The 144179-nt window shown below is 41.3% G+C and overlaps 2 protein-coding genes across 2 annotated transcripts in view; one reads left to right on the top strand and one right to left on the bottom strand.

Moving 5' to 3' along the window:
- LOC112970541 overlaps positions 1–2695 on the top strand; it is a 27705-nt gene extending 25010 nt beyond the window's left edge. The window contains exons 8-10 of the mRNA XM_026075021.1: positions 909–1117; positions 1625–1697; positions 2592–2695. Coding sequence (XP_025930806.1) covers positions 909–1117; positions 1625–1697; positions 2592–2683 — 374 coding nt within the window. The 3' untranslated portion in view covers positions 2684–2695. The remainder of the gene's footprint in view (positions 1–908; positions 1118–1624; positions 1698–2591) is intronic.
- A 57975-nt stretch (positions 2696–60670) lies between these two features.
- MDFIC2 (MyoD family inhibitor domain containing 2) lies at positions 60671–109694 on the bottom strand. The gene is made up of 4 exons (XM_026075023.1): positions 109607–109694; positions 80493–80531; positions 66896–67117; positions 60671–60930 (listed from the first exon to the last, which is right to left on the bottom strand). The coding sequence occupies exons 1-4, from the start codon at positions 109692–109694 to the stop codon at positions 60671–60673; spliced, it is 609 nt and encodes a 202-aa protein (XP_025930808.1).
- Positions 109695–144179: the final 34485 nt, after the last annotated feature.

Here is a 144179-nt window from a genome sequence, read left to right as displayed (position 1 = left end):
ATGCCTTGGTAGGCTGCTTATTTTGTTTAATAATAAGGGTACTTAAAACTGATTTTGATAATAAACTAAATCAGGCAATTTACAAATCAACATTGGAATACTTTGGGATTCTGACTCCACATGAGCAAAGTCAAAGTCTGGATTTTTCTGGCAGGGGAAAAAATTAGCAGCTTTTGCATATTTTGGTTCCAGTAAGTTTTTTCGCTTCTGTRTGTTTGCATTATTCTGGCAGTGTGATTTCCAGGAACTAAGACTGTGAGCACCATCCTTGTGAACCTTCAGGTCTTCCTGGTTAGCCCCTAGATAAAACTGGCTTGGTTTTGTCCGAGACTCAAAGCCGTACAGATGCTGTAGTTCACCCAGAGAGCATTTTTTGGACAAATTGGTTTGATTTCTGTAGTATTGACAGGGGGGCTGGCATGAAAACATCTGCACTTGAGCAAATGCAAGAATCCTTTCCTTTATCTGGTTTATGAGCTGATAGCAGCCATCTGCAAGCGATAGTCCTATGGTCCTCAGTGCCCGCCCGACCGCTGGAATTACTCGCCGTAGCTGGGAAGCTGCAGTTGAATCTTTGGACAGAAGATGGTGCAGTGTTCAAAGCTTCGTCCTCGTGCATTGTCAAACTCCACTTTCAGGTGCTGGTTTTCTGCTGGCCTCCAACAGGCAAACCTCACACCAGTTAGTAACTTAAAAAAAAAAAAAAAAGTATTAGAATAAGAAACATGCAATTTGCTACTGTTTGTGGAGCTGTGAATTAAGGTGACATATAAATAAATAAATATATAAATATAAATGTATATATATATGTGAATCAATAAAGAATTATAAAATAGATCATGATTTCTTTTCTCTGTGAATTCTCTGTGAATTTCTCTGTGAACTTCATCAATCTTATTTTAACGCAGGGATTAAAAGCATTGCCCTTGCAGCAGATGTAAGCAAACTTGAGGATGTGCAAAGGATTGTAGATAAAATTGTAGCTCTCTGGGACACAATCCACATCGTGTGCAACAGTGCTGGAATCAATATGAACTCTGCGTGCGAAGGTACTTCACTAGAGGAACGGGACAAAACTTTTAATGTTAATTTACGAGGATTATTTTTGTGCTGTCAAGTAAGTGAAATCTGTTTTTGCAAATGGACAGCCATTTTCTAAGCATTTACCAAGACTTGATAATACTTTATTACTAATTATCACAATAAAATTGATCCTAGTTTTGGTGGAGTTCAGAAGAGATTAGTTCTTTGTCGGCTACAGATTTCGATCAATATTTTCAAAAGTAAGCGGTAATTATTGGCTGGCCAAACTCAGACATTTAGGAATGGCCTGATTTTTAAAGGATGGGTATTCAATGCTTCTGGAGAAGCAGAAATCTTTAGGGGGCCATTCCCAACATTAGCATTTTTTTGAAAAATGTTTCCAACCACAAAAAAGGACTGAAATGGCAATGGGATTTTTTCCTGCATCAGCCATTTTTATACCAAGTTTTTATATCAAGTACTTAAAAAAAAAGTGTTCGCACATAAACTCTTCTGAAAAGTGAAGACTAATTTATTATCATGTCATTATTAGCACAATCACAAAAAGGGTCACTGGTCTTTCCTTTAATTTCTGTCACAGGCTGCAGGCCGCATTATGCTGAATCAAGGATATGGGAAGATAATTAACACAGCATCTATGGCAAGTTTAATAGGTGAGTGATGAGAGCTAACAGTTGTGCTTCAGAATCCATATTTTAATTACTACCGATGCCATTTGAATCAATTAAACCTGTATTGGGAAGGAGTAAATCACTGACATTTTGTATTAGAGGAAATGTACTACAAAATTTTTATTGATATCATTTTTCAACATTTATCTGTCCTCTATGTTTCAGAGCACTTATTACTTTTTATAGAAGAGGTGGAGTCACCTCCGTGGCGTCTGCAGCACCGACTGCCCGGGCGAGGTGCTGGCACGCTCCCTCTTAATTTTGGGCAAACGCGCTCGATGGCAGGAAACGCTGCCCTTGCGATGTCTGCGAGCCGCCCGAAAGCTTCGGTGCCGGGCTTCGCCCCGGTGCCCGCGGTTATATTTCAGTATCGTGGCCAACAGGTGTCTCCACCAACGCTGCTGAATCAGCAGTGTCGTCAAAGGCGCCAATAAACCATCGTAACATATGGAATGAAATCCCTGCTGCTGAGCTAATCTGGAAGGCAGTTACATGCTGGTGAACTGAGGCCCATGTAACAAAAATTGATCAATTACACAAATTAAGCATAGCCCTTTAGGAATTTATTTTATTGGTCTGGACATCTGTTGCAGTATTGTCCAAATCCAAAAATCAAATGGTGCCTTGGGCTGCCAAGTTAGGCAAGAAAATCTAGTAGCTATAAAAGTACAACTGAAAACCCCTGTATTAATATCATGTCCATCTGCTGAATGTTACATAAATATGCAGTCTTTTATTTTCCTTGGGAATAACATTTATTTTTACTGTGCCCAGTTTGACATTCCATGACATTCTGTTCAGTTTATTACTCGGTAACTTTAAATGTTTCTTCAAAAAAAAATGCATTTATAATGTTGTTGTTAATCTTTTTTCAAGTGTCTTTACCAGCTGTTTTACTTATGGCCAAACCCGGGCGCCATCCCTCCGCCCGGATTTGCGGAGTTACAGAATCTCCCAAACAAAAATAATTTGAGAAAAGAACGTAAAGCTTTAAACTTCGCCTGCCTGGTGCCGCGCTCTGGGCCGTCGCAGCCCGCTCCGTAATAACAAAGCACAACGTATGAGGAGGTATTCCGTGTCGGAGAAAGCCACGGCGCGCTGGAAATTCGCCCCAGCTGGCTGGGCGTTAGGTAGAGCGGAGGCGCCGGGCGAGCGGGCACGGAGCCTGGGAAGCAGCCCCCGCGGTGGCACCCCACGAGGCGGCACCCCACGAGGCGCACCGAAACGTCGTCGCAAGTCGACGCGCGCGGGCACGGCCAGGCCGGGAGCTAAGTCGGGCGGGGATGCGTTTACCTTCTGAACCTGTTTCAAACTTGGCATGGGAAAACTCTCGTAGTTATAAAACTACAACTGCAAACCACGATGTTCATATCATGTCCATCTGCTGAATGTTAAATAAATATGTTGGTTGGTTGGTTATTTAAGTATGTTGGCCAACTGGCATAGTATGAAATGTTTCTAGAAATAGTTAGGGGATATAATTTTTTTTTTTTTTTTTTGGTAGGTTGAGTCCTTCCTGAGAGAGGCAGGAAAATGAGGAGACTCTTAGCAGGGTAGGGAGATTTGTTTGTGATTTCTCGGATACACTGCTCCGAATCAACTTTAATTAATTGAAGATAAGCTGCATACATTTTGCATATGTGCATTTTGATTCTGATATTTGGCTGGAATTATTCCAGACGTACGCTACAGCAGCGGAGACGAGACGGCTGCTGCTCCGCATGATTTATACAGGTGTAACTCGGATCTGTAATTTTCACAGTGAATATCTTTAGCCGTAAGTGGTCTGGTCTCCTGTATCTGTGTGCACCTCTCATTAACATTACACGGCTGCTTCAAGGTCAGGCTAGGAGCCTTATGCACCAAACAAGGTAGCAAAAACACAGTGTCAGGTGTTTAAAATGTAATGCAGCTGATGTTGGCAGCATTTTTATCTGCTCTCCTGCCATCTTCTCTCTGGAATAGAAGTGAGTGTCCTCCCTTTCCAGAACCCTTACAAATTCCTTTATTTTTTGTAGCACCTCTGGAGACAGGGCTTTATTCAGAAGCTCTGGTCTCTTTTCGTGTAAATTTGGAGGCTTTATGTTTTTCATCCGTGAGAGCGCAGCTGGAAGGACGGCAGCATCCAGGGAGGAGGCCGCGGCGCCGGGTGTTCGGCAGCGACGGACTCCCCAGCTCCAGAGCTTCCTAACACCCTCCGGCTTGTTCTTGAGCCTTTACGATTAAGAGGTGCCAAGTATCTCAGGAGGGAGAAAGTTCATCTTCTGAATTACCTTGCTTAACCGTTTCTGTGAAGACCAAAGCACTTGCATGGAGGGACTCTTGCAAATGCTGCCTGAGCACCCACCCCAAATCGGAAAGCTGCCTCTGATAGCGTGCAACGACTTGCTGCTTTCACCCACACGTGCTAGAAGGGCAAAGACGGTGCCAAAGCTCTTATCCTCTTAGCAAACGCCGAATGATTTATCACAAACAGACATGTTTAGAAAGTTTAGCAAAGACCTGCTTTGGGGAGGTTACGGGGTTAACTACCGAAGCTGTACGTAACCTGGAGCTGATGCACAGCAATTAATCAAGAAATTACGTTCCACTCGTTTTCGCGAGCCCACACGGAGTGCTGCATCTGTGGGGTGACAGACACGCACAAAGGGCAAAACCGTTTTGCCGGTAGAAATGAGGATCACTCGGTATTGAACGAAAAACCGGTGCGGAGGAAACGCTGGCGGAGGGGGCCGCGGTGTGGAACGCTCCCTTGGCAGCAAGCGAAAGGTCTTCCTGTTCTGGCGACACCTTCAGCACACGCCGAGAAAAAGAAACACTGGCTGCGGCCCCAAGCCTGCGCGCTCTATAGAGGGAACTCGCAAACGTCTATGTTCAAGGCAAAGGTCCTCATTCGCGCGCTCAGGCCCTTGCCGGAAGGCTCTTCGCTCTTCGGGGCTTTGGGCTAACTACCTCGACGACGTTGCCGTTTGTTACTCTCTGCTTTTCACCCTTTCAAATGGCACGCTTGAAAGCAATCGTGTTAGGCAATAAAAACACGYGGATGTGCTGGGGTACCATGGCGAGTGGTGGTCTAGACCAGCTCACCTGCAGAAATTCAGGTGAATTTATTGCCAATTGCCATTGCCGCTCATATGCTGTCTTTTTTACCAGCGTACTATGGGTTTTGCCTGCTATATCTTGCACAAATGATTCACGTGCTTTTAGGGTACAGTGTCACCTAACGGTTTGCACCCACTGGGGACAAGTCCTCAAGCAGCTTCCCAGGAAGGCTGCCGAGCCCCCCGAGCGCACGGCGCCGGCGTTAGCCGAGCCGATCGTTTTCCTCCGTGACTGACGTGTGACAGCCCTGAAACATTTGCGAAAGCTTCAGATTTTGAAAGTGGTGGGTGTTCTGCATCCTTGGGACACACATTTGCTCACATCCACACAAACACTGAGGAGATAATGTGATGTGTTTGCTTCAGACTGTGGCTAATTTAAAAATTAAGCAGAATAATTTGTTCCAGGGAGCTATATATAATATAATATGTTATATAAAGTCTGTTATGCATGCATATTATATTCTATTACATTATATTATATTAGCATTATAGTATACATAAGTATCATATATAAATGTGCATATATTATGTGTATAATATATGCATGTGGACAGGCATATATGTTTATTTATTTTGTAAAAAAATACTTGCCTGTGTATGTTTAATGCATTATTTTTGGCTTTTCCCAAATCTGGATCTTTTTAATTTCTTTTTTTCTTTTTTTCCTTCATTTTCTTTTCAGCTGCCCAGATGCTGGGGCAAAAATATTAGATGGGAAAATACAGATTTAGAGTTTTGTGATGTGGTGGGTGGCTATATTCTTGTTGCTCCCTGCCAAGTATCGGGGTAAATGGCAAATACCTCATCTTAATATAGGGAATTGTCCATGTAGTGCTTAAGCTTCCAGACACATATTCATTTGTGGAGACTAAATAATCCTCTATTTCTGAATCCCTCCTAGTTCCGCACCCACAGAAGCAGTTAGCATACGCCGCCTCGGAAGCTGGGGTCGTAAAATTAACACAGACGTTAGGAACCGAATGGATTGACAGAGGAGTAAAAGTCAACTGCATTTCCCCGTAAGTAAATGCAGTCTCGTTTTGAAAGTACAAAGAAAATGAAATGTTCTAAAAAGCTCAAATGAACAGTATCTTGGAAAATAAAGTTTCTAATTAGCAGGTGGATTGCATCCCTTTTTACGTTGTCTTCTCCTTAACAAAGGTTTAAATACTTAGAACCGAGTCTGCTCTGTTGCTGTGTATACTCAGGGATTTAAGAAGAGGTTTTAGCATTTGATAATAGGTTTTCCAATAACATGAAGGGTAGTTTTTAGCATTTCTCTTCCAGATGAAATATTTCCTTAGTCTGTCCAAGCCTTCTGCGGTTAAAGAAAAGGCTTTTGACACTTAATAGACAATACTTCTTTCCCCTTTTTACTTGAGACAAATACATAGGCACTTTAAAAGCCACATTGTACTGCTGTAATTGAGATACTGTTCAGCTCTGACAATCACAGGAGACCAGGTGTAATTTTGTAAATAAATATATATATTTGTTACAAATTGCATTTTCCTTCTTTTCGGAGACTTAAAGCTGCACATTTTATTTTGTGGTATTAATTCATGAAGCAAAGTTTTTTGCCACCTAGACTGTTTCTCTCCCCGTTTCTCACACACATGCACAACACAGTCACTTTATTAAACAATTAACAGTGCACAGTAGCGCTGAGCGGAAACCCAAGTGGATGGCGCTAATTGGAAGCGGTCAAATTCCGTAGACCATTGAAGTCAATCAGAGTCAGTAAGAAGAGCAGGATTTTAACCCAGGAGTTAAATTGTAATAATGAAGATATAATGTACAGCAAATCAGGAAAAACAAATTACATATTTTAATCCACAAAGTGGAATAAAAAAAAAAAATCACAAAGCTCCACAGCAAGTGCCTGTTTTTACTGTTGGTCTGCTCTCCACTTCCTTGTGCTGGCTGTCTTCCTTATGATTATTTATTGCTAATTATAACAGTGACTCCCGCCTCTGCTCTATGTGATCCACAGGTTCTTTAAACAGCATCTTCCTTCTTAACAGGATTTTCCCCATGCCAGTGCTAGCAGCTCCGCAATAGAGTTCTCCCAAGTAGGTCTAGWGAATTTACACTGGCTTTTAGGAGCCAGGGGAGTTGAAGGGAGTTAGTGAAGGTCAGCAGGACCGGGCAGGAGCTGTGCCTGAAAACACACCAGTAATCTTTACTAACAGAGGTGGGATAGTAGTGCTGCATTCACAGCAATTATGGTTAGAAGGCACTTTAGATGAGAAATTACTGATTTTTAGGGGTTAAAATAAATTTTAAAAATATCCAGTGAATGATCAAAACTCGTTGTTTTGTATAAGTTATAAACATATATTTCAAGAAGTTACATTTTTGGAGTCAGAGCATGGAGAAAAAATAGAGTCACGCTTCTCTTTCCTACTTTTTAAGTCAACATGAGTTGCATTTTAATCATCCTTACCTGTCTTAAACTCCAGCTCTGAGCTCAAAATCCAATCCTAGGAAGTGGGATTTTTGTGTGTGGAGGAATAGCCAGAAAGGGCGCACAGAGGACAAATGTTTTTGCTATTTTCAAGGGCGCCTGTTCTCGCTATGGTGGTTCTGACTAATGCAGCTGGGAAGCGGAGCGAAAGGCTGTGGAAACCAGGCAGCTTTTTCCTCCCGTCAGTTCAAAGCTTTGGCCGAGCCTCCCCTCGCCGAGGACTGCCCGGGGAGCTCTGGGTTGGGTTTCAAAGCAAGGAACCGTGCAGCGGTTTGTGTGGCTGCTTGTGAATTCTCCGACTGCTCCGCACCAAAAGCAAACGCCGCCTATTCCTTGCGCTGATTAAATATTTACCCCGCCGCCTACGTGGGATGTGAACGTGCATTTCAGTCTCACCCTGAATTAAGATAAAAAAAAAAAAAAAGTGCAGGTTTGGACCTGTCCTCGAGACCCCACCAGGCCTTGAAGTCTTGCGTCATGTCTCTAGACCAGGCTCRTCCAGGCACAGGGGCATCTGCAGCTCATTTGGGCTTAGCGCTCAGTGCCTAGCCAAAGCCTTAATGCATCGGTGCAGCTGTCGATGTCATCGGAGCCCTTCGCAGGGTTGAAAAATAAGAGTTTGTCCCAAATGCACCAGTCTTTCTGAGCATACACCTTCAAACTAGCACATAGCCATTTTATAACAGGAGGATATTTTGGGGGGTATGGGGAGCACAAAAGTTGATATAGGGCATAATGGTACCTAAGATTAGCCCTGGATAATTAAAATACATAAATTTGCCCTTAAGTCCTTTGCTTTTCCCACATGCTGCTGCTTCGGTGCTTTATGGCACTCTCAGCGTACTTCTCTCTCCAGCTCCAGATACTCCAGTTTGGCCTCAGACATTATTTCACCATGCAAACCTTCTGGCCTTTTTTCCCCCTTCCTATCTGGTCACTTTTTATCAACTTATTTTTTTAATGAGTGCATAAAACTTATGCAGAGCGATGCATAAAAGTTATGAATGCGTAAAATGTTATGGCAGAGTCCTTAGCATGATTTACTGCATTTATGAAATTGAACCTACAGGCTTCTCTCGCTGATCAGGTAAGCCTGGTGCTTTAGATAATTCTGCAATACAGCCCGGTTTTGGTTTTGGTTTAGTATTTTCTGAGGGCGAAGTACTGTCCTGGATCGGGGTTATTAATAACGTGACACTGGTTAATCAGATTTCTTTCAAATCGTGGCTGGCCTGCGGGCCACCGTTGCTGGCCACCTCTCCCATTGCCCTCGTAGCTGTGTCACAGCTTAGTGACACAAAATAAAATAAAAATAGGTGCTGGAGTCTTCCCCGAGGGACGTGGGCGCACCTGAAGGCGTCCCAATTAGGCAGCATTGCTATCCCCATTATGCAGCAGTCGCTGCTGGCGAGTGTCTTTGGACTTAAATCTAATTCCTTGGGAGATGTCCCAATTAAGTGGCTCTCTTGATTAAACACTTCCTGATTAAGTGGAGTGTACTTAACTCATTCAAATTAATAACTCATCTGAAAGAAATCAAGTTACACGCAGATGGAATCTTTTTTTGCTCTCATTTGGGGATTGAACGCACGTAACAATTCCAGTTAAGTATCTGGTAAGTGATATTTTTCCTAATGTGTCTCTCGAAGTGGAAATGTTTTAGGCAATTGTTTTTTTTTTCCTAATGCCTCAAATTGTCCTGTGTATCAATAATGAAATATTGATGCTCATATCTAATGTTAAGGAACCAGCAGTTTGATATTACATTGACATGCAACAGAAAGTACTGATAGGCTCAGCACTGCATACAAGATGAGGTAGGGAATTAATGCATTGGCAGTTGTCTTTGCTGGAACTGGTTAGAAGCCAACTAAAATCTGCCTAAAAGGGTTCGACAACATTAAATTGCCCAACTTGGCACCAAAGCTTTCCCAGAAGATGTGTAGTATCAATGACATGCCTAATATTTATAGTGCCATCAGTATGTGTGTTTGCAACTTTAAGTTTTGTGCTATATTTTTTCCCTCATTTATATAACAAAAATTTGTGAGGAAGTTTATTGTTATGCATCAAAATTTTTACTACTTGAAGCAAAATTAAAGAAAAGTCCACCAAGAGGTATAGTTCTGTGATTTACAGGTGGCAGCGATTAGACCAAGGATCAGTTTTCCAAATAGATGAAAAAGGATCCTCTTTTTAGCAAAATCTGTATTATCTATACTTGCTATGCTGGAAGAACATGTGTCATATTTTGTAATCCACGTTCCCCTTTGGATTAAAGCATATATGTAAATTAAAAAGAGCATAGTGTGGGTCTTATTCCGATCTCTGACAGTGTAAGCCAAAATGATTCTTCCAATGATTTTGTAAGCACAGAGAAAGACATTTAAGAGAAAGGAGTCCAACATATTTCACTTCTGCTGCTCAAAGTGTGTTTGTCTCAGAAAAAAAAAGAAAAAACAGTTCTCAAGGAGTTTGGTCAAGTGAGGAGGAGAGCGGGAGACTGTGCTTAGGGGAAATAAGTGAACCGTCTGCAGTCCTGTCCCGGAATGTGTTTGATTTTACTACATTGCCAGAGCTTAACCAAGCTGCATTGCTCAGTGTTCCTGAACTGCTTTGGTTTTTACTGATGATTACAATAAAAAATAAAGCTGACATTTAAATCCTGCCTGATTAGCGAAAACAGAAACATTTGGGGGAAAGTCTGCATTAGTTCCACTTTGTACCAGAGTAAATAGAAGATTTCAGACTTCATTTAAAACAAAAGGTAAATATCATACCCAGAATCCAGTGTGTCTCAAAAAATTATTTCCTTGGAAGTATAAATTGGGATGCCGATGAAGTTTCAGAACAAAACGGGCATTTTTATACTTTGTTCATTTCATATTTATCACTAGCTTGTTTGCTAATTTTCATTTGCAAGAGGCAATTCTTCCAGCTAACTGGCTGCCTCAATGGGCCACTGATTTCTTTGAAGTGACAGTCTGTAAATATGCATAAAAAAGAGATGCAATTAGCGTGTGTGTGGTTCAGTGCAGCCTGATTTCATTGGCAAGTTTACCCACAGTGTTGATAAGCTACATTATCTAGAAAATTGGCCGCTGAAAAACAGCACCTCTGATTGCCAGCAAAGGTTCCAGATAACAGGGTGCTGAAGAGAAATATAATTGAGGTTGAATATGTTAACCAAGGTGTCACATGCTCCTTAGAAGCGCTAATTTATCAGCATGTTGGAATTTTTATTAACATTTGGAATGCATTTCTACCACACTAATGAAGTGGAATTGGCAGTTCAGGTTTTAGTTATTGTCATTTCTGAGAAGTTAAATGTAATTTCTCGTTAGACACAGTTATGTAAATATATTTGTTCAGGGGCTGAAAAAATTATACATTTCACAAAATACAAATATGTTGTTAGGGAGGAGTATGACAAATCAGTTGCAGTTAAAGTCATAAAAGCCAGCCAAATGTTAGTCCTGTACTGTGCTTTCTATAGCATCACTCATTTTTAGGGCACCTGAGGAAAATGAACTTAGCGGAGTTTTAATAGATGGTGTAGTCACTCATTAATGTAAGCCCAGCAAGACAGGTAAGTGTGTTGTGATTTGTCGAGGTATTCGTTTACGGGGAAATTGCACTCAGCGTGCTGCGCTTGTCTTTGCCTCTTCTTTTTTTTGCAAAGAGGATCTAGGGCTGGGAAAGGTGCTGGCTTTTGTTTTCGCTGTTTTTTTGACATATGGAAAGTTGGGCTGTTTTCAGTGCTCGGCTGTGTGCAAACACGCTGTGTAACGTTATGCTGTGAAGCGCTGAAAAAAGAAATTGGGAAAAGGAAGAGGGTTCCTGAGCACAGCGACAGAAGCGGTTCTGGTCGCTCTCGATTCCCGTGACGTGCTTGTTTCTGCAGGAAAAGGGAAACTGGATATTACGTGAGCAACCTAAAAGTACGGGGGCAGCTCTGTTAGCCAAGGATACAATATGTGGGGATTCACTTTAGAAGAAAACTTCTAAGTGGTGTAAAACTTCTAGCAGTGGTGTAAGGCAACGAGAAAGAAAATCACGACCGAAGTTTGTCGTTCTGACTTTTAGTAGATATAGAGGAGGTCTAACTTGGGGCTCTCCCTCTGAGTTATTTTGTGGTTTTCTTTCCTAATTAGCACTCTTTTAAGCGCTAGCTTCCGTTTCGATGAAACCCGGTAATAAAATAACAGCGTGTGCGCTCTTTCTAGGGAGTCGTAGACATGCCGCTCATCTGGTCCATGGACCTGGGGCTGCTGGTGCAACACTGGCTGGTGGACATCCCTACCGGACGGCTGGCCCAGGTGATGGACCTGCAGGCTGCCGTTGTCTACCTGGCCACCAAAACCTCCGATTACATGACGGGCCACAATCTGGTCATTGAAGGTGGGCAGAGCCTGTGGTGAGAGCCATCTCCATGCTTTCCTCCTCCGGAGGGTCTCTAAAACCTTTTAGGCTTTAGTGGGTAGATAGGAAAAGCCCTCAGTCCCCAAGCTGAATTGCTTTAGCTTCTCCCCCAAATGCCCAGCATTTCACAGCGTGGCAACTTCTATCTGCTATACGTAAAAAGGTATCATTGCATAATTCACTTTGTAAAGTATATAATAGAGTTTCTATGAGTTTATATATACCAATTTGGGCCCATGTGGATAAACAACCAGCTAATACGAAATGGTTGTTTTCTTCTTTCAGATGTTGCTTTGGAGACTCATATAAGGCAAAAAAAAAAAAAAAGGCAATTCTTCATTTAAAACATTTTGGTGTTTTTCACTAGGTATTCAGATTTCTATTAAATTACTATTTAATGATATAAAGGCACATTTGCTGCAGCAAGATTTGGCTATTATTTAGTTTAATGGGGGGCATTTTTAAAGCAATGAATATTAGCTGGTCTGTGTAGTGTATTGTTCTTAGGCTATTTTTTTAATTCAAGTTTTTTCAGTGACATCTGTGAGTGGTGAAAAACAGTTGAATGTAGTGTTAAAAAAAATAAATTAGTTCATTGCATTTGAACCTGAATGTTGCCATTTTATATTTACTGCTGCTCTTAGTTTTTGACAGTGTTTTTATACAAACACCCACATAAATGCCCCTAAAAGAAAAGTACTGCATTTAGCAGAGAATCGTGTTTAGTAATTATAATGGCTCTAATTCAAAGCCCATTGAAGTGAATAGGGACTGCTCACATACTTTAAGCTAAATACACGTTTAAGTGTTGGTACAACTGGGTCTTTGTTTTCAGGCGGATGAATAGGCAGATGCAAGCAAAAATCTTCTTTTAATCTTTTTTTTCCCCTGTAAAATTCTGAAGACCATTTTCAGGTGCCTATCAGGACCAAATCCAATGATCTCAATGTGATTACACCAGCTAAAGAGCTCATTTCAGCCATAGGGTTCATTGCTTATAGGCAGTAAAACGTGGCACAATAACAACACTGTTGATAATTCTGAATTTATACAGTCTTCCATCCTGATGGCCCTTAAGCATAACCTAAGGAGAATTTACGGGAAGGAATCCACTTGCAAATCCTCATGTCATTTGTTTTGCATTTGGCAGCTCTTTGTTACCATAACATAAATAATTGTGGATAAATGTCGTTACTTTGATTAAGTGCTACAAGTCCACACATTGGCTAGCCGTTATTGTGGTGAATTGCTATAATGGCTTCAGAGTTGACATTCACYGCCACGTTGTAAGGTATGCATATCACTGACGTACTATCATCGTTATCGTGGATAAAGTGCAAGAAGATACTTGTCTTCATTAAATTTTCTATTAGACCATTGATAATTAATACATATCTCATGTTTCATCTTGAGCCATTTTTCTGGGGAGTGTTGCTGTTAAGCGACTCATGGCTAGAGCTTTTTGGCTTGAAATCACTGCCTTGTGTGCATGATCTAATTTATTGACAATGCTCTGCAAGCTCACAAGCTTATGGAGAGCTCAATTTTGGATAAATCTTCAAGAAAAACAATTAAGGATTTAAATGTTTTATTATTTTTCTGGGCTCACACAACCTCTCTCTCTTAGCTCCCACACTTGCATCATTTTGTGTCATGCTCTGGAGGGCTTGGTGCAGCTCTCATATCCCTCTGGCTGGCTTCGCCCCCCAAAGTTAATGTGCAAACATTGGTGAACTCATCAGGAGCTCTTCCAAGGCATCCTAGAGGGGCCTGTATATGGTCGCTGGTGAACAGTTCCTTGCAGCTTCTACCTAAAGTGTAAAATAACAAACTTGAGCTAATTTGAAACATGAACTGCAGTTGGCACTGGAGCTACAACCAATGTTCTCACTTTCTCAGGAGAAAGATGAAGGGCTGAACAGGCTGCTGAGGATGAACTCACTTCTTCTGTCTGGAGACTGTTGCTGCACATTAACACCAAAATGCGCTGGCAGGACATTGCAGGAGGCCAAGCTTTCATTGCCTCGGTGCTGCGTGTTTTTGGGAAGAAGATTTTTCAGTCGACACGGGTCGTACTGTGACTTTCACAAGCTCCAGATTAACTTTATAAACAAAAGCCAGACAGAAAAAAAAAAAAAACAGACTGTCTTAAAAACAAACAAAAAAAACCCTGCACTGTCTCTTAACCAAGCAGCCTGAGGTGTTTGGAACAGAGGGTTCTGCTGCTGAAGGGTGGAGGAGAGGTGCAAGTTCGCGTGATCAAGGGCTGGAGCTGGGGGCTGGAGCTTCATGGGACCCCGGGAGATGCTGGTGCACCCTGAGGCCGCGAGGACCCTGGCTCTGCCCCTTGTCTTCCCTGGTGGAGGCAGCAGCCAGAATCATCCTCATCTCCTCCCAGATGGGCCTGGATGACCACGGCCACCTCCGTTGGCTTTACGGAGAGAGGGTGACTTCGTGCCGCCTGGTCTTCTGGGACCTCCATACAAGTGTGTTTGGGATTTCTGTGCTTCGGGGCAGCCGCGAACAGCATCGCCACCCTGCAGGGACCGTTTCCTCAGGAAAGGGGTTGGTTTCTCTTTGAAGGCATTGGAGATCGTGCTGGGTGCTTTGGCCTTACAGGCACAAACTTTGAGTTTGGGCTGTGCTTTCGGTGCTCCCCTGGGTTTTGTATCTCACTCGCCGCTATGCGCGTGGGATCTCTTTGGTGGCAGAGCCATCGAGTGGATGGTGAATCGCTATTTCCCTTCATATAAAATCTGAAGCTGAAGAGGGATGGTTAAAAAAAAAAAAAAACTTTTTCCCCGTAAATTATTCCCTGTAAATTATTTTCACAGTTAAAAAAAAAAAAAAAAAGAAAATCTTTTGAAAGAAGACGCCTTTCTGGGGAATGACGGTGAAGTTGCAAAATGGAAACATCTGTATTTAGTTGGAATATTTAGAAAAGAAATCAATATTCAGCCTCCCCGGTGTTTGTGCGGGGACGGTAGTGCCGAAATTGTTGTTTTCGGGCAAAGCCAGAAGACGTCGTTCCCAGGATTACCTCTAGGAGGAAACCTAAACCTGTGTTGTGTCTGCGGGAGCTGGGTTTCCCATTTTATCTATTCAACTTTTATATTGTATCTAAGTTAGTACTTTTGATATTTCTAAGTTTTTTTTTTAACATTTATGTAGAACACCACATAATTGCAGAAAAGATAATAGTCACATACCCTAGGGCTTGGTGTACACTTATGTTAAAAGTACAGCTTTTATTGGCAACTAAAGTAATAACCTTTCCATGTCAAATTGCTTTAAATTAAACTTAAAAAAAAAATACTGGCTGATACCCACACTTAGTAATTGTCAAACATTAGCATAATGTGGAATACTAAAGCTGCCTAAATCTTGGGTTTAAAAATAATTATTTACTTAGGTAAATTCTCTATTCAAAAGCATAATATTAGATTTTTTTTTAACACAGTCTCCTCGAAGTATATGTTAAAATGCAGACTTAAGCTTGACATGGAAGTGGGACTAAATTTTGTCATAGGCTCCGAGGACAAAGGGGGACTTTATACCTTTAGCTCATCCATCCATCGCCGGTCACCCTGAACAAAACGTGTTGAGCTGACACCTCTGAAGGCGCAGGCACTGCAGGTGACATCTGGTGACCCACGGCTGGTGACCTAGCGTACCTATCTGATGGCAGCCTGCGCCCTGGCCCTGAAGTGCACATGCACGTTTCACTTGCTGGAGGACATCTGGGTGATGGGTGCCTTGAGTGTGTGTGTATGTGAAAAGCTGAAGGGTAGGAGGTCAGCAAAGCATTTCATACAGGTGTGTTTTGCTTATCTCTTTCAACATATAACTGGAGCAAATGCAGTGGGAATCATTCAAATTCCCAGCGCAGAGCAGGAGAGAAAACTGTGCATCGTGAGATGTGGCTCTTGGGGCTCTCTGCTGCACGTCAAGGAAACTGGACCTTCCAGGTCCCATGAGGGACGCATCCTCATGGATTTCCACTTTCTGGGAGGCCCAAACCCCCAAATGCCCAGCTAAGGATGTGTGCCCATCTGCCAGGGCTTCTCTGTGCAGACCCCTTTGCTCCCCTCTCCAGCACACTGACCATTTGGTGCTATGAGTCCGCCTGTTCTTCATAGGAAACATGCCAATATTTTGCTGGATGTTCACCAAAACCCCTTTCTGAACATTTTCTTAAAGAAATCAGCAATTCCCCTAGGGGAAAAGGTTTTGTGACAAATTGCTGCTCACCTTTGGCTAGCAAGGTAGAAAGGGATCTCCTTTCCCATCCCTTTAGTGAGTGAAAAGATCTGGAAGGGTCTTGCCGCCTTTCCAGCCAGCAAATGGAGAAACAGAAGGGAGAGGTAGCACCGGGGAACAAGAAGTTTTTGATCTTTGAGAGAGAACGCTAAACAGTTGTAGGGAGGGAAAATGCAAAGAGCTGAGGACTGAAAATGAGATACCTTTCTTAGCCTTGCCTAATACCATATGGGTTTTACACCGTGAGTATAAATCTGATTATGTATTAATTCCCACACTATTTTAACTCTTTAAAGCAGTTGTTCCTTAGAGGACCACAATGCAGAGCCTGAGAACATACACATTTTCACCAGAATGGGTTGAAATTGTGAACTCTCAAATCACAGTGAGTGTTTACCACTAGATCTTTACCCACCCTGTCTCTTTTCTCCATTCAGTATCTCTTTCCTCTACTTTAGAGCCCTTCCTTTCCCTCTCTGCCCCAGCTGACCTACTCCTTGCTGCTGCCTCCTGCTAGTACTCCTGCTGTGGCCCCATGGCACAAAGACAAACGGAGAGGAGTGAAGAAGGATCCAGCTGAGCTTAGTGACGGTGCACATGGACTAGCCAGAAATCTCTATCAATACAGAGGCCCAAATTTAGCTTTCATTTACTTGCCACCCCAGTGACATTCAGATGAGGACCACATGGGGCTCCCAGTCGCATGCTCAGTTGCAGCCCATGAAGTTTGTGGTGTCATGAATTTATTGGGGCGACGTGGTGGTAGCAAACGCAGGAAGACTCTGGTTCATGGGTGAGTATGAGTAACTTCTGCCTCAGTCTCTTTCTTGCCTGAAAATATGCTTCATCCTTAAATCTAGGGATGGCCTGGAAACATATCCAGGAAAAAGGGAAGGGTACAGCCCCCAGTCCCTCCCACTTCTGCTCCTGCCCTTCCCTGTACCCAGGCTCGGTGAGGACTGWTTCAGCCCACGCTGGCTTTAGCGTGCGGATGACACCCTCCGCCGGAGGATGCCCTTCAGGACAAGGTCCCACACTACAGCTGCAAATGCTTTTTGCCATGCTCTATTTGCTCCCCATTCACAAGCATAGTGTGCTGTGTGCAGACACAGTTTGTGTCTTTAGGAAGCCTCATTAATTCACAAGACGCATATTTTTTTACTTGACAGTTTGTAACAGCTTCTTAAACGTGTAAAGTAGTACTTTCAGATTTGTGTTAAAATACCAGCAAATAGATTTGTATTTCAATAGGCTGCTTCCTATGTCCGGACAGACTGTGGACACTTCCATGCATATACACTTGTCGCATAAATAATATGTTAATGCATGAGAGAAACCATTCATTTGAAACTGTTCAGAATGATTAAGGGCTTTAATTACAGCCCTGATTAAAACAAGGCTTTTGGTAAATAGCAAAATGGCAAATACAATGCTATTTCATTACAAACCTCTCCTGATGACAGCATGGTGTGTCTGTGTTGCTTCTCTTACTGTCATATCACTCATCCAATTCTGATGTTCAGATCCCACCTAAGAAATGGTTACCAGCTTTACTTCAATGCTTACCTGCAAAATAAGGTGTTTGAAGTGTTACTTTTGATATGCTACATAATGGCTATGTTGTAATAAATGGACTAGTTCTGGGACTAAGTTCACTACCAGAAGTTTTTTTTTCCAAATCTCATGTAAAATTGCTCACCATCTTGCAAGAAACTACATCAGTGCTCTTCAGCAGGATTTCCCAGGGGAATGCGCTGGTATGGGAGATCAATTTTTCTCTCCGTTTACAGTGGTTTCATCAATTTTACTTTTGTCTCTTGTGGCAAAAATGTTCTTTACACTTGGAGCCTCCAAGGAGCACCATGCCGAACACAAGCTTCAGTGAACTTCAACATCTTTCTGTCCAAGAATTTCACATGCTCCTTAGTCTTTTACATCAAGTTTTTCTTTGTTTCTAATTTTAACCAAATCTCTTCACTGCAGAAATGTTGGGAAGTTTCTTCTAACTGATACAAATRGCTTCAGTGGGTCACAAATGCCAGGAAGYTGTCCTTTCTCCTTCTCTCTTCTGGTACTTTCTGGAGTTAGTCTTGTGGTCCTGAATCAAGAGGCAAATCTTCTCTCTTCTGAAGCTCCTCATAAATGTGCTTGCAGTTAATATGAGTCCTTTTATATTCTCTCCTTTCAAATTCTTTGGATTAAAACAAATACCGTCTGGTTCTTTTAGCTCTTTTGATTATATATTCAGAACTATTGTGTATCCTGGAAAATGAGTTCTTTTCAGTTTTCACTTTTCTTGACAACAAGCTGAAAAATTTCCCCAAAATGAAAATTTTCTGCAAAAGTCTTGGTTTGTTCCAAGACCCATTTTTCAAATAAGTAACGTTTTGATGAAAAAATGCCAACCTGTTCTACTTAACAACTGTTCGTAGAACTGACGAGAGAAAAACAAGGAATTGGAGAAAAAAATTACTGAGTCTTTTATGTAGAGTTAATCTTTGAATATTTCTGTTGTTTCAGTAACAGACAAGATGTTGGTACAAGTAGATGAATATTTAAACGTTAGAGTTGACAATAACTTATCTTCTCAATAACATATTGATTGCATTCTTTCTATAGAGATTGTTAYGGACTTCCCATAGAGTCAGAGAGCATCTTAATGAAGCTACAGGCTGGATGTTTATATGGGTATTTCYTTAGAGGTTGGCTATACAGGCAGTCCATACTTTGAATAAACCCTCCAAATACATGTCCAATGTAAAACTTGTTGGTGTTTTTGTCTTTTTATGCCTCGCAACACCAACAAAAGTTGGTGTTGCAATGCAGGYTTATCTTAGTATCTGTTACTCATTGCACTTAAAATGACTAGCAGTTTTTCTCTTTATCAAAGCACCTGGAATCTGACMTAAGTTGACCTTCATAACGAAAGGGATGTTCTTCGGGCACAAAAATTATGCCTGGGAAGTGGGACCCTCCACAGCCCTTGCAGTGGACACCTGTAAATCCATGTCAGTGCTCGTGGGGAGGCTCTGATACATGTTGCACTCACAAGAGTCTCCCAGGGCACCGGGGAGCCAGCTGCTGCTGGGGGCCACCAGGTAAGATGACGACTACAGTCCGCCTTCACTGCTTTGAACGTTAACAGCATTTAGAAGTATGCTGCTTGGATTAATACAGGATCTGCCTTATGTTAGTGGCACCAAATGAATTTCGCAATAGATGGAGATCTATTGAAAGAGAGATTTCAAAATGAAAAACATATTTAGTACAATAGAGTAGATGTTAGTGTCTTTCAAGAAAACTTTTGAAAAAAAAGAACAGMGCTAGGAAGAAAAAACATAAGTACTTAATAAATTATGACTCAGAGCAAAACTCTCATCAACTCTAAGGGGAGGCAGGATTTAATTTTCACTGCAGTTAGTTATTAAGAAATACATATCACTGGCATGAGGATGAGAGGTGAAGAATGCTGATTTGTGGGACAGTGGACAGTTGTTAATTCCATTAAGTTTTAAACTGGGTAATATGTTTGGAGTTATTTTAATAAATAACTTTTTTTTTTTTTTTTTTTTTTTGCAAGACCTATGGAAGTGTTGCAAAGTTATACAAGCGGTCCAAACGCTTAAAAGTCTCCAAAGAATAATTTGTCAGGCTTGCAGTTCTCAGCCTCCGATTCTCTTTGCACACCTGGAGGAAGCAAAGTGTTGTACAGACAAGAGGACTTACCCCAGAGGATGTTCATGGCAGTAGTGGTCTGGGGTCRGTTAAACTCCATTTCCCTGGGGAAGGGACAGGCGTGCAGGTCAGGGGTGCTGTGTGTCCATGGGCTGGCCACCCCTTCTCACCATTGGTGCTTGGGGGAACAAGTAGGGGTGTTTTTTGAAGCTAGGTAGTTTGGACTTCCCTGGCATGCCAAAACTTCTCTTTGCTGATATCCCACGCTGAGCACCCTTACGAAGCGGAAATGAYCTATTCCCCAGGCATGTGCCTGTGTTTCTCTGAGCGTCAGATTGGGGCAATAGCAAATATTTTGTGTCATGGGATTGCTCTAAATATAGTTAGCCAAATTGTCTTGCGTGGCCAGGTTCTATACAGACCTTTTTTAGGTTTCAGTCCATGTACGTTTATCTCTAATTTGGGCTCCGGCTTTGAATGAACCCTAGATTTGAAGGCAAACTGGAGAAGCATGATACAACTTTTGACAATGCAAAGAACTGAAATTTCAACGGTGCCAAAATAAATGCATATATTGATCCAGGGTTGTTTTAAATTAAACTGGGTTCGCTTAAAATATTCATGAACTGGAAAGGGTCAGTTAAAAGCTGCAGGCTGTGAGATTTATAACAGGCTCATCAAAGCAGATGCGTTTTGCATCATTTCTTAACTTTTGACTGGTGAGAAGTTTAGAATTTTTTTTATAAATACATATACATTTTCTCTAGCAAATGTGTGTGTATATTTATATATATATAATTTTTTTCAAATACATCCCCATATGCACCCTCACTCTCAGAACATTTTGCTTTTACTCTCCCTGCATTTCAGTAACTTGCCTCAGCTGTGCACTGTGATGCCTTCCAAATGCAATGCATCATAAATTCATGATGGCTTGCCAAGCAAAGGAGGCCACTGAGCTTCTTTATGAAGAGGATATTTTTGCAAACTGGACCTCATCTATATCCCAGTGGAATTTTATGATGCTTCCATATTACTCCTGTACAAAACTTTTAGGGAGTTATAGATCAGACATCAAAAACAGTAATTAAAGTCCAACTTACTCTTCTTCAATATCTGTCTATCCTTTTCATTAGGGAGTAGAGACATACCTTTCCTTTCCTATAACAGTCAGATCAAAACAGTCAGTTTAACGACCAGCTATCAGTGCTTCTGCTTCTCAGATTTCCAAACCGCCTTGGTTGCAGGATGTTGATTATCCTGTTGTGTATTCCGTTATGTGTGCATCATGTAGGCACCGTATACAGATTTGKATACATACAGAAATGTACATATATACAAGTGCAAAGAGCTGTCACTAAACAATTTGGTTTGCTGCTCGCAGCCCAAATGCCAGCAGTGGACGCTGGCTTTGAGACCATGCTGATACTCCTTTACTGAATGTGCTCATGAGGGGGTTGGAAAATTCTGAAATGTCTGAAGTAAATCCAGTGTCTTTTAAGGAGGACATTTTTTATCAAGTATATTTTAGAAGCTCACAGAAGTGAAGTAACCAAAAGAAGCTTGTATGTAGTTCTGAAAATCAAGCCCAGTTTGATATTAGATTACTCTGAAGGAGTTTCTCTGTAACATAAGCTGCTTTGAGAGAGGAGAAACCTGTCCCAAGGCCAAGGTGGACCTTGTTCCAGGTAGTGCTTCCATGCCTAATAGAGGAAAAGCCATGCTGGGAATGCGAGGTAGGTTTGGTAGACCTGAGCTAGTTCATATTGTGGATTTGGCTGTGTAAAGATCTTACAAACGTGCAAAAACCCATTTTAATTCTGGGAGAGAGGCTAGGAAGACCCTGTGACATGCATCACTATAGCCTTATCTGCACTGGTTCTCAGGAGGAGCCATACGGTGCTTCCCGGGTAGCCTGGGTCTCCCTGCTTCCAGGAGCCACGTGGGCCTTCGTCACTAGCGGGTGAGGGAAAACAACTGAGGAGCTTTCATTAGTCTGCTGCTTCTGTTTTCATGTCCTCAAGAGCACAGAAGCTCCTGGGGCTCTGGCTGGGACAACGGGCCTTTGCAGAGGTCTGGTGTTTTGCTGCTATTCAAGCCTTAAAGGGGTAATTATGCTAGAACTGACTTACAAGCAAGAAAAAGCTTGTAGGCTTTCAGCTGTCTTTAATTTTACATTAGACAAAAAGTGATAAAGAACTTGTTTTCTGTAATCTATGGATTTAACTTTGAATAGCAGGTGGTAAATGTTCCAACAAATATGTATATATATATCAAATCTGTGAGTGCCCAAATATTTACATCTTCAGCCAAACAAAGGCTGGAGACTCACGTTGCCTGAGGGGAAGATTGTTTTAGAGAAACAGGTTGAAAGGAAATCAAGAACGAGAATCACAAATTTTCTTTCAGAGTTGAGCGGTTCTGGTAGTGAGAAATAGCGTTTCTGATAGATCGCTGGCTTGCAGAGAGAGAGACTGGCTTGCGAAAAGGGGTGTCCCGTTGTCTTTTGAGCTGTGGTGTCGTTCCTTCAAGTACTGTGCACACTTGCAGTCTGTACAGGGAGCACGTGGCCAGTAATCAAAGTGCATACCAGTTTTCCCAATATGCACCATGAATCTGGACATATGATATGGCAAGGGTAAATGGTCTGCAGCTGATCTYTGGAGCCAAGATTTTCGGCAACAGTAATGAGTGTATCAGTTCTCCATTGCTATGGTGGAAATCCATAGGAAAGTCTGCAGGTTGGTGGTGGCCCCTTAGCCCCAAAAGATTGGGCACACCAAAATTTATAACGTAAAATACAACAATAAGCAGATATAAGCTTTTTGCTTTCCACACTGGTCTCCTATCTCAAGGTCAAAGACTGGCTAAGATCATGATATACTGCGTTTAACAGATGGCTGTTGAGCAGAGTTACAACATCTSTGTATATTGACATTTATATAAATGACCAGCCGCTTTTGGAACCTTGCAAGGTTGTAGACTTCAAGGGCTTTCTGCTGCATTTAAACAAATAAGGAAAATATAAACAAGTATGAGTTCTTGATTTCCCATCTTTTAATGTTCCCCCTGTGTTTTGAGTCAAGAAGACCAGAAGGTCCGGTCAATTCTATTATCTGCTTCTTTCATACGCTCTTTYGTTTGAGGTAAACCATCCCTGTCATTTCCAGCTCTTCACATAAGGGTTTTTCCACAGCTTTGATTATTCTATCACTCTTCTATGAACTATCTCTGAGGGGCTGTGTTATATCAGATATTTTATTTAATTTTAATACTGGTTTGTTACCCTGGAACCCAGCATTTCTGATCCATACATTGGATTTATAATTCACTAAGTTTCGTGGCTTATTATTCTAAAGACTGAGCATCAATCGCAGATGTAGAACTTCAGTCAGGCTTATGGGACCCCGACAGTGTAATGCAGCTGTGTATTTTCCCACTGGAAACCTCTTGATGGCATTTGTTCAGATAGTGTCACRTATTTCTGTCGTTAAATTATTGCTAGCGGGGGACAAGAATTTATGTGTGTCTGCGCAATAGTGGGAAGTCTTACTCAGGCTGAGAGGAAAAATCTGCAAGAAGATTTTCTAGAGTGTCAGGAAAAAATGTCTTTAGTATATAAGATGCACAGGACAAAGGTTGCCTTTGACCTGTGATTTTGGGTTATTTACAATAAGCCACTGCACTGCCTAAGCTGTGCCAAAAACAAGAAGGAAAGTACTGGATAAATGCCAGCACAAACAGGTATACTTTGCTACATTTTTGAGATGTTCAGTGGTACATGCTGGAGCCTGGGGTTTTGCATGGGTATACATCATGTGCCACGAGTTGCAGATAGATTCAGTCCGCTTTTAAAGAATTAGGGAAATATGGGCATATACAGTATTTTTCTAAGGCTGAAGAAGGAAAACAATGAAGAATATTGTCTTTCCTCATATCATGGCTTAGACGTGGCCTTTCCTGTATGTCAGCACACGCTAAATCTCTCTCTCTCAGACTTTCGTAATCTTTTATCTCCATTGCTGCTACGTCCCTCTCTCTGACCTTGATGGATATGAACTTGCTGTGCCTTTATCCTATCAGGATGCTGCAACAGAAATCATTTTCCTAACCCATCCTTTCGACCTTCCCTCACTCCGCACTCTTCCCTGGCCTCCTTTTCTTGTTGCCTCAAACACAAGCTGCTGATTTTCCTATTCAAGGCTTTTCTTGCTCTATCTCAATCTGTATGTTCATTACTAGAAATTCATCATCCGGACTCCAACTGATAATGATGATTATTTTTGCTGACTTATTAGACTGGAATAGAGTTTTCTCCATGTTTGGGTGCATCTCCATAACAATCTTCAAGGTTCATTTTCTTCCTCCAGATCCCTCTTTTGCTTCCATGCTTACAAAAGTAGTTATGGTTAGAGTTGCATGTTACCTAATCTTATTCCAAGCAAGAATAATTGATGTAACACTTACAGCACTGCTAACTGGTGATTCTTGGCCAGTTTGGATGAAGTAATAAGGAATGTATCAAAGAGCCAGACACAAAAGTAGAAGCTGGCATGGTATAAAAATAGACCTAGGACATTGTTTAATGACCATGTCACACAGGCAGGATTCTGAGTAACTTAGTAGAAAACAAAGAGTAGATGGAAAAATAAAACAATGAATTATTGTATGCATCTGAAATACAGCAAATAGAACATAGCTGTGAAGTTAGAGGGATATTTAATTTAATTTCTTTTAAATTGGATTCCAATGTATCTGTAACTTTATGAAAAGAAAGATAAAAACATTCTGGAATTCAGCTTTTCAGTTTGCTATATTTTACCATATGATTGAGTTAAAATGTATTGGTATATTGGATATGTTTTTCCATTTAAAAAGCTCTTGTAAATGAACTATTTATTTACATGAAAGAAAAGGATTCCCAGTGCAGCCCACAGTACTTCTCCCTCCAAGCCTGCCTTGAAAGAAGGTTGCCATTTCATATTTGGCTCCAGCTTTCAATGTTCTGAAAATTAAAAAAAAATGTATTCTTAAAACTAAATAAAACATATATATCAGTATTTCTGGTTGAATGAATGAGCACTTCCTCTGAATAGACCTATTTGAATGGCCACTCAATGTTTTGTTAGAAAAGTATATTAAAAAGTAGAAACAGCATGCTGAATGAAGGTGAGGGACAGAAACAAAATATAAAATATGTCATTTGAAAAAAGTGCCCCTTATCCAAGAAGATCTTGGTAAAACTTTAAATGGAAAAGTGACACTCATCAAAAGATTTCTATATCATCTGCACTGAATAATTTACTTTTGGGTGAGATTCACTAACATCATTGCAGAGGAAGTGTAATTGAAAATTATGAAAGCTATATCTTTATTGTGTATTACAGCACATGCCTTTGATATGGCGTTATGTCTGCCACAGCGGGAAGTGTTTTTCAGAAAAAGTAAAAATCTCTGGGACAGATTCTCTGTGGCGTAAACTAGTGTTACTCCATTGAGAGCATCCTACACGAGCAAGCTGCTGCCTGTACATCCAGGGTCCCATATCTCAGTAATCATCCAGACAAATTACTGACTGACTTCAGGGAAAGTTTACATGGGTAAGAGCTAAATAAAAATGCTGATATTTCATTTAAAACGGACAGCTCCATTGTGATTTTAAATTTCCAGGGTCTTCTGCTCAAAGTTTATATAAATATGTATTCTCTCCAAGTGCAATTTAAGGAAGTCATGTTAAAAATTGCTGTACAGTGTCATAGGTACATTTGGCACCACATGCATCCTCCATCTAAGAAGCCTGTGGCTGGAGGTCTTGACCATGCACTGGTTTTGATAACACAGACCCTTCTGCTTCAAAAGGTGCTTCAGAAGTACGATGGCGAGTAGGAGCTGGTCTGAATGCAGAACTGGTGCCTCAATCAATGAAGTTATGCTGGCTAAGGACTTGATAAATGTCCTTTAACAGTATACACACCAAGTCCTAAATACTTTCCTGATTCCTCCAAGGCTATCTGAATAGCTAAGGCCCCAATCCCAGGCGATTTATAGAAATTCACCCCTTGTCAAGGGGTGGTACAAAGCAGTGCTGCCATACCGCATTTGCACCAGCTCTCAGCAACGGATTTTAGCTTGGCCCTGTGCGCCGGGGTGAGCCTTGGCTGGGCTGAGTCCCGGTTCCCCAGGAGAGCGGCCACGAACTTCCTCCAGAGTTCAGTTGTTTCTCAGATGGCTTTCGCTCGTGGAGAAAGCCTGCCCAAAGTAGAACACCATGACTGACATTAGTATTCAGAGAGCATCTGTTCAGCCATCCCCAGTTAGCATGTGACTGTCAAACTAAGACACATGTCTATTCCCGCTCCAACTCCTTAACCCCTGCTTTGCCTTGCTGACTGCCACGTCTTCCAGGGCTGTTTCTCATGGGAGTGGCAGGCCAGAGTTGCATTTGGTCGTAGGCGTATGAATTACTTATAAAGACCTTACTAACTTGTTAGCAACATCTTATTTACCAGTGCAAAGAGAGTGCGTGTGAACCCCCTATGGACAGTCCTTTGATGTACCRTGTAGATGCCTTTCTTGGCCATATGCCCTAGCCTGTTCAGGGACGTGGTTTCACTGTGCTGGAAAAAGAACTGCCTTTGACAGGATAGTATGGGTCTGCAGCGAAGGGCTTTCCATGTCGCCCAGTGGTGTCAGGCATGGCAAAGAGCTGGTTTAGTTTGGCTCCAGACAAGGTGAGCTCTGGAAGGGAGCTCTGCGGAGTAGGCTACTGCCAAATGTAAAGAGACACTCAGGTGGCTCTAGGCAAGGTTGTCTGGGTCCAGCAAAGGCTGGAAGTGGAAATATTGGCAGCCTTGGTAGAGAAGAGGTATTAACCATCACAAGTGAAAATGCAAGTAGGACTTGAAATGGTCCAGGTTACAGAACAGCACACCAGCATTTCTAGTATTTACTGGTACTTTTCCACAAAGGGAAATGGCACAAAGTGGTTTTATACATGGGCTTCCACATCTCCTTTCTGCAACTTCCGTTTCCTTCGCTAACAGGGAGTCTAATCTGTCCTCCCTTCCCAAAGTGAGTGTGGGTGTGGGGGGGATGCATGTGGGAGAATTTGAATGTTAATCAATATTTGCATAGTACTTCAGAGCACTTTGCACAGTAATTCCCTCTTTGGAAGAAAGGACAGTATTTTTGTTACTTTTAAAGAGACGTTGCTGGAAAAGACTTGTCTTGTTGGCTCTGTGTCAGATGTATCTCCAGGGTCTTCATCATTAAACTATCGGCGTTTGCCAAGAGATACCACACAGTAACCACAGGTTGTGCTGTGCTACTCATCAGGGAGCGTTAGTTCCCCCATGGAGCTGAATGCAGGACCACGATCTGTGATATTAATCTAGAGAAGCTTTCGGCCAATGATCTCCTTTTAATGGCAATCATTGCCAGTCCTTTGAGATATGCATCACCCTAGCTCCCATCATCATATCATGTGCTTCATCAATAAGGGGTCAGGACGTTCGATCGCTGGCTGGCCTTGCAGTAGTGGATTGAACCTCTCAAGGATGCAGATTTGACTGTTCAAAGGCCTCTTTGCGTGACCTTGGGCAAATGACTTAATGTCTCTGCTCACAGGGTCATCTGTATCACACCCAGATGTGTGGGGCTGTCCTGGCACACTGGTGCCTGGATCTCGAGTTGAGTTCTCGTGGTACATCTGTAATATGAATGTCAGTACTTACAAGGATGCATTGCATGCTTTGCTTTAAAAGGCAAGGGATTTTGAACTTACTATGAATTCATTTKTTTATTTGCACAGAACAATTTTTAATCAAGTTAGCTACTTAAAACTTTGCAAGCAATTCAGTGGGTTTGCTCAGCAATGACAAATTATTATTTTTCAAGACTTATGAGAAATGCCAGTGTGCTTATATTCCAGCCCCCGAACTGTTCAAAAAACATTCTTATAGGTGTTTTAAATGTAATGCATTTTCAGATACCATTAATAAGTGTCCAGTGGATAGAATTTTATTTTATTTTTTTAATTTCCTTCATCTGATCTAGGTCTTTGATAAATACTACAGACAAACTGAGTGCTGCAGGATCAGTCTTGACAGTTCTTCAATAAAAGGCTGTGTGGTTCTTCGTCAGTGTCTTCCTTTCAGTGACAGCTGCTTTGTTCTTTTTCAGTCAGATTTTCTAGTTAACACATCAAAAGTGTATCTGTGTACACGCAGTACTGAGAAAACAGTTCAAAGAGGCAGGAGATTCACTTTTAACTCTTCACTGCATCTCCCTGCACTTGTCACAGAAGATAGCTTATATAGAAAGCTTCAGAACAAGGTGAGGAGTTCACCAAGGAGCACTGTGAAGTACAGCACATGTGGATTAGTCTTAAAACACAAATTGGTCAGTCAATCCACTTACCATCCCAAATTAGCTTTCTTTCAAGCCAAGCCATTAAGCGATAAGAAGTTTTCAGTTTTAGGCAGCAAAAGCCTCACATCGGACACAGATAAAGCCATACGTTTGATCAAGCACTGAAGTTTTGTCTGATGGTTCTTACTGCGGTGTCAATACCTTAAAACTAATTAAACTGAGTTCAGTGTTCAGTTTAAACTCATTTCCTTGGAGGGCTGCCATCAGCTTCTAAACCAAGGTAAATAGTAAGGACAAGCAACTGCTTTGCATATCACTTCATTCATCTATTACAACTGAAAACTTACTTCTGACTGCATTTTTAATTGCCTGTGTTTTGCCCACCAGCTCAGCAATGTAACACACAGCTTGGAAGGCTTCCTGTTTCTTCACGGCTGTTGAGGATTGCTCAGGTAAGTAGCCAAATCAGCAAGATGCTGAGAGCATATTCCACATACCGTATCCGAGTTCAAGCCAGGATTTAAACCTGTGCTGAAATCAGTGAGGTTAAGTCTCACAGGCAGGCCTATGTTTGAGTGMCGCTCCTGGAGAGCCGGCTCCTAAATAAGGTCAAGGAAAATCGGTTGTGATTAGCAAAGATGGGAACATACTCTGGGATTCGCAAACTGTTGCCTGTGCCCGCAGGTAGCCTTAATCAGCCTAGAGAGCCTGTTTGGATGCAGGGCTGTGATCCATAGGCATCGGTGGAGGCCAGCTGGTGTTTCCAGCAAGCTCCCATGCTTGTTGGGTGGGTGAGCCATTCCCCATTGCGTTTCCTCCACTTSAAGCACTGCTTGAGAGGCTGCTGCATCACCGAGTCACCGCCTTGGAGGCAGAGCCCGGTTTGGCAGGCGGTGACAGCAGTGAAGCCACAGTAATACAGGCACGAGCAAGGGACATGCTTCTTGGCTTCATCGTAGCGGGGGAATAGGCACAGCCTCTGCCTGCCTTAGCGCAGGACACCAGCAGATTTTCCTTTCTCTTTTTATTGTTCCCTTCACTGCTCCTGTTTCTCTTTGTTTTAATTGCACAGCAGTTCAGAGCATCCACATGCCTCTGTAGCCAAAAGCTATGCTTCATGTCTGAAGCAAGAGGGCTTGTCGCAGACTGGTGGGAAGCAAGGGAAGACCTTGCTCTCCCCAGCAAGGCCAGGATGTAGGGAGGTGAAAAGTGACACCTTCCTTCCTTGCTTTCTTCACCCAGCGCCGTTCCCTTCCCATGTTTGATCTATGTCTGTAGGTAGTGTTGAAAGCATCTGGCGACAAAATTTCCTGTGCAATCCAGACCTTGTCTGTGGAGTTTAAGTTGTTAAAGACACACAGGAGTTGCATTTGTTCAGACACGAGTGTGTTCTCCTTAGCTCAGCACTACCCATCAGATCTCACTGACATGTCCTCTGTTTGACTCCTGCAGATAATGTAGACCAGAAATGCTCGCCTTCCTGGAATGATCCTTCACCAGACAACCTCTCCTCAGGCTGCCCTTGTAGGTCTTTGCRGTGTGTACAGCCTCAGACGCGAGGCGACAGGCAATGTGGGAAGGCAACATCAAAGCCTACGCTTTTGYGGACCCTTCCTAGGGTCCTGTCATCTCAGGAGCAGACTGGATACCCCAGTGGCGAAAATACCACAATCCATGGGATGGGATTTATACAGCCTGGACAATTTGTGTAGCCATCCTAGGAGCAACTGTCAAAGGAAGAGACAGCTGGTTACACAAACAGATAAGGATATATGTGGTGTTCAGGAGAATGAGGATGCGATGGTGATTTATGTGCAGTGGAAATTAGTCGTAATTAAAACAGGTTGGCTAGGGGGAAGGGGAAGGGGAGCTCAGTCCTAGGGCAGATCCTTTGAACCTGGAGTTTGAGCTCAGCAGGTGCATTTGCCAGGAGAAACGCTCTGCTGGGCTCCTCCTGGGCTAAAAGGAAACTAGACCCACATGCAGTTCAGGGCCTCTAATCTTAGCGCCTGAAAACGTCCAATTGCTCTACAAACACCAGTGAACTAAGCACCATCCCCTGGCAAGTGTTTTTAACCCAGTTTATGATGGCACATAGAGCTGTGAATGTGGAGGTGCCGTTGGAGGAATGGAGATGGCCAGGTCTGAAAGTTTGTGGAAACTTATTTTGGTTAGAGAGGAAGAGTAATGCAGTAAAGATGACTATAAATCAAGACAAGAGGTAAAGATAGCACAAATAAATGAGAGCTTCTGGGACAGAGGATACATTTTCCATTAGAGGGATAATTTCTAGCTCAGTGTTCCTGGAATATATTCTACTAGGTGATCAGTAATCATTATTTTTGGAAAAAGATAGGCCTCTTCCTCTGTTCTATACTGTATCATTGAGCATCATATGAAATTTGTCTAAACCAAAATGAAGTGTTCAGCAAGCATGATTTGGGATGCAAATCTCAGCATCAAAYGGATGTTATAAACAATTTTAACATTTAAAAATGTCTAACAGAGTAGGAGTAGGTGGATAGATGTTTATGTATATTTTATGCTTTGTGCATAGATCACTTTGCAGCTAGCTGGTGAAGAAGAGCGGGCACAGGGTTGACCCTGCAGCTCCCTTCCATGGGAGATGTGTGRGTGCAAGCAAGAGATGCTGGAGCAACCAGGTCTATCACTCAGTCCATGTATTCCTGCTCTGACAGTGTCTGTGTGCTCATGTTTCCAAAAAGTTTGCTTTCTGCACCCCCTGCCCCTGCCTCACTTCCTTCTAACTGCACTGGCTGTTATGTAAAATCTTCAGTGCTGGCTCCATTTTAGCCAGATTTTTGAATTCTTTTTCCACAGCGGAAAGCATCAGCTTGAATGCTCCCATTAAATTCAGTGGGCCTCTGTCCATCAGCTGGCATTAGCAATGGTGAGTGAGGGATCTGGAAAAAATGTTTTTTATATACTGTCAGTCAGGTAGAAAGGTGGCAAAAGGAGTACATTAAAAATTCTGCATTTATTTGTCAATATCAGAGTGTGCACTGTCAGTAACCTCTGGCTTACATTGTTTTATCATGTCAATATTTCATGGCATCATAATGCTATTATACGGCTGACTAATGGGAATGGCTATTAGCAGTGTTGATGTAGTTTGAAAATAGCAATCCATATTTTATGGACCAGAAAGAGACCAAGCCTTTACCTTAGACCTTAGCAAGCGTAAAAAGGGAGATAATGTAAATGAAATTTACCTTCTCATTTCCATCTTCCCCCAATTAGTTCATAATTCACATATTGTCCGTCTGCTTTCATGCTTTGAATGCACTCACACAAATTAAAATATCCTGAGGAGGTCTGTTGAAATCTCATCCTTTTCTAGCTTGAGGTAACACAGGCAGCTCTGTTCTGCCCAGCCTGAGAGCCTTATTAAATCACATCTTTCCTTTATATTATGGGCTAGGCAGTGTTTTGGGCAATTTACTAAACTTAGCAGCTAAGTATATGGACCATCACTGCTGGGTTTCTTAGCAGGGAAGCAGAGGGGATGGTGATTTCCCAAGGTCTCAGATGTTGACCATAATTTTTGTAACTGCTGTCAGACTTGGTATGAATGAAAGAGTTTAACTGTGAATGCAAGTGGCCTATACCTTAAGTAGAGGAAATACATGCTGATGGGTTGGTCCACAATGTACTTGGCTTGAACCCTGGCTCCAGCACCCACCCGATCTGAAATCCAGGGCTGGCCGTACAGACCCATCCCCTCTGTGTTCACTGCAGTGCTGGATCTGCTTGTGCTGCTCCATCCCCAGCTGGTCCGTGCACCGGGGACATGATGGTGCCAGTGACCTGTGCCTGTTCCCGTGCTCCAGCGGGAACTTGCATGCAGCTGGCTCCTAGGTCCACTGGTCCTGTTTACCTGCCTGAATATCCAAATATACTAAACATTTTGGTGCCTAGGGGAACCATGCAGCTCTGCCTGCAGTCCCAGTTCTTCTTACCCAAAACACTGGTCCCACTTACTTTGGAGGCCAGCAGGTGACACAGTGCTGAGCTTTGCTGCTCTGACTCCTCAGCTGCCTCCATGCAAGGTTAAGGAAAGAAACCTATTAGGCTGTAATCGTCAATCTTCTGCACTAACCTGCTCTAGACCTTCATGGAGTTAGGTCTATGACATTAAAGAGTGAAGAGAGATGAAAATTGCAAATGGTCTGTGAATAGCCTGACTCTGAAAAGGTGCCCTAATGCATAGTTTTACACAGGCTGACTAAATATACTTTAATAGTAACCTAATGGTGGAGTTAGAAATTAAATAGATTGTGTGTTAATTAGGTATTGTTTAATGCTATTATTTCACTTCATTATTTCATATTCCACTCTTGAAAATTGGAATCCACCCTTACGCTGAGAGGCTGAAGTTCTCCTAGGCAGAGCAGACCTGAAGAAGACCCAATATATGTATCACTTACACACTACTGAAGCATTTAGTGTGGGACCTCAGCTCATTTGCTCAGTGAGAACAACTGGAATAACACATCTGAACTTTGCTACTTCAACAATTAGCAGCATATTAGTAGTACATTATGAACTTGTTTCTAAGAAAAAAATAAATCCCTCCAAGCTAGAAGATCATTAGTAAAGTATTTAGAGAARGTGATGGGAAGCTTTCATCAAGACATCCTATTAAAATGTTTTACATTTTTTACCTTGGCCTTTATTGTCCTCATTACACAGTATGCATTATTTATTAAAAATGCTGTCCACACAGTGGTGGGCGGCAAATTGCCCTTTAAGCTAAATGTTAATGAACAAGTATAAAAACTCCCTGAGAAAGGGAGAATTTGGCAACCTCGTGGTTAGCCTGCTGAGTCCTGGAGAGGGAGATGTGTTGTCAGAGTTGGTTTTACAGCTGCAGACGTGATATCAACACTTTACCCGGACACAACACGGTGTGAGTGCTGAGGTAAGCTTGCTGGAAAGAGGAAGTGGGTGGTAAAGTAGCTTAGATGAGTGAAAACTGAATTTATCCCGAGGCCCCTTAAAACTTTGTTGTCATTTGTGTTTGCCGTTGGATCAAGGCACTTACTATATGTGCTATGTTCTTTTCATACAATCATTGATGGACTAGTAATGGGTAAGAGTTGTACTACATTGTCCCTGCAGTTGATTGTTTGTAAAATGAAAAGGAGAGGAGTGTAAAAGGTAACCAGTTTTTCTCAGGGAAAAAAAAAAAGTCTGATATTTTTGAAACAGCATTATGGATAGTCAAAAATGAGATAATCTTCTGTGGGGATTGGGAAAGAAAAATCCATCTTTTCCTTTTTCCCCTGAAATCTGATATTTTTATTTTGCTGGTTATGAACAAAATTTTTTTTTTTTTCTTAGTCATGTCATGCTTAAAAGCCTACACTTAAAAAACAAATGGCATKCCTTCACCTGTCCTTTAGGACATTTTATTAGCTCCTGATTCACAGTGAGCCCAAGCCTTTGCTCTCTGGCAATCAATCCTCTTGGGCAGCCTCCCAAGAAGAGCAATTGAAGCCTGCAATCATTTTCTGAAGTTCAGAGCAATGGGCAATTCATACCGACAGCTGTGCTGGGATGGAGTTTCACGTTCCTACTGCTGCTGAGGGGATCTTCCCAATCCAGCCTGGGTTCATCCAGTTGGGTTAAGTGCTCCAGCCACTGAGCAACTCTGTGGAGTGGTGGAGCCCCCTTCTCCTGCGGGGACAGGCGTCCTCCTCTCCCTGCATGAGGGGTCAGAGTTCCTCCATGATCTAAACAGCAAGAAGGGACATGACTCCACAAGTTTTTGATGCCATTTTCCGTCACCTCTTGTATCTTACCTGAAATGAACAATTGTGGATGTAAGTTTGCCTGATAGAATGACTAGACTATTTTCTTCCTTGACTGTTTTATTATTAACTCCACTTAAGCATTTTGATCCATTTTCTTCCCAAACTTAATCAAAACATCCATGGCATGCTTTATTTTGTTAGTACTGTGACACTGGCCAGGCTCATTTTCAATCTTTACTTTGTTACCTACTGTCCTGGCTTATCATTTCCAGGCTCTTGCTGGGACATAGCTATACATCGCCTGATGTATAGCCCACCAAAGGCAGTTCACTGGAGCAAAAAGTGAAGAGCCTGGTCTTCATTAATTAATGCAATATACAGGAATCATCAGCTCATATGAGACTCCAGGATATGGAGGCCTAATTTTGTAGGTAGATATGACTGGTAAGAGTCGCCTGGGAGCTAAATGCGGTAACATTTACTGTGGGCCAAAATGAAAGAGCAGGACAAATGAAATGCCTCCTCCTAGCTCACATTCATTGCAGGCTGGAGCATGTCTCAAAATATAATTTCCAGCCCTTTCTGCTCTAATTATGTGCAATGTTCTCTCTCTTTTTTTTCTTTTTTTTCTTTTTTTCTTCTTTTTTAGTTTTTTTTTTTTTAACTTCCCAAGATCCTTGTTTCAGTGAGATCTTGTAGCAGTGAGGTCTGATGACTGACTATAGTGTAGCATTTCTTTTTTTATCTATTCCAAACTAGTATTGCTCTATTACTGCAACTCTATTTCTTTTCATCCCTCTAGACTAGCTGGGTTGGAGTGCTGTAGGAAAACCATCTTGGTCCTTGAGTGAGGTTTAAAAGCATATGATTTAATCTACAGAATTTGAATGCAAATATTTTAGGGCAATGTTTTCGCTTTTCTGGTGGTTGAAAGAAAATGGAAAAAGGTTAGCTTGGAAAATAGAGTGCAAATTGAGCATTTGTACAACATAGACAAATTATTACCACCTCAGTTCAGTGAAACAGAAATCATAAGTTYTTCTTAAAAAGAAATTGTAAATATGAATTTGTAATCCAATATTTATTGTCCTTGGTTTCTTCAAAATATATAGTTTCCCAATCTGTATTTAAATATTTATGCAGTAGCACATATTCCTGTTATAGCTAATATAAGTAATATATTTATCTTTCAAGGCAGTAATATTTTTTCACTCAACTTTGACTTCAAGCTTAAATATGCGGATAAGAAGTAGTGTTATCTAGAAGTTGTTGTCACTTATTTCTATGTACAAATCAAGATAATTCAGACTGCTCTTTTAAGAAGTAGCATTTTTTATTTCTGTGCTCCAGCTGATCAAGCAGATTATGATGGTTTATTGTCAGTTTTCATTTTTCTTCCTTGGGTTAGACACATTTCTGTGCATACCTTCAAAAATGAGAGGGTGAATTTCCACAACCAGTGGAACTACTGGATAAAAGTTTAGTGATAAATTATGCGTTTCCCTGTAAAAATCCAGGATAAGATTTTCACGTACATGAAGTCTGTCTTACATCATCCTCTTACTTTAAAGGGCATATGATAAGTATAAATTTAGAAAAGCGTGAAAGGGATTTGGGGCAACCGAGACTCTTGTCCATTTCTCTGCGTAGGTGAATACATCTGTATTTGTAAGATATTTTTGACAGATTCCTGACATTTTCTTCTCTGATATTGAATCCAATGCAGTTATAGTCATTTACACCTGCTGAGGATGTGATCCTGAGACACTTCGAGTTGTTGTTCAGTGGGTTTTCAATCCTCAGTTTTAAATTGGCACTGAATTTTCTTTTTATTAGACAGACTCCCTAGATACATTAAGTTTTACTTTCTCTTCCTAGCGCTTTAGTGATAACTTTTCCTCTAGGCAGGCCTTTACTCTGTCTGTGTTTCTTCCTTTTCTTTGTCTTTCACCCAACTGTATAGCAAAAGTAGGTGGCAATGGAGTGTTTTTCCCCTCTGCAATACTGGTGGAATAGACTGCTTTTGCCTGCACCTGTATCTTAGTTGATGATCCTCTGCCAGCAGCTGGGGCCTGGTGACTTGCTGCCTGGAGAAGGGAAGGGTCTGAGCTATGGCGGGAAGGGAGCTCCGAGCAGTCCCAGCCAGGGATAAGGTGAGACCACTCATGRGTGTTTGGGGAGGAAACATGCCAAATGCCACCGTGTCCTGGAAAGCAGTTTTGTCCTCTTTTCGGGGTGGCATTGCTCCTTGTCTCCTGTCCTGCTGAGAAGGCCCTGGGAAATACCACAGTCAACTCTTCAGAAGATAACCGTGGCTTCAGAATAGATCCATGGCCTTATCCTGCCAAWGGCAGGCTATGTATAAAGTCTAATTTTCAGAAGTGCTGCTTTGTAGCTGGAGTTCCCACTAGCTTTCATAACACCTCAGAAAATTAGACCAAAGAGAATTTTATGGCCTAGAGACTCTGCAACCATGGCTGAGTTCCTGAATATATTTCTCTCACAATGCTGCACCTCTGCAGTGATTCATTCACTGTATCTTGAGTTCTTCATCCAGGACGTTAGCAATGGAAGAGTCCCCCCTTCCCAAAAAGGAAAGTCTCTCATCCACCAGCATTGTAACAGAGTATTATTCTGTCAATACAATGGCCCTTGGGATGTCAATGGGAAAAGTTAAAAAATCTAAAGTCAAGAGAAAAGCCTAATACAGTTTCACTGACTTTGCATACACTTTGAATGAGCCATCACCATGTCAATCAAGTGTCTAAGACTGAGCAATCTCGCAATGTCAATGCAAGCTCTGTGCCAAAATCAATGGTAGAGTTCCTATTAATATTTGGAATTTCTATTTTCTTAGACTCTTAAAGCTATTTTCATATTCTTTGAATATTCAGTAATGCATGTAAGAAATATTGCTGCTCTTCAGCAGTCTTCTTGTTCTCTGCATCAGAAGTTGTGTGACAGTAAAGGGTTTTTTTATGAACCTGCTTGCTGGTGCTTTTGTGATCAAGGATGCCTTGAAAAGGTCTCTGATCAGCTCTGTGCAGATAAACTAAAAGAATAAGTTGTTTCCTATGTGGTTCCACTTCCACACTTCCTGTGGTTTCTAAACCTACCACCTCTGTTCCTTGCTTGCTAGGGCCTAGCAGGAGAAGAGTCCAAGAGGCCTTAGAGATGCTTTAATTTACAAGGGCTGAGGGCTGGCATAGCCAGACTTTATTCTGCTTCTGCAGAGATGACAGCCCTGACCTAAGGGCTTGCGAGAACCCATTGCATAAACCTAGCCACCTGGAATTATCTGACCTCTCCTGTAATTTTGTAAACTATAGGAGGACTTATCAATGGTTTTAAAAATGTTATCCAATGGCTCATTAAATCCCCCTGCACTTGACTTATAAGATGGGAAATAAGAGATGGCAAGCACAGAATATCACTCCTCGGCATGGGATAGCCACCAACTGTACCAAGAGAGCAGCAGGCGAAGCAACACTGGGTTTCTGGAGATAATGCCGGCACATCAGCATTAGGCAATAATGGAGAATGTATTCCTCATCCTTCTTTTCTCTCAGACAGCCAGAGGTGATACATCTTTTGGCACTGTCAGCCTAATCTAGGTCAGTCCTATTGTCAGGCTCCACAAATAGTACCTGTCCACAGCTAAAATTTATGTTGGAAAAGCATTAATGCAAGCTTTTAATAAGATGAAGAATTTAACAGTATGCTGTTATCTGGAGTTGATGTATTTTATATACAGGAGACATATTTAATTAGCTTTGCGATAGTCAAACTGGCTYGTGCAGAGGCAGGCATAGCTGTACCTCCATTCCTTCCTCCTGAAATTAGAGACGGCAAATGCAAAGCACATCCCAATTTTTCAGGTGGCTGAGCTGCCTTGCACAGACCTCCATATACACTGCTGCTCAAATATGAATTAGTCTCTGCAAAGCATGCTTGGTGGATAAATAAAAAGGAGGAAAAGGACTCCCTGAAGTTTTTGGTTAGGTAACACTAGTGAGGGAAAGGGTCGTGTGCATTCGTGTTGCATCGCACAGCACGCTTGGGGAAGAAGAAGGCAGAGAGCATGCAAGGCAGGAAGATTTTGTGATCCAGATGTGGCCACCTCCATGGCAGGATGTGGAAGCTGAAATGTGCTCAGCAGAAGGGCTTTACAAAAGAAGTAAATATTGAATGAGCCAGCTACTGGAGGAATAGTCTGAATATTCATTGTGCCTTCCATGGCCTCCACGCGGGCTGCTTGGGGAAGAGCAGCTGGCCTTTGGCGGCCTCCCTGCATGCAGCAGACAGCTGACCACCGTCAGGGAGGGGACCCGAGGCAGGGGTGCCCAGGGCGGCCCAGAGGAGGGGTGTGTTTTGGGATTTGAGAGGAAAAGCAGGAAGTTGAGTTGACCCTTCCTTGGAAAACCTTACCATTTCTCCCCCTCTGCTCAGCCAGTTTCRAAGGCATGATGCTCAGCTGCCATCAGAAGTGAGGGGGCCACATCCCTCCTGCTGCAGGGAGCCCGAAGTTGGCAACGTGGGACATGACACTGAGATGAAACCGGCAACTAGGAGCCACTGTTCCTGGTTCTGCACAGCAGTAAAGAGCAGCACGTCACCTGGTGGCATTTCCACCCCAGCCTGCACCTCCTTCTCCCTGTGCTTGCCGGAGGCTGTCGGGAAAACCCGCTGCTCGCTGCTCCATGCCTCCAGGGGTCCCGCTCCGGGCAGTGTCCAAGGACACCCTTGACATGCGGGAAACATTTCTGTTAAAGTGAAGCACGTGCAAACGCTTTGCTCCTGATTACGGCTTACCTGCAGACTGAGGTTGCAGGGTTGAGCGTGATGCTAAATCACACCAAAACTAGCTTGTACTCCCTCATCTTTCCCTGCCTATTAGATGATAGAAACTCTTTGTTAACAAGAAGACGTTCCTTTGAGTTGTATTCAGCCCATGAATAACCCTGGCGTTGGGGGGCTCCGCAATGCCTGTGGATGGTGTCAGGGCTGGTGGAGACGATCTGATGGTGGAGTTGATCGTTGCGTTGGGACCCCACAGCAGTTGTGACAGCAAAGGTAAGCACACCTCTGGTGTGCGCGTTGACTTTGTCTCTGGGAACTATCCTGAAAGGACTTTAAATGATCCATGGGAGAGATCTTTTTTTAATGCCAAAATGGTTTAAGCATTGGTAATACACAGCAAGTTTGTTACACAGGAGTCATATTTATGAATGCTTAAAAATGAAACATCTGTGAAAAGACAAGTCAAGAAACTGCTTGAGTTCTCTCATAACAATGATACATCTGAGGTTAAACAGACAAACRGATTTTATAATTATGGTCTTCTAGGCTATTAAGACTTTTTTCCTGGCTGAAAAGATACAGGAAATCATCATAAACTAACGAAATTTAGATAGTTTCTGTTCCAAAAAAACAGTTCACCATTAATAAGTTGTTGAATAACAGGCATTTAAAGAAAGACATAACTATGATATTAAATAGATAAATGTAAAATACTCTGTGTGCATTTAAATGTAAAGATCACATTAGGAGTAGAAAATTACAAAAATTTAAATACTGTAGGAGGTTGTTATATAGGTAGTCTATAAAAAACAGGCAATTTGGAATTCCTCTAAAGAACATAAACCCTAGGTAGAGCTGCTAGTTCCTTTGATAAAGACAGGTCTCAAGCTGAAGGTTTGATGTTTAAACCCCCAAAAGGTGTCTGAGCTATCTTTTTTTAAAGGATTATATAAGATAAAAGCTTGCACTGTAAGTCCCTATTTTAAGCAACAGAGTTGCTAGGAAGTTGTTAATACGAAAGGCTAATTGTGCATGCAATAAAAGTATCGTTCCATTCACAAAATAAAGTGCTAATAATTTAATAAGGTTTGAAAGTTTTCAGCTCAGGAGCTGCCTTGGGGTATATGGCACTCRGTGGGAGCTGCCTTGGTCCCTTCTGGTGCAGTGGCTGCTCCTGGTCTGGTTTTGGCACTGGGATGACCCACSGACAACATCACTTGAAGTGTCATTGCCACTTACAGCAATGCTGAGAGACTAAGAGGGAGACGTACCTAGTTCTGAATTGCAGAACTTAAAGCAAGAAAATACACATTTGTTCAGTTCAGGCTTCCCAGACTGTTCGCATCTCTATTACTTGTTTATTTTATTCAATTCAYGATGTCTTCTTCCCCCTTGCACTTCCAGTTGCTCCCCCCAGAAGTTCCCATTTCCTGCTTTGCTTGCAACTAGCTTGTTCCCCTGGGGATATTTTCTCTTTCAGCTGTTGGGTCCCAGGTGTCTAAGCTAGGACACAGTTGCTCAACRCTCCCTTTGCTGTCACTGAAGAGAGGTTTGCACACCACGGAGGATGTTTCAAATCCTAAAAGGTCTGTATCCCYCTCTGGTTGTGTCTCCCTCTCTCCATAGATTAGGAGCGCAAACCTGGACCGCTAATTTAGGCATTGCAATTGGTTAAATTTCTACAGTTAGGTGAACTTAATCCAGGYGTCAGGGGCTGAATCCAAAGGCGGTATGAAATGTTATTCCTCCATTGGATTTGCTGGTTTATGTGATCTAGGCCCAGGAGAAGCCGTGTGCTGTAATGCAGGATGCAAGAAAGGAGACCGAGAGCTGAGCATGATCAGGACAGAGGTGACACCACCTCCAGCACCACTGTAGAGCCTCTTGGCGCATGACAGACCCTTCTCCTTCCATCTCCTCTTCCTGGGCTGATGAACGTGCCACAGCCCCAGCCGTGTAGCATAAACAGCTTTTGGAGGGCTCATCATACCTGTTCTTGTTTTCCTGACGATGCATTAAGTTATCTCCACGTAAAGGACTTTCATCGGAATTAGGAACCAGATCCTGCATTGACATAAATCGACATCGCTTCATTAACGTGGAGACCCCGGTGGTATCCATGCAGTGAGGCTGATTTACAGCAGCTGAAAATCAGGCCYTAGAGCTTCCTTTTATTAAAACATTCCTGATCTGTAAAATGAAGTTGCGAATAAGATGATGGTGACAGGAGGGGATAGCCTGCTTTGTAGTACCTTGTTCACTAACATTATAAATGATGTGGAAATGCAGTTRATGTTTTGCCTTTAAAATATTAGTTAAATCATTCTGTCAACACATATTTTTTAATACATATCCTCCCTGTCAGATTTCACACTTAATCTTGGAGTCTGTAGACAGCTCAAGAGCATCGCTTTCTGCAGCGACTCCTGCATCAAGGTCTCCTTTTCTGTTATATTCAGCTTGCATCTGTTTAACCACAAGATACTAGATAAATGATAGTGCCAAGCTTAAACATACATCATCCGGACTCTGATGTGCCGCTCTGGAAATGGCAGGCCAGATGGTATAACACGAAACTCAGACATCACAGTTTGTCATGCGGCGCTCCAGTCCACTGTGCTAAAAATGGACTTCCCTGCGCACTTTGCCGATCATCCCTCCGGTGACCAGAAAGCGGGGGTAAAAATAGAGGCTTCACGAAACGAAGGTTGTGTTCCTGCTCGGCAACTGTTCAGCCCTTTGAAACTGGACAGTGAGTTTGGCAACTGCAGAGATGAATTGAATGGTGGAAGGAACTTTTTCCGGATGATATTACTGGCTTTGAAGAATCACTCTGAGAGTTAATTAAAGAAATCAAGCTTACTGATTTTGCAGGACAGAGTCAAGAATATAAGGACCCTGCTAGAGAAATGTAATACGAGAGAATTGTTTTCTTGGAGATTAATATATAAATAAGTTCCTGGGATGTTTGCCATAGTGGAACTATCTGAATGCCATCCACGGAAAAAAATTTGCAACTGCCTCACTATATTTACAGGAGGAGAGTTAACTGGACAGCAGAGAGATGTGGCAGAACTAAAACACGCTAATTTGAGTGAAAGTTTTTGRTGTTAATTTGGATTTATGATATACAACAGAATCTGGAATTTGGCCACACTTGATATTTTTTACCTGCTGACCCTAAGACTGTTTTTGGAAACTAGTCTCTGAACAGGAGTCAAGATTGTATATAAGAAACTAGCAGGAGTAATTTAACTGCAGATTCATTAATAATCAAAACACAAGTATTTGGAGCATGATTCATCACTACGTTGCTTCGGTTTCATGGGTGTTTAATTGCAGTGAAACCTGATAGCTCCGGTCCTTTGAAATCATTTGAAAAGAGCCAGTGCAAAGGATCCATCGCTCCAGTGGTGCAGCAGGGTAAATCTTGGAATAATGCGGTAGCAAACTGAACTTTCTAGTGCTAAAGGCAAGCGAGGAAAGAACAAGAAGCAAAGCTGGCATCAGCAGATCAAATACATTGCAAACCCCCTGCATTTACAATGTTGCTCCTGGTTATCCGACACCTGTTTGTTGTATTACGCAGGGCAGCTTTGTTTGTTAAACTCTGCAGGCTGTAGAAAAGGATTGTATATGGTAGATGTTTTGAGTTAGCAAGTAGGTTAGTCTTTGCACTCTTCAGAGTTGTCCCCTGAAAACAAGCAAGTGGAACTGGTTTTGATTCTTTGCTTTAGAAGTTGTAGATCATTATTTGTTGCCTAAAAAGAGGTTTTTTGGAAGTACACATTGACTATCCAGTTAACTTGTTGGAACAGGCCAATAAATTTGGAGTTAGACCGAACTGTATTTATGGGAGGAAAACAGCAAGAGCCCATTGGTACTTTATAGAGCTTTGATTCGATAGGTTATTGATTTTGGCTTKGGGGTATATAGTCCCTGTTCAGAAAGTATCAAACTCACACTGAATAAAATAGTCAAAAGCTTTAAAAGCAGTAGTAAGGTACTGGCTAGCTCTAACTGTAGCAATTCAAATGGAGTGGGGAGAGATGCCTTATTGCCTTAAGACCTCTGGAAGCAGTTATGTGTATTAAATACTGGAATAACTTGATATTTTAAAAGCTTATACACTCATCCAAGTAAAATGGGTTTAGAAGACTGCTGGGAGTTTCATTATTTTATGACTAAATCGATACCCAGATTTATGCCTTTTGGACACAGAAACTTGAATTTAATTGAGCAAATGGATCTAATGAGGATAGACATTTTTTATGCAGGTGCCCTTGTTTAAAAACATACACACACACACACACACACACACACACACACACACACACAGAGTTCCTCACTATTTGAAAGAAAATGAACAACTTAGTTTTGAGAGTCAAATTCACCCATCAAAGAGAGTAATGCACCCCAAATACAGGGGGATGGCCAATGGCAAAGAGGTGTACCTCTGAGCACCTGAGAAACCAAAGGATTTTTCTTGTTCTTGGATACAAAATTCATTAGTTAATGTAGAAAAGCATATTATATTTCAGCCTATCAGCAAAATTAATGGCCAGATGGCAATAAACTGGTCATCGAAATCAGCACCACTAGCTATATATGCTGATTCAAACACAGCATCAGTATTTCCTACTTGCCTGTGCTCAGGCAAATCTGTGATATTATGGCACACTTTTCCTACTATAAGCTATTATCTGTAGTGATGAAAATCAGAAGGAAACTGTATTAAATGTATTTAGTTAAATTCTACTCCCTGTATGGAACCAATTAAAAAAAAAAGAGCCCCAGACAAGCACGTAGGCATGTACTTAATTTTATTCCTGTCTCCAAGACCAACTTTAGACCACATGCTTTGCCAAATCAGGATCAAAATGCAGAGCAACCCCATTGACTTCAGAGAAATAACTTCAGATTCAGTCCCATATATTTGTCTCAATATGGGTTTCATTGGCTATAATAGGCAGAAACTATTTATGACACAAATTTCCTGGACCTTTACAGGCACAATTAGCACTCTGGAGGGCAGAAGAAAACTAGTGAGGAAAGCTAACAAGTACAGAAACATAGATGGAGAAGTTGTTAACATTTCATTTCTTCCATACACACACACACAGGCACACGCACACRCACAAATCACTCTCCGCTGGGAATGTACACATCTTGCAAATTTAAATTACTCACTGAGAATAGGTTTGTGTTGCAATGTACAGCAAGAAATTTTCAAGTTTATAGTTGGCAAGAAATTAGCATTTACTATATAGAGAGACAACATGATGGAGTATATTTTGCTCTTTATGCTAAACTTCCATTGATTGCCATGGGAATATTCTTCATGTGGAAAGGCGGTAGGAGCTGCGCCTTTAACAGTAAACAACAGTGATAGTCAGTGATGTTTCTGTCTGCAATGAAATAAAAAGCTAATAAAAAAAATCTGCGTTCTTATTGTTTAAAAGCCACAGTCGATAGATTTTTATTTTCCCTACTGACTTGAACAGTAAACTTCTGTAAACAAAATCTGACATGCCTATCTTATTAAATGTAATTTAAATGAGCACTCTGGAAAAAAAATAAAAGATGCCTTCAGTAAAAAGATGCAAAGGATGGGCCTTGGGAAGTCTCAGGCAATACTGCTTTTCCCGTGTAATTTTGGGCATGGCCCTCAAGTTTTCGGTGCATCTGTTCCTTGCAGAAGTGCCATAGGGCGCGGGTGAGATAGCAGGATGGGGCGAAGCTGCGAGAGGCACTCCGGGGTCTGAGCTGGCAGGGGGCGGCCGCGGTGCTCCTCAAGCCTGGCCCTGGGGCTGGAAAGTGGCTCTGAAGTGGAGATACCTGGCAGAGACCTGCTGGAGAAGACAGCTAGCTGTTTCACGAACAAGAGTTGGGTGATGGCTCAGCGCATCCTCCCTGGCCCTGAACTCCAGCACATACCAACCAATGTCGCTTTTCCTTACAGCACCCGCCTGGAACCGTAATGACCATTCATGGGATTTGCATGGAGGCTTCAAGGGTCCTCCAGACCCTGCCCTGGCACGTGGTCTGCACCCCACCCGCTCCGCAGACCGGACAGCAATTGCATTTATTTTCCAGCCAAACGTGTCCGCCTTCTCCTGCCTTTGGGTTCACGCTTGGGGAAACGCCGCGCTTCAGGCTGGCCGGGGAGCTCTTTGCAAATGTGCAGCTGCAGATACTTCTGTAAATAGCTCTCAATAAAAATAAATCTTGAGAACGAATGACTGCAGGCTGCGTGCTTTGTATCTGTTACTGCTCACTACGCTGGGAGAAACTCCCGGGCAAGGCTTCCTTGCTTTATTCACACGCGCAGCTTTCTGCGGCAGCTAACGGGATGGCTGCCGTGCACGGTGAGCCGGATTTGTGCATCGTTTTGCCCGAAGTAATTTTATAGGCGAGTGAGTGCTGTGATGAGCCCAGCTGATGTCCTGCGTAACACGAGCCGTGTAACTTTGTCCCGTGGCTCCTGCGTGAAGCTTGACTGCTGCTAACTAATTCTGCAAGTGTGGGGAGCGTTCACGAGGAATTAGCTGCTTTTTAAAAATAGATTACTTCCTGTCACATTAGTGGTATTTTTACTGAGTGGTTTTCGCACTAATTTGCTGTAAGTGTCTCACTGATACTAACATTTCTTAAGGTTTTTTTTTTTATAAACAACATACGATTAAAAAAAAAAATCTGGAAGATGATCTGCAAGCGTAGTGCCAAGGCAATGTGGAGCACTGGAAATACGAGCATTTTTCCGCGTTGATGCGAGTTCAAAATGGATCTCATTTTCCTGAAATGTTTGCACTAAAACAGGCGCRCGGGGGAACGAAAGTGCTGTAACCGCTCTTACAGCCCTTCAGGCCAGTCGTGCCAGCGTGACGAGCCCCCAGGACCAGCCCAGCGCCGCCGCACGAGCGATGACGCCGGGCCGGATGGGTCCTTCGCCCAGCAGGGCCCGCGGCGGGTCCCGTTGCGTTTGCGTGTCGATTTGCCCCGCGGGGCGCCGCGGCGGCACCCGTGCACGGCCGGGCGAGCGGCGGTGGGACGCCGCACGGGGACCCCGCGCCAGCCCAGCCGCCCCGCGAAGGGCGCCCGAGCCAGGRCTCTTCCGCCGGCCTCTCCTCCGAGAAGGAGGCTCTCAGCTTCGTGATAAGATCTACCTAAACCGTCTAAAAAATAGTCTGTACTTTCATGCTAGAGCAATTTACATTCGGTTTCTGCCAAGTGATTTTTTTTTTTTTCTTTTCAGGCGTGTTTTTTTGCTTTATTCTGCACATGAGTAGAGTCCAGGTAAAATATTTTTAATTCATTTCAGGCTGGATTAGTTATTGGAAAAAAAAAGATATTTTTTTTCCTTGTTGTTACTTGATTTAATTAGTGCTCTGTTTTTAAAGTGGCAAGCTAAGCTTTGCCAAGTCTGGTTCTCTGACTCATGCTAGCAGGGTTTTATAGCCCCACCTGCATCTAAGAGAAGGAAAAAAGCCCCAAAGCTTTATTTTTTACTCCAGGAACATACCTAGCCCATTCCATTAAAACACATGCAAGTGCCAGCTCCCGCTGTTTACACAGTGCTGGTCTACGAGGGGCTTATCCAGAGCCTGCCGAAATCAGCGGCACCGACTGTCCGCGGGACCTGGATGAGATTCCTCCTGAAGGCAGAAAGGAGGAAAACAAGAAAGTTCACTGAGGGACTTGGCATGTTTGCTAAGAGAGAGCAAGCGAGAGAGCCTGAGAGGCAGAGAGTGCTTTTTGTTCTCTATTATTAATATTCTTTTTCTCTTACAGGAATTTGTCCCTGCGCATCCCTCCAGCGGCGCAGCACTGTGTTGATGGATGTTGGACCAGAGAGCTACTGGCAGCGAGTGACCCCGAACCTCTCTTTATTTTCCAGATCTACCCTACCCCATGTGAGTGGTCAGCTCTGSGCAGGAGAAAAGCTGAGAGCGCAATTCTCTTTTTTTCCTTCTTTCCTCTCCATTTTATCCCCCCAGAGCCCTGCGTGCACGGACGAGCGTAGGAAAAAGGCAGGCGTGGAGTTTCCAACACGCCGTGCGCTGGCTGGAAGGTGTCYGCCCGGCTCACCCTGGCAGCGGCCCCAGGCGCGCACAGAGGTGCCTGTGAGCCCAGGAAGACCCACGGGACTCCCGGCCCTCGTGCGGAGTTTGCTCTCCTCCGCGGGCCTCCCTCCCTGGGCTAGGCAGGAAGCTGCGGATGGACTTTGCTTTCATCCCATCGGAAAACGTCAGAGTTACCTCTTCTGAAGGCTTTTTGCAGGACAGGGCTTTGTCGTGAAGCCTCTCTCCAGTTCCAAAAGGTTCTGGGTAGAAATGTTTTGGAGTTATGAAAATTATCCAGGTTTTGACATTTAAAAAAAATTCCCTTTGTGTTTTGAAGTTGTTGTGACTTTATTCTTCAGGCTAAGACCAACAAAAATACCATAAGGCAAAAAAAAACCAAAGAAAATATTTCAAAATGATGAAAATGATAATTTGTTTTAACTGAGTCTGTTTTTTTTTCCCAACAATCAGCTCAGGAATTATGATTTTTTTAATCCCTCCTTTTTTATCCTGATCAGGGACAGAAAAAAAAACCCTGCAGAGATGTCAAAAACTCTTGTGAGATGGGAAACGGCTGGCCGGTCATGCCCCACACCGACCATCCTTCGCGCGAAGAGGCTGGGCGTCCCCTTCCTCCCTCCGTCACGGACCTCTCGGCCCAAACTCCTGGCCGTGGAGGACGGCGAGGCAGAGGCAGCGAGGGGGCCGAGCCCCTCTCCCCGCACCTCGCCGAGCCGTGGCAGCTTGGAGCGGGGCTTGTTTGTTTGCTCTCAGCCCATCTTGCCTCCTGCCGTGGGCCCCGCGAGGGCCCTGATCCTCCTCCTCCTCGACGCCGCTGGCAAACTCCCCGGTGGCTTTGGCAGGAGCGGGCCTTTCGCGGTTGATTTTTTTTTTTTCCCCCCCTGTCAATCAGTTCCTTTGACATCTAAATGTCAAATGACACCACATGGCATTTCTGCTCGTGATTTAATTGCAAGCGCAAAATGGTGGGTGCCGCGCGAAGGGTTTCGAGAGAATGTATCATTAGCAAATTCAATTAGCTGGCACTTCTGCTTCCTGGCATAGAGGGCTCCGAAGGCGATGCCAATGAGACTGCTGCATCTCAGAGGGGGCCACGGAGGAGCTGGAGCTCTCGGAGACAGCCTGGCTTCCTGGTTCACCTTTTCCTCCTACCCTTTGGGAGCCGGAGAGCCGCCTCTCCTAAACCGTCCGGGATGAGGGGTTGTGCAGCAAAATTCTCCCTCTGAGGGAGCAATAAAACGAGGGTCTCTCCTGCTTCCAGGAATTATCTTACCGCACCAGCAAATCAGCATTTCTTAAATTGTAACATCATTCCTGGAAATAGTGCTACATGACATGCCCTCGCTGCCTGTCTCCCTGTGAATGAGAATACAGCAAAGCTCACGTTTTCCATTGTTGAAATACTAGCATAAATCTTTCACTAATGCACTGCTGTCTTTTATTATAACAGTCACTGCAGCATAGAAAAGTACGTCAAATCTCTCCTTGTTGGTACAGTCAGTTGTTGGCATCGCCCTGACATGTTGTTTCTTTCCTTAAAATGGCTTTGTAAAGGGACTAAAATGAGTTGCTCAGCCTCTGGCAGCACCTTCGCGTGTTTTGACAAATCTGAGACTTCAATGTTGTACGTAAGAAGGTTCAAAACAGTGGGGAAACAGAGGCCTATTGATAGGTTTTGACAAAAGTCAGCCCCGTGTCAAAAAGCGACAATCCTGGATCCCGCGGCTGGGGCAAACTCCGCGCTGCTGCCTGCGTGGCGAGGCTGGGATCCCGCGGCGGGCTGCGGGAGACCCGTGGGGAGGGACCCCCCTTCTCCCGGGGCTCGCCGAGGAGCCCCCGGTGGGCGGCACACAGGGGAAAAGTCGGGGACGTGCTGATCAGGGGATGCTCCCAAGCCGAGCACCGTCCCCCTGGGGTCGAGGCTCTCCCCTACTCGCTCCCCAGTGCCGGCAAGCGCAGAGGACCTGGTCCTCACCTGGCACCCGTCAGCATGGAGCATCCCCTTCCACAACTGAACGTCAGCTTGCAGGAGCTGGGGATGAGGCACAGCTGTGCTTAAGTTGAAATCAGATGTCCCCTGCAGAGGACAGGTTTAGGCTGACCTGCAAACTGGGGAGATGGGAGCTGCTTGGTGAGCTACTTTTGTCTGTGCTTTTGGAGGGAACTTAAGTTCATGTTGAAGTATGGAGGTGCCTTGTTTTGTGTTTCTCCTGCAGAACTGAATATTCATGCTGTGTCTTACGATGAGCTAACAGCTTGAGGGACTTGAGGCTGGTTAAGTGGATGATTATACAGAGAAATAACAAAAGCACACCAAAGTAAGGAATTAATGACTGGGCTGCCTGAGCCCCAGAGGATCCTATATCCCTTTGTCTGTTCCTTTTCCAATGGTTTTTCTTTTGTTGTTATTGCCTTCCTATGTTATGAGCTCCTCCAAACAAGCTTATACCTTCTCAGATGTCTGYGTGGCCCCTCACGGCTTTTGAATGCTCTCCTGGGGCCTTTGGCCCAGCTTGGATGCTGCCCTTTCTCTGCTGCTTAAAAGCCCCTTCTAAAGAAGTGAAGGGAACAACCCAGTCAGCGGTGCCCCTGCTTCACTGTCTCTCCAGTCTCTCTTCCTTTTGGGGAGGAAAGGAAAAACTGGACAATGCCGCTTCTTGCCTGCATCCTGTTGTAACGTGCATGGGAAAGGCTCTGCTTTGGCACCCTGGATCAGGAAAGCTGCTTCTCCAGAAGTCACGGTTCACATTAGATCCAGGGATGAGCTTCTCTCCCACCTCCATAGAGAACAGCTGTGTCATACCACTGCCGAAGTCCACGTCACCTCCAAAATGAGGATAGTTAATGTCCCTGTGTTTTCCTGTTTCCCTCCTTCTCTGCCTTTTGTTGCAGCTTTCAAACTGTACAGTTTGGAAGTGGGCGTCTCTTCAGGTCCCAAGACAACTGTGCAAAGGAGATACCGAGATTTAAAAAAAATTATTTTTCTTCTGAATGGGGAAACTGAGGCAGGGCTCTTGTGTGAGTCACCAGGGATGCAAATGGATTCTATGGCAGAACTGGAATTAAATTGTGCCTCACGTGGAAGTTTTGTCTCCAAGGGCATCAGACAGCCTAATCTCTGTGCAAACATCTCAAAACTGCCACAGCTCCTGGGGAGCACAAGCTCTGCTCCAGCTCTCTCTCTGAGGATGCGGACGGGGGGATGACCCCATGGCAGTACATTCTCACTTCCAGTGGCTAGTGCTGGGTAACTTTCTGGTGTCCGCTGCAAAAGGTTGCAAAGCACTTGGCATAGGTGCAAATAAGCACAAAATGTTTGGCAAAGTTCCCTGGCATTCTTTTTTTTTTTTCCATTCTGCACAAGACGTTTTACAGTCTTTGTGAGCCTCTATAGATCCTGGTTTCTGGCATGTGGTTTGCTGGAGACTGCAGGGCTGTTGCTGAAGCCTCAGGAGTGCAGCTGGCCTTTAAACTCTGCTTTATAGGAAGGAAACTCTCCGRTCCCACTGGAGGGAGGTACAATCTCGTGACACTTAGTGGAAATAGAGCAGGTTTAGTTTGGTTGAAAGGGAGGATTTCCAAGGAAACACAAGGCTCTTCATAGCATTCCGAAGTAAAGTCCAAAAATCTTTAGTCCAATTGTCTTGCTTTCCCAGGTTAATTTTATGAGGAGGCCCTAAGATATGAATGAGGAGCAATCTAGTTCAGCCTGAAAAATAAAATTAACACCAATATGAAAAAGACTGAAGCCCTGAGGACTGCAAGTATCTTATTTTTTTGCTGAAGTATGACCTTCTCTTCTTACTGTCTTAGGACTTTCTGCCCTCTCCTGGGTCCTTTCCCCCTAAATGTGCCAATTTCATCTGTTTTGGGTAGGTAACTCCTTTGGTATTTCAGCCTATCCCTCATCTTATTTCAGTTTAACTGCTCAGCACCACTACTGTTCTCAGTGAAAGTTCATTTAAAAACTGTGTCCTACGAGCCAGGAACAAGCCCGCTGTCACAGCTCCCTTCTCAAGACTTATGGTCATGTTTCTCTTTCTTACCAGCAACTTTGGGATTCATCCTGAGCCTCTGTGCTTTTGTTTTGTCCCTTATTTGTGTTTTGATCGCCTCTCTTTCTCTTCCCCACCCCAGGCCGGTGTCGCCTTTGGGGTTTCGGAGGGGTTGCCATGGAGCAATGAATGACAAATAAGGGGTAACCTGGGTTGCGACTGGTAATTTTGGGGTCTGCCAGCAGCGGCTGCTGTAGTTAAAGCAGAGTACTTATATTTATACCACTTAAGTTGCCTCGCTCCCCAGAATGAGTCTCTGCGGAGTTGCTTTCCTAGATGTGACTGTTTAGAGTACAGTCCTCCCTGCAAGTTCGTTGTTTCTGCAATAAAACAGACTTCAGCAACTTTCATTGCTATATATAAAGTTTTCCTCAAACCCTTTTCAAACTAAGTCCCGTCTCTTCCCTAGGAAGCATCTGCTTCCCATTGCCAAATTCTTCTATGTTCCTGTCCCTTTGGTCGTGTTTTCTCTGATTCCTTTAAAAAATGTGCGTTTTGGCTGCACGGTCATGCCAAGGAGTGTGAGAGTTTGCACATTTCGAGCATGGATTGGCCCGTCTCGAATTGGTGCATCCAGAGAACCTGTCACAAGCTCCTTGAAGCACTTCTGCCTTCTGTTGTGCTGGCACCGAGCTGACGGGCGCTCATTTTGCATGTCTCAGCTCCGTGCTTGGCTGGTGAGGATATTTGCAAGGCTGGATATTTCTAGTTCTACTCCACAGAAGCCTTAAATGGAGTATTTGCTGTGCCCTGCCTTACAAAAAGGAGCCTAGTAATAAAACTTTGAAGGCTCCTGTTCAAAACCCTTATGTCAGACCTGCCTGAGCGGTGGTATGTCTGTCTCTCTCTTTGCCGAAGGAGTTGCTGAATTCTTTGGCTGTCACCACACTCCCTTAATTTCCCAGCAACTCTTTGCTTTGCTTTACCAGTAGGTTTCATAAGGTTTACTAATGCCATTTCTTCTTATACTGCTCAAGTCACTTTTCATGTATGGATTGAAGGATTTGGAAGTGGTTAGCGATGCAGTTTCGATTATTTGCGCTTCCTGCTGGACTGCCCTGATTCTGTGTCCTATGCTTTGATATGCCTCGTAGAACCAAGAGCGGGAAAGTGCTCATGATCCAAAACCTCCAGCAGGCAAGAGGCACCTACAGAGAGGAAGTCCCTTCCCATGAAATGATGTTTTGGAGCCTTAATAGCTGCATTTCTGCTCGGTCCCTTAGGACTTTCCATCAGGCAGTGGAGGCAGGAGCCTGTGCTCACCGATCAGCAGCCACCAGCAGCTGTAGATGACTATCATGGAGTGTGAGCCACATCCCTTGAGGTTACCAGATATGAAGCAAACTAGAAGTGGTAGCATACRGATGCAGGTCTATCACCCATCTCATCTGTCAGTGGTGACTTAATTATCTGGCACCTGGACTCCTTTTATTGACTAAACAGAAATAAGAGGAAAGAATGACTGATTTAAAACCTCCTTTCTCCAATTAGATGCTGATCTTGTGTTGCCAGATAATTTTAATAGTGCCTTTTGACCTTAAGAAGGATGAATCTAAGTTAAATATCAGGCATTTGGATCTGAGCAAAGTTCAAACTTCCAAAATGAAGAAATACAAGTAGTTAGAAAAGAGAAGCTGTGCCTTCTCTGGATCGCTGAACAAGTGCCATTAGCACTTGAGTGTATTCCCAACTAGATATAAAAGGAATCTGTTAAGGAGAAACAGAGTAAAGTGAATGCCTATTACAGCTGTCGCAACAGGAAAGTTGCAACATTTGCTTGTAGGAAAAGATGCAGAAGCACACAGAGTACCTGTTAGTGCGAGCGAAGCCAGACTTGGGCAGGATTTCAAGTGTTACAGACACAATCCTGAAGGCTATATACAGAGCAGCGTGACTTTTCCATGATGCTGGTTAAGAAGACGTGCCATTGCAAATCCTTTTTTAGGCTGCTTAAGTTTTCTTGGGCCGTTACGGAGTAGACACTTCCCTCAGAAACAGCTTAGGAGTCTTGAGTGCATCAGGGGATTGAGCTGAGGGAAGTGTGTCTTTGACTGTGTTATAAACATGACTTCTCCCTAGGGCTCCCCTCTTTTCAGATCAAATTCCTAAACGAAGAAATAAAGTTCTCGGAGGAAAAAATCCACCCTTGGTCCCTTTGTCTTTGTTTCCTGTTTGCAAACTGTACAATCTTATACTTCTCCCTCTTTTGTCTTTAAAATGATCAACTCTCTGAGTCAGATGCAGTCCCCCCGCCATGACTATAAAACACGGATCATGATGGAGCCATTACAGACAGTCAAAATTAGGAGTTCTTATTCCGCAGGAGATTCTGGAGTTTGGAGAAAAAATACTGATTCAGATGGACATTAGAAAATGAGAGAATTCATAAAGAAAGACCATCAAAGAAAACTCCTTCTGGAAAAACAGGAAGATTTCTGTTCTAGTCTTTATTTTATATTTTAAAGAAATAGAACAGATGGTTGATCTGAATCTCAAGGACTTCCCAGGCTCCCAGGAAAATGTCTGGGTAGTTCTGTTTCTATGGGCTGCCAAAGCCCCGTGAAGCCCTCTGGGGAAACTAGTAGTTCCCAACATTACCCTATCTGTGATTCTGCAAGGTTGATTTTAGCAAATCATCATTCTGTCATGAACAACCAGTTTATAGGAAAACTTCTGCTCAATTTTAGCTCTGATAATTATACAATTTTGAAAGGTATTAATAAATAATACTGATCTGGTTTTGTCTTATAGAGATTCCTAATGCATTCAGTCTTTGCCCATTCCCCATTCTCCATCGTTTCTTGCTGATTGTCCCCTAAAGAGGAATTTATATATAAACATTCTTGGAGTATGGAGGCATTGCTATAAATATCCATGAATATAAATATGGATATTTATATACATATATACACTCAAGCGCACAAATATATATTTTATCAAATCATACCAGAGAATACCATATTATGTTATATGACACAGTATGTCTGTAATGAGAAGACACTTTTTTCTGGCCTGGCTAGTCAATCAAGGTGAAGCATCAAAGGTTAACTTTTTTATGTCTGAAATATGCAAGAGGTAAGTTAGATTTGACTTTATTGTGCCATGATAAACTTTGTGTAGTATATCTTGTATAAAAGTAAAATACATTTTCCATGACTTAAACCTTTGTGGATCGGTGCTGCGCTAAGGGCAATTAGATTTAACATCTCTGGAAGCTCCAAAGGCGTTTTAAAGGACTCGCTCTTTTGTTCCAACTCAAGCTCTCAGAGACTGAGACACTTCTGGAATGGGTTTTGATGGACTTATATGAAAACTTATATGACTAAGAATTGGATTTGTTCCCCTGGAATATTATGGATTATTTTTATGTTGGAATTACATAAGTGTGCAGAGCTGCATGCAGCTGGCTTAATGTAGCTAAAAATATATCTTCTGATTTCCATTTGGAAAGGTAGCAGGATTTTTCCAGCTTCCCCTCGCAGTCATGACTTTATGGTGTGTATGGGTTATAGATTATAGGAAACTCTGAAATGCATAGTAAAATCAAGGATTTGAAAATGGATTAATATTTGATTATATCTTTGAGAAGATGAATGTTGATGCATGTCCACTCCTGATTTTGAACTGTACTGAAGTCACTTACAAATGAAACTTATTTCAGAGACAGCATCTAGACGTAAATGAGGAAATCGTTGGGCAGGTCATAATAGGGCAGGGAGTGAGGAAGCAGAAAGCTCCAGGAGCTGGGGAAAAGGCCTGCTCTTGCTTGCTCACCTTCCATACTGCAGCATGCTTGCTTCTGGTGCAGTAGAAATAGCAAAGATTACTTTGACAAGCGAAACCTGTTCCGGGGAGCAATTGAGCAATTGGAGATCACTAGCTACTAACAACTTCTGTCAGTTACTTTACCCAAAGCTACCCAATGTCTCTCTTTCTTAATTCTTTGCCTGTCTGTCTATATATCTGTATATACAGTAGACTTGGCTGAACACTGTACTAGTGAAAAATGCTTCTTAGAGAGAGATTTTCTTTCGACTACATTTTTGATGAAAAGGCTCATGAAATTCAGGGCGTGCTCTCCTGTTCCAAAGAGAACAGATTAGAAAACCTGATCCTTTTATTTCAAGCAATTGACTGTCCCATTAAAAAGCAATTTTTAGCACATTTTGCTTTCCCTTCAATGTGGAGAAAAAATGTGGTACAACTCCCTGAAAGTTGTTAGGAGCTGATGAAACTGTGGCTGAAACTATGGGCAGCTTTGCTATTTCCTGAGCACAAGTTTGTGTGTATAATGCCTTTATTAAATGATAAGGCACATAAACACTTTGAGGTGATGACTGATGCAAATATACTGGAATAAAGGATGAGCCTGTAATTAGCTGTATACTTATTAATTAGTACCATACAAAATAGAGGTACTAAGAGGATGCTTCAATCAGGTTTTTAAATGCTGTATATGATGGAGCATAGTTTGCAGCATAAAACCAAAATGATACTTTTGCTCTGCTCCTTGTCTCCCTGCCCTGTGTCTTTTCTAAAGTGAACATGTCACTTTGGATGTATAATCTTATCATATTTAGATTTGATTTAAATCCTGTCCTTCCTCAGCTGTGCTTGCTAATGGAATCACTCATGCTTTCTTTACAGTTGATCTAATAATATTTTCTTCACTGCTCTCTGGCATTATTTTTACTTCATAGAAATCATGGAAAAACTGGCAATATAAATTGAGTCTGCATTTTAATGATATTGGTGGTGACTTTCTTGTGTGCTTGTATAACTGGTGAGTTTTGTTGTTTCTTTTTTTTCCCCTTTGTACCATGGTCACTTTAATATACTGTGGCATGAGGATGTGAATGACTGTTTCAGTTACAAGGTTCTCTAAAAAGGAAGCAGAATTTTCCAATATTATATTTATAAGCAGGATACCCTTGTGATCTGGTCCTTCTTCAGCACCAGGACAATGGTAGCTCACCACTGGAAAGCACTAGGAGATTGCCCCACTGCTGTCTATATTCTAAGTCGGTGACTTTTAACATTTTCTGATTTATGGATTTCTGTGATGTCTATCTGGAGATTCATGAATACATACTTTACATTTAGTGACAACAGGTTTGTTTTTCTTAGCTCCCTTCTGGAGACACCTAGAAAGAAGACAGATTACATACTGACAACAACTGCTTCTGTTGTTTTTTATATTCATGCAACCTCCATGATGACTTTAAAAGGAAAAAATAAAATAACTAAATAAAAGGCACGTTGAGTACCCTTAAGAGTGATTCTTCTAGGTCTACTATCTGAAACACCAACTGATACCTTGGGAGAGTGAAGCCCATTACAGAGGGAGCAGATGCAATTCGGCATTGCTCTTTCTATTGTGCCTCAGTTCTGACCATGGAAAAGCTAACTCTTGGGACAGAAAGTGCTCTGTTTACACTCAGACCTTGGCGTTTTTCCTAAGGGTACCAATTATAACAATGTTTTTTTGTGATATGGGCACACATCCATTATAAGTTGGCTTGCACCCACCAACTCATTTTGCGCAGGCCATGGAACACACATCAGATGGCAAGGATTCTTGCTCGTGTGCAATGTTAAGAAAATCTAGGTTATTATATGGAATTCATTATTCTGCTGGTAATTGTTCTGTTGTGCAATTATATGAAGTATGCTAAGAGAAAGTGCAGTTTCCCAATACTTCACTCCCCCCCTCCCTTTTCTTTTAAACCACAGTAATGATAGATTATTAATCATGATTAATACTCAGTTACTATGATTTATAGTACAGTGGTGCCTGGAGATCCCAGTCTGTTTGGTAACCCTATTTACTCATATAATAGGAAACTTACTTTGCATTTAAGATGTTTAAAATGCAGCTTGACATAGATTAAAATTAAAGCAATGCAGAAAACAGAATTGAACTAGCTATTTCATGTAATTAAAAGAAAAATTTAATAGATACATTTTTAGTCCAACACTACTGAAAGTTTATAGTTACTACAGAAGCATAACAATAGAAGAATATGATTGCAAACATCTTGATTGCTCCCATATTTTGCTTTCTTCCTGAGAAACAATGTCTTCTAGAGCTTAACTGTAGCATTCAGCCAGAATCCCTATAGTTAAGGCAGAGTCATGCTTTGAATTGAAATCTGGAAGATGTTGGTCATTCTGGTTGTGGTTGCTTCAGAGAATATGAACGATCAAAATGCTCTAGGAGGGAGAGGAACGTCAAAGGAGATGATATAATATGGGAAGCAAAGGAAAGTCAAAGGAGAAAATATAATACTCTCCCTCTATGCATTCGGGGAACTGCATGGACTAATTTAGGGCGCTTTGTTAATCCCCTATTCAAAGGGACTCATAGTGTGTTTGGAGAGTAAGGCACCAGAATGACACTATGGAAGGGTTTGTGGTCAGTTGGAGAACTTCATTTCCTTGAAGATAACTGTTCTTTAACATTTACCTCTCAGCAGCACCTTGAGGCATTTCATGTTGGGTCCTCCGTGTGCTGGGTGCTGTACAACACTCAGTAAATGACAATTCCTGCTCCAAAGAGTTTACATCCTAATCTGTATTGGGATCTGTGAGCACCCTGGAAGGAGATGGAAAGACATTTACCTCCCAAGAATGAGACCACTGAGTCTTTTCCCAGAGGAGATCCTTAGAGAGTATTCCATAGTCCTTTTTGGTAGAAGGGGGAGATATAGTTCTTCATTATTATCTCCATCTTCTTCTTCCCCCAACCAATCTGTCAGTGCATTTATGGTGCTGAGGAGAGGCGTCGTGTCGGAACGATGTTCCAGTTTGCAAAATGGTAACGTCTATTTGTTGTTCTGGGGAGCTGGTTTCACACGTTGCAGAGATGTCAGCTCTGTGAGCACAGCTGAGTTCAACATGTTCAGAACAGCGATCCACCCAAATGCCTCCTACTCACACACTCAGGCCTTTCTCTCCAGTAAATAAAAAAAAAATAGAGAGAGCGAGCCTTGAATTATTCCTAATATTTCTGTTTAACTGGAATGTCTACCCAAGTTCAAATCTGATACCTTGGTAATTCTCTGTCCTATGAAGTCAGTTTAGTGTGGACATAGGGTAGCTTTCTAGCATGCTTAATGGAAAAAAAATCTGACTTTCTTTCTCTGGTGCTTGGTGTAAATGTATTAAATGGTTCCTGTGTGTCATGAAAGTGTTACAATTAGAAGTTTTATGTGGGGGAAAGAAAAGATATCCTGAACTGTTAGTTCTACTACGTTATATGAAATAAGGTATGAAAGACATTAAAGATGGAAGAATATTAACACATTTACATGGTTTCATTGCTTGGACAGAAGGCCTACAAAAATCTACTTCCTAAAACAGGAAGCTGAGCTATGTATCACTTTACACATTATGCAAGGAGACATTGAGATATTATTTAACACACCATTCACTACAACAGCAGCTCTCTGTTTTCCACCGTGTGATTGAATTTACATTGTTGGGACATCCTGTCTCGCCATGGCTATGATCATGGCCATTGTAAATTTATCTTTGACCTTACCCCTGCCCTATAGTAGACATGACCTCAGTTCGCCAGCCTATGGATTATGACATGAAGAAAAGCTCTTTTAAATAATGAGTCCTAGGAACCCAGTTCCATGACTGAGGAATGAGACCTCACCTGCCAGGAGCAATTGCAGGACGGTCAACGTGTATAAGCTTGCAAGGTCAGAGCTATAACAAGACATGTCCTGGCTTGCAAAGCAAAATCCCCTTTTCTGGATTCCCCTTCATCTGCAGCCCTGTGTGGTACTCCCCCCTCTGGGTGCCTCTCTCAGGCTCCTTCCAACCATTTGCATTTGTGAAATCCTTCCTTTTGGATGGCAGCATCAGGAGCAAGGACTGGCAATGTGCATCTCTGTTGGTACTTCTCTCAAAAATGGTGTGTGGAACAAGTTCTCCCCTCCTTCCCCCACTTAAACAGTTTTGGTCAGTGTCCTTGCTGATACATGCTTGCTTGTCACTTTGCATGGACAACCTATGATGGAAAGTGGAATGATCCAGGCTCTGTGGCCAACTCTCAACAGGTTGCACTGAGGCTCAGGTGTGTCCATACCCTACGGCCCGATTTAAGACCAGCTATCTGCAGGAGAGTGAAAACTGGAGCACTGAAATTCAGCATTGCCCAGCCCAGCGTGTGCAAAACATGTGCCTCCCAGATGACTGCATGGGCTGTGGTTAGCGCTCTCTGCGTTTGGGTCCAGGTGTGTCTGGCAAGCTGACACAGGCTGGACAGTGGAGGACTAATGACTTTGTTCCTTTACATGGCTACAGCTAACAAACTGATGTTGCAATTAATAGAGTGAAACAAACCTGTTCTACTCCCCACCAATGTCCTGGGAGRAGTGCAGAAAGCAGGTACTGCTGAGCTGCTCTCTCCATTTCTAATTTCTCCCTTTTTCTCAAGAACATTTTTGAACTTTTTTTATTTATTAGAGTAAAAATCTTTCATTTGCTAAGAGGTCATTGAGCTTTATAAGATATCTGTAGAAAGACTGTTAGCATTTCTACTTTTCACATACCTGTTTTTTAAAAACATGAATTTCCAAAGCAAGGGGTGAAAGGAAATTCACATGATTTTTTATTTCCACTCATTAAGTATTTTTCAGGACTACAGATTTGAGATTCTGATTATTAAACAGGTGGCTTCAATGATTTTCGCAAAGCTGAGTATCCTGGCACCTTGTCCAGGATTCTTGTCTGGGATTCCCCAGACACTTCTGCACTGAGAACAGTGGGTGGAAGAGCTTAGTGCCTGTGCAAAGTAAATACTGTCTTTGGTATCAGTCTATAAATTTCTAACATGAGCACGCAACTCTGTATTTTCCTCTGTGCTTAATAGGTGCATTCTTCACCCTGAGGCAGCCGAATTTACATGCTTTTGTTGTCATATGTGTAATGTGCAATGTGTATTTCCTTTTTATTAATCAGACCTTCCATCAAAAAAGAGATAGAGGGAGTTTGAAAGCACAGCCAGGATAGATACTGTCATTTTGTAATCTTTTGTGCACAGGTGGAGATGCCTGTTTCCACTAGAATAGATGGCAATATTCTGCTGCTTGCAGAAATCTTGCAAATGAAAATCAGGCAAAGGAGTTGCTGGCTATCCATGGGGTAATTCTCCTCTGGAAGTGTGCAGTCAATTTCCATTTAGGCTAATTACACTTAAGGAGCCCTTTCCTATAACTAATGAACAATAGGCATAACCTGTTATTACATAACCATAGGCACGCACATTAATACACTGTCGAATTGCACTACCCTGTTAAAATGCCTCCTCTACAAAATTCACTGGAGATTTTTAGAGACATTTGCTGTAATTACCACTAGCATGGTTTCTAATTCATTTAATTTTCTTTTCTACCTAAACTGAGCATATAAGTGTGTTTTAAGAGATTGAATAAATAAATTTTTAATTATAAAATGATGTTATATCATACATTATTAATAATAACCAACAATGTGTAATACATGTTTATGTATGAATCCATTAGGAAGATGAACTAATATACATCAGTCCTAAAACAATGTCCTAATTTATCCTGTGTTTGTGAATGGGGGAAATCCATGTTTAAAACAATTAGAGGTTTATAAAAGCATCAGATTGACAGTGGGTAAAGCATTGAGCACACTTGGTACTTAGGAATTCTGTTGTCGTCTATGGCAAAGGAGGAGACCCTTGTCTGCTCTTTATTGGTTCCAGCAGTTTGTGAAATTGCACAACTGGAACGGTACAGAGAGACCTGCAAGGCAGGAGCAGCATAATGCACATAGTTCTGACTGGCAAACACTCTGATTATTATTGTTATCTTAAAAAAAAAAAAAAAAAGGCATTTCTCCTTTGTACCCTCTCAGCTCCCATTCGGGTAGTTTGGGGGAATTCTGTCAATTATTTTCTATTAGCGATAGCAGACTTCGGAAATCTCCAAGGCAAGTTCCAGGCACTCGCTAGTCTCATGACAGGACTCAAAAAGGCTGCAGTCAATGTCACAGTCACAGTTGCAGTCGTTGTTGGCGTGGTCTTCGTTGGAGGTCTGGTAGTATCTATTGGATGGACAACAGGTATCTATCAGCCAATGTTCACAGGTATCAGGCAGCATTATAAGAAAGTCCCAAAACTGGCAGAACAAGCAGGCCAGGATAAGTGTTGCGCATTCATCTAAGAAAAAGGAAAAGCAGCAAGAGGTAAGAAAAAGGGAGTGCTTGACTACCCAGGCTTTGGCTAGTGTGACTACACAGAAATGAGATGCAAAAGACAAAGATCCCTGCAGCACACAGGGTAGGCTAGGAATCCAGTGTTGAGAACTGCTTTCATTAAATAAGCCAAATGAAAGGATATTCTATGTTGTTTGTCCTGGAAAAACAACTGACGTGAAAATATTTTGAATGAATGTACTCTGTGGAAGTGAAGGTCAGAGGAGCAAGTGCACTTAAACTGCTTGGGGTGTAAGCTTCAGCACATGAGCGAACTTCACTCAGCAAAGATATTCTGCTTGAGGGTTTGCGGTCTTGCAAAAGTGCATGATGCCACGTGTTCCACCTGACCCACAGGCACTACATGGGAATTGATTTTCATCAAGTTCAAGTTTCAAGTTCAGGACTGAATCTTTCTTATTCAAACAATTCTTCTCTGGGTTGTCAGTCTTCTGTGGTCTGATTCGATCCTTGTTGGAAGTTAGTGTGCAAAGACCCAGTGATATTGTGGAGAGTGGATCACGCCCTTCAACTCTCCAAATCTAGTTCTTGGCTTTATACCTGGTTGTTCTGGATGCATAGGATGTTGTATCGCTGGTTCATAAATTAGATATGGCATCTGGATAAAGACTGAGATAACTTTATGAGCAAGACCAAATTCACACATATGGGGGGAAAAAAGAGCACAGATTCATCATCTGCTTATGGTTTGATTTCATAAGTAGTCTAACAGTAAAAATGTTTAATGACTGCTCAATTGCTTAACTGAGGAGAGGGAGTAAAAGCAAGTGTGGAGAACAGCATTTACACAGGGCAGTATGATGATCAATACTCACCCCAGGGTCCTTCTACTTTCTCGCTGAAATGGGTTTCTCACCTTTTTTATTCACAGATTTGTTAATTTTTAAAAGGAGACAAAAATGTGAAAAACAGTGTCAGCTAGGAAATATATGTATGTATATAAAAAAAAGGGTATATATGTTTAAGGGAAGTTCTCTTTATTTCCAGCACTGAGTAGGGTACTAGCAACAGCATTCATCTCTATGCCCATCTGTGTCACCATTCCTACAGGAGCCAGTGAGTATTTTTGAATAGATATTCTTGACCTCCAAGCATTGTATGTCACTAATCCCCAGGCCACAATTCTTTACGCTATTTGTTTTTTATTTTTGTGATCTGGTATTTCCTTTTCTCTTTCACTTTCTGGATCATTTTGATCCATCTCAACTATGTTTAGCACTAGAAATAAGACATTTCAACCATATTTTGGCAGACTAGGGTTAAGAGTGTATGTGGGGGGAAGTTTGCTATTTGCAGCAACAGGGCTCTGAAAGGTGGAAGTAGTTTGGTTTGGTAGACCCATCTTTTTTTAAAAAAAAAGAAAAAAAAAAGGCCAATGGGAAACTCCGGTCCCTACTGCTGATGCCCGTGGGTCTCTGCTGAGTTGGCTTGTCAGGTGGCTTCTCCTCTACCATCCCCATCCTCTGAGGCTCAGCTCGCCAAATCCTTACACCCAGGTAGTGACACTGTCTCTGAGAACTCCCACACCCCAGCTCCAGGATCAGTTGATGGTGGTTTGGCACTGCACCACTATGAAAGGATATTAATACTGTGGAGTAGGTTGTTTCAAGAAATTATGGGTTCTTCATCACTGGAGGCTTTAACGACCATGTTAGACAAACATTTGTTTACGCTGAATTTATCACCCTCTGAGATTAGAGGAAGTAATTGGTGGTCCATGTGAGGTCCTTCCTGCCCTGTTTTCTGTGGTTCTTTGATTTCGCATGCAGGATCCAAAAATCAGTTATGTTATTCTCAGTTCTTTTAGGTTGCACATATTAAATGAACAAGCAAAAAGTGGACTGAGCTGAAAGCTGCCTTGACTGCAAAAGAGCCACACATTCAGAGTGGAAGAGAGCTAAATCGCTCTTGCTTTAAAGGCAGCTGGTCATTGCAGTCAACTCACAAAATTCAGGGGTTAGCCAGCTGTTTTCTGGGGGATCAAATCATACAGGCAATCATGAGAGATGCAAATATACAGTACTACAAGGAATTACGCTCACAGACTTAAACATTTACATGCGCGCACACRCAYACACACACGCTGCATTTTACATACATATTAAAGGTAGTCATGTTTACTGCCGATCTCTTCGGATCAGAAGTTTCACCTGTAAAGTGGATTTCATGGGACTGAGCCTTTGCTTTAGGTGTAGAYGTGTGTCTATAAAGCCAATGATAATGCTGTGAGCTATTTAATGAATGACTACAACTGGCAGGACATTTCTGGAGAGTGATTTTACATATTTCAGAAAGCATAATCCCATCCTTTTGCTCTCTAGATCTCTCCTCTCCTCTCCTCTTCTTTTGTCTGTTGGTTTTAGGAGAGCTTTATGCTGGTAGCCTTCCTTTACTGTAATGTGCAATCCTAAATGGCAAAAACTTTGTATTATATATTTCCCCCTCAAAAGTCAACTATTACCCACACTTCAAATTACAGCATTTGGGTAGAATGCATTTGAGTGCAGCAGTGTTTAGAGTAGGTGTGAGATTCTGCCTGTGTGAATCCAGTTGGAGTGCAAAGACCCAAACCTTTCAATTTGTTTTTTTTTTCTCTCTCCTTGTTTTTGGAAAGGAAAAATGCCTCCAACAATATGAATATCTTTTCATTGGTTCTTTCAGGAAAGCATATGGTTATAACCACATTTCTTGCCCTAGGATGACTAACTGTGAAATAACTCATTCAACTACTTTGGTTCTGTTGTGGCATTTTATATCTCACGTAACATAAAGTTCACTGCCAGGAAGTTTCCAGAACTATGCTTTTTTTTTTTTTAAAGAAAGCTTTCTTGATGAAAAACAAAATTAAAAAATCATTCCAGCTCCTTTATAAAAAAAAAATCAGTTACAGCAGGTAGCAAGAATAAATAGCATGTGATTGAATTTCTTTCTAAGTAGCATATCATCGCCAATGTTATCAATTTTAATTCTTATTTAAATATGTCAAGATCTATTTAAGTTCAGACAAGCACAACTAACTTCTAAGTCAGTTCTGTAGARTAAGAATGACTAGATTTTGGTGATACTTAGTAAATTCATGCTTATATTTTTTTCTAAGTAAATGAACTGAAATAATTATAAAATTGAAACATTGTATAAGGTGACACTGCTGCATTTAATTGTATGAAATTTACAGTGTAGAAAATGTAATCATTTTATCCAGTAGTCCATGGTRTAATTAAGACTATTCTTTTTAGGTATCTTATGTTTATGAAATTTCCTTCCTGTACCTAGATATGAGAGATCAAATTCAAATTATATATCAATTAAGGATCTTTCTAGTTTTCTTTTTTGCTTTAAAGGTCTATTTTCTAATAACAGTTTTTTTCCTGAATGTGTTAACCATAATGGTGCTTATGTAATCTTAAGAGAATAGATATGATTCTTAGGGCTTCATCCAGGAAAGGGAGCACACAAAAAGCACAAGATTTTAATAATAAAGTAATGTTTCAGCACAGAGTCTGTGATGTGCAGTAAAGATGCTTTTAAATTCCCATCAGAGCACACACCATGAACTGTGATAATGGATGTAACACATTTTGCAAAATCTGCATGTGTGAGGCTTTTTTGTCCTGTTTTAAGTGGGGTAATGTATATAAATAATAGATATTAGCAATTAAACATCCATTCCTATGCATTCATTTATATATTTGAAAATAAATTAGCCACAAACTGCATAAAAGAAGATGCAATCTCCTGTTTTCTCTTCTGTTTTCCCTGCTGTTTGTGAAAAGGCATTATTGCATTTATCTCAGTGAGAACAATGACCTCAGCTCTCATTCTCTACATTAGTAGATTAATTACCACAAAAGAAGAACTTCTAACAATTTTGCCAGCCTGTCTGGACTCTAAATTTTCCTGCTTTTGGCTGGTGGCTGTCAGCTCACCCTCCACTCAGGCAGATAAGTCTCTGTAYGAACCTGGTCCAAAGCTCACTGATGCCACCAGGGTCACTTCTGGTGACACCTCTGAGCTCAGATCTGCTCCTCTTTAAGTACTGGATCCAAAATAAGCTCCAATTTCCTCAGCTAGTGCTGCTCTCAGAGGTTGTCCGTGCACCAGCGAACAGGATTTGGCCTTGTGTATGTGAAATAAGCAGTAACTTGTCAGAATAGAGTGAGCAGAGTATGCAGTGACAACCACAAATCTGGCTTCCTTTGGTTTCCTTGGCTGACGTCCAGCCCTTAACATTATTAATTGAGCACAGATTGTTTTTTTGTTAATTTCCTTCACTTTTAGCTTTTTAAGGAGTATGAAATCTGTTATTTGCATCACATGGTACACACCTGTGTGCCAGTAATGGTTGAGGGGCCCAATCCAATAGTCAGTAAATCCAGAAAACAGTGTGTGTCTGGACAAGAGGATGAGTCCCTTTAATGTAATAAGTACTTCCTTTCCTTCATTGAAATTAAATGCATTCTAATAGATGTATCAGAGACATTCCTTTTATTACAGGATCAGTGATACAGTAGAGATCCTAATGGTTCCTTTGGAGTACTGTGGTTTATTATGTTATCTGTATTTAGTAGTTCTTGATTCAGGGGTTGTTAATATGATATATATGATATATCCCAACTACATCGGATATAACACACTCTAATCCTTTATTGTAAAAGGCACACACAAGAAACTTAAAGAAGACTTCACAGAACAAAAGCAGCCTTTTTTCAAATCTATGGGAATAACCAGAAGTAGCTTCTCACATGCTGGTCATCAGCATAATTCCACTTAAATCAGGGGTATTATAATATTTATAATAGCAGGAGTCATGGCGCATGGTCTGTAATGAGTGTGCACAATCAAGTCTCTTCCTTAACTCTCAGTTATACTACTGGCTGTGAAACTCTTACAAAAAGTAATGCAGGTATCCAGCACCTTAACTTGTGCTTTTATGAAATAGAAAGGAGCAGCTCCTTTAGTGAAAAGGTAAGACAACTCTGATCCATAGTCCCAGGGCAAATTATGTACTAGCATCAGGTACTGTTCATTTGCAAAAATGTACTTGCACTATTGGGCTTCTGCTGCAATTTTGGTTTTTAACTRTCTTTCATAGTGCTTTGTTTTCAAATACGCTTTTCCAAAACTCACAGTATACTGGACTAACTGGAAGTCCTATMCCTATACAGTGCCATTTTGTCTGAGGGAAGTTCTAACACATATATAAAAGCTGCAAGACCACAATTCATCTAGGAACAGTAACATATATCCAAGTTTAAGGACACTGCACCTTTTATGCTTAACAATAAGCAAGTGCTTAAGTACCTTGCTGAATCTGCAGGGACAGTTTGCTACAAAAGCAGAATATAAAGACCTCCTCATCCTGACCCACATGAGTTTTGCAGTATGGGCTGCAGAGGGAGGATTTGGTGATGGGTCAGCAGGATGGCAGTGTTGCATGCAACGGTTTACTGCTTCATATAACCAATGTCCATACCACTAAACACGGCATCTGTTCAGCAACCACAGCAGCTGCTGCGATAGCAACAACAAAAGCAACAGCCCCTGCTATTAGAGAGAAGGGTGTGTGTGTGTGTGTGTGTGTGTGTGTGTGTGTGTGTTTATCTGATACCGACAGATCATCTCTGTGAAAATACTGTTTACAAAGGTACAAAGGCTCTATTGCACACAGCGCCATAGGCTCTCAGCTCTTCTTCTATGACTTTAATATCACTGACACTTTAAAATCATCTTCTACAGATTCTCATCTGTCACAAAAAATGTCTGCAGGGCAACTTAGTAATGCTTTTGGCTACATTCTTGAACCTGCTGTTCGGCATGTARGTATTTATTCAAGCTAGATGCACATAGTGCTCTTGAAATGGTCATTATTTAGAAATCAGCTTAAATGCAATCTGTTTTATAAAACATACCGTCACTGTCTCTCTGATGTACTGATGCATCATCTTCAATGTAGGTGAATTTTCTGCATTTCCCCAGGGAAGAAATGGATGATGTGCTAGAGCCTGACAATTTCTTCTCTTTTTTGGTATCCTTTGATGAAGCATCTGTAATGCTGAATTCTGAGACAGAACTCATAGCAATACCTTTCATAGGCTTTTCATCCGTATGCTTTTCATTTGTAAGTTGGTTATCTGGTGGGATTAGAAAAAAAAGGGTTTGTTTGTGAGACTAAGACAAAGATCCAAAAGAATCACACATGCAGAATTTCCAAGCCTACAGCTGTTTAATGCCAAGATCGAACCTTACTTACCTAATGATTTCAAGGGGACTCTTTATATACATAAAGTTTATTCACAGAACAAGTATTTGTAAACTTGCAGTCTAAGGTTTTCTCTTAAACCCAGTGGACTTAGTGGTTAAGTGATAATCCATTTCCATTGGATATGATAAGACTAGGAGAGAGAACAGAATTATTGCCTCCATTGAAATCTATTTAGAGTGTGATGATATCCTAGGTTTAACTTGCAAAATGAAAGAAGGCAAAAGAATTATCTTGCTATTTTTCAACACCAGCTCTGTTTTCCTAAATTTACAGCCAACAGTGTGCATGTAGGTGGTACCTAGATGCAGATGTGCCAGCTCGCCATGGCTCATAATCTTGTTGCAAAGAAAGCCAGATGGTCTCTGTTTAACATCCAGATTCATTATTTCATAACTTCACCCATACTTGTGTTGTTGGCCTGGAAGTCAATTAGAAGACGGGCTACTTCACATGCTGTCAATTTGCCAGAGAGGCAGCTCAAAAACCAGAGGGAGAGCTTAATTTTAAGACCCAACTAGGCAAAAGGTTAAGAAGAGTTCTGAGCTCAATTTATTCTTGAAGAACTTCTCAGGCACAGATAAACATAGGTTGATATATAGTGTCACTCACTCTCCAAAGTGATCAAGAGGCCAAGAAACACATTCATTCTCTCTACTGCTGGGATGATAAAACCTCATCAGTTCTTATCTACAGCTGATTAACTCCAGCACCTCGCATCAAGCACAGCCTCACTTTTTATCTTACTTAAATCTTGTGATATGCTTGCTCTTAAGCTATATACAGAAAATCAATCATTACAAACACCTCAGTTTTGTAAACATGAGAGGAGCAGTAAGTGCACTAAAGCAGTTAGTCTGTTTTCTGCTGCAAGGAACCAGAAGAGAAATCCTGCGTATTTTTTGTTTTCCACATACCTTTGATACCTCCTGTATTCTAAAAAACAGCCAAGAAGAGATGGAGAGTGAAACCTTGAYGACACTGCAGTAGTCTCCCATAGTATTCTTTAGCCAAACAGAGGAGATTTGAACAGGATGGGTGGATTGCAAGGTAGGTGAGAAACCATTGGGATGATCGGGYGGCTGGAGAGAGTCCAGTGAAGGGCCACCAAGCTGGCGAGGGGTCTGGAGAACAGGATGTACCAGGAGAAGCTGAGGGAACTGGGCTTGTTTAGCCTGAAGAAGAGAAGGCAAAGAAGGGTACTAACTGTTGTCTTCCACTTTGTAACTGGGGTAACGGAAAAGCCAGACTAGGCTCTTCTCAGAGATGCACAGAGCTGAAAGGACAGGAGGCCACTGGCACAACTTGCAGCAAGGGAAGTTGGGATTGCATACACGAAAAAAATTCTCCATCATGGGAGTCGTAGAGCACTGGGACAAGCCCCTGGAGAGGCTGGGAAAATGTGCAGAGCTCAGCTGGGCACGGCCCCCAGCAAACTGATCTTTGAAGTTAGCCTGGTTTTGAGGTGGAGGCCAGACTAGATGATTTCTACAGGTCCCTTTCAACCTGAACTTTTCTGTGATTTCTGTTTCTATTTACTTACAAAATGAGTGAACAATTCATTTAAATTTTTACCCATACTCAGATTTCATGCAGTTTTAGGTCGTCTTCATGTGGTGAAATTTATAGAAGCAAAAGGCTGGGTGGAAGTTAATGAGGTAAGAACCTGGAAGATGGTAAGATGAAATACTAAGTGATTGTTTTTCTTAACTTTAAATCATTGTTTTAAGAAAGTTTGSTGACAGAATTTTTGGCTTGATTTTGAACTTATAACAATGAGAAGGCCCTCTATGAAGGAAATGTGGATTGTCCCTATCCCAGAGAGTTTACAGGTTGGCCTTAGGTAGGAAGYGACTGGTGGGTTAGGCAGAAGTGGAAGGAAGAAAACAATAGTAGTAGTGGCACAGAGACCAGTCTTGGAAACCTATAATCATCAGGTTTTGCAGGCATTATGACAAAGGAGTTGTACAGTGAGGAGGAGAAAGCTTTAGATGTTCCTGGGTGGCTCCTCCGGGCCGAGAGGCAGCACTGCACAAAGCACAGTGGTGCTTGCTTGCGGTTTGCACACATGATTACAAAAACAGCATCCTGGGCAAGGCAGGTCTGCGATTTTGCTCATTTATTATAATTTGTTGAGGGTTTCTCCCCTTGAAGCAGGTAAATATAGCTTTCTTGCCTCTCTGACTCCTTGGCCAGCCTCTGGCCAAAAATGTGAAAATTCACACACTTTGGCTGTACTTACAAGCATCGTAAATGTTGTTTTGCAGTGTTTATAGATCAATGACATATCACAATTTTCCCTGCCCTTTCATTCAATAATATACCATCTCCAGGAAAGGCTGTGCTAATTGAAGTAGCAGGGCTCTGGAGGAAGCAATGGCCTCCTCATGCATTGGTTTTATTGGATAATAATTGATTTGCAGGTCCAACCCATCCGTTATTCGGGTGCCAGTCTTACAAATGGATCTTGTTCATCCAGTCTGGGACCGTACACAGGTTGAAGAGTTGAATACATATGGATCAGATTGAACRGCCTATGTGAGAATGGTGATTTCAAAATTAGCCCTAAAATCTAAGCTGCATATATTTTAAATCACAGTATATCTGTTGAGTTCCCCATTTTTGCAACAATACAATGGCCCACAGAATCCATTTAAGCATTCAACAAAATAAGACTGAAAAAAATCAGACGGAAGTAATCGGTAAATGCCAGACTAACATTTACTGTATCCACCGACTTCTACTATTCATACTTGGAGTCAATTTTTATTCTTGAAGTGCTGTTGAAGAGAAATCAAAACCAGAAATAGAAAGGCATAGACATAACCTGAATATTTCAATACAGCACCATCAAACAAAAGGGTAACAAAAGCTGTCATTCAAGGATTCTTCTGTTTGTTAAAGCATACTACATCTTTGAAAATACAGTGCATTTTAGTGTCAGACTCTTAGTTTGAAAAGCTCCCTTTAAGTAATGTTATACTTGTCTTGTACAGCTAGATCAAGTCTTCATGCAATCACTGTAACAAGCAACTTGCTATGACAAGCGAGATCCTTGCTTCCAGAAAACAGTGTGATAGAGGCTAAAGCAGTGTACAATTATAGGTCTCCATTTCATTTTTATGCAATTACCTTCAGTTCAGCTGTGGGTCCATCTACATTATGTCTTTTATCAATTTAATGTTTGCACAAAGTGTCTAAAGAAATAAAGATTATGCTAGACCAGCATAAAAAAAGTGGTTAGCTTTTTTTTTTCTTTCACAGTTTGTTGCTGCAAGGAACAGTAATAGGTTTAGAGATTGGAACAAATAAGTGGAGCCAAATAGGCTTTAAAAATATATTATGTACAACTGATATTATTTATGATTACTTTTAAATGCAAATTGTAGAAAAATTAAATTACAATTAGAAATGAGCAGGAGGTGAAACTTCACAACTGTCTTCTTAGAGCCTACGCTCAGAGTTTCACATATCCACAAATATCTGTTTCTAACTTGTGGAAATCAACCACTGCAGTGAATTAAGAGGGAAAAGTAAGTGTATCCTAATGATGAAGTTTCAGGCTATTCAGTGTTAGACTTTTAGACAGATTTAGTTAGAAGTAAGCCCCGTGATGCACCAGCTTTAAACAGTATCCAGAAGTAGCAGCTTTCTTCCCAAGTTGAGCAAGGAGCTTGCCTTGCCTGTGRCAGCAGAGGACTGGGATCACTTACCCATGTTTATATTACAGATAAAGATGGTCTCAATATTTGCATGAAATTTCTATTCGTTTTCAGATTTGGGTGACTTAGGYTCCTGACTACAATGCCTAATTTCACGAGAGCACAAAGTAAATCACTTATTATCTGCTGGTGCCAGCCACAGATGCCCCCGGCCGGTGGAAGCAGCTGTGCTGTTAAGGCTGGCATTTACAGCAGGTCGGCTGACCCCTGTTTCCCTTCCCGGCTCAGGCACGAACCAGCTCCTGCAGGACAGGAAGCCGGAGCTTCTTAGCACCCTCTTGAAACTGGCTATCGCACAGCGGCATATGGTTTTGGGTTGCGGGACCAAGAGGTGTGCTGGGCAGGGGTGGCAGCAGTACGGGCAGCGGGGGGAACTGCCTCTGGAGAAGGAAAAAAACATCTCTCGCCCTAGATAGGGCTTGTAGATAGGCTAGATAGGGCTTGTAGTCTGTATTTTGTAATCGGAGGACAAGTGATGGAGGAGCCGCCACGCCGCTGGCCGTCCCCTCTAGTGACATGTGCTACCTGTCCGGCCTGGCAGGGCCCTTCGCCCTGGGGCGAGGGGTCCCAAGGGTTGATGGCAACCTACCCGAGACGCTCCACCAGCTGAGCACGTCCGGCTTTTGACTTTGGCCGCGAGGCGTCTTCGCGCACCGGCTCAGGAGAAGAGCCGAAGGGGCGCCCGGCTGGCCTCTCTGCCGCTGGGTTCGCTGCTCCGCGGCCACTCTGTTGAATTTGTCGCCTGCTCCTCGCCCGAAAATAGCAGGGCGCCGGGTCCCTTCAGCCGCGGGGCGAAGCAGGCGGAGCCGCCTGCCGGCCCGAGGGAGGGAAGGTGCCGGGGAAGTTTACAGGCTTGAAGGGAACTCGCCGGGTTTGGAAAAGACGCGTAGTGGAACGGAAGGCCTGAGCGGCTGTGTTTTTAATTATTAAATAAATAAATAAAATAAATTATATTAATTAAAGCTGACAGGACCGTCGCGCTGGGCACCGTAAATAAGCGTGGTTCAACATGAATCAGCCGCAGCCGCTTCATCAGAGTGGTTTACGTTAAGACCTGTTGTTTCGGGGGTCGCATGGAGGCCGGTACGCTTTTGGGGAGGGGGGTYGGGGTTAGGCGCGCGCGGGCGCCGTTCCCGCCATCGCGCGGCTCCGTTTTGGAAAGGGAGGCAAAAAAAAACAACAAAAAAAMMCCCAAAGAAACCCCAAACTGCTGAGAGAGGCAGTCTGTGAGGAGAGCGGCGGAGCGTCGCAGCCCGGCGGAGGGAGGGAGGGAGCGAGCGCCTCGGCGCCGCTCGGCTGCCMGCCGGAGAGGCCGAGGGGGAGCCGGCGCCTCCGGAGCGACCCGCCACAGGCGCCTGCGTGGTTTCGGGCCCGCTGGGTTGTGCCGAGCCCAGGCACGAGGATCCGGGGGGTTTGGAGACCGTTTGTTTCTGTAGCAGGGACGCAGGGACCGGCGTGCGAGGCTATAAATACGCCTGGGGCCGCCTGGGGCTGTTGGGCTACGTGTGGGCTCCACGGAACGGTGCGAGCGCTTCTCTTCTGCTTTACGATGATGGACTGGTAACGCGCAGGAGCCGGGGTYTGCCGTTTTTGTGCCGTTGCAGTAACAACGCTAATGGTGCCCTCCCTGCAGGTGGTATTCTATCAACAGTGAATTTTTGACCTCGCTGCATACGTTTTAACTTCATGAATTAGTGACCCAGCTGACTGTAAAGCCTTCTATAGGCTTACTATAAATCTGTCGCAGGCCTGGCAAAAAATTTTGGCCCAGATCCTAAGCTCTGACAGGCATGTTTTGATGGACTGCATACCAAGCACTTCCACTAATATTTCTTACTAATTATACCATATATTAAAAAAAATGAATGAAGCCAATGTTTATATGTAGCTTTAGCTGCTTTTGATACAAGAAAGAAACACAATCCCTAATAAATTTTCACCTTCAACATTTCTATTCATTATAATTTTTACCATGATGAATGAAGTCAGAACCGGAGAGGGAGGGGGTTCATCTCGAAATCTGTTCAGTGAATGACTGAATTTCCTTCCCTTCACCAACTCGGATTCAGGAAGAAGGGAACAGATGGACACAGGAAGAAGCGGGAGGCAAGCGAAGAATGAAGAATATGGGCGAGGAACAGATGGATTCGGAGGAAACTGAAGAGGAGAGTCAACAAGGATGGTAAGAGAGTTTTCCACTTGACCTTTAAGGAAATCTGCATATACCGTGGGTCAGCTGGATTTTGCTTTGGGATGCACCTGTTTTCCTCCCGGTGGCACATGATGCCTCAGGCTCGTAGGCCATGCCACYGGCACGCACTGGGAAATGCATGCAAACCCAGTACCCAAAATGGGCTGGGCATGGTAAGACGCCCGGGCACCCGAGCCAGCCCAGCAACTGGAGCTTACRATTTTGAAGGGGTATCCTGCACCCTGTTTGTTGCTAGAGTTAGATACTCAAAGTGATTTATGATTTTACCCGCTTAAAGAAAGACATTTGAGATGGCCTGATTTTCAGAATATGCTGAGCATCTGCACTGTGAAGTGTATTGAATTGTATTTCCCAAATCACAAGAAAGTTTCAGAAAATCTCGACTATATTCTTAATTCTATTGAATTGCCTGCATATAGTCCATTGATTCTGGCTTTGCTAGCTATAGAATGGAAAAGGTGAAAGTTAAATATTGGCCATGTGTGTCATTCCCTTTGAAGAAAATGGGAGCCATGTGCACTCACCTAACAGCAAAATTTGGCCCAAACTATGATTTCACAGCTGGGCCCTAACTTCAGGAATGCCAAAGCACTAAATGGCTCAACTGGAGTAACCTGATCAATGCTGTATTTTCACTGTGAATTTAAATTGCACACACAGCAAAAACAGAGTTGGTTTTCCTCTCTTTCAAAATCACCTTTTTCTGCAGAATTGATAACATAAATATCAAGTTTTGCTCTCATYGCACAAACAAGTAAAATGGCAGAAAATGTATGTTTAAAAAATGCACAACATTACATCCTTTTTACTTTTTGGAGACTGTTTAAGAAAATGGCTTCATTAGTTTTGACTGAAAAAAAGATTCCTTTAAGGGATTTCAGTAGGTGACATGAAAAATGTTAATATGAATGATCAAGACAATGGAGGTTAAAACTGTTTTGAAAATATGTTTCTTTTATAGATCTCAGCTGTTGGAAGAGTTACAGAATAAATATACGGTAGTGCTGACATTCAGTGCTGTTTCATCTTAGCAAAAGAGTTTTTAATAAAGAAAATTCTTTTCAAGGAATGCTTTCTGCAGCCAGTCTTCAAAAAGAGGTTTTCCCCCCTCCTAGTTTAATAAAATTAAAGTAATTTATGTCATATTGATATGTCGATATGTTTTTCAATAAACTTTTTCACAGAGTTTTTTTAAAATTCTCTTCACTTTAAAAATTATAATTATATGTCTTCCTCCCACTTTGAAAATGGCACAAGGTGCTCATTTGCAGAGCTCTACTGTTCAAATCTTCACTGAGAATAGAAATGTCATGACTCAGTTAACAATGCTTTATTATTCACATTGATCTTTTTTTATAGTGTTCTTTATCTCAAAAACATTGTAAATCAGATATCTTCCTCCCACTCTTTTGTTCATTTGCAAATTTTTATTATTCTAGTTTAAAAAAGCAATGGAGTGTCAAGAGTCAGTGTATATTGTTTATGTTCTTTTTTGCTTTAAAATTACTTTTAACTATAAAAAGTAAGGATGTACAGCCAGGAAAAAAAAAAAGCTGGATTTAAAGATGCTTAAAATAAGGATTGGAGGAATCWGTGTGAATTTTATGTTGTTCACTTACACCTTAGAGTTGTAACGGACTTTGAAAGAAGGGGGACCAAATATTTTATGAAAAAGCTTTTTATGTGTTAATTCAAAAGTCCCTATTGTATCAGCCATCATTATCTGCATTAGATACCAGACATAATTCATACTTCCCAACAAACACAATAGCAAACTTCACCAATGCTTTTGCAGAGCATTCGCTAGTTGGTTTACAGATGCCTGCCCGGAGACCTGCGCTTTCAATTGCTCTGTGTCAGTGCTTGGTGCCAGGTTCTTGGGAGCCCTTGGCTGATGTGTGCCGAGATAAATCACTAGATTTTCTCAGGAACTTCACAGCACTCTTTTGCTCACAGCAGCAGCTTATTCATAACCTGGTGGGCCGGGTACCTTCTCTTGCAGGCCAGATGCGGGATCTGCAGCCCTGGCAGGATGCTGGAAAGCTGGTCCAGGGCTTCTGAGCGATACGGCCGTGCAGCCCTCAGAGAGGAGCTGCGCGTCAGCCCCAGGACTGGTTTCTAGATTCAATCTTCCAAATTCTGCTTCAGACCCCCTTTTCTTTCCTACCGAGCTTTTCTTTAGGTCTCTCTTTATGTCTTGGGTGTTGTGAGTGCATGAAATACAGTCACTTACCCTCCATGAAATAAATCCATTGCAGTGATTGGGGCTAGTCCAGCAAGCAGCAGGATCTTGTGGCATTTCACATACTGCTTGCTGGTAGGTAATGTTTTTTGGCCTGTTTTGAATTCACTTCCTCCCRTTTATGATCAGGGCATCCTGGCACCCTGCTGTGACTCCAGCAGTTCTTGAGAGACATCATCCTCTTTGGGATTTTCCTAGAAGGAATGGCTATTTCTGAGGCTGAAATTAAGCCCCAGATTGGATTTTTGGATCTTGTAGGTGCTGTGGCTACCCTATCATATGAGGCAGCCCTATAAATCTTTTGTTAAAAAAAAAGAGAGTCATCTTTCAATATTCTTTTTTTTCTTTCTTTCTGTTTCAAGGCTAGACCCTCCTGACATTTTGCTAAAAGGGTTTATTAAACCAATTCAGAGCAAGAGAGACTCAACCTGAACCTGTGCCTGAAACCGYAGCCCTGTCCTTCCTCTTCCAAGCAGAGGGTTAAGCATCTATTTGTTTTCTTTAATGACCAGGCAATAAGTATGGCTAGAAGGGGGCAATAAGGGACTATGTCACTCCTCAGGACTTGCTGTTCCCATTTCAGGAGATGGAGGGCAGATGCTGAGGGGATGCAAAGAGCCTGGGGGAAGCAGATAGGGGATCTCATCCCTCGATGGTCAGTGCCATCCACGGCCATGCCCGTCCCCATCCCCTCTCCAGGGGTTCTGGGAGGTTCAACGTCATGCAGAGCTCCATGTGGCCACCCAGCTCCTGGGGGGGTGCAGGGATGCACAGGCATCCCACACCCAGCCCTTGGGGCAAATACATCCCAGCACTCACTGGTAGCTACTTGTTATACTTCAATGATAACTTGAAACTGTAAAATTCTCTTTCTTCCTCACTGCAGAGTGTGAAGCTGGAGATTTTGATGCATTATCTTATCTGAACTGATCATGTTGTTTTTAAACTAGAGAAAATCCAGAACTTATTATAGTCCTTGCTTTGGCAGCACTGCTGCATTAATTCAGTCTTCCTTCCTTCCTCTCAGGGTTAATTGCTCACCCCGTCAGTGAGGTTAAGACTGTCTGACAATATGATCAAGTTTGAAAAGCAAAATCCTAACCAAAACGGAGGAGCCAGAAGTGRACAGTACTTTGTTTAATACATTGGCATAGTAACTAAAGGTAAGTCTACCCTATGGACATGCTTGTGTAATTGCTCACTATGTTTAGTTTGGGAAATTTATAGATAATGTAAAATAGAAAATGTTGAGTTTATTACAAGGGATCTTTTTCCACCTAAAACTCCATGTCATTAAATCTGGAAAGCACTCAAAATTGTTGTTTTAACTGTTGTTGAGTGCTATCTAGTGAAAAGTGCAGATACCTGAAGGATTTCCAGGCAGAATTTGTGAACTTTTCAATGAAAAGATAGCATAGTATATTCCTTTCCTGTCCCATGGTCTTTGGCAACAATACCTCTTTTTGAATGACACTGAAGTTATATGTTTAGAGTTTATTCCCAAAGCAGATATTATGCATGGTGATGGTCACAAAGATATCCTTGCACAGCATTAATGGCAGAGGAACTTCGAGGCTGTCAGCATTTTGATTTGGTGGGGGGAAACACCGTCAAAACAGCATGTTTTCTTAAAATGTATCCAGTTTAAACGCTGTCAAATAGAGCTGCAAATCACAGAAGATTCAGCATTTCTCATGGACAGTCCTTAAAGCTCTGCTCATAGTAAATTGGCATATGATAATATATAACTACAAAAAAACGGGACTTCTAATAAATTATACAGGCTTTTCTCTGATTTGAATCTGATGATGCATGGCGATCTGTGAGCGTCTTATGTCTTTTAGAGACTTTCTTAACAAACACTCCTATTTCTCTCTCAACTGCACACGGTACTTGAACACAATTGGGAGCTGGACTTGTCTACTAATGCAAATGCTATTAATCTTCCTGCCATCTGATCACCTCACTGGGTGCCTCTGAGCAGCCTTGATCAGGTGGTGTTGAAAAACCATTTGTTTAACTCTGCAAGGGCCTGATCCCATATCAGCAGATGTCAATGGGAAGACTTCCACAGAGCTCAGTAGATCAGGCTCCAAAACAACTTTGGACGTGATTGCTCCTGAAGAGTTCTTGTAGGCAAAGCACTTACCAATTTCTGAAGCAGAAAAGGATGTATTGTGCTGTATCTTTTCCCAAAATATATTTTTGTAGGCAACTCCCAAGCTGCAGAACATCTATTCTGGAGGAACGCAGACTACATTCTCTATTTCTTAATTGCATGAGAGGTACTTTTAAGACAGTGCACTCTGACAAAGGAAAACATGGAAAACATTTTGCTCACAGTATTTAAATGCGCTTCTCTCACTGTGCAGTGGAAGGGCGTGTTTAAAAGTGCAACCTATCACTGGTTTTGGATAGTGTGGGAGACCAGGGAAATTCAAGATGTCTTTCCCTGTGTATATTAACTTATTTGGAGCAAAATAGTGTTCTTAGAAAACATGAATCCTTAAGGCTGAAGAAAGTTTCCTTTGTGACTATGGTGCAAAGGTTTCCAAATGGCTGCTTGTTCATTTGGATGCACAAAATATTTGATTCAGCTTGGTTACAAGTGCAAAAAGGTAATTTCTTCTCACCATGACACCCTCACTGTGGTCATTTCTGCCTAACTTTGTAATAATATTGGCAAGTGCAGTATTAGCACAATTTATTCATTCTATGGGCTTTCAAAGGAGCATGCCTGAATTCCTCTAATCTCATTGAAATGCCTAACCCTCCCAAATCACTGACAGTTTGTTTTCCAAGGAACTGCACTCACAAGGAATTTCGCTAGAGGCTTTTGTCAAAATCAGTGTCCAATGCAAGCAGTGAACACCAGACCTGGGATGGAAAACCAGAGATTTCAAGTTTTGTTAGATGGTAGGCTGGCACATCCGTGGACCACGCACAGGGATAGAAAGCTGGATTTGGCGAATCTCGACACATTAAACTTGCCAAAATCCCAGCAGCGGCAGCACTTGTCTGTCTCCCTTTGGGCTTCCCTTGCCCCACCAAAGTCTGGTGAGGTGAGGTGAGGGTGCGGGGGCATTTGGTCCCTGGGACATGGCCCAGCAGAGGAGCTCGTCCCTCTCCTCAACACCAGTCAGTGCTTCCTCACATGAAGAGTTTYGCTGAGACTTGTACTCAAGACTCAGGTGAGTAACCCTTCTAAGCAGGGAGATCACAGCCCAGATCCAGAGAGGAGAAAGCATGTGTAAATTAAATGGAAGAAATGTCACCGTTTTAATGCTGAGATTGGGCAAAATCTAACCCCCATTAATCCTTCAGAGTAGGGCCTCTGGTTTATTCTTTTTTCAATCTATTCTGTATTCAAAGCAAGTACTTTTTTTCTGTCACTATACCGCTATTGTTAACAACTATAAATGTATTAAAAACACAGGGGCATTTTGGTATGTGTATTGTGCATAAGAAATATTGTTACATGACAAGCTCCAATTGGCAAGTGAAAAGAGGTTTTATTGAAGGAAATAGCAGTAGCAAACAGTGAACTATGCAGAATAATGGTAATTGTTCCTTTAACATTGGCAGCGCACGTTCACTTAATATGACTGCTCCTCTGTCTCTGCCTCATCCAGACCCAGAGGACCTGTTAGACAAGCAGGCAGCCACCTCTCTCTGGGATCAAGCTGTCAATGCAAACTTGCTTTCTTTCTATTTCTCGGAGCTAAGCTATACCCCCAGAGCTCCAGAAGCTTTTCCTGAGTGAAAGCTTTAAAAAAGCTCTGTTCTAAATTACATCACACGAGCCATTCTCTTCAGACTGACAGAACAAAAGAGGGGGGGGAAATGCCAAAAGTACCATCTGAATGACTTCTGAGTTGCACAGAATGATTTACCTCTTCATGGTCTATAAGAGCAGACTAAGATTGTCTTGACCTTGCCTACCTAACCCCCAGCAGTGTCCTCTAACTAGCTTCTGATCAGAGAAAGTTTGCATCATGTGTTTGCAATACAAATAAATGCAGGATAGAGCTGCTGTGCACAGCCTTTTGGCTTACAGCAACAGGGTCTTCAGCATCCCATTAAAAATGGTCCTAATGTGGGCATGGTGCTTCCTAAATTTTTTCAATGAGGTGATCTCTAATGCAACCAGCACATTGATGCTGGAAGAGCCCAGCCTGGAGCTGCTGCCCAGCCTGGTGTGCTCACTCTCTAATCAGCTATACCCCAATTTGCAGCTGTGGTGAGGGAGGACTGTGTGGAGAGAGCCGCTGCAGAAATCCAAAAAGTCTCTTAGGTTGGCTCCATCTGGGACTCCCCAGTTAAAGGGGAGTAGCAGGTGCAGAAGGCCTGGATGAGCATCGCCCAATCCTGCTGTGGTTGAACAGGAAGGGGATACATTGGCAGATCTCCCACTTCCTCTAAAGGCTTTCAGGTGGTACCAATGGGTCAGAGAGCTCTCATTCAGTAAAACACGGCCAGCTGGGAAAGAAGAAGGCCCTTCCTCCCACTTCAGATTATAAATAAAGGTAAGCAGGAGACAGCAAGGTCACAGCTATTCTCCAGGTAAGATAGAAAATCTGCAGTCCTTGTGAGATGGCTAGATGTTGGTTTGGGTTTTGGCAGCTTTGCCTCATTCCAGAGTAAGCCACTGAARCCCTGCAAACTGAAACAAGCAGGCTTTGTGCAGCTCATAGGCTGACTCTTCAGGGGTCCTTACTGAACTTTCTTATCAGAATGTGTATAAAATTGAAAGTGTTTAATCCATGTGATCCAGCAAAGCATGCAGTTTAGCCAACTGCACTTCTATGTTTGTTCTGCTACTTTGAATAAACCTTGAACTTCTTTAACTCATATTAGTACAAATAATAGTATCATCTTAAAGATGGGCTAAAATCTGAATCAGATGATGGGTCAATATTAAGGCAAAAAATATGCTGCTCAGATTCTTCATAGAACTAGAATAATTCAGCTCCTTTTCTTGCATGAAAGAGGCTACTTCAATCATTATAAATACATGGTACTGTTATATGTACTGTGGGAAGAAAGAACTCAGAAAGGTGGGAGGACTTACCAGAGTCTCCAAGGGGCTGTAGGATGGGGCCATCCAGTTCTGGAAAACAAAGTTAGAGAGAAAGGCTTCACTATGTGGGGAAACCTTCCTCAGTTGATGAGGCAGGTTTTGCTACCCAATGTAGATGCTGGCATTTTTAAAACTGCTGCATCTGCTCAAAACCTTATTGTAATCACAGGAGAGAGAAAGGTTCAGCTACTAAGGTGCCTCAGGGGCTTAGTCATCTAATTGACTTYGCAGCATGGAGGGGGAAAAAAATGCTATTACTAGGAGATACCTCTTCCTTTAAAGATCTGGCATCCTCAGGCCTCTCACTGAGACCTTTTTTTTTTCCMCAGAGGACAAACCTGGTTTCCATATGATTGGCACAACCTGTCTTAAGCAGAGCAGAGACAGAGCCCCAAGGATCCTGGCTCACTAATACAGCATTCATCCATGAGTTTTTGGTGAGTAATGTTTACATTTATGGTTATGTCCTTTTTGTGGCTCTGGTCTGAGTTGTCTTCACGCACCTGGTCAGTGAAATGGTATTGCCTTGTTCGGTAAGGAACCGACTTAATGCCCATTAAAGCTGATGGAATGCTTGGCTTCAGGGTGTACTATTTCAGGTGTTATATCTGCTGCTTATGCCAAATTGTGAAAATCTTAATTGGGCAAAATCTTCATTTAAGTAATTGGGACTGAAGAAAATGCTAATAATGAACCTGAATACTGACATCATCACTGTATATTTTATCACATCCCTGTTCCTATCAGTGGTAAATATGAAGATGCTAGAGCTTCAGTGTTTGAAGCTAGCAAAGTGAATTAAACATAACCACTGTAATGTATGCAGTGTAGCTTTCTAAACCATAGTTTAGGCATAATAAGCTGGGTCCAAGTTTAGCTCATCCATCTTTATTTTTCAGTTTCAGGGTGGAGATGTTTTGTAGTTTTTCAGCTATATGAGGGCTTTTCACTGCCTTTCATTACCATGGTATCTATATATCTCATAAAATCAATAATATTGGTGTCTATGGCACTATGTGTTTCCCCTCTGCTTGGAGGGAAAAACCTAGATATTATCTAAATGAGGAATTATATACCGGGTGGCATTGCTATGTTATAGGATGTGGGATTTTGTGCCATGCAGGTGCCACTCAAAGATAGAATGGTTTGAAGTCTCTCTGGTAAATCTGTACTTGGGTCTAAATGTATGAATCAGGGAAAAAATACTAGCTCACCTTGTAAATCTCAAGTTGTATCTGTCATAGTGGCAGCCAGAAGCTTGCTTGCTTGTGAAAGGAGGAAATTTGATCTGGAAGTAATTTTGAGACAGTAGACAGGGTGCCATGGCCCTGTTTCCAGGCTGCTGCTTGATTAAAGCACAAATGGTCTTTCAGCAGGACAGCAGCAAGGTTCCTGATGACACAGGGACAAGTGTGCCTGTAGGCCAAGACTTCATGGGTTGCTGACACCCCACCACAGGCAGGCCCTGCACACCTGGACAGGTCTTGTGCACTAGCTGGCTTAGAAGAAACTAATTTGTTTGTGCTACYGTACAAACCATGCTACCCTCTGCTCGTACCCTACAGCGATTCACATCCTGTACTGATCTGCCTGGTACACTGTTAGCTACCTGCTTTGAGGACATATATGATGGGTTGCCTGCTCTTGTCTCAACCTAGGTCTGCTTCCACTTTGAAGTCTGTAGGTGACTTTTATTCTCCCTTTCACTCTACAAGTATGTGCAGTCCAAACTTTCTTCTAGCTTTACGAAAAAGAGAATGGTAGCCTATGCCTTTTTCCATGTGTTTATTTCAAGCCATGATTCTTCTAGGAAATGTGATTTGTTTCTGTCTTTCAATAACAAATGACAATGATTAAGGATGCATCTCTGCCAGATGCCTTCTAAGTGGTTTCAAGTAGTTTACTTAAAGAGGGATTATTTCACTTCTCACAGAATATGCGGCAGCTGTGAGGTAGTGTCGAGCTCACACAGAGCAAGGCCACTGAGCATTTAAGGAAGGAAATGTAAGGTCCAATACACAGACAGTAAGATCACAAGAGCTTAGAGAGAGTTTGCAAGTGTGTTGTAGATGAAAGTGCAAAAAAAACAACTGGGCACTTCCTTTACTGATGATTCTGAGGTGGCACCAGGAAGACTAAGAAAGGCTAGCGAGGTCAACCTCCCATTGGAGATAACTTCTTAAACCCTGACTGTCCCTCACTGAATGCCTAGACTAACCATTTAATTTTTGTGTGCCTTAATTCCACCCCTATAAAGTGGGGACAGGTATACTGCCTAATTGTATATGATTGTTTTAAAGCTGAAGTCATGTCTCCAAGTTAATATATGCCCTGTAAATGCAGTTGTCAATGKTTTTTTTGGTTGCCCTGTTCAGCTCCAGAAAGCATCTTAAATTCTATGCAGTTAATTTCTATAGCTATTGCAGTTTATGACCACTAGTTAGCTACAACAGGAGAATCAAACTTTGCAGACTCCTGAGTTTCTTTCCAGCTTGTAGTTTTCCTTCCTGGCCAAGTCTGTTTTCTACTCTTGCCACTCCCTTTCCTTCTGTTTAAGGGGATTAGCAATACCAAATAGCCCCTTATAAGAACTAAGTCATTTCCATTTTAACCAGGGAAAATTTTTATGTTATGTTTGACATGAAAGATCTGTGCATGTATCTGGTTTGGGTCATGGTAAGCCAATCATTTGTTAGAAGACCAGTGTACTATGTGTACTCTTGCTCTTAGTTGTATATTTACTGGAATTGTCTGTTTGGAAAGTTGGTATGAGCATTGCTAATCTAATTTTTGCTCAGTTGGAGGTGATGGAAATATAAAGATAGGAAATAAAAGGTTATTGCCATGTGTGCTGAACTGTGATTTGGTAACAGTAGTTGTCTTGTAGTCAAGTGGTCATCAAAACCTTTCTTGGAGCGGCAATAAACTAAAAAAAAAAAAAAATCAGGAAAATGTATCAGTTTTCAAAGAGTGAAGAAAGATACAGCAATTATTGTGACATGGATTTTCAGTCTGTTTCTGATTATCCTTTTGGCTGGAGAGTTGGGGTTTCTAATTGTAAGGTTAAGGAATCCTTTTTATCTATCTCTTGCCTCCTAATCCTATGCTAGACAGTATTGTTTTCTGTGCCTTTTGTCTTCTGGGGAAGGAGACAATCTCTGGCTCATGTGAACATCTTGTTAAAGTCTGCAGAGGATTAGGGGGTGTGACAGTTTTCTTGCYGAGCCTTTTTATTGGGGATTTTTATGCCTGCTTTTCTGGGAGGTCTTTGAAATGTCTTTTATGTAGCAATCATTTCACTCTTTCTTTGTTGTCTCAAATGTTGAGGCTGTATTCTTCTCATCTGTTCCTGTTTATATTCCATACTAGCTGGTCATAACAATCTGGCTTGAAATAGTACACTGTCATCACTCCACGTGTGTCTGAATCACAGAAGTGCTGCTAACTGCTCTACCGCAACAGCAAAGTTGAGTTTCATTTTAGCCAAGCTCAAGTTTTAGCATGGTTATTTAGTATGAAACACTGTTAAAGGGTTTCCAGGTGAAAAATACTGTAGTTTAAAAAAAACAAAACAAAAAAAACAGGAGTTGGACATTTCCACAGCTATGCATAGGCATTTAAAAATGCTTCTGCTATGAGATAGATCCCACTTAGGGTGGCATTCATCATAGCAACTGTAGTTATTTAAAAGTTAGGTGTTCAGTCTGGGCTAAAGTCTTGTTATAATCCACATAAGAGACAGGCCTGTCTTGCTGGCCGTTTGTCCCATCTTGATTACAAGTGTTTAAGCCAGGAATGAATTGCTCTTTGGAAGTCTTCTGTGCCCCCCCACCCACCCCTTTGCCATTGGCTGCAACAAAATACAGACAATTAGCGCAGGCTAGAAATCCAACTTTTATATGACTGAAGTTGGATAATATGGAGACTAAGCCTGACCAAAGCAGTGAAAGAATTCACTTAAGAAAAGCTGAATAAGCTTTCTTTAAAAAAGGAAAATTTTATTAATTTCACATTTCAGTTTCAGAAAGCTATGGAGTTGGTCTGTATATTTTAAGTCTTGGTAAAACACAAGGTTTTCTTCTAAGAAGTTTTATGAAATCAGTGTTTCTATTTCTTCAGCAGCTATCTTAAGATGCATAGACTTTTCAAAAATCAACCCAACTGTTTTTTTAAATGAAATGGTAAGCACATGTTATAGCTGATTTCCCATGATGCTGATTTCTGACCTTATGCAAGCTCAGGTACCTCATGGGGAGTTTCTAGATTCAAGGTTAAGCAAGGAGCCAGGTTATGTGATCTTACTAATAATGAAGGTCTCAGAAATAGCTTTCTTGGAGAAAATGGCTTCATCACCTTCCCCTGGGAGAAGACTGAGGTAAAGATTCTGTTTCCATGAAGTTATGACCAAAAGTGACTGACTAATGTGGACGAGATCCTGTTTCAATTTTTACCTAGCTAAACTGTTATTTATTTCAACTTTACAACTGTTATATCTTTGTAGAGGAAGGAGGTACCCACTTAGATGTTTATCTTTTGCTCTAGTAAATACCTTTCTAAAAGGTATTTTTCTCTCCCCTATCAGCAATTTGCCTCATATAACAGTGTTTTTACCTGTATTCGCTTGCAGCCTCCCTATCCTAATTTCTAGTGTCTAAAGCCATATATAATCTCCTTCTGTTTCGCACTTAACCACAAAACCCACTCTTCCAGATGTGACCTCAGTTTATTTTATATAATGTGTCTTTTGTTAGAGTATTTTATACAAAGCATAATATGCAATGATACGGCACTGATGTTTATCAAAAATACGTTTCACACTGTACTTATTTCTATTCCTGTCTTTTGGATCAAGTACAATACAGCTGCAGATTAATACCACCTTTTAAAATAGATTTAATGTGTTTATTTTCTTACCACATTCACTCCATCCAATAACTTGTTATATGGATTATACTTAATGGGAATCTTGTGGGACTATCAAAGGGCATTTATTTTCTATTGAAATAACAATTAAGATAACACACAAACTAATATAGTAATCAAACAAACCTGACAAATAACAAAAACTTTTTTAAAGCTGCAGAGGCATGCTAACAAATCTATTTGATCAATATATGGGATGTGAAAAAAGAGGAGACAAGATTGACTGATGAATAAAATGGAACTGACACAAATAGGCTGACAGCCAGTCGCAAGTCTCTTTAGGGCAAATGCAATTAACTTAGAATAATAGACTCAAATTTGATGGTTAGAAATGCATTTTTATTAACAATCACAGCCTGAATCATTATGCGCTCTTATGAATAAAATTGTACTTATATTGAATGTCTGTGTATATGTGTATGCATGTACATACAAAAAAAATCTTGCTGAAGGAGAGCTTTATTTTTGTGTGACAGAATAACAGTATGAGATTTAAAATAAAAAGCATACACAAGTATAAATCTAAATATTCAAACCAGTGATATAAAAATCACATATATGGTATGCTAGTATTAACAATAAAGGCAATAAGCATCAGTCCCAGGACTGCTTGTTCTTTTGGGAAGTGAAATTGCAATCAGGGATTTACAGATTTCATTCTGAGGCAGAGAAGTCATTACTAGAAACATAAGCTCATTCTCTTTACTTTAATAGGTATTTTAAATCATTCATTTAGAAAATACATTAACTATTTATTGTAAAGGCAGTACATTTCTATTGGCATTCCATTTTCATGCTTTTTTATAATCCTTTTAAACAAATTATTTTATTAAAAGAAGATTAGAATTAGCAAAAGGATCCTGCCAATTTTTGAAAATGCTACTCTTGAAGAAGGATATTTCCCATTATTAACAGGTATGAGGTATTAAAACTTTAAAGGGAGGGAAGATATTCAATTGCTAATGTGTCCTTTTTCTGTGACCTTCATTGCAGAGGCTGATTGCTATTTGTAAATTACTTTCAAAATGATTAATCTCATTTAACTTCTGAATAAATATAATCTTTTTTCCCCCCAAACATCCTTGGGATTTAGATATTAAAAGAGCTGCCTATAGGATACGCTATGGTGCCAAAGTGTCTTATTTGTTGGAAAAAGATTAAAAAAAAACACTTAAAGAAATGCTAGATGGTATTAGCAAAGTATAACATGAATGTGAAACCATGATACTCACAGTGCTTGGTGGTTAAATATCTTAAGAAGATGTAATGATAGAAAATAAAATCATTGCACTGGAAATGACTTTAAATCAAGTGTTCTCCATCTCAGTATCCTCTCTGGACCACTGGCTGGCCAGGGACTGAACAGCAGGAAAATAGAATGCTCTGTAGTTGCATGAAGAAGCTTGTATATAAAATTGTCATGCTTCTCATTATGTTTCTGGGGTTGCGAACCTGGATCCAAGCAGCAACCATACTCAGCTTACTCCACTGAGGCAGTGGTTTTAATCCTCCCTGTTTCCCAGAAAGAGTGAGAAGTGCACAGATGTCCTGGGAAGCCAGACTGCCTGCCTTTGAAGAGCCCCTTGCTTCTTGTTGGGGAAATACTCATGAAAACCACAGAGAAGCAGGGATAGCATGAGGCTGGAGATTTTCCTGTAAGCACCTGGGCTTGGGGGGAGTCACTTTTTTTCCCTTGAAGTGGCCATAAGGTCATTGCCATGGGGGAAAAATTTCTCAGTAACTCCAAAAGGTTGCTGGAGACTTTCCAGCATTTTTTTCTCCTTCCATAATCTACTCTAGATATTCATAGCAGCCTACCACAACATTTCCTGAGCTGGCTTCTTAAATAGCTGAAACTGCCTATTGTTACTGGTAAGATGGACGGATCATATGTTGTTCTAGCTTCAACAAATCTGCTGTGTGTCTAAAAGGAGAGAATAATAGTATGGAGTCTGGCATAGGGTTGATTTACTTTGACATAGAAATTATTGGAAAATGCTCAGAGACTAGGACTGCTAAAGATTTCTTGCAGAACTGGATTTGGTTAGGAGGGAGTTGAAGTAGTCAAATTTACGTTATCAATTCAGTTTGTTCTCTCTAACATCTGTGTAGATGCGTGACTGGAGACCAGTGGAAGAAAAGCTACTTTTTGAATGTGTTGCCAGACAAAGACTACATGCTCCTTTATGACCAGTCACTTAATATTTTAAATGGGCAAAAGATCCTAAAATAATTTATATGAAAGTTTTAGTAGGTAAACAAGCTAAGGAGGAAAGACCAGATGATCTGCTGATTTATATGGAGACAGCTTTTTGCAGTTAATTTACAATTAATAAAGGGACTGGGGCTGTGGGCTCTGTTCTTTTATCTTGTTGGTTTTAAGCTAGTGAAATATTGCTCAACTCCATGCAGTGTTTCCTAATGTATGGTGATATAAGAGAAGGGAGACTGAGGCCCTGCATGATGATAGACTAATTCTCCACTGATGTAATCACCCAACCAGAACAAGAATGACTCACTCTATCCATAAATATCCTAAGGCCTGCTTCTGATCACATTTAAATTTGTTCACACCAACCTCATCTCATTTGCTTGAATGGTCTTACTCCTGAGTTAGTCTAATACATGCAAGAGAAAACCCAGGCCTTTAAAAATCAAATCATAATTAGTTTCTCTCTTCATAGCTGCTTTAGTTAAAAATTATATATATGAAAGCAAAAGAGGATGCTTTAAAGTGGAAGAGGTTTGTTTTTCTTTTTTTCCTCTTAACCTAGCAGCAGTGGAATTTTTGGTAATGTATCATATTTACAATATGTTTCTATTGGCATTCAGGCTCTGTGCTTTTATATTCCCTTTTCAGAAGCTGTTTCATTAAAAGAAGATTAGAACTAACAAAATGTAACTACCAGGTTTTGAAAATACTTCTCCTGAGAAGGATATTTCACTCCATCACCTGCCTTTTTTCCCTACTCATTCATCTTAAATGTGTTCAAGCTCAGAACTCTGATTTCACCCTTTCATGCTCCCCAAATATTAAAAGATTCCAATCTACATCAGTTTCCATTTTCATCAGTTTTTATCAGCTATGAATATGGTTTGGCCAAGATGTTCTCAATAAAACAAATACTTTCACTTTATGTTCTATTCACCTTGTCCTAGAGCAGGATTCGCAGGTGCCAGGCAATCAGGGGTAACTAGTCTGGTACCTGAGAAGTGTTCGCGTATGAAAATTCTAGGCCAGTATCCACAGGTACTGCATGGAAAGCCAAAAATAGATTACACAAATATATTTCTTCCCGTGAAGATACCTGCAGCTAGGTGAAATTTTCAGGTAGACAGGCTTAGTGGTGGCCAACAAGAATCCTGACAGAATGAAGAATCTGGATGGGGCAGCAGGATCTTCCTTGTAGACTGACTCTTCCTGTATACCTACATATGTATACATTTATGATATCTAAATTGCGTAGATATGGATAGACAATATATTTGCATATTCCTCCTCTTCACAGTGAGATCTTACAAGCAATGGCTAATCCTCGTATGCTCAGTGATGAGGGCTCTGCCAATGACTCATTCTCCCTATCATGTGTACTGTTTTTTTCCCCTTATTAGCATTTGGTGCTTGTGGCTGGGAAGTGATAAACAAGCAAATTGCTTGCAAAAGATGTATTTATTTGTAACTTCTATTTATTTAAGGGGCACAGCACTGATTTACTGCATATGATTCAACACTGTCCTTCAGGCTGAGTTGCACTAGGCATGGTGGTGTGTCAGTGCCACAGGCACAGAGGGAAGACAGTATATTTTAAATGTGAGGGACAATGCCATAAAGAATCACAGATGATGGAATGGGAAACGACCTAGCCCAGCTAGTCCCACCCTGGATGGTGCAAAATTTCTGTAGGCTAATCCCTTAGGTGTTTTTTCCTCTCGCTACTTCTTAGACACCATGGAGTGATGGCGCCTGAAACACTTCCTCAGGCAGAGCACTGCCTAATCATCCTTGCTCTGAAGACATTTTCCTACCATCCAAGCTAACTTTTTTTTGCTTTCCCAAATATGCATGAGGGCAGGTGTCCTGCTGTGGGGGTGGAGAGAAGTGCAATGAGGTAAATAATTCCAAAGAGGGTATACCAGACAGCACTGCAGGTTCTTCAAAACTTGATTTTTCTGGGATGATTCTGTTTCCTCCCCATTCTTGGTGGTGCTTGCTTGTTTGTTTTTCATCACAGTAAAGGGTCACATTCTGTTCTCACATGTGTTTTCTTTTTTTCTTTTAAAGCTGAATTGCTCTTAAAGATGCCAAGACAATTATGATTTCAATCAGGCCCTAAATTGAGCTTTGGATATTTTATTTATATTAGGTAGTGCCAGTGATAATAAAACAAGGGATTGATTCTGCCTTAGTTTTTATGGTAGTGCTAATAAAGTTCTCTGGCTCCCAGATAACGTCTAACAGACCCTATACTGCAGTGAAAAACTATATTTAAGACTCAACTGCTGGTTATTGTCTAGGAAATGTTGAAGACATATTTTAGTAGCACGTTAGTAGAAAGTTAACTGTAGTGGGTAGTGACTTCTACCGTGACCAGAAATCTGTCCATCTAGATGCTCAGTGCAGAAATAGTTGAAAAGTCCCTGTCCCTGAAAACTCAAGGTCTAAGCAGATAAGGAGTTTACAGATGAACTGTAGCATGGATCCCCCAAAGATCACATAGGCAGCCTAGGAATGGCCAGGTATCATGCTTTGTTCTTTTGTGTATTAGATGGATGATAAAAGGCATTTTTCTCCAATTTTAAATAATGTTGTAATCTCTTACAATCTTCATCCTCTATTTGCTAAAATTGTTGCTTCATTTTTTTTTCCTGTAATCAGGGAGAGAGCTGTGTTGATTCCTTTTCTAGATGACTTTTCAGCTGTTTATGGTGTACTGGGAAAAAGGTTGCACGTTCCCAGCCTGCTGATTACTCCTTGACCTCTTTCCGATTCCTTTAGGTTCGATTTGATTTTTTTTGTATGAGAATATTTATGTAATTTCAGTGAAACTGCTAAAGTTCTCCCAAGAGAAGGTGAATTTGTGAGAGTTCCCATTATACTTCTCTTAGAACAAACTTTCACAAAATATTAAGGAAGGAAAACTACAGAATTGCACTAAAATCAGCAAATAAATACATATATAAAATATTGCTGTCTTGTGAAACTAAACAGGAGAACTATATCTCCCTTGAAATTCACAGTAGCTTAGAGCTGCATGATTTTTGGGAACAAGCTAGACCAATAGAATTATCCAGTCTGACCGGGGCACAAGAGAGCTCGTAGAACTGTCCTCAGTAATTTTTTTGTTGGACTGAATTATTCTTCCCTGCATAAATGAACACAAACCCCACTGCACTGTGGTAGAGGCCCCCATCTTTAAAGCTAGGTGCTGCTCCCTGAAAGCCAAAAGGAGTTTTGCCATTGACTTTGAAAGTAGGAACAAGCCCTTTATTTGCAACTTAAAGCAAGTAGGTTAGAATTATGAAGAATGATTATTTAAAATAGCAATGATGTAATATCAGTGTCAATTCCATTATTTTAACAGATGTAAATTTGCTCTGCTCTTGAACTCTGGTGAATTTTAATGGCAATATTAAAGAGATACTATTAAGACTACTTAAAAGAACTATTTGTAAAAAGTGTCTCCAGTTAAGGGAAAAAAGTTTAAATTGCTTTTTTATTCAGTCTGCACAATTATTTATTTGAATGGTTTTGTATATTGCAAATTAATATGTATTAGAAGCTAAAAAGATCATGCTAATAATACCAATAGTCATTGGATATAGGAGAGCTTGCACTGTTTAGAAGAAGAAAATAGACCTCTTATCCAGCCACAGTTTAGATAGCCTTAACTACAGGGCAAATACAGAATTTATAAAGTATATTATGGACAATGTATATGAAGAAACTACTTGAAAATCGGCTGTCTAAATAATTTTACCTGGTAGGGCAAATTTATGTAGACTGCAAGGCAAGTTCCATTTCAATAAATCTAGTGTTGTACCTGCCTGATGACGACTACTGTCACTTTCTTGGCAGTCAAAGGGAATTGAGGATTCAGGGGTACTGACAGGATCCGGTTCTAATTCTATGTATTGGGTTTTGCGCAACCTGCATTCCAGCGGGACACCAATGGGAAACAGAGGCACCTGTGGCCAGTCCTGGAAACAGACCTTTTAAGATCTGTGCACAAAGCTATTAACACCTGCTATTTCAAGAGGGCTGCATTTTCAGGAGGGAAAGTTTAACTGTTTTAAAACCAATCCTACTGCTGCAATTCAGAGCTTATAAAATTAAATGGAAGACCCTGAATGGTGGCATTGCACAGACTGGGTTATCACAGGCCGAAAAGAAGGTGCTGCCACTTTTGTGGGGTGGTGTTTCTTTTTCTTTTTTTTTTTTTTGGAAATGAATTGGATGAGTAATAACAGAATTTAGAAAATGATACTGAGAATCAGGGAAATCTAGATTGTAATAGTACAGTACTGGCATTTTTATTAAGGGCTCAACTTTTTTGTCACTGAAGTCAATGACAATTTTGTGGTCTTTAACTCATCTACAGCTACTAGGTTGGGGTCCCTCAATTATTTCTGACTATTTCTTATAAAATGCAGAGCTAATCTGCAAGAAATGCTGAGCACCAGCCACTGCAAACAAAGTTGGTAGGTACCATAATATTCAACTACTCATAAAGCTGGATATTTAGAATATCTAAGTACTAGTATATGTTACTAATGTATATCTAATTTAGCATTAGGCATATGAGTCCAGTATGTTACTGTCTTGATATATAGGATGCTTCAGTTTCTCAAGATATATGGTAGGATAGAGGGAGATGAAACCAGGCCGCAGAGCTGGGATCTGAACTGTTCCTAAGTTTGAAAAGGCTCATGACTGGGATTTCATTTGGTTTGCTGTAGAAGTATGATCCAGTCCCAAGGTTTGTATCTAGGAAAGAATTTATTTCATGTTTCTAAGTTATTAGTTCACCTCCACTCCTATTAATCGTTTTGATGCAGCTGTAGGCTGTTTGGTTAATGACTGGAAGAATTTTAAGAATCTCAAATGTAAAAAATTATCACAAGTTTCTTTCACCTTAGTCCTATTAGAAAAAGAAAATATAAGCAGTCTAAGCAAAGCTGGATCTTGTGAATCATTTGATCTAACCATTGTTTCTTCTTACATTGTACTCTTACTTAGTAGAGTGCCTTTTTTGCAAGTACTCAAATTTGATCCAAAGAACAATGTCTCTTTCCATTAGTTTTTGTTTCCTCCTCTTGCTGCAGACAAAGTGGAATATTACGAAGGGCAAATTCATGGAAGTCAGTTCTCAGCTTTCCCTCAGGGGGGTCAAGCAGCCTTCTTCATCTTAAAATCAGTCTTTCAGTTGTGCAAAAACTACCTTTCACTTCTGAAAAAGCCACTATATGTAAAAACCTGGACTGACCTATTGTGGCAGTAGAGAAAGCAAGGGTATATTTGACTGTAGCTTGTGTACGTTCACATATATATAGGCTTAGACATTGTGTGTAAATACAATCTACATGGGCAGAGAATGTGGATTTTTTTCTGTCAATAGAATCACGCTGTGGCTAGTAGATTTTGTTCTTATCTCTGGCTACGGAAACATTTTCTATATAGCACCAAACAGCCGGCTGCTCCCAGTCTTCCAGCCACCACTTCTCCCTGATTTGGTGTGACTGACCCAGAACAGAGTGCTCAGTGCAGCCTGTTTGTAGCACAGTTGACTAAAGCAACTGCAGTTCAGTCAGTATAAGGTTTTAAAGCAGAGCCAAACCAAGCCTAATGGGCAAATCACAGCAAGCTTGGAAGGGATCTTTTGCCAAAATTCAAACCCTGTTCTGCCAATCTGCTTGCAACTTAATGGTACAGTCTACACAGTGCTCTTGAGAATAATAAATATATAATCCCATATCCCACAGTCCATTACCACATAGCGTTTGAAAAATTTCCCATTAACAAAACACAGTACGTGCAGGTAATAATATCAGTGTGTCTCATTAGAGGGGGAAAAATGGAAAATATGCATTGTATTAAAGCTAAGTTCTAGCCTCTTGCACAAAGCTTGAGAAAAATGTATTTCTCCAGGTGGTCTCCTAAGTAGAGGGAAGGATACAGTTTCTTGGCTATTCTAGTGATTAGAGACAGGGCAACACCATACTTGTGATATGGTCTTTATTTTGGGCCAGTGCATTCTTCATCTTCCTCCTCTATCAGAAACAGATTCAGCAAAATGCCTAGGCACAAGCCTAACTTCATATGAGTAATTCCACTGACTTTTCACTCGAAATCCTGGTTAAAAAAATCATATCCAATATTTGTCTTGGCTTCTGTCAGTGTTGCATAGATGGCTTCAGGTTGCAGAGCAACCTGTAGAGACTCCTGCTCTGATTTCCTTTAGCAATAATAAAGATCTTGTGTGTAATAGATGTAGGTGGGGCTAAAGTATGGGGATTGAACCCATGGGAAAAATATTACAGGAGAAATATATGTGCATATACATGCCTTGCAGACCCATAACATGAAAAGCACATACCAGGCCTCTCAAACCTTTGTGTGTATAGGATCTTTTCTTACCGTTTTTTAGGAATGCTTGAGACTGAAATCAGTACTACAAAATGCTATTGATGGAAATGGAAGAATAACATTGGCATTATCAGTTTCAGCAAGCAGCCTTTGCTCTTTAGGCCTCAGTCATTGATCCTGTGTTGAACCAGCTTATGCCTGGGCACAGAAGAGCACTTGTTCAGTTTGGAAGGAAGCTAGGTAGTTGCTAAATACTCTGTCTGAAGGAGAATATTTAAAAGGACCAAACTGCTTGTGAATAAATGAGCAAACTAATTCTACTCTTTTGCTGTTTGGGCTGAAACCATCAAATCCATAATCTGTTTTGGTGTTTAGGACAAACTCCACTTTTCAGATTTATGAAATTGAATATGACTGTTCCTTGGATAAAAGCAAGCATGTGAAGGATCCTAGCAGGTTTCCTAGCATGCTTTAGGGTAGCTTAGGTGAAAGCTGATATACCCCTGGTGCATCTGTTTCCACCTGGGATCTTGCACCTTGCTGTTAATGCAGTGTTTCTGGAGAGGTCTCTAACCTATGGGAAAAAGTTAGCTGAAGAAGTTTGTAGGAGGAGGTTTGTTGCTTTTTCTGTTCATATAAATATCCACAAAACACGCGTGGCCCTTAAAGAGCCCTGTTAGGTGGAACAATTCCCCTGGCAGTATAGCACCATGTTTCTGCTATCGCATGGGCCTGTGCACTCAATACAGCTGCACAATGTATCATGTAACACCTTCACCTGCAAGCACACTAGCTTGCTGTTGTAGCAGGGACCCAAAACTGCAAATAGCAATAGCCAAGAAAACTCCCTGGTATACAGCACTGTCACTGTGAGGCATAAACACTTGAGCCAACAGTCCAAGACTTGTACTCAGTGCCTGAGGCTTGGCAGATCTGACCCAAGGTCTTCAGTCTATCTCAGGCTCTTGTGGTGGTCGCACAGCCTGGTCTTCAGTCCAGAAGCTGGGCATGCTGGTGATCTGGCTAAGGAGTGGCTGTGAACCTAAGGGCAGAGTCCCTGTCTCAGCACAGGGTGCTGAAAATAGTCGTGGATCCCAAATCCACTTGCTGATGTTACAATGAAAAATCTTTTCAGGGACAAAGGGGACAACAGCATGCATGCTGCTAAGATTTTACTGTTAGTCCAGTTAATATTCATGTGTCTAACAGTTTATATTCTTTAACAGAAAAACTTTAACAGATTCAACACTGTTGTACAACTGCCTCCTCCCCCAACATTTCCCTCAAGCAAAATGGAGGGGGATGGGGTCTTTTCTGGGAGGAGTGTGATGTTAATTCTTTCTTCTATCACAGTCTTGGGGTCCATTTGGGTTTCTTCTTATACATTTTCTTAACACAGCCTGCTTTGTTTTTCTTGTTTCCCAGCTAAAGTCTGAAAGTTGCACAATAGCTTCTCCAAGCCTCAGTCATCACATATAAAGGGCTATTGTTTGTCACCCAACAACTAACTAGGTTTGACGGTCCTTTTCCATGTGTGGTGTTCCCAGAGCTAATTTCAAACAGGTCAGGCAATAGTCGCTTGACTGCTAGAGTTTTTACAGCAAGCTAAAACCAGCTCAGGACAAGAAAACTTCAGACACTCTGAGACCCTGCACTGTCAGCTCAAGGTAAAGCTTCTGGCCCTTTACTGGTAATGACAAAATCATGTTTACTGGGCTGCACTGGGAGTCTAACTGTAGAGCTGTAGTTTAGCTGGAGGCATAGACTGGGAGCTGTGGGTATGGTGACACAGAGATGTCTTCTTGCCAGCAGTAGCCAGGATCAGCAGCGAGTAGTCAGCAGTAGCCAGGATCAGCAGCTCAGCCTGAAGGATGAGCAGGATGGTTAACAGGCAGTCTGAACTGTCCCCAGCCAGATGTCTCTGCCAGCTTCAGGGAGCTGCCTGCCCTCAAAATCCAAAAATTTGTGAAATCCACGGCCCCCTGGAGAAAAATGTGTTGCAACCAGAGCCCCACAGAGCCAACATTGCTCTGTTGTTGGGTCTAATGCTATGTTGATGTTCCTGAAGCTCCTGCTATGCTGCCAGCTTGTCCATCTCACTAGTACAGCTCTGTCACTAAATAGCCTGGGTAATGCCTACCCACAGGGATCCAAAACAGACAGAGCATTTAAAGTCATCAGGGCTATTCAGTTGGGGAGGTAACCTTAAGTAACAAATATCTAAGATTCATATGATTATACAGCAGGAGAACTATGTAAAGAAGCAATGTTGTGGACTCCACAATATGAACGTACAGCCGTGATTTGCCTTTCTGTCTCTCTTTGCCTCTCCTTCTCCTCAAACTCAACCATACCACCRTTTCTGGAGATTGTGTTCAAAGCACTGCAACTTTGCTAGCAATAGTTGTCTTGGGAAGCTGGTGGTAAGCCCAAATCTTCATTCTGAGCATTGCTGGTGACTGCACACTGGGCAGTGCTGTTCAAGAGGTTCGAAGACTAGAATTGGCAAATGGCAGTGACTCTAGCTGGGCAGTCTCAAAGAGGACTTGCCCTAGTCTTGCTCTCTGGGCTCTATGGAAGAGGAAATTCTGTATATTCCTTGCTTGACCTGCCTAAATTTTGTCTGTGTACAATGAAAAGCCCAGTTCTCTCTCTGGATGCTTCTGTCTGCAACCAAGTTGGCAGGAGGTAGGTGGAGTGTGGTTGAGAGCTGCTAGAGCCTTGGCTCTCCTCCCCCATATTTCTTGGAAGAGTAACTGGCCAGGTRTAAGAGAGGAGATAAATTATGCCTTTCTAGGGCTATCATAACATACTTCTTGTGCAGCAAGAAGAGGGCAAATGGTGCTGTGCCTCGTTGGGACCTCTGGCAGGCAGGATGAGAGCCAAGGAAAGTTCAGGTTAGGCACTATGCTGTCTGCCTGACAGGGCTGAAAYGTGCTACCTAGACATGGGCAGCATTTGTTTTCCCAAAACTGATGAGAATATGTCATCATAGTTCAATCACTCGTTGCTTGGTTATCTGACGACTTTTTGYTTTATGAAAAAGTATATTCACAGATTTAAATAAAACTTAGGAAAATTATGGCTTTTTACATATAAAGCTGTTTTTTTGTGTGAAATTTAACTTGAAATGATCTTAATGACTTATGTAAAGTGAAATATTGGGTTTTCCTTTTTCTTTCTCTTTTAGCCCTGGTCTCACACAGGCATATTAATGATTATTTGTCAAAGTCACACTGTTTGCTTACAAGGTACGAAGGCTTTTTAGACACTATAATGACAGCTTTTGATTCACTTTATAATATTTAGAATAAGCCATAAAAGCCAATCTCTGAACGAACAGACCGCTTTTATTGGCTTTTAGTGCTATTACTGCTATCATAAGTGGTAAATTGGCCTAATGCAAGTAATACTGCTGTGTCATACTGTAAAACCACTGCTTAGTTTCATATTTTATTTTGCATGAAAAAAATTTAAGGCATGGAGATTCTATACAACTGCTGGTGATTCCCTCCAAGTGATAGCGGGGTAAGCTTCCACTGCTGTTTGGATTTTTTGTGCTGTGATTACTGTCTCTTCTGAGATAGGACTGATCATAAAGTTAGGGGCTGAGAGTGYGAGTCAGAGAAAAATCTTCCTAAATTTATGGTATCCATCTGTGGAATGAGCTTTCAGAGCAGAGTGGGTGAATCCAGCCTAGGTCTCTATGAAAGAGTCAAAAAAATCTTTGAGAACACTTCACCTCCATAATGAGAATATTAACAGCACCTGTCTTGCTAATTCCTTAGTCTGTGTATTACTTGCTTTCCTAYGCTATGTGGGCAGTACCAAAAATCTGTGCACCAAAGCTGACTGACTTCACTGGAAATAGCTCTGCTGGGAGCAGCAGGGTGTCTTTAGAACCTGTCTCTGTGGTCCTTTGCAATCTTCCTGCCTCTGTTAGGTACCTGGACAGATGATTTTTCCAGATAGAAGTGACAATAAATATAGCTGAAAGTTGCTATAGCTCAGGCCATTCTTCTAGCAAAAAGTTATTTAAACTTTTATTTCTGAAAGTGAGTATCTACATGAAGTTCATAAGCTATTTGTCTATTTAAATCATAATTAAACTAGAAACATCAAACCATCACTGCTTAGCTTGAGACTGGAATGGGCATATTTCAAATACTTTACACTAGATCTTTCTTATATATGTCTTGTTTAAAATTATCAATAGTATTTTAAAATGCAAACACTTAAAATATCTGAAGTAGCCAATACATTGTCACAACTTTCTACTTAAGCAGAATGACTACCAGGTGCCACGGTTAGTTTTTTCCTGTGATTGTCTTTACTTTCATTCCCTCTCACCCTCTTTCTATTTTATTGCTTAGTTGTGAAAAATACATTTGGAATTCAAAGATTTAAAATTTCAACTAAAACAGAACAGAACTTCTCTATTTTTTTTTCCAAGTCAGGAAAAAAAGTTAGTTTATCATCATCATAATACTTTATTTGGYTTTATTTCCCAGGATAGTATTGGTATATGACAGAAATTATTGAGGAAAAAGCAAAGTYGAAGTGAAGAGGTTTACATTTAGTTATGAATGTTAGGGGCTTTTTTCCATTCTTTATCTTTCCCTTTGCCTATTTACTGTCAAAATGGATTCACTATAGTCAGAAATACTATACTATAGATTTTGTCTATGAGGATTTATCAGCCATGGTGTAACTTTAGGACCTGCAACATAGATGATATGTCTATGTTACAGTCTTAAACAGAAAGCATTAAATTTCAACTTGGTCTGAGTCAAATCCAGAATTGTTGTACCTGTAACAGTGTGCATTGCCTAGCATATTAGGCTTCCATTAATTGACAAAAGAGAAGCAAACTATGATTGTTTAGTTTAATTTTGACTTCTTTGGTGTTCAGTGAGTATGCCAAGTGAGAGTAACTTACAAGCCAGAAAACTGAAAGAAGGGCACCTGTTAGCAGTATGTTACATGAAGCAGCCCTGCAAAACTGGAATCACCCAAGGAGGTACTCTATATCTTTCTATCACTCCTCTCAACTTATTTTGAAGCTCTGTGTAGGTAAGTGTGGGTGTCATTTAGAAAGCCAGCATAAAGCATGGGTGAGAGTTAACCTGGAAGTGACCCTTCTTTTGACTCTCAACACACAAGTCAAACTTTAGGAAGGCTAGAGATTGGAAATACCAGTCTAAATCTGGCTTTAGCAATACATAATACGAACATGGTCTTGAGAGCTGCTTTGTTTGAGAATGAAGACTGAATGAACATAGAAGATAAATGATTCTAGTTTGGGGGGGGGGAAAGTGTAGTGTGTTTTAAATTTAGCTTAAATTTGAAAGTTCAATAGCCATATGTAATTCCATGTTACACTACACAACCATTAAAAAAAAGATTAGTCTAATGACTGAGAAGTGCTTATCTGAGTAATAATCATCGGTTTAGCTGAACACATGCCTGAAATAATTATTTACTTWAAAAATGCTGTTGGAACAGGAAGAAGAATCAGAGATTCCAACTTTCGTTTTGGCACCCAAGTTGTATCTATAGATGTGTGATCGCATTTTAACCATGTGTATTAGATGCCATGTGCAACAAAGGGGCAATTTGGGGTTAAAATAGTTTAACTTYTTTTTTAGACAACTGTGTTTACAAAGGTCGCATGACAGATAAGACTCTTTGTTAATCTGATTCGTGATGGGCTTGCTTCAGTAGGAATATATTACTTTGACCTGTATTATTTTACTCTGAAGAACTTAAATAAGTGTTCATATTTAGCCAAGCATCTGCTCTTTAACTACAGGTGCAGTAGTATTGCAAAACTGTGTTCCTATCACAACTTAATAGCCCAGATCTTTGGGAAAATTGGCRTCTACATCCTTGCTGATTTGCAATAGCATTTTCTTTCTTTTGAAACTGCATGTACGCATATTTCAGCAAATGTACAGAGAATCATAATTTTTGTTAATAATCAGTTCTCATCTCTAGCATGGCAGCAGCACAGAGCAGTGCATCTCCTCTATCTCTGGAACCTACTGACATGTTCAGGCAGAAGTTTTTCTTGCTGCATGTACTTCTGTACTGTGTRTATTTATTTGTGTGTGAGAAAAGAAAACATTATCATCTTTAACTGCAGCAATCACAAGCACATTAAGTAGACAGATAATAAACAATTCATCTGAATTTATGATTTAGTTAATTGTTTGCTTGTTTTTATCTAATGTGTTCATTGAGATTAAAGACTGAAACTAGAATGAGACTACATAATCAGGAGACCTTAAGAGACTGTTTAACTTTTATAGAATGAAAATTAATCTAGTTTAGGGAGAGAGCAGGGATCTCTTGTACCATTTATTATCACTTAGGTGGTAAAGAGGCCTTGTGCAGTTCTCTTCAAAGAGATTAATCTCACTTTATAGTAAGAACCATCAAGAAACTTGGATGAGGGTTTCAGCACCTAATTTTTGTGTATGCCCTTCTGCCTAGTAGTTTCCGGAGTCCCAGGTTCAACTCTGTTCAGCAGATGGAAAGAATGAAATAACTAGGAACAATAAGTTGATAGGAGAGGTATGGTAACAAGGGGAATGAAAACCAGGAAAACTACTAAGAAGCCCCAGGGACAACCACCCCCTCAGTGGACTTACGATTGCTCCACTTGTATTGGGCACCTCAGCYAGCCACTGCTCCACAAGTAGAGCAGGAGCAGATGCTCTAATCCCTTCACACCTACTTGAGTGAGACCCTACTGATCAGAACAGCTGGTGGGCTGAGTGTTACCCAGGCTCAAATCCCTCTCTGCCTGCTCTTGGAARTGTTCTGTGTCCAGAAAGTTAAAGTATATTCTTCTCCCAAACCCACCTGTTAAAATTTTTCCACTTTTTAATGAATAGCCAAATACTCTTTGTAGCAGTGACTAGAGCCAGTCTCCTGCCTCTCATTCAAGTGTCCTACCTGCTTGTGGAGTCATTCCCAATCTCTCTGGAGCAATGAGTTTAAGTAGTCCATTCAAACTTAGGTGTTTGAGACTCTCCAAAACACAATACTAGATAGAACATTTGATAGTCTGGTGACTGGGAATTTCTTCTGGGAGAAGTGAATTCAAGTCCTTTCATGCTGTTATGTGCTCTCAGCCCAGATCTTAAGTCCCAGATGAACTCAGCAATCACTAAGCTATTTTAATAAGGGTTTTATGGTGGAAATCCCTCATCTGGTCTTGTGTGAGGTGTCTTAGAAAAGAGCCTGGCTGGTGAATCTCAGTGCAGCTAAGTATAAGGCAGGTGTCTAGGTGCTGAACAGGSTCTTGCCTTTAAGATTCTGGTCTTACCTTGCAGATACATGGTGCCATTTTCTTTTTGGAAACATAGTTTTCTGCAAAGTTCAGATGGCTAAATCTTCTGTTTGTCTAATTCTGGGCATCTAAAGAAATAATTCTTGGTGTCTAACTATCTCTCCATTATGGATTTAGTTCTAAATACTTGTTGAAAAAATTGGGAAAGCAAATTCCTATGAACCTCAGCTAACAAGATCAATATTTCAACTAAATTCACTTTTGGTCTTTGTCTAAGCTTTTCTTGTAATGCCTGTCATCATAACCTACAGACATAGCACCATAAACAGTAGATAACTTGCATGCCCAGGATTTAGCCCATTTACTGCAATTTGTTTTGAGCACTTGGAAGCAGTTRTATTTTGGAGAGTGATAGTAAATCTTCCTTGAGAAGAGAGGAGACCTATTTTTTTCATAATCTAATTATCCTTAAATTCCCAGATGGCCTTTGTATCAGAGGGGTTCAGTCAGATTTTGTTTTACACCTCAATATGAMTGACAATCTGGCTCTACATATCAGTATATAATTTGCAGGGCTATAAAACACCTTCTGAAAATTGTTGGAATTAAAAGAGAAACTTTTGCTGTGGAAAAAAAGTATGAAATGACAAATGTGGTTGCTGGAGCTGGTCACAAACCTGAATTTCTACTTGGGGAATTCGGACATTTGGAGATGTTTTTGTTGAAAAGTGRAATTAAAGGTCAGTAACTTTAAATTTTCTGTGAAACAAATTTTGAAAAATGTCCARATTTCACTAGCACGTGTTAGACTGAGTGATGATTTACTCTTGACCATGCAGTACGTAGCTGGAGACTGGCACTGAACTGTTTACATCTGCTATTAAAAGCCTTCAAACTCAGGATAACAGTAAATCAGGCTTGCACAAGAGTTGTTTTCTGATGGGATTCATATTAAGGAATTAATCTTTATAAATGAGTTAAAAGGTCACTAGTAGGTTTGAAATGTCTGTTTTTCATAGTTTTCGGACATCTAATACACAATTAGACTYCAAGGTCTTATTGTTTCCCTCCAGAACAAAGTGAGTATAACTCCCAGTGCTCTTWGCATTACTCCAGGTTACAAGGAATACAAATAATGCTGCTTTTTTTTTTTTCCTTGAGCTTTCAGAAGTGTTAGCTAAAGTTGATTAAAGAAACTGTCAGTGTGCTCTGCCTTCATTTTTGAAGAGAAGCAAACACTTTCTGGAAGTGATGCATTTACTGGAGTCAAAGGCCAATGAAATTCCTAATAGAGAATATACAATCAAGAACAGTAAAAATATGAATCTTCTGAAAAACTTATCACTGTTAATAGTACTTTTTTTAATCATCCAGGCTAGTTATTCTGTCTACTACATGCATCTTTCTGGCCTGTACTCTCAGAGCTGGGAGAACAGTTTTGCTTTTGACACTTCCCTCTGTGAACTGAAATGGTAAAAAATGAGACAACTTGTGAATGGTGTGTTTCACTCCTCCTACCTCATTTATGCCCTAAAACAGTTACAGGTGCTTGTCTTAAACATACTGGGACAAATTAAGGTTTTTGCAAGCCAATGCAACTCCTTTAGTTTAGTGGAATTACAAGTCACTTTGATCCTGACACTTAGCCTCAGATTTTCCATGCACCATGGTTTGCCATTTTAAGCAGGAAGCACTCTGGAAGTTCTGGGAGATGCAGATACTTTTGACATGTACACCCTTGAGAAAATCAACAGCAAATGAGTATCTGAGTTACAGTAGAATCCTGTTTTTTCCTGGACTCACACAAACAAAGGCAAAGCTAAGAAAAATTTGCTCAAACRCAATATATAATTTGCTCTGCAAGACCTTTAAGGGTGTATGAGACAAAGAACATCTTCAGGTCTTTCCCAGCACTGGCAGTTGAGTGCRGTAGACGTTTTTCTTCATCTGTGGAACAAATTCACCTAAGCCAACATTGCTTCCTATATTTTTACAGTCAATATCCAGTGCAAGRGTGTGACTTTAAAGACTACTGTTCAGAGAAGTCTCACTGTCTTTACTGAACATTCCACCTTTATGGCAGTGTTCAAAGYCTTTCATTTCCAAGGACTCTGCAGTTCAAAGATCAAGGACCACTGAGTTTATAAAACTATAATTAGGACTGGTGAGCTGGGACCATTGCAGATTTCATGTACTCCCTCTGCATTGGAAGAGAGTCTTTAAATCTGCTGTTTTACAGCTTAAAGGAAGRGTTGTCTTGATTAATTCATTTGGTCATAGTCCTGAAGCTGACAAGGCATCTTCCAGGAATTTGAGCCCCCTGGGATCCTTGTCATCGGTTTTTAAATGCACTTTTTTTTTGTGGTTCTTATCTGGAAACAGTCTACTTAGATTTCTAGCATTCATCTTATAGGCATTTGGCATTTTCTGTGTTACATGAAACTGAGAGGTATTTCTTTGCTGTCAGTCTTTTATAAAGCTCTTCAATTCAATGACTTCAGTTTGGAAGAAGACATAAAAAAGCTTCTGGACCAAAGTCAGCAAAATTCAGAAAACAAGTGTCTGTGTGTGTGTAGAATTACATTCACTGATTTCTGAATTTTCAAAAAGAAAATTTGAAAACGTGTCATTTAACTCMCTAAATGTATTTGTGCAAGTCGGAKCAGAACACTGTGTTGAGAATACTCTCTCTGAAACCTATGTAAAAAGTCTTGACCATTACTCCAGCCCTTGCAAAAAGCTGGAAGGTTGTGAAAGAACTGGGAATTTATCTGGGAGAATTCTCCCTGGGAAAAAAGTTTCATGATGTTATGTCCTTCCTGTGTTGCTGCTGCTTGTAAAAGTCTCTTAAAACTCCTAGGTATCTAGGGAAGGGGCATTTGAGTGCTGCAGAAGCTGAGGGTTTTGCTATTACTATCAGGAATATATTCCAGGGGCAGGCTGCAGGATGTTATGGTGAGGTGCAATTAGGAATAGACTGCTCCAGTATTGGATTTCTGGGATGTACCAGTAAGAAATGTGGCACAACCTCACCCAATGGGATTACTTGTGGAATAAGGTATTATTTGAATAATGCYGCTACAGCCCTATCTATGATATGAGTAAATCTGCCTTTTCATATGAACTGTGGTCCTTAGAGGGGTGAAATATAATCCTGAACAGAGGCTCTATTTAGCACTTAAGCCCTATTTTATGGTTTAAGTGCTGACCTCATACTGACCCTCAGTACAGGGCTGAATTTCACCCTACAGCGAAAATCTGTTGGCTAGAGCAGCTGATTAAAGAAATCAGGGCTAGACATCTTACTATTCGCAAGACAGTGAAAACAGGCTTATTTTTGACAAAATATTTCTGATTTATGGGAATTTTAGTGCAGAAAGGGGCTATTTTGGAAAAAGTCTTGAGATTAACATTTTAGTTATACTTTTGGCAGGAGAGCAAGGACGCCATTTCRTTAACTTTTTGCTGGAAGTTATATATGGAGGGCATTTGTGTACACAGCTGGGCAGCATAAAACAGAAGGGCTTTGTGTGGAAAATATCATGAAATGAAATTTCATTTCTGTGCAATTTGGACCTGCATTCCTGAGCTACCCTGGTCATTTTTGAATGAAACCGTAGGAGGGCAGTATTAGGCCCTGACACACTTTCCCTGATGTTCAATCCCTTGCAATGGACACAGAAATAGTGAACAGACCATTGCTGGCCTCCTGTGCAAAATCAATGTCACCTTTTACAGCCTTATGTCAGTCAGATAAGCTCCTGCCTGCTCCCATGTATCCATATGGCTATAATCATCAAGTGATAAGGCGAGATTAAATGTTTGTAAGGAACTCCAAAAGCCACATGCTGAGGCTGGTGTGAATTTAGCTCTGCCTTGACCTCCCTTCCCAGCAGATGGCTGCTWTTTGTGCACTAAATCACCAAAAGGGAGGAAAGAGCCCTGGTCTACGTGGAGGAGCCAGCTCTGTGCCGGGCAAGGCAGGAACATCCCTCAGTCAGCCCTCGGGAGCGTTAGTCATCCTTGGGTACTGCACTTAGAAAAGCATCTTAGTGTGGCTTCCAGATTTCACAGACGCTCTTAAGTAACTGTTTGTGCCAGATTAGGAGCCTGTAGAGATCTTTTTTACAYGAGGTACCATGGCCTGCTGATTGCACATCTTGCTGGTGCATGAAACAGGTGGGACTCCRATCCATGCAAAGGACATTTCTTTAAAACTACATGCAGGTTATATTGGCGTTTCTTTACCTATACATCGATGTCTATACATATCTATTCATATTTTATAGACTGACCAAACTACTGTGTTATTGGCCTGCCTGGTCTGTCAACAGATAGACAATGCACCAGTGAAGCTATGAAGTTATGCTTYCACAGTTTAGCCCACTGTATTTTTATTTTTCAAAAGTAGACAACTCTTCTGTGGCAGAGTTAGTGTGAACTCTCTGAGCATGGTGCATGAGACACTTCACAGACCTGCAGGGTGATCCCACAAACCATCATTTTGTGCATGTCACAGGGCAAAATGCGTATGAGTGGGATGCATATGTACTGAGGACTTCTTCAGTTTTTCAGGGAAGAAACACAGATAACTTTGCAAGAGTTTCTTTGCAAATGGGCCCACCTTTCACTCTGCCCTGATGTTGTATAGCCATTGGCATGGGGAGCTCTGTATTTCCATCCAAATATGCATCCCACCTCCAACAGAGCTGTTCCTGATGTGAAGAAGCCACTGGCAATAACTGCTGCTGCAGAAAATAGGAGTTATTGTCTGGCCTTTCTCCTATATCCCAGGCTTTCATTGAGTTTGTTCTTGCCAGCACTAAGGTCAGATGAACAAGAGGAGGCTTAGAGCTACCTTTTCTCAGTGCTTGTTCATACTTGGAACCAATTCTGCTTGGTTCACACCTAATGATCTGATGCAGACCCTCTGAACAGGTTTTCTCATCTGTTGTGTGATCTTCAGAGATAATAGCCCTGAGGGACATATCACATGTCAAAAAAGATTGCCAGTATAAATTCTTTATGCTGTGATGTCTCGGGATAGGACTGAGATCATTCCTTTGTCCTTATTAAGGCCTTCAACCTATGGAATCTCTCATGCTGTTGTCCAGACCCAGGCTTATGTACTGAGCAGTTAGGAGATACAGGGGCATTTTAGGACTTTCTGATAGTCTAGCAAACTGTGACTGCCCATTTGCCAATCTGACTGCTTATTTACATTTTATTTATCATTTAGTGTAATCCCATAATGTGCCTGATACCACGGAGGACCTCAATCCCTCCACCAAAAAAAGACTTGTAAGATAAGCAAGAAATAAAAGGGGAGGGCAAATGTGTCGTTTTCCATTTAAAACATACAGTCTAGTGCCATGATTACATAGATGTTTCTCTCCAAGACTGTGCTAGCTTATGCATCATTTTCCCCCTCCCTCAACAGTCTTCTGATTCACTCATGGCAGTGCTGAGTGAGTGCAGCCATAGGTAGAAGTGAGTTACTGAGAGGTAAAGGCATGAGTAGGATCTTTTTAAATTGGTCTTACTTTGCTTAAAGTTCTATTCCTACAAGCCCAGTCTATTTTATTTTTTTCTGTAATAATACTTTCTATAAGGCTGGTTTGGTTTCTGTTTTACTTTGCAGAAGTTTTCCCTCGGAATGAGATTCTGATTTCAGCTTTTAGAAGCTGGAAGAGAGAAACTAAATATCCTCTTCCAAAAAAAGTAAAGATAAATAACTCTGGCAGCCAGATTAACCCATGCACACACCGATTAAACAGCTTCTAATGTTCAAAGCAATGAACAACTAATAAATACCTCATTTCCATGCTGACCCACTGCACTACCAGTCCATGAGCTATTTCTTTGTAAAGCATTAGAAAAAAAACTGGAGTCTATGAAAGACACTAAAGCCACAATCTAGTCTATATTTCTTATGCGTATTTCTGATACTATGTGGTTCATGATTGCTTCTTTTAGAAGGTACAAATAATCAATACAAAACCATGAATAAAAATAACTTTTCTTTAAAACTGGATGCTAAAAGAACATACAGTTTTCTTACTCTGCCTGATGGAAACAGTAGAAGTCTGTTCTCCACAATTCATTGTTTATTGGAATGTCTGAAATCTATATGCAGGGTATTTTTAAAGCATTTAAACATAGAAGTAAAGCTTCTGCTCCAGACAGTTTGGTTTACCATATTTGAAAAATCTAACATGTACCACAGAAGTGTTTAAAGCAAGGAAACAATAACAAATTTGTAAAAATCTCTAATATAATATAAAATGATGTTCGTGTTCATTTACTGAGGAAAATTTCCTTCCCTTGTGACACATGCTTCAGCTATTTATTGACTCAGCTGTTGTATGAGACCTTCAAGGCCCACTTCTGCTTTATTACGCTTTAGAGAGAACAGTTGTCGATAGACAGAGTTTGGCGTGCTCYTTCTGAAAGAGACCAATTCCTACAAGAGCAAAGCAATTAAAATATTACTAATGACAAAAAAGCTCAGAACAGTGGATGTCCTTAGGAAAAGGAGAAATAGAAAACATCATGGATGACCACCACAAAGCTAAATCAACTSAGGAACATACAGGTGTAAGAGATGCAGTCTGGCTGCTGGAGTAGGTTCAGACCAGAGGATAAAGAGCCACGTTGGACTCTATGGGGAGTCCTGTGTCATCGGTCTTACCCTGTTGTCTTGGCTGCTCAGAGCCTCTTCTCTTATTATGGACTAGACGAAGTCCTCTACACCTTTGCTACGCCTTTTGTGAAGTTGTGATCTGTGCTTAGACTCATGCTGCGCTCTGTTCTGATGGGATAAATACCCAAGCCGGTTCTGGATTTGTTGTTTACGAGCTAAAGCGCAATGTTATCTTGTAGTGTCAGACCTGGTTCTCACCCTGTCGTATTGCTCTCTGTGATGCTCATTTGCAGAGTTGCTACTGATGGTAGCTGATGTCTTGCATGCAGAGGGTTTTGGGTGTCCAGCCGAGTAAAACCTACGTGTTGGCCAGTCAGCTCTGCTTGAGGCTGATTTTCATTCTGTGAAAGTGCTGCGTAAACAATGATCTGTTGGCTGAAGAGTGCAAGGCAGAGACGTTAATTTAGGCCTACTTTATTGCAGCCCCTCCTGTAGCTGAAAGATCTAACTTATAATTAACAAAATGAGCTTAAAATAAATAGTGATATACATTTTACAGATGACATAATGGTCGCTATAAATGAGCRTTTTCCTCTGTACTCTCCTTGTTAATGTTTTCAAAATATGAGATCACTTCTAGACTCTTCCCAAGAYACTTTTGTTAGGATTAGAATATAACTGTTTTCATTAAAAGCTGTAATTTGCACCTAACCATGGATACGTAATTTGTATCACATATCTTGAAAAGCTCTGCTTTCAGACTCTCAATTCAATTCATATAGTTCTGTCATATATGTATGTGTATATACAGATATATATTAAAAACTCCTAGATGTGTCTATATGTGATGAAATATAAAGTAACTCTGCTCTGATTGATAAACATATGTAAAGACATCTTTGTAATTAGCTATGTGCTAACTTGGCAAATCAATTTTTCCAGCAAGAAATATATCCTAAGGACCTTCCATCTTTATGTGTATAGGGATATGCAATAAGGAAAGTTAGCGATCATATGTGTTTTTCTTCTTAAAGAGTTTAACAAATAGAACGCAGTATTTGAAGCATCAGTACTTGATGTAAACTAACTGCTTTAATACCTGGCGATTTTCAGCCTTTAAACTGAAAAGGTCCCCTATACCTCTTTTATAACATCTCTACTTCTGAGAGTCTGTATTTCATATACACAAAACGGAAACCGCCGGCAACTTATACTACTTTTTTCAAAGATAATACAGTGCCAAATCCAAAGATTCAGAGCTGATTTTTACTCCTGTCTGAGAAACCCATACAAACATCAATCCACTTCAGTAATCATTTGAGTTAATAAACTTTTTACCAAGAATGAAGAGATTCGTCCATAATTCTTAGTGGTTGTAGTTAGGGTTAAATAAAGCTTTCTCATTGACTGCAAGTAGACTGAAAAAAAYGAGCTTTTGGGGCACTCTAAATTTTGGTAATTTAGGCCATTCTGCACCATAAGCAAACATACATGCATGGTTTGTAGATGTCAAACTATGGAATTCCTGTGGTAGAAATCCTGGCCCATGTTTATGTCTGGAAAAGCAGCCCATTTGATTCTTTTTTTAAATCAAAAAAATTTCTGAAAAGTACATTTCAACACAAACCAGTAATTAATAAATCAGCACTGCAACTTACCTTTCTTCAGCCAAGGAATATTTTGCTTGTCATTTTCAAAACTTTCTGTTGGTTTGATTTTTACCTTGTCTGTCTTGGCTTCTGACATCTGTGTGGGAGGAAAGAATTTGGGGATGTCAGAAGTTCTTTTGAAGAAAGTTTCTGACAAAGCAATATGGTCTCTGTTTAGGTTCCTGATGTAACAAATTGTGTTTACTTACACAGACACTTTTTTTTGCAGGTTATTGATACTATATCTCTGTCATTAAATTTATATTCTGTTCCTAAATGCTTTATCAATATTACATGGTTGCTATTTGTAGATGGATTCTCTTGTAATGTAACTATAAATTACATGATGAAATGAATGAGTGATACACTCGGCGCATGCTGGTAATAGATGTACATGTAACACACAGAATAGATACAGTATGGCTAAAAAGGAAGCGTCTGGTCTGCCTGTTTATTGTGATTCAAAGTTGCTGTAAAGCCTGCCATCAGAGAGGTATAATTATATAAATAACGATAAATATTTATAAAGGCAACTTGAACAAAGTGTATCCAAAAAAAAATCTTTACTGCTGCTTGCGATAATTTGTTTGCTCTAAGCAGAGGAATCGCATGCAAGTTACAGCACCGGAGGGTATCATGTATACAGTAGCTATCAGCCCGTACACTGTGGTTTACTTCCACTGCCTGCTAGGAATAAGATTAGGCTGTCCGGGCTTCTCCTAACTGCTTTCTGTTTTCACTGAATCAGATTAGCTAAAGCATTTCTGCATCTTTTTTACCTGTATATTCCAAACGGGGGTGACAGCAGCAGGGTTCAGGCACCGGCGAGGAGTCCTTTCGGCCGAATCCCTCGCTGCGTGTTGATGTCCAGCATTCCCGTGCACTGACAAAACCGAAAGGATGAGCAGTGCACTCTGCCTGCCTGCYGTGTGGTGCTAGATTTGTCTTGCTGCCAGAATCAGCCAACTTACTGCTGAGGGTTTTTTTTTCCTTTTTGTTTGCACACACTTCTGGAGCCAGGTATGGTAGGGTAGGAGGGGTGTAATCAGCATCCCAGCACTACTGGAGTGGTAGAAAATCAACAGCTTTAGGAAAAAAAAAAAATGGTTTGGAAGGGTTAGTACTGCAGTTCATAATCCAGTGAATCCTCAAGAGGTGGAAGAAAATAAAAAGGGAACCAGGAAATTAATAGTGACAAATCAGATAAGTGTGTCAATGTTTTGCCTAAATGCAAGCTAAAATACTGAAAGATGTAGGAATTGGACCTTAGATATCTATTTACAGCTGCCACTTTGGTAAAGAAAAAGTCTAATCCTGAGCTGAGTTCTGTGAACTCTGCCAGAGCTCAGTAGGGGAAAATCTAGCGTCTCCCAGGAGAGCGGATGTGGGCACTGGATAACCATTAACCCTATTGCAATAGGGCTGAGAGGCCTCTGGTGGGGACCATCATTGCACCAGTGAGCTTGACAGTCAGCAGCTCGGAGGTCACTGATCAATCTGGACTACCCTGAATTTAAAATTTAAGGTTATTAGTTTGCTTTTAAAATTGTCTTGCCAGTGTCGCCAGCAATGTTACTCTAATGTTAGTGGGAGCAGGATCGAGCCCAAAGAGAACAAGATCGTAGGGTGCTCAGATGTGGCATCCTCAGGTTTCTGTAAGACAAAAAAGGAAATGCCGCTCTGCTTACCAGAACTGAATTTTGAAAGTATTAGTTGCAGAGTACATTCAGAATCACCCAGTTATCTTACCTTTTAAGCAATATTTACAAAATTTCAAGCAGCATTTGTCACCAGATACTATAATCCAAGATCCCAGTGCTTAAGTGTGGCCAATAAATAATAACATATTCCCTTTGTTATGACAATTATCTTCCTCTACTCTCCCATCACATGTCATTCTTACAAGAAAAAATGTTTTCTTCTTTTTTTCTTTTTTTTAATCTCCTGTGCCAACATGACTGAGATTCTTCTACCATCTTTAGCTAATTGTGAATTGCATGGTAAGTGCCTACTTACGTCTCCAAATTGCAATGATTAGTCTTGCATGGTTTGAAAACCTATTTTAAGCAGGGTACTTTGGGAATAATTGCAACTGCAGGGGGGAAACATCTAGGGGTAATATTTTAAGATCTTTGCTCCATTCCCCTTGGATGCTGCTTTGAGAGTTTTGTATTTTCAATTGCAGTTCCCCTGCTTCTCCCAGGAATGTTTCCATGTTGTTGCAACTGCAGTCCTTTAAATCTGTGGGTGGTGCTGATCCTTCAGCTGGGTTTGCCAGGGCAGGCTGCTGAGCCCCTGGTGGGGCATCATAAAATCAGCTGGGCTCCACACAGCTCAGCCTAGAGACAGCTGATTGCAGCTTGGAYCTGATGCTGGTGTCTATTTCTGAAGTTCTGCTTAAAATGAAGGCATGGGTTGTTTTTAAAGGAAACTGGAGATAAAATCCTTTCTGTAGGTTTGTTCAGCACTGCCATGCCTTGCTTTTCTAGATTTTTGCCAAAATTCTTATGTCTCCCAAACAAAGAAACAAAAGCCCCTGCAAAACCTCAGCCCTGAAGGCTACCATTCTTTGAAATAACAGCCCCTGGAGCCTTGTCTTAAGGGGCTTTTGCTCACTTAAGCTCTCCCGGAAACTACCAGGAGCTAAAAGTGAGCGTCCAGACTCAGGAGCRCAGGACACCAGCATCGCTGGCAGTTGCTGACCTCCCGGCATTAAGCATCTCCCCCAAACCACAGCAATACTTCAGTACTGATGGTACTTTGCTTCAACCAAAGATAACGCAGGTTCCTCCTCTGAGACGCTCTCCTCATCAGCCATTCTTGCAGACATGCCACATGGGATCCCGCTGTGCGCTGGCAGCCTGCAAACCTCCTGAAGTTATCTAGACTGAACCTAGGGAAGGAGCCCACGAGCTAGTTAGGAAAACATCAGATGAATTTCCCTTTTCAAGTATTCTCCATTGCTGACATCCACTTAATTGTCCTAATGTTTTCCATCCAGAAGCATTAAATATAAGCTTTCTTAATCTCTGTCAACTCCAGTTTTCTACTGAGACATGTTTCTGTGTGCTATTTTTTGCCTCATTTAATTAAGTTATTTTGGATAAATGCATCAATATTTCTGTTTCCTAATCAATCTTAAAGTAGTTAGAGGAAAGGCAGGCTTTCCATTCATCCCCAGTAATGCCAGGCTTTGCAAAGAAGGGGGAAAAAAACACTATGCAAGAAGGTCATTAAAATATTGAGTAAACTTGTTTTTATTAAAGCTGTAATTGAATTTTTAAAGCCATGGCCCATTTTAAACACCCAACTTTAGTTTATGGTTTGATAATTCATTTCACTTTTATTTTATAGGTTTTATTTTATAGCTATTAAATAGCTATGGGCCATCACTTGTTCCTTTTCCTTCCAGATTGTGAAGCAGGGCATTTATGCGGAGGATTTAAAAAAAAAAAAAAAAAAAAAAAAGCCAAAATAGATGTGATATCAGTCAGTTGCCAGATAAATGTAGTGTATTAATTGCTTGAGATTTGAAAGTGTATTTTTCTGGTCTGCTCAGTTGGGAGCACATTCAAGTCTTTGTAGAGTTGGAGAAAAGGCAACTTTAATAGATTGCAATAACCATCAAAGCAGAGGGGAAAACTCGTTATTGTCCTAGCAAGCATCAGAACTATCAAGGTTTCCTTGTACACTTAATGTTAGGTCAGGAATCCAGAATCGGATCCTGTCGTAAGTCTGAGGGAGGATGCGTAGATGTACCTAGGAGACTTTTCAGCTATGTACGTTGATTGGTGCAGAGGTTACCACATCATATTTCAGTACCTGAAGTGACTTTTTACCTGAGGATATGAACTGTATGACTGGAAGTTTCACTTCCCGGAGAGAGAACCACATGAAATTTCCAAAGTAAAGCATTAGACTGAGCAGTTATTTCATTATTTCTCTTCTACATAATCCAGGTAAAAATGTAGCCACTTGTCCACTGGCAAGTGGTGCTCTGTAGCTTTGGAATGCCCCAAACTGCAGTAAATTTTTATTTATTTTTAAGTATGATAAAACTATGTCTTTGCTCCCTTTTGCACCCTGGGGTGATCATTTCCAATAATAAAGCGAGTATAATGTGATGTGCCCTGTCAAAGTTAAGGAATCTCTTCTTGATCGTGCATCGGTAGGTAGAATATTAAGTTGTGGGAACACGATATACAGCCAAATTATCCTGGTGATTACATGTAAAATGCATGKTTTTTTAGCTGAACCATCATGTCCTGTGAGTGCTTCAAATGCAAAACAGCCTGTTTATAGAGACTACCTCAAACTGGCACTGACAAATGATCTATATGCTGCAGAGGCTCTGAGCAGTACAAAGACCAGTAGGATTTTGCTCCCCATCACTTATCCAACGCTACCTAGTAGACTGTCTAGATATTTTTTCAGTAGCTGGGTTTCCTGCATGGGGAGACATGGGGCTTTATTTCATTTTGCCACTTAGCGCCACTGTAGGTTGGTGAATGTCTGGGAATATGTTTAGACTGGAGGGAGGAATAAAAGTTTGCAGAGGGTTGCAGTGGAAGGTTAGCACAGAGGTCACTAATAACACAGAGGAAGCACAAACCAGTAAGATTAAGAATACTCTGTATTTCCTCTGTACAGAGATAAAAACAAAACAAAAAAAAGAAAGGGAGGGGGAATGGGCAAATGTAAGAGCAGTAAGACTTTGTAAGTGCTCAGATTTCCGGGTTTTGCTGCCAAATCCCTTGTTATCATYATTATTTTGTAATGATTCCAATCACAGTATTCATTGTTTTTTATAGTAGCACCAAAGGGCAATGAAAATTAGGGCCCCGCTGCGCTAGGCACTGTACGGCCGCAGAACTGCAGCGAGGCCTTGCCCCAGGGAGCACGAAAATGAACAGGGCAGAGACTGCGTGTAAGCGAAAACACTTGACCTCCCAGCAAAGGGAAGCTTGTGAAGGCAGCAAATGGCTTATGGATTTCATCTTTCAAGAGGGCAGGAGGGAGGTTACTTAGTGACTGTGCTAAAAAGTAATGAAGGGGACAATGTTAGGAAAAGAGGATGAAGGGCAGGTGAGAAATCAAGCTGAGCTGATGATYGTGGGGCGGGGAAGGCAGAAAGACCCAGCCTCTAGCCCCAGAGCCAATAAAGCCCAGTTGGAGCTGGGGACGGCACTCTGAATGCACAAACAGGCTTTGGCTGCTTTCCCTCCTACCAGCTGCAAAGTCTTAGAGGCCTCATTTGAAACTAATGCTCCCAGGTTTTATAATGTTTTTCTAGTAAAGTATGAGGAATGTGTACCCGTGTGTACTCTGGCTTCAAGCAGAAAGTCCTTCCTTTCCATTCCATGTTGTTTTGGCCATCACAGGCCAAGTTCTGTGTTACCTGAGTGCTTTGCTGTCTTTATAGATGTTTCTGCATTGCCGTGGCATTTAGGTGGGTATGCTGGGTGGATAGTAACTTAAAAACATGAGTTTTTCAAAAAATTGATATCGAGTACATTGTGGGACAACTTGGTCTGTTAAAGGCTCAGTGGTGCTTTTGGAAAGGTAGGAGGAACTAAAGGTCCTTTGGGTGGACCCCTCTTGGCCATATGCTTATTTTTCTGCTGCAGGAGACCTTTCCAGACCGGTTACTGAAAGCCATTTTGGCATTACAGAAAAATGAGAGAGTATATAAAGATGTAAGGAAGCATCCCAGGCTGAGATGGAAAATGGGCTGAATGGTGTAATTGCTGCGCTACTGCAGTGTACACTGGTGTAAGGGAGGCAGGAATGTGCCTGTCTGATGGAGGGGGCGTGTSCTTTGGAAGGCAGGGGTAACCAAGAGCAGTTCCAGGACTTCTGCAGGAGACTGAGCAGACCTCTAGGACTGTATGGGAGTTTGTGCAGCAGGCATGAAAGAAGGCTGTATCTTCACTGCAATAGTCTGCTAATGTTATCTGGAACTGGCTACCTCAGGTTGTTGCAAGGCCATGATTGATTATATTTACAGGATTTTTAAAGAATTTTTGGATGGTGTTTACTCATTCTCTTTCTTTGCTCAAACCAGGATGGGCTTTCTGTGTCACTCCTCACAGATGCTTAGCTAACCTGTTCTTGAAATGCTCCAAGTACATGCTCTCCCAGGCAACCTRTTCCAGTGTTTTTCTATCTTGATAGAAGTTTTGTTGATGTCTGACCCAACTCCTCCTTTGCTACGGTTTGAACCCCTTATTTCTTGTTCTTTCCATTCTGCATGTGCAAAACTGATAGTTTTCTGGTTTCCTTTTGCAATTGTYCTTTCATCAGATAAAGAAGCGCTATTGCATTTTTCCTCAGCTTTTTCTTCCTCAGACTGAACAATCCAGATTATTTCGGTATTTGCTTATAGGTCACATTCCCATGCCTATGATCAATCTTCTGATCTTTGGGGCTTCACCTTTTTTGAAACATGGTGTCCAAAAGCGGACACATTCCTCCTAGGATTTTGCCCATGTTGAACAGAGCAGTAGGATTACTTGCATGTTTTACAAGCTTTATTCTTGTTTATACATCCCAGAATGGTGTTTGTCTTTTTCATGACAGCATGAAATTGTTGACTCATGTTTAGTTTATAATCCATTCTGTTCCTTTCTGTGGAGTAGCAATGGAACCACTTGTTTTCTGTCCTCCTTTTATGGAACTGATTATTCCTACCTAAGTGTAGGATTGTGCAGTTGTGCTTATTGAACTGCATCCCAGTCTTCAGATTATTTCTCCAGTTTGTGAAGATTGTTCTGAATTCTGATCCTGTCCTCTAAAGTGCTTGCAGCCCCTATGAGATGCAGCTGTGTTGGCAGATGTTTGCAGAGCTCCAGTGGAAATTGCTTGTCTCTGGGACACAGGTGTTTGGGGTAGGTCACAGATGAGGGTCCTAAACTTTAGGTTTCCCAAACTGTGCTGGTCATGGATGGCATGTGTGTGCCCAGTTTGTTCCCTCCTAGGAATCCATTAAGAACCTTAATCGCTGGTTCTTCAAGGTTTGGCAAACCACAGGGGCAGCTTCTTGGATACCAGTATGACATCTTTGCTTATATAACCAGCTATGTGGGGCTGTGGAGAAAAATCCCTCGTGCTCACGGCAGTTGCAGAGTGCCTATTGTGAATGCTGACAGCAAGACCATGCTGTCCTTAACGTGGTTTGTACACCAGGTAGGTGTATCCGTGACTTGCTACATTCCCCATAATATGTAAAACAAAAACAAACTACAGCCACCCCACAAAAACCGTGTCAAGTGTTTTTTAATGAAGAGGAATCTCAGCACTTATAGATTTCTTTGCTGATGGGCAGAGCTTGATAGCACCTTCCTAAACAGCACTATCCCAGATGAGATGTCAGTGAAAGCCTTGTGCTTTTTAAACAGAAATAAGACTGGCTTAAGTGTTTCCCCTTCATGCTTTTAGGTAAGCTGCTTCCCAACAGTGGTTGCAATGTGGTCATCTTCTGAGAGGTGCTGAGTACAGCTAAGGTGGACTTTTTTTGTCTAAATTACTGGTATCAGAAATTGACAGAATTAACCCCTTGACTTATTTTGGGAAGATGTCAAGGGAACTTTGAGCTGAAAAAGTTTCTCTGCTCCAAAATATAAGTTTAGGGGTTAGCTAGGGAAATGATTGCAATCAGGGTACTCACAAATGATGCATGGGGCCCAGGCATGTGCCTGCATGTGATCCATCAGACTGCTTTGGACTTACCTATAATGTTTCTCAGCTGACCACTAGTGAAATGAGTTTCCTCCATTTTCTTGCTAAGTTTGTTCTGCTTTGTCTATTTAAATATTTATCAAGCTACAGAGAAGGCAGTAGTAGAGAGAAAATAATGAGTTTGTAGACTCATAGCTAGGGTTCCCCTGGGGTACAAGAAACATCAATTCAAGCTCCTGCTGAATGATTGTACTAATTTTTAGCTGAAGTGAAATGGCTACAACAGGAGAGGTTAAGAAACTCGACCCAAAGGAGCCAATAGCATGGTGGTTATGGTAGTTACCTGGGAACTTTCTCACTCATGCTTCTGTGAGACACTTTGAARGGTCTGTGATTTGGACCAGCGAAATGAGGAAACCTGTGAAGTCCCAAAGTTTTGTGGAACAGGAAATCTGTTTCCTGCCTGAGCACCTACGATTGCAACTGAAGTCAACATGAGCTCTGGGAGTTCAGCACCCTGAAAATCGGGCCTGATGTCTAAATGCAATTGAACTTCAAAAAGAAAAATAGTTTTCTGACCCTTTTGGACCCTAAAAAAAGAGTATTTATTCCATTTGATCAGCTATTCACAAATGATGCCTTTGTATCTTTAAAATAACTACAAACCAAATTCAAAACTGGAAGCTCTCATCTTTGATGTTATCTGCAGATAAGATAGAGCTTTGAAGCGCTAACGGAGACTAATTGGAACAGAATACCAATACAACCAAAATTAATGGAAAACACAAGAACTGTTTGGAGCGCTATCACTCTAAACTAGGACCATTTCTTTTCAAATGCTATAGAATTTCAGGAAAAAGTGCAGTTCTCTGGAGTGTAGATGAAAGAGGAGAATTGTCTGATTAAATGTGGAATGATACTTCAAAAACAATCATAGGGTTTAAAGTTATTTGTATGTATTCATTGTATTTTTAAGTATCAACTTCTTTCAAACATAAAACAAGCTGGAGGCTGGAGGAGGGTGGGAAAAGTGTCACGGGTGAAATGGCATCAAATTCATATTTTTATTTGAAAAAGGCTCATCTTTTCTGTCTTGTTTTGAAGAGTGTTTTTTTCCCTCCTGAACTTGAAAAGAATTTGTCAAAGTTGCTGGGGGGGGGGAGGGGAATAAAGATAGTGCTATATATAGAAAGCATACAGCACAAATGAGAATAGAGAAAATTATATCTGCAGTCAAGCCTAGACCTGAACATTAGATAATAAACTGTCTTCAGCCTTAGATACAAAGGAGAATAAGATTTGCCCTGGAGTTTTAACCATCTCCTGTAGGCCAAACCTGCTCCAGTGCTCTACGAGGCATAGGTGGCAGGTGGTTTGGCAACCCAGGAACAGTGCGGAGTAGAGTATAAATGTGCCTTGGCTATTCTGGAGAGCTACCAGCCTTGGTGCAAGCCCGGGCAGCCCTTTGGTGCTGCTTTGCACCGTGGCACCATCAGTCTGTAAGTGGGGGGGACCCTTTCCAAGTCTGCCTAGGTAGTGGAAGTGAGATAAGTGATATGTGTGCTTGCATCCTTACTTCTAAAAGCACGTGAAGGCAGTGTGTTGCGTCGATCTGTTCAAGAACCGCCCCCCCCTTGGTATTAAAAGAAAATTATTCTGCTCGCTTAGCCAAGTACTCTGATATTAAGCAATGCCAGAATTGAGGTTGCTCAGGCAACCTTATTTCTACTCCCTCATTCATTAACACACTAGGTGATCACATAATGAAAACTACTAATTTTTAGTTCAGATGGTACCTTGGGTTTAGATGAGGACCCATCCAAGATGGCTTGTCCTACCACCAAAAGCCTGTATCGATGACAGCCTGAGGCCGGGGTTTCAGAGCGTTTTTTCAAACACTGTGCGTGCTGTGCTGAAAATGCAAGGAGCACAAGGGATGTGGCCATTTTGAAAAGTTTGTCCATCAGATGTGAATGAGATCTCCTTTGACAAGGACTGTTTCTCTGTAAGGTCCCAGTGTGGAGACCTGGAGGTTCTTCTCTGCCCTCTTGAGAAGACATTGAGTGAACGCTGTTGGCACTTCCCCTCTGCCCTCTCCCCTGACAAGGAGCCCGGTGGCCACAGCCCTTGCTCGTCCCATGCAACTTTTTTGTGTGCTCTGGTTCTCCTGTTGCTTGGCACTTCTCTAAGAGGCAGGTAGCCAACACTACAGACGTCTTCCCCTCTCCTCCACCTCTGCCATGCACCGGCTTAAACAACTTGCTTCTCCAGTCTGGCTTCTCTACTCTGCCATCCCATTCCCTGTTTGGTCTGTTTGTTTTTTTTCTTTGCTTGTTTGTTTTTTCTTAAATATTTGCATTTCTTATGCTTTGCAGTCCTTGGCTTCTGTCCTCTTTCTGCAGGACTTTCCCAATTTCTTTTAAGAGAAGATGGATAAACTGTGACATGACTTTCTTACATTGTCACTCACAACTTTTTCTTTTGTCTCCTTCTCAACCTTCACATTTTCTGATGTCCCTTATGCCCACTGTTAACCAATACTTTAGTCTTCTCAAATGCCTTCTGCCATTACTCTGTAGTGGAAAGATGGTTAATAATGACCATATCTATCCTGTGCTTCAGGATATGCTTTGCATTTGGAAACATCAGGATAGTAATTCCCTAACTTTTTGAACTAGCTGACCACACTCAACTGTTTTGGAGAGTGGTCAAATCTCAAGTTTGTTTTTTTTTTTCTGTTTTATTTGTAAACCACCATCCATCCTTTTTATCAGAATTTCAGTTGAAAATACCATTGATACCATTGTCTAAAATGTTTCAGACTGTGACTCTTCTATTTTCTCAACTAGTTTTCTACCTAAATTGTCATTTAGTTCTTTTCCAAGATAATTCAACAGTGGCTGTGTTTTCAAATATTACTTAAATGGTAAAAAGCAAGCTTTGTATATTTTTGCAAAGGTCTCCTTCTGCAGTGTAGATTGAATGAAAAGCACAGCTAACACTTATTCACTATGCTTAGTTTTTAAAAGCAAAAAGTGTCTCTTATCTATAATACTAAAGAGTAGTACAGCATCAGCAGCTTTTGTTTTAATGTCTATTGCTTTTTCTTCTTCAGAACCTGGAATTTTGCAATCCTGTTAAGTGCTTGTTTTCTCCGATAAATATTCTGCACTGTTACTACATTTCAGTTGTTAGGTTTCTCAGGGGACAAAAGCAGTAAAGAAAGAAAATGAATAAATAAACAGCTCAGTCTTGAGTGTCCAAAAATATTGCAGTATCTTGATTTGAATAATCGAAAATTGAGACACTTTATTTGGGTACATTTCATCACATCGAAAGCTTTGCATGCAAATCTAAAGTCTGCCATTCTCTCCCATTCCTTTGAACATTTTAATTCCTGATCTTTCTTTTCTGTTTTGCCTGTTCCAACAAAAGGGCAAACCTATATATTATTTACAAATAAAGTTAGCAACCTATGTATTTATTGTAAAAATGACCCACAGAAGAGAACAAAGGGGGGGGGGTTACCTTCTCCCTGCTTTTTGCAATGTCTAAGTAAGATCCCTTGATTTTCTTCTCCTTTTGTTTTACTGTAGAAATATCGGAACCATCTACCTTTGGTGTTTGATATAGATCTCCTTCAGAATCTTTTAAGCTGCAGTTTTTCTCTTTGTCTTAGCTGGAAACACTGAAATAATGAATCTAATTAAAACCAGCAACAAGACCCCTGCTCCCAGCACTTCATTAGGAAGATGAACTTACGGAGGAGGTTAATGCAGACATCCCAAATGAAAGCACTTTAGTTCACCTCTGTTTCTAATTAGACCTCAAAACAAAGCCCATGGCCAGCAGAGTCTGACTCCTCTTGACTTCTGAGAATGTGGGGAGGGTTCATTCAAATTGCATCTTTGGTCCAAATCTGTGTCTTTCTGTGTGTGACCACAGCATTGAGGAGAGCATCGTAGGCCACACTTGATGGATGAGGGAAAGCGCCTCATTCTTGTCCTCCAGCCAGACCTCGGTTCCTCGCAGAAACTGTCCTCCTTAGAAATCCTCCCTGCACCCGACCCTTCAGTTCATTTCCCCATTTCTTTCGGTTTGTGTCAGGATCTAAAATCCTGCTGACATCAAGTACACTGAACCTAGGAGTACTTCTGGATGTGTCTGGATGTACCTGTGTCTCCAGGTCCATTCCAAATACATGAAAAGGAACCCAAACTCCTAGGCCAGAGAGCTGCACCAAGGTCCATCACCAGACCTGGGGTCTGGGGCTCCACTGTGCGTCAGAAGCTGTTGGGAGATGATGGTGAGTGACATGAGTACATTGCGATGAGGGCCTCCAAAGGCTCTCATTGCCTGGCCCAGCTTGTTCGACAGTACTTAATTTTTAACATGTGGAAACTTCTGAAATATGCATCTTAGAATATCTGCTTAGCTTGCCTAGAAARCTTTAATAATTAATGGAAATTCAGAGTTGAGGTATAGTAATGATTTATATGGGGAGCTGTCTTTACACAATCTGCTCTCAAAGCTTTCTAGAGTATTACTCTTAGTGTCTAATTAACTTCCGAAGAGTGATACTGCTCCTTTCACTACGCTGATTGATCAAGGGCTTAACTGCAAGTCATATTTTCCAAGTGATTCCCTGGTGTCCTCTCTGCTCTTATGAGTTCTTTGCTGAGGAACAGAACTGTCTTAGACATCATGAACTACTTTTAAGTTTTCAGATACAGCATCTTAGATGTCGGGATGTTCTTACTGCTGTTTAGCCACACATAACCATAGCACAGAAATTTCCAGTCTTTAGATATGACTTCATATGATATGGTCTAAATATTTCCCTTTTCCCCAGTAGTGAGTCTTCCTGGCAAATCATTTTGGAGTATTGTTCCTCTCACTCTTTGGGATTTACTATGATAAAAATACACTATTGGGTAAAAAGTTCTGAGAAGCAATGATGATTTAGAACTAAGATGTATAGTGTTGCGAGCATACCAACTACCAGCTTGGGATTTGGAAAATGTAGGGTCAGTTCCTTCTGCCATTTGCTTGGTGGGTGATCTGGGTAAATGCTTGCATTTTTCCCCTTATGTAAAAAAGAGATAGTGGTCATATGTTGTGCTTTTGTAATCTACCAGGGGAAAAAAACTAGAGAGACCCTAGGACTATTTCATTATTATCATCATGTCTGTTTTCAAACTGTTGGGTTTTGTGTTTGTTTAAATTAAAGCTGTGTGAGAGAGCAAAAAGAAAAGATGATGGGACAGTCAAGAGCAGGAAAGGAGCAGAGGTTTCACATKTCTCAGGTCTTGTTCTTTCTTCCACTGCATTTTGGCTATTACAAGTGATAGGAAAAGTCCTAGAGAGGCAATGATGAAGAAAGCAAGAAGTGCAGCATTAGCCCTTTCAGACATCCTCCCTTTCTGAAGAATCTATCCGTCCCTGCCCACAATCATTACTGAGATCACCAGAGCGGATGCTGGGCAAAATAGCCCATCTCCTCGGTGTTTCATTCTCCAGTTTAGGCCTATCTTCTTCTACCAGTTTGGCCTGTTTGTCCCACCACTTCCCCCATTGCTTGCTCATGATCTCAATGGATCTCTTTTTTGTTGCATTTTACCTTGTTGTTATAAGTAACCAAAGCATTCTATGAATATTTATGTTTGCCCATAGCTACATTTGCATTTGATGTTGGCTGCTTGTCCTCAGCTAGTGAAACAGTTCTCAAAGACAAGAGAGCTACTACTTTGTGAGGAGCCTGAATCCTCTTGGGCCTCAGACAGAAAGCTATCACAACCCCAGAGCCTTTTGGTACGCTTGCCACCTTGACTTTCCCTGAGCTGCTTTAATCACACACCATCAGTCTCATAGCACAAAAGCTCCTGGTGATAATACCACCGTCACCTCCCTCTCTCTTCAGTTCAAATATATTGGGTTCACAAACCTTGTTTCTTCTTACCAGATTCTCCCCCATTTAACGGTAGTGAAAGCATCTCCTCCAGTACTGACTAGTCTTACTGGTACTGAGTTTRTCATGTATTCCCAGCATATGGTTARCATAGTTTCTCTTTTTTCAAGAAGACTGTGCCTTCACATTGAACCCTGAGTGCATTATGGTTATGTCGCTGGCTTTGAAGGCAGTGTGTTCAGGTTTATTTATGATGGACAGCTACTAGCTAGAGGATATCTACTTCCTTAGGACCCAAATATTCTTCTGACGGGATTAATGGTCCCACCTCTTAAGAAATTAGCTACATCTTCTCTATTTTCTCTTTCCATCCAAACAGCATTTCTGATACTAATAACATCAGCCAGACTGAATGAGGAGATAAAAGCACTGGTGGCAGAGTTCCACGTATGAAGGAAGGTGTTATAAAGTCTTGGAGGGCTCATCCAAAGTTTGCACCAAAATTAATAACTGGCTTTGTCATTTAAATCAGTTTAGAACCCTATCTGTACTTATTCTGAAACTTCATCAGACAAAAGCTTGACTAAGAGTCTTATATTGCAACTTCTTAGAGGGTTTACTTTCTGCTGAAGACATTTAGGCCACCTCCAGAAGTTACAAGAAGAGGCTGATAACTGAGTTAAGGCACTTTCTGTTTGGGGGTTTGGGGGTTTTTTGTTTGTTTGTTTCTTCTTGTAGGAGCTATGTTATTGAAWTACCAGCTCAGCTCATTCTGTTCAGGCGTGATTTTTTGGGGGGCTTCTTTGGCAAATGTTTCATGCTGCAGATCCCTCATGATAGTTACATRGGGATGGCTGCACATATCTAGCATTTCTTGAAAACTGAAGCATCAGGGCTTGGTGCAGCTTGCTAGACCTATCATACAATCATGCTATAGCTAAACTGACCCCACTGCTTTATGAACAGGTGAGAATACATGGAAATTATCTAAATAAGAAATAGTGATCTTCCCCCAACGCAGAATTTATTAAGAATTGCTGTCTGTGCCCTCTTCTTGTCTGCTGTTCCAGAAACTGATGAAGCACCTGGTTTCTGTGCAAAGAAAATGAGGGACAGTTGTTTGCCTCATCCTTTATATCTTTGGTGACAGAAGGTGCAGCTCCAAGGAGAGCAAAAGAATCTGCTCTCAGGTGTCTTGACTGACTGCACAGAACTGCTGGACTATAAATGGACAGAACAGCTGAAGAACTACTTTTAGTTCAAAAATGATGCAGCAACTTTAAATGTCGAATCCATTCACATAAGATCATTATGTATTTGTTTATTTTTTAAGAAGATACAGTAGTTTCATGCAAATAGATTCAGCATTTAAAGAGTCATGATTAACCAAACAGGTATTCCCTTAAAAAAACTATTTTTGATATTTGGGTGTCAATTAATGCTTCACCTTTCTGTGCATACTGTAACTTTGAGAAGGAAGCAGTTTCTCATAATATATAAATGTAGAATAAAACTGAGGGTTTTTTAAAAGATCCATTTAACCAGAAGCCAGACCAATGTGCTGGATGCAGGTGAAACACAAACACATTTCATTCTAGATAACACTGTCCTGTCCAAATGCAGTAATATGATGCTGGGATTCTTTGGTGTTCTATGCTGGCTTAATACTGCTCCTATGGAAGGCAAAAGATACTGTTAGCTTCTCTGCAGATTTTGTAAAGGTAATCTCTTAAAATCCTACCCAGAATCAGTTACAGCTATGGTATTTTCCTGTACTCAAGGAATTATAAATTTCATCTGTTAATGGTGTTGGCAGAAACCCTTTAAACATCTGTATCCTAAACCAAAAGTTTCCAAAATGTGGCACGTCAGCTACATCAAACAGGCATGCTGTTTGGCACGAGGCCTGGAGCACTGCCGTAGCTGATGGTGGTAACCGCTGTCACCATTACTGCCTTTGGTGGTGCCTCCAACTTCTGACCTACTAATGGACCAAAAATTTTGTGAACCTTTGAGCAAATACAGGTGTTTGCTGGTAGTAGCAAATATTAGCTCATGTAAGAAAGTGATCTCTTGATACAGATATCTTGTTTAACAGTCTGTGTGTCTCCCTGTGGTATGGCATAGGACTGTCTTGGCTTAAAAAGAAAAAGTGGTGGCGGGAGGGATCCTTACAAATTTGGGCGTACTGTTGTCTTAGTGAGGGGCTACTGAATCATTGCAAACTGCTCACATTGCTACTGCAGCTATTTTAATAACAAAATACATGGCCAATCAGCACAATGTTAAACATATGTGTGGCTCTTTGGAAGAGCAGGGCTGCAGACATCCCCATTTAAACTGTGGGGCTTCTCCAGGGTGAAGCTACAGAAGAGCTGATCACTAAAGCAAGAAATCACTGCTCTAGTGTGTGTAAGGGAAAGAGGTAATAGGGATGCTGCTACCTGAGGAAAAGGACAAGTCCTCTTACAGATAAGGGAAAGAGAGAGCTGTAAGGGGAGAAAGCCATGTAAGAAAAGATTAGGGTTTTTTAAAAAGTGGGAAATTATTTAACACTGAAGTTATCTCAAGCCAGTCCTGTCTAGCCCAAGACCAYTGCATTTTTGTAACCTCGACTTTGCAGACCACACTGTTTCCCTTAGATAAAAAGGATATGCAGAGAGGAAGAGGCACCAAAAATAAATTAGAAAAGGATTCCTTTAATGCTCATAATAATGTATTTGGATATGATTATCATAATGAATCTTATAAGAGGAATTCACTGTTTCCCCTTTTATATGATGTATTTCTGACCTTAACCCACTTGATACGTGATTCCTGTTCAGTGATGATGCCCATAATGGAGGGGCAAGAAGGATGATCAGAGTTCAAACAATAGGGTAAGAAATGCAGAGTAGTGGGAAAAGCTTCCATTTTCCCATAAGCTGGGGCACAGAAGATACTGCAGCCTCAGCTTTACAGTACCTTATGAACAAACAAATTATGCATGAGTTTGCTCAGGGGACTACTCAGCTACTCAACAATAATGGGTAATTGCCCTCACAAACTTATCCTCATATCACTCATACACACCAACACTTATAGTGAAAAGACGCRAAGAACAAATTTCAATATAAAACACATTATTATTATGAAAATGACACATTTCCATTTAACCCTTTTCTAACAAAAAGAACTCGCTGCGTTTTAAAGAAAATGGGGCTAGGAAATTTTAAACCTTATTCTCAGTATTTTCCCTTGGAAGGCACGCTCAAGATTGTTTTACTTGGCACATTCTGTACTCTTCATTGTAGCAAAGGCTTGCGGGTATCTAATGACACAATCACAGAATGCCATAGAAATTTGGAACAAAATCCCTATCTTCAATACAATTCAGCAGATTCACGCCATATGGAAATCCTGCTGTTTAATGTAACACCATTAAAAGCCACATATTGCTAAATTCATCTCAAAGATTTTTGCAAAAGTTGAAGGAACAATATTTCTGAGTTTTTAACCTTTACTCAGCCTCCAGCATTCTCAGAGTCAAATGCATATTTCATAACTCAAAATCAGACTACTTCGCATACTGGCGATATTTTCATTTCTCAAATATGCCTAGTAATATAATGGTCTTGTGCCCTTCATAAAGAATTAGTAAATTAGAGCTCAATCAATAACTGGGAAAGAGGTGAACCATGGCTATAGCTCGGTGTCCTAAAATATGCTAGATTAGTTGTTAATTTATTCTGCACTTCTTCACCCTAAGCATCTGTTTCATCCTGTATGCCTTCTAGATACCTTCAGTTCTAGGTTAAAAGTTCTTTGGGCCTAAGATGGTTTCTGTGATAAGATATTGAATCGCTAAGCCCTTTGGTATTTCTAGACTGCGAATGAAATAATTGATAAAACTATTGACTGCACAGCCACTTGTGAATTTTCAGTCCGCCTCGTCAGGAAAACTTCATGCAGCAGGCAGTCCTCATCACGTGCTTTCAAGGACATGCAATAGGAGGAAAGTTCTGGCTGCTGCATAGAAGCTTCACCCAGGCAGGCCAACGTTTTTGGTCATATCTGCATAGACATCAGCTGTCTTTAGTGGACTGCTCGTACGTGCAAGGATTTTCCTGCTTTGAGTTGCTTGCAAGAACGTGTCAAAAAGGATACAGGAAAAGATAAGGAATCCAGTCTCTTGTTGCAGTGTGCCTCCCTGAAATCCTGCTGAAATTTGAAGCAATGTTTCTACTCAGGGTGAGAATGCTTGACTAATACCACCACAGAGACTGAAAAAGGAGTGTGTCACTGCAAGCTGTTTGCCATCCTGAAAGGAGGTATCTTTAAAATCAGAAATACCTTCTGTAAGAGCTATCTACTGTGGAGCTTAGAAGTGCTTGAGAGGAGTCTTGCCTAGGCTGTAAGCTATCTCTGCAGCTTGAACCTATTTCAAATTCATCAGAGATCCTTTTTTGTTGTGGGTCTGAATTGAAGCGCTCAGGACATACACCTGAGGGTTTTTTTTTTTCCTTTGTGTGGTGGGGAGTCCTCCACAAAAATCATTTTTCTTTTCCATGCCTAAATCTGGGGTGGAGAAATGCACATTTGGCCTGATTTGCATTCAGGCCGGCATCTCCAGTTGTAGCAATTATGGCTAGACTACCTGAAGAGCCCATGTCTCAGGATGCTCAGCTCTCCTGAAAATGTGGCWATTGCATGTGTCTAGATGAGGGCTGTGATCTTTCCAAAGAATTGACTAGTGCTTGGGAGGGATTCAAAATGTGATCCAAGTTAGCAAGAATAATGGCAAGTGACTCAAATTCCAAGAACGGTTGCAGTGACTTCTGTTGTTTGTATATCAGGGAAGAGCAAGACGAGGTAGGAGCAGCAAAGATGACAAAAGAGTTCAGAGAGGAGGAGTGAATGGACCTAAACTGGAAAGGGAGATGAATCACATTTATCTTTGGGTTATAGATTCATGGCTTACAGCAATACTGCTACTGTTTAGGTGGCTGATCCTATTTAATCTGGTGAAGTTTCAAAAGTTTGCTTTACGCAGTAGTTGGCAGCTTTCTAAGTCCAGAGTTTCAACTCCAACATTGCAACAAGAAAATTCTCTCTCATACTTTTGACAGGAGCAAAGTGGGCTTAACATCTCTTTAGGGAAAAACAAACGTAGCAGCAAACGATCATATAAAGGAAAGAACTGCCCTTTTAATAAGATCAGCACCTTCTGAGTAACAAATTACCTGGATAAAAGAAGAGCATCACGCCTAGAAACTTTCCCAAATTCTGACTGGTTCATGTCTAGCAAGACAATGTCTCTCTGTAGCAGGAGCAAGTAAAGCTGCATTTGAGGCTTGTGATGATATTTGTGTGTCCCTAATATATTTAYAACATAGGACAGAGTACCTGTGTGTGTCTTTTTTTTTTTCCCCCTGGGAGATGTGCAGAGATTTGAGTAGGTGAAAATCTGTCCACAAAGGACCATAAAAAAGAAAAGGAGTTATACGGTAATGCAGCAAGAGCACTGATGCATGGTTATTGCAAGTAAAAATGGTTAACATGTGGAAGGAGGTATATAAATGACTGCAAGCCACTTTTTCAAATGTGTCTTTCCCTGTTGCTCTTAGCAATATCACTGAAYGTGATCAAATCATTTTTACACTCTTTTGCCACTGTAGCTCCTGCAAGTTAACAGCCATCTTAAAAAGAGGGCACAGGGTATGCAATAGCTAATGCATGTTCTGTTGTGTGATTCTCAAACACCATTAGGGCTTTAAGTGGGGGAGTTTAAAACCAATGCAGCTGGCTTACCTTTGCTCCTGCTGGTGGTTAAGCGTTGTGGGGGCTTTGCGTGGGCACGCAGGTCTGCGTTGGTGGGGGGCTGCATGATTAGGCCCTTGTCTGCAGGTTTAGGAGCACCCACTGTGTGACAATTCCCCATGTGTAAGTCTTGGTATAGTTATAATTTATTTTAAGAACACAAAGATACATGATTTAAATATTGTGAAATCCTGTATATATTTTGGCTCAGTCAGTCATATGCGTGTTTACTCACAGATTCCCCAAAATCTGCATTTCCTCAGGCATTCATGTCTTTCAGATTCTTTACGCTTTTTCTGCCTCAGTTATTTCTTAACACCATGCTGCCTGCTTTTCCCCAGACCTGGCTGAACATGAGCTCTTTTGTTAGCTGTGGTTTTTTGTACATATGGGCGAATGACCACTGCTTGACTTTCTCATCGTAGGGCACTACTGCAAAGGTGGGCAACCGCTCTCTGTTCCCTGCCTGCCTCCACCCCCCTGCTCCTCCTCATTGTGCAAAAAATAATATAATGAAAAAACGTGATGGTGAGCAATGTCGTAACCACCAGAGGAAGAACGGCAAATGTGCCCTTCTCCGTAGCGTGTAGCTGGGTGCCACTGCATGGCATAGGCTTGTGTCCTTCCAGACTAGGAGCAGGGTCAAAAGTCTCTAACATCCTGGCCAAAAATGGTCCAACTATTAAGCTGTTAAATACAGGAGGAGGTTGTGAATCACCTCCCTTGTCCGGTCTTCCTGTAGGGCAGGTCTAGGCTGCTGGATGCTGTCACGGTTGCCCAGCTTGGGTTTCATGTGGAAGCGTTGTGCTGGGAGCACAGCTAGTTTGCTCCAAAACCTGGTTTCCATCCCGGGAGCCAGGCACTGAGCTCCTCGCCTGAGTCTGGGTCTCAGCCTCCCCGTGCCATGTTTTCCCTACTGCAAAGTGGGCAAGCCTGTTCCTTTCCTTTCCCTTCAAATGCACCATCCTCGGGACAAGGCTGTGTGCTTGTGCAGCACCCCTTGCAATGGCATTGCGATTTGGGTCCAAACCTCTTGATGTTACTGAAATAAAAACCAAAAAGAATGAGACTGAATGCCTCTGTTTCGCTGGCGAAGATGGMTTGCAGGGAAAAAAGAGCACACTTACAAACTGGAGTAAATGGGGCCCATCTTGTTGCTAAGTAATCTCTGTCATTGAATTCCCCTTTCCCTCTCTTACCAGAAAGATTYTTTTTTAATAAATAAAACAAGTTTAGGGTGCTTGCATTATCAAAGAGCTTGCAATCCTGATTAGGAAATCTATTTAACCTGGTGTCAATTAGCCTCCTTGATGTGAAAATCTGCCTGAGTCCTGGGAGAGAGGGTAAGCAGTGCCCCAGTCAAGTTTTCTACAAGAATAACTCATTTTAGGAAGAAGCATGGAAAAAGCAAAGGCAGGCAGAGCAGTCAAAAAGTGAGGGGAATGTCTCAGTGGAGCGTTGAAGGGAATAGATGCTCATGCTAGTGATGAGATTTTGTTTTAATCATAGTGAGAAACCTTTTAATTTTGGTGCACAGCAACAGCAGCTTTAAAAATGAAATAAAGGGTTTGTGACTAGTGAGAGTCCTTGGTGTTGCTTCCAGAGCATTGCTTGGGCTGTTATTAAAGCCCTGCCAATGGTTTCAAGTGGAACAGCTAATGTTTCAAGTGTTCATAAATAATTGTTTAATGTTCCAAGCACTTTAGGAGCAGGTTTTAAAAACTAGCCTTGCACTGATTATTTCCACTGCTGTAAAAACATTCTTTCTATGGCAGCTTTGTCTGCCCCTTAGAGGTTTCTGTAAAAAGAAAAATGCTGCCGCCTCCACGAGGCTGTAGGGACCTCGCGTTGGCACTAGGGATGCCCGGCCTGCTTTGCCTGGGCGGCCGCGGGCTGCCGGCACCGGTCCTGGGGCGGCCGCGTTGCAGGGGGCCGCCGGAGCCGGCAGCCCCTCGTCGTCCCTCCCGCRGTCTCCCGGGCTCGTCGGCCAGCGGAGACTGCGGTGGGGAGATGCTGCAACGCGTGGCTTGAACCAAGCATTTTGGTCAAGGTTTTTAGCAGTAATTAGTGATTTTGATTGCCCCAACTTTTTTTTTCTTTTTAACTGTGCATGTTGAGAAGTTAGAAACTTATCAGCAAGTGTCAGGTTAAAGTGAAGTAGGCTGGAATATATACTATCTTAAGTATGCTTTAAGTTCACAGTAGTTTAAAGAGATCCTTGCAGTTTGATTTCTATAGTTTTCTGGGTTTTGTTTGAACATTTTCCCCTAAGCTGATACACTCAAATTGCATGCTCGAGTGCTATTTTGCTACTGTACATTTGACATTCGTTCCTGATGGCTGAAATCCTGTTTTTAAAAAAAATTTTTCCTTAGAAAAATATTAATATATATGACTATATATAAAAACATGAACATTTCAAGAAATTTAGTAACTTCTAATCAGTAGCTAGGACTAAGTAACTTCTTATGAGTGTGTGTGTGTATATATTTGTGTATATATATATTTATGACCTTAACAAGAATAGTCATATAGGCACCAATCTTCATGCAGATGAGTGTTTTCAAGCTTGGGCCTTAGCTCTTGGTCCTCCTGTGAGGATTTAACTAGCAGTTTTTTCACTGAAAAAAAAAAGGGGGGGGGGGTGGAATTCTTTGTTTGCAGTTATAATTTGGAGATAAAAAGCATGAATTTATTTGTTAGAACTAGATTGCGTGGTAAGACTGGAAGCTTGTACAAACACTGGTTAACACTCGGTTTGTGGCTGGCTTTTTTTTTTTTTTTTCTTTTTTAATAGACTCATCCCTTAAACATCCCCTCAGTTATCTCGGAAACGCAGTGTCTCCTGTTCAGGTTTCGAGAGCTGGTTAAGCAAGCAATGAGCTGGCCTGCGAGGGATCTATTTGTCAAAAAAAATAAAAAAATAAAATAAAAATAAAGGAGTGGGGGAAAAAAATTAAGAAAGGAAAGGGAAGAAAGGCGCCCGAGGAGCGCTGCCTGATCCGGCAGCCCTCCGCAGGCAGCCTGGCGGCGGGCGGGCGGCCGGGCGGGCGGGCGGCCGGGGATTATTCTTGCTTGGCTGCCCTCTGCCGGAATTGCCGCACGGTACACGGCGCCCAGAGGCGGGCGGGTGGGCGCCCGGCGCCGCTGCTGCTGCCCCGCACAGCCGCGCGGCCCCGCGCAGCCGGTGTTGATTTAATTAACCATGAAAAATAGCCGGCATTTGTATGGATCAAAGAAAACAATTATGCATAATGGTTGAACAGAAAACAATTGACTATTATTGAATGAGAGGATTGCTCTAATTAATCCAAAAGATATACCCGCTGCTAAATGAGGTGAAGAGGAAGCTCGCGAATAGATTTAACTCCGGAACGTAATATAGCTGAGGCAAGGGGGCAGTTTATGACTCAACACGGTAGAATTTCTGCTTGTAAATGTGATTGCTAACGTTTTTTTCAATCACAATTTTCTTAACTTGCAAATGAATCTAAAATATGTAGAAATAATAGTGTCTGTCGTGTAAAATGAATACATGTTTTTCTACTTCAGGGTTTTATTTTTAACTGTCTCTAGTAAAAGTACGTTAGTCATATTTATCTCACTCATGAAAGAGCCTCTTTCCGTGGCTCACTTCACATTTAACCCCTTTAAGGTTACCTGCAGTGTCAGCACACTGCCTGTTTTAGGATGACAATGTCTGTCCCTAATTCTTTATGGGTGTTTTACTGACATTTGGAAGGCCTTACTGGGTTAAAGAATAAATGTAAATTTAACAAGAAACAGGAGAATATCACCACTGTCCTGTTTCATGGTCAAGCAATCTTGTCAATACGTAGGAAAAGATAAGAATGAGGAAAACGCTGATGAACAAGAGGTGTTGTTTCCTTCCTTCTCTCTCCAGTTTTTCCTTTCCCCTCCTCACAGTTTCCATTTCGTCTTATGTTTCCCAGTTAAAAAGATGGATGATCAGTACCTGTGACCCTTAAATTTCTTTCCTCTGTTACATTTACACGGAGAAGATTATTAAATCTGCAGATAGAATTAGAGGCCAAACTAAATTCTTTTGTATTGATGTAATCACGGGAGTTATTTTAAACGTGATAGATGTAACCTGAGAGCAGAGTATGTCCAGGATGTCTAAAAGGAAGATGGTGTATGAGTGTTTATGGAAAGATCTGTGTGCTCTTAAGATGTCATGCATAATCCGCACTGTGTGTCTCTTCAGTGTCACAAGCACATTTACATAGATTGTCATGAATTTCAAATTGCACCTCAAATCAATGCCAGTGTAAAATTACCTTCCAGCACGATACAGCCTGCCTTTAAGAGTTAATCACATAGGTCTTGCTCCATTAGGAGGTAGAGGTGGCCTTCCCGTGACGCTTGCGGCTCATTGCTTATGGAATGCYGACAAGTGGTGCCCCAATGCGCTTGCAGTGTCACCGGAGGAGCCAGAAGTCGCTGCTGTCTGGTGGCCACCTCTTACCCCTCCACAGAGCGCAGAAGGGAGCAAAGCTCACATGGGATTACTGTGAAAACAGTGCATTATTAGCAAAGCTATCTCCCTAACTGGCGTGAGATACATTTCCGAGGGGTACCGTATACATGCATTGGGTTTGGTTTTGCCAAACAGTTCACAAAGTCACATGGGGACTTTGCTCCAACAGGTACAAGAACTTTGAAGGTAAGCACTTTCCCATTACCGTATTATTGTTGCAGTCATCTAATTACATGTGCCTTGATTGCGGGAAATGATGCCTCGTGCGTGTTACTCTCTGGTTCAGTGTAACCATAAAAGGCTAAACTCATCCTTGCTCCAACTCCATTGGTTGCTCACATCCAAATTAGATTATGGCTAAGTCAACAAGACCACCTGGTTGTGGGGAGACAGGAAGAAGCAGAGATTTTGCAGTGATCTGCTMAGGGTGACACCGTGGCACCTGGTAGGAATGGATGGGTCTTGTCACCTCATCCCAGAGAACATTGCATCTCTCCAGAGGGTTAGTGCTTTCACTATGCCCAGAAACAGCATTTAGTTAGTGTAATGCGTTTATTTCTGGAGAGAGACCATACAGCTGAGGCAGGTTTTGTGGCAAATTACCAGTTAGAAGCACTGTAAATCAGTGCCTCTGCTTCTTTAATTTTTTTTTGTCACAGTTCTCCTTACTCACCAAAGGCCACTCTTCCACTCTGYGAATCTCTGCCCCCAGAAACAGGCTTCCAGCAGGTGTGGTCTTTCAAGCCTGCAGCTTGAATTACCACATGAATTGGGGACATGATGATCCCAGGGTGCTACAGCCGCTTTGACAACCACCGGGTAGGAAAGGAGGAGTGTATGGGCCTACGGCATTGCAGTGACGAGAGACATATAAATGCCAGCAATGCTATTTAGCATTTCTCGAGCAAGAGAATGGGCCAGCAGATACATCGTGGATCCTAGCCAAGAATGTAGGGGGACATGTTGTTAACTTGCTGGTGGCTGCTGTAGCCAAGAAACCGAGTAGCCATGTAGGGACTCTGGCGGGCGGGAGAGAGAGCACATGTAGAAATAAGGCTTCTCACTCAACAAACTCTGCTGTTTGCATGCAGAAGAGAGGTATTTTTGCAAGCGAGGACTTAGAAACAAGATGAAATCTTCCCACTTCTATCAGCGAGGCAGTTAGCGACAAGCACATGGTGAAAGGCTYAAATTCTGGTGCAAGTATCATGAAAATAACTGAACACACATGGAAAATTTAGCATTGCATTAATCAGGAAGCCATGACTTTGTGGACTGACATGATGGAAAAGACATTCTAAGGGTTTTGTGGTGTAATTCAGCCCTCTGGGCATTATCCTCGCTTCATGGATTTGCTGCGGGTTGAGGCATCTCTACTAAGAGACGCAACTGGTATTTTATGTACACAGGAAGTATATAATAATCCCAGGTACTTGCGTTCGTCTAGCAACATATGGAAACTTTGACCAGGACTGTGATGTGATGTGCTATGAATATTCTCCCGGATATCAGCCCTCTATTTACTTAACTGCTCACCTGAAACAGTAGAGAATTTTCTGTTCTTTTTCCATAGCATTTTAAAAGATGCAGAGAGTTGAAAGCGAGTATTTTGTTCCATCCCTGAGGTAGCCGCAGTTTGGTGGTAGGTGAAGTAATGACTATATATAGTCACTAAAGTGCCTTCAGATAGTTCTGGAGAACAACGGCTGTATAAATTTAAGGTATTATTATTATTAAGGTATTATTATTGTAAGTTTGCCACAAGTTGTAACGAGACTGCAAGAATTACCTTGGAGCACCTAATACTGGCACAGTTACACAGTTTAAAGTTCTCTTTCTGTCAATATTGTGTTAATTTTATCTGGTGCTTTTGATTAAACAAACTAATCTGGAACAATTTCAGTAGCTGATTTTCTAAATAGAAAAGGCACTAATAACTGAGCATCAAGTTGCACCCCTCTGGCAGCCACAGAAAGGAAAATCCTTTATGAACAAATCAGATGTGGTCACACTGAGTCCTAAACGCTGCTCAGCTACCGTCATGCTGATTTAATCAATCCTCATGAGGTAGAAAAGGTAGAAAGTGTAGAATAATATGCCTGATGATAAGATATTTTAATGAAATACATTGGGATAATTCAGTGGGGAATGAAAGTACTATGGATAAAAGTGAGTCAGAAAGCACAAAAAATACCAAACACATCAGGACATGTGCACAATAGCAAGCAGTGACTGAGCACCCCTAAACTGCRCTTCATGGGTAAAGGGATTACTTGGAGGCAATTTGGCTGTGAATCGGCAGGGGCAGGAGGGCACAGCTGAAGTCTGTGCAAGAGTTAAATTATGGCTGTAGTTTGGGAATCGATGGTAATAGGTCTTTCTGTGGTCACTGCATCCCACTGGTTCCTCGGAAAGCTTGCACGGAGCGCTCCCCAGAGCCGGGAGGTGTATGTGCAGCTTATATCTCATACATGCAAGCCCCTGCGCTGGCTGCGGAGACTGAAGTAGGGTCCTCAGTATCTAAACAAGAACCACTGTGGTCTGAGCTAAAAGAAGTGGCTTTGTGCGCTAAGGCTAAAGCAGGTATACTGGCCTCTGTGGACCAGCAGTGCCATGCATAAATCACCTTTCTTCAGGTCTGATATTATCGGTATGAGGAAGGCGTTCCTGCCGTGAGGGTGTTACTAGTTCCTGCAGAGAATGGCAGAGGGAGTTACATGGGCAGCTTTTACTATTTGGGCCACAGTCTGATGGTAAAGACGAACTCTTTGCAGTTTGTACTTTCCCTTCTGCAAATAAGACTGAACTAAGATAACTGGAAGATAAAGGCATAGCCAAGATGCWTGTTTAGGTAATAAGGGCTCAAGTGGACTTTAGGTGAAGTTCCTGTAGCCACACAAGTCTGGCTACTGCGAGCACTTGAAGGCACTCAGATACTCCTTATACATTGTATGTGTTTATGGATAAGACTTGTAGCAGTGTTGTAATTGTTCAATCCCACCGTGTGCTRCCAGAGCCATTGCTCACAGCTTCACAATGTCAACTTGTAAAAACAAAAACTAAGAAACAAAAACAATTTAGAGAAAGATTAAATATATATTTCTGTGTATATATATAATAATTATGTAGCCTAATAAAATACAAAGCAATAATAATACAAAACAGGTCTTGAACTGATGCTGAACTCCCATACATTAATTAAACCAAATGGAGATCTGGTCCATAGTTTTTCTGAAGCAGGAAATTTTTTCTCAGAATGCACTCAGGGAGCAGATCTTTTGAGTAGGAAGGTGCCATTTTTACACAGTCACTGTTCAGACCATAGCCACACTTTAAGCCAAAAATAGAAAATATATTTTAGAACTTGTTAAATTAAAAAAAAAAAAAAAGAAAGAAAAGAAAAACCTCCAGCAGAACTTTGCATTCTCTGACTTTTCAGACTTTCAGGTCTGCTCTCCTGATTACACATTTTCTAGCTGCTGACATGCCATCAGCTAAAGATGGATTTTAAACACAAGTCATGTCAAAAGTTTCATTTAACCTCTTCAATATAACAAGCTGCTGATGGTTTACATTTCTGACAGTAGAGGTAAATTAATCTGTGATGGATGTTTGGAAGGGGGAGAGAAGATTTGCAGAGTGAGGAAGAAGTAAAATGGTAACTGGTGAAGGCACTGGACATCTTCTGGAGACTAGTGAGTGGGTGGGATGTGGGTGTGGTGATATTTCTAGATCTGTATCTATATGTAAGTATATCACACTCAGTATGTGTATGTATGTGTGGTTTTTAAATAAAAATAGTTTTCCATTATACTGTGCAAGTTTGACATTTGATGAGGTAGAATATTTCCAGATGGGTTGGATTTTGGAGAATAGGGAGTAGGTTATGATTTGTCTAATGAAATGTTAATTTTTTGGCAGACAGAGGGGTTTAGGGTAAATCAGTTAAACCCAAAGATGATTAAAAAGGGATTTGTGAAACCTTGGAGTAGTAATTAGTATTAATTGAGGCCATTGTTATTTTATATGATAAAGGTAGTATGCATGTGTAGTTGGACAATAAAAAAAAATGCTAGGCTTGTCTTCCTTCTTTCTGGGGGATGTAACAAGTTTGGGCGGGAGCTCTTGTTAGTAAGCAACCCCAAGAGACATAACACTGTAAAACCTTGACACAAGAAAATTCAGCCAGGAGACAGTTGATTTCTCAGTTGGGAGGTACTTCGGGAAGAGATGGCATCTTGCCGTCTCCACCAGGACTTGGTAATAATTCTCACTATTCATGAACAGATGTCTTTGGTTAGATTCCCTAGGTGCATTTGAATTCATTAAAGGATCTAGGGAATCAAGATATTAATTCTGAATTATTACATATTATAGATTTTATTTTCTGGAAGAACAGGAACATGGCAAAAAGAGGTTATAGTAAAGATGGTAAATGATGTTGAGATAGTATTATCACAGAATCAAATGCTATTATGCCATTCCAGGCTATATTGTAGCTTTTTTTTGCTATAATTGCACTGGCTATCAAAAATAATTTGGTGAAAGAGTGAATTTTAAATTCTTTGTGCTGTGAGACCTAAAGTCTGTAGTTAGTCATTCATGAATGATATTTGTCCTGATCTTCAGCTGTCATAAAGCATGATTGCACTGTTGAAATCAGTCTAGACATACCAATTTACACCAGATGAGGATCTGACCAATTAGGTTAAAGCATCCTGTAACTGCAAGTTTAGCTATATTGTGTCTAAATAGTAAGGACTGAGCTAAGTGGACTACTGGGCTTGTGCTATCGTGTATGAGTTATTCTTAGTGATCAGTACTTATATCTTATTGGAGTACTGGAGGGTGGATGTAAATTCCCTGCCGATGGAACTTGCACTTTTTAAGAACCATCTGAAAGCCTTCCTTTACCAGGTGGTTTAGGGAAGTTTGCTCAGTTTCAAAGTATTYCCTCCAGTCAAAAGCTTTTCAGATCTTCATGACTAAACTCTATCCCAGCRCTCGGTTGCATTAAGAGATGTGATTTTTGTCAATGGAAGCTCAGCAGAAGAAGAAATTTCATCAGCTAATATTTGTAAACTGCTTTGAGATACGCTGATGGAAGGAAACCTGGGCTGAGAATAAAAACACAACTATTGAAGTTTGTTTGCTGAGTTTTCCATCTTCGGGTCTATATTTAGAGGATTTTTTTGCATCTCTTTAATTATCACCTTCCAATTTTATTCCTKTATCTTTCTTCCCCATTCTTTTTTGTGTACACATGGTACTTCAGTTATTTTTCTGTTCACCCAAGGTTTTGCTAATGTGAAGCAGGGCCAGGTCACTTCTGATAGGTCTTACAGGTACACTCAGTTTCAGTTTGCTACTTCCTCTACCTCTTACTAAAGACAATTTAGCCTATTACAGCAAATACACATTTTTCTGCATGGTACTGAAGTATCAGGATGTTTYTCAATTCAGAGTTAGCTTAAAGGATGCTATTTTTTCAGTCTCTTTTACCAATTTATTTATAATTTCTCTGCTTTGTTTTTTCTTCTATTTGTTCCTCTACCATTATTTTGCTGTGAGCTTATATGAAGAATATCTTCTACTTATGGCTTAGCCAGTGAGATAGCCTGAGTGATGCAGATGATGGGCAAAGAATGCTCATCTGGAGTACTGGTGCTTCTTCTAATAGCAGTACATCTTGCAAGGCCCTTTTGGCTCTTTACTTTTGATACATCCACCAACATGACCGTGATTATCATCCTAAGGAATCATGAGGAAAATGCCAAGTCTGCCTTTTTTGACTGAGCACTTGAAAAAWTCCTAACTGGGTACTTTCTTACCTCATGTACCAATAGTTAATACAGTACAAGATTTTTATTTTTTTTTTTGGCAATTTTACATAGGCTCCAGAACTGCAGAATTTTTTAATGTACAAAAATGTATAAAAACTGCCTGGATGGACATCTTTTCTGAAGTTGGTGTATGCTTTATTTATCCCCTAGCACTAATGCAACATATGTTTTAAGCCAGTCCTGATAATGTTTTCCAGTGGTATTCATCTGTTATATTTGTAGTGAGTTTCTTGGTGTAATTGTAATTCAGAAGTTGTCTGTAGCCCTGTGATATGTGCATAATTGTCCCTGTCCACTGTAACCAACAGCACCCCTTGTCAGCAGGATTGATGGTAATGTTTTGGTTCCTTTTTTAATAATTAATTGCTGTTCCTTCCAACAACAGGGGATTCAAGTGGAGCTTTTGTTGTTCTAAATTTGAAATCTTAAGTCTGTGGAGATGTTTCCAGGAGGTATTTTCTCCGGTTCAACATACACTCTAACCACAGGTGTTGTATCATCAAAGAAAGAACCCATATGCTAATTTAAAAATAACAGGCCTGTTTATTGTTACAGTGCATCATCATCAAAGAAAACAACAACAACCACCTGTCTTTTGCYGTATAATTAAATTGATGGGTCTTTATTCTGTGCTAAATGATATGGTAATATATGGATATGGAGAATAAGGGAAATCATCCTTTTTAACTTTTGAGGTGTTTGCAGCATTGTTTAAAATAGCTTTTTAAAATTAGGGTGTTTCCAAAAAAATCTGCTATTAATAAGGTGCTTTTCCTGGTGTTGTAATGCTTCCTTTAGCGCTTTATACCATGTAGGAAACTCATCTTTCCATAGCTTTGAATGGCCATCAGTTCTAATATTTTTTCTCTGTGGTCTTTAGTGATTCATTCTGGTTCTTTATCTTTTTTGTTGCTGCTCCGAAAAGCCCACTTTTGTTAACTTTCTCCAAGCCTCTCTGAGCAAAGACAAGCTGAACACCAAAGCTGGTCCATATCATGACCAGATACAAGGCACTCATTTCTCTCCTCCCTTTCTGTCCCATCACCAAGGTCCAGCCAGCCCAGCTCCTCTCATGGGATGGCACATTGCTAGTGTGCCCCATTCTGCACACAGTGGAAAAACTGCTGTTTCGTTCAACGCCAGCATGACACCAATCTTCCTCTCTGCCAAGTGCTAGCATCTTATACTTTGAATGTTGACTTACTAGTAAAGGTATCAGTCATGGAATCTGTATGTATAGAAGTTTATTTACACATATATACCAGCTCTGGAATAGGCTGGCCAAACCTCCATGGCCAATCTTCTTCTGGTTGACCAGGTTTCCTATTAAAGCCCAATTCTTAGTTAGCATGCCTACTCCTAGAGTTATTTTAATTGGAGAATAAATTATAATGTTGTTTTTACAGAACACTCTTTCTCCAGAAACCCTTTTGGCACAAAAACTTGCACAACTTTTGTTCTTATATGAGTAATCTGGATTGTGTTTTCTTCTGAAGGCCAGTCCTAACCCCCTTTTGCTATCCACTAGACCTGCCAACACAGGCGTAAGAATGTGTGGGGCTGCAGGAATGTGTCACATGCAACTTGTCATGTATAACGTGGTTCACAAAGAATTTTGGACATTAAGAATTGAAAGTCTTTTTGGCAAATCAGTAAATTTTATTAAGAATTATGGATTTCTGCTCAAAAGTTAGTGTCCTCCTACTTTTTTTATGGTGACCATTTGATATGTCTTATTTTAGTTCAATTAAAGAAGAAAGGTGTACCAAGTTAGCTGAAGGTCTCTGCATCTTGGAGGGACAAAGGAGAGGAATGCTACTCCCTGAAATTCCCTCTTCCAGAATTCAGCGTCTTTTTTTTTCCTTCTTTTTTTTCAGGTTTTTTATCACTCATGCACCTTCCTGTTGTCTCTGCCTCTTAAAACAAGAAAAATGTGTCTGTCTACAAAGTGTGCCTTCTGGGCAGAAGTGCTACCATGAGGTAGTGGGTTGGTATCTTCATCTTAACAGTTGTGGGCTTATTATTCTGAGTGCAGTGGTTTGTTTTCAGGTTGAGTTGCTGAAGATTTATGAAGCAGATGTTCTTTACTGCAAGGTAGTTAGAAAGATGCATTTTCTTCAATGGGCTGGTGTGAATGAATTAATGCCAGACAGGAGTATTTTTTTCTGTGGGTGTTTTGTGGCCAAGGTTTAAAGATTTGTTTATAAGGTTGGCAGTGTGAATTTTGGACTTATTATATCTTATTAGTTCAGGTGTTATAACTGAACAATAAAAGTGTGTGGTTTTGTGTAAAGGAACCAATATATAAGTTAAATCCTTTCCAAACATGCGGAAGAGGTGGTCTGCAGAAACCATGCTAGTCACTACTTTTGTTTAATGAATATTGCAGTAAACCTGACACAGTCCTTTCCACATGCATGTCCAAGACACAGATTAGCTCTGCTAGCCTGCTTGGGTTTGATAGATCGTTTGTGTGAAGCTGCTTTACACTGCCATTGATAACAYYYYRMAKGMYRKCMTKYRRRRTGTTTAATTTTGCAGTGCAGTTCCTCCTCCRGCTTACGGTCTGCACCTGACTGTGCTGTCAAGTCTCTTCAGTACTTTTCTCTAGGCCTCTGTTCYGCAGACTTATTTCTAATCATCCATAAATAGACTCATCTGTGTTAGGTCTGTACATCTGAGTATGGGAAGCCACATGACAGCACGCCTCACTTGTTGGAGCAACAGCAGATCTGGGGAGAAAACTTGGCTTCTTGGGAGTCGATGGAAAATTCTCATAGAATTAAATACATCCAAAATCTCTGACAGCTTTTTCTCCAGACTCAGACATAGATTCCTTGTGTGGGATGGGGTGAGCTACACAGTCTTGGTTTAGCCTCCTTCAAAAAAAAGGACTCATAGTACTCAGTTCTGTGACAGCTTTGGGATCCTGGGAGAATAAGAATCTGAAAAAAGTATTTCATTTATTTTTTCTATTAACATGTGCTATGCAGTTTGTTTTGCCTTTACTGAATAGTGGCTTTATTTCATGACAAATAAGCATACATTGGCCATTTTATTTGATCAAATATGCATGTTATAGTAGGTGTATACAATTATTTAGGGATAAGACATTAAGACCAGTTAATTGAGGCTGTTATGAACTTAAAGACGAGCATTTGTTGAAGTGTTTACAGGATCAGTACATACATTTCATTGTACAGTAAGGATAAGAAATAATTTTCAATAAATAATTTGACAGTTTTAGCTCTTTTTTTTCAGTTTCATGGCTTCAGGGAATAAAGTACATAACTCCTACATTTATTGAAGATGATTGAGGGAAACATGCAATGTAAAAAATATTTTCCCCATTATATTTGGTCATTGAAACCCCTTATTTTCCCTGATGTTTTTCCTTTTAGAAAAAATAATAATGAAAATGTTCTTGCTAGAAATTGGAATCTTTCAAAATTGGTTCTTTAAAGCTTTAAGGAGTCCTAAGGAATTAAGCTGGCTAAGTACAATTGAAGACACAATCTAAAGAAATGAAAAATAAAAACAAGGCTATGAATCACAGTCAATAAAATAGACGGATAAATATTTGCAACTAAAGGTGTATATAATTTTTTTCCCAAGAGGGCTAAGATTGTGACTATCTTTTTTACTAGCTTTCAAATGTGATTTAAAATACCTTTGCAGTTTGTGAGCATGTATAGACATGGTTCATATTATGYTGCCTATTTCCATACGCCACAGGACTTGTAGGGGTCCCAAGGGGTCATCTTGTCCATCTCTCTACTTTAAGGCAAGATCACCTGTACTTGTCGTGTCTGACGGATACTTGTCGAGTTTGTTCTTTAAGACCTCCAGTGACAGAGAGTCTCCATCCTCCCCAAGCAATCTATTCTAGTGCTTTGGTAGCCTCATTGCTTGATAATTTTCCCTAATGTTTAACCTTAATCTTTGTTACTGCAATTCAGCCCCATTACTGCTTCTCCTATCTGCCATGGTCATCAAAAATAGATTTTTCCCTTCTTATTTCAGTAATTTTTTTATGTGTTCAAAGGCTACTCTCATGCCCTTTTTGACTTGTCATCTTAGAGCTAAGCCACCCTAGTTTGTTCGTTTCCTCAGAGGTCCTCATGGTTTCTAGCCTTGGGATGACTCTCTGGATTACATACAGGTGGCTCTTTCTCAAAATACATTTCTCAAGTTTCTGTGTCTTGCTTCATGTAGCTGAGGAGGCCTTGATCCTACAAAGTGAGGGGCACTTAAGTCAGTGGGATGAGTGGATGAAAAGCTGAGGTTCTGTGCAAGTCTCTGGACAGGCTCTCCAGTGCTGGAAACATCACGTACCGTTCACTCACGAAGGTTGCTCCTTGCATGTGGCACAGAGTGCTTTGTGTTTTGCTCCTCTGCAACCCTAGGTGTCAGTTACCAGGGGCTCCAGAGGCGGTCTCTATTTCCCTGCTCCTATTTCTACACACCTTCTGCATACCTACATGCCTCGCGCCATGCTATGGTGTTATTTTCTGTCCTCTTCTGTGGCCTGGGCATATGGACCTGAAACAGAAACTTACGGGTATATGCAAATGTTTTAATGATGCCATTTGCATATCTGGAAATGATTTACAAAACGCTGCACATGGAGCTGCTTAAAACTTGGCACCAATAGTTCGTACAGGATCATGGCTCAACACAACAGAAACTGAATATTCAACTGGTTTTTGCCAGCTCTCACAAAGAAGCAATGCAGTTTTGGCGACTGCTGAAGCAAGTCTGTCAGTGAAGGAAGAAGCTTGAGTCCTTACACAATTTTCAGCCCTGCCCAAGGGGAAAACATCCTGTGATTTACTGCCTTTCTCTACTTTTCTG

Source organism: Apteryx rowi, unplaced genomic scaffold (assembly GCF_003343035.1).
Source record: "Apteryx rowi isolate R43461 unplaced genomic scaffold, aptRow1 scaffold_4, whole genome shotgun sequence".
In the NCBI taxonomy this organism is placed as follows: domain Eukaryota; kingdom Metazoa; phylum Chordata; class Aves; order Apterygiformes; family Apterygidae; genus Apteryx; species Apteryx rowi.
This window is presented reverse-complemented; position numbering and strand designations above follow the sequence as displayed.

Bases quoted from the DNA above. Each gene is read 5' to 3' on its own strand.
- MDFIC2 (XM_026075023.1), bottom strand. From the start codon at position 109,694: ATGTCAGAAGCCAAGACAGACAAGGTAAAAATCAAACCAACAGAAAGT. The intron at 67,118-80,492 runs GTAAGTCCTCCC...TAATCCCACCAG, and splicing joins ACAGCCCCTTGGAGACTCTG to ATAACCAACTTACAAATGAA. The intron at 60,931-66,895 runs GTATGTTTTATA...CCTTTTTCTTAG, and splicing joins ACATCAGAGAGACAGTGACG to ATGAATGCGCAACACTTATC.